Source organism: Callionymus lyra, chromosome 16 (genome assembly GCF_982586985.1).
Source record: "Callionymus lyra chromosome 16, fCalLyr1.hap1.1, whole genome shotgun sequence".
NCBI lineage: Eukaryota > Metazoa > Chordata > Actinopteri > Syngnathiformes > Callionymidae > Callionymus > Callionymus lyra.
In genome coordinates, this window is record NC_141833.1 from 19,030,450 (window position 1) to 19,150,449 (window position 120,000).

General features: G+C 39.2%; 6 protein-coding genes across 6 annotated transcripts; 3 read left to right on the forward strand and 3 right to left on the reverse strand.

Annotated features, from left to right (window-relative positions):
- Nucleotides 1–828: 828 nt before the first annotated feature.
- LOC148064084 (tripartite motif-containing protein 16-like) lies at nucleotides 829–2,614 on the forward strand. Its single transcript, XM_087810454.1, has one exon. It carries the CDS (start codon nucleotides 829–831, stop codon nucleotides 2,446–2,448), a length of 1,620 nt encoding a protein of 539 aa, XP_087666580.1. The 3' UTR covers nucleotides 2,449–2,614.
- Nucleotides 2,615–3,643: 1,029 nt separating this feature from the next.
- On the forward strand, nucleotides 3,644–5,475 carry LOC148064085 (tripartite motif-containing protein 16-like). The gene has a single exon (XM_087810453.1). The coding sequence runs from the start codon at nucleotides 3,644–3,646 to the stop codon at nucleotides 5,264–5,266; it is 1,623 nt and encodes a 540-aa protein (XP_087666579.1). The 3' UTR covers nucleotides 5,267–5,475.
- An 803-nt stretch (nucleotides 5,476–6,278) lies between these two features.
- On the forward strand, nucleotides 6,279–8,193 carry LOC148064086 (tripartite motif-containing protein 16-like). The gene has a single exon (XM_087810371.1). It carries the CDS (start codon nucleotides 6,279–6,281, stop codon nucleotides 7,986–7,988), a length of 1,710 nt encoding a protein of 569 aa, XP_087666497.1. The 3' UTR covers nucleotides 7,989–8,193.
- A 10,483-nt stretch (nucleotides 8,194–18,676) lies between these two features.
- On the reverse strand, nucleotides 18,677–23,693 carry LOC148064087 (zinc finger and BTB domain-containing protein 14-like). Its single transcript, XM_087811512.1, has 2 exons — nucleotides 23,607–23,693; nucleotides 18,677–21,449 (listed from the first exon to the last, which is right to left on the reverse strand). The coding sequence occupies exon 2, from the start codon at nucleotides 21,424–21,426 to the stop codon at nucleotides 20,257–20,259; it is 1,170 nt and encodes a 389-aa protein (XP_087667638.1). The 5' UTR covers nucleotides 21,427–21,449; nucleotides 23,607–23,693; the 3' UTR covers nucleotides 18,677–20,256.
- A 1,584-nt stretch (nucleotides 23,694–25,277) lies between these two features.
- On the reverse strand, nucleotides 25,278–60,596 carry LOC148064088 (band 4.1-like protein 3). Its single transcript, XM_087810372.1, has 26 exons — nucleotides 60,478–60,596; nucleotides 51,486–51,670; nucleotides 50,744–50,887; nucleotides 49,148–49,252; nucleotides 49,023–49,065; nucleotides 48,867–48,942; nucleotides 47,963–48,181; nucleotides 46,863–46,950; nucleotides 45,124–45,168; nucleotides 44,561–44,713; nucleotides 43,775–43,872; nucleotides 43,521–43,696; nucleotides 42,746–42,924; nucleotides 41,841–42,425; nucleotides 40,045–40,098; nucleotides 38,654–38,689; nucleotides 37,146–37,331; nucleotides 35,860–35,916; nucleotides 33,940–34,605; nucleotides 33,305–33,352; nucleotides 32,420–32,497; nucleotides 31,511–31,585; nucleotides 31,325–31,423; nucleotides 30,021–30,101; nucleotides 29,712–29,827; nucleotides 25,278–25,959 (listed from the first exon to the last, which is right to left on the reverse strand). Exons 2-25 carry the CDS (start codon nucleotides 51,657–51,659, stop codon nucleotides 29,717–29,719), a joined length of 3,576 nt encoding a protein of 1,191 aa, XP_087666498.1. The 5' UTR covers nucleotides 51,660–51,670; nucleotides 60,478–60,596; the 3' UTR covers nucleotides 25,278–25,959; nucleotides 29,712–29,716.
- A 14,274-nt stretch (nucleotides 60,597–74,870) lies between these two features.
- LOC148064089 (transmembrane protein 200A-like) lies at nucleotides 74,871–95,090 on the reverse strand. Its single transcript, XM_087810896.1, has 2 exons — nucleotides 94,969–95,090; nucleotides 74,871–76,962 (listed from the first exon to the last, which is right to left on the reverse strand). The coding sequence occupies exon 2, from the start codon at nucleotides 76,927–76,929 to the stop codon at nucleotides 75,403–75,405; it is 1,527 nt and encodes a 508-aa protein (XP_087667022.1). The 5' UTR covers nucleotides 76,930–76,962; nucleotides 94,969–95,090; the 3' UTR covers nucleotides 74,871–75,402.
- Between the last annotated feature and the right edge of the window lie 24,910 nt (nucleotides 95,091–120,000).

The window sequence follows — 120,000 nt, forward strand, 5'->3', positions numbered from 1 at the left end:
TGTCTGTCTGTCTGTCTGTCTGTCTGTCTGTCTGTCTGTCTGTCTGTCTGTCTGTCTGTCTGTCTGTCTGTCTGTCTGTCTGTCTGTCTGTCTGTCTGTCTGTCTGTCTGTCTGTCTGTCTGTGTGTGTGTGTGTGTGTGTGTGTGTGTGTGTGTGTGTGTGTGTGTGTGTGTGGGGGGGTGTGTATGTGTGTGTGTTTCTTTCTGTGTGTGTGTGTGTCTGTGTGTGTGTGCGTGTGTCTGTGTGTCTGTCTGTCTGTCTGTCTGTCTGTCTGTCTGTGTGTGTGTGTGTGTGTGTGTGTGTGTGTGTGTGTGTGTGTGTGTGTGTGTGTGTGTGTGTGTGTGTGTGTGTGTGTGTGTGTGGGGGGGTGTGTGTATGTGTGTGTGTATGTGTGTGTGTGTATGTGTGTGTGTGTGTGTGTGTCTGTATGTGTGTGTGTGTGTGTGTATGTGTGTGTGTGTGTATGTGTGTGTGTGTGTGTGTGTGTGTGTGTGTATGTGTGTGTGTGTGTGTGTATGTGTGTATGTGTGTGTGTGTGTGTGTGTGTGTGTATGTGTGTGTGTGTGTGTGTATGTGTGTGTGTATGTGTGTGTGTGTGTGTGTGTGTGTGTGTGTGTGTGTGTGTGTGTGTGTGTGTGTGTGTGTATGTGTGTATGTGTGTGTGTGTGTGTGCGTCAAGAATCCAGGTGTGTCTTTGTTCTGCGTCAACAGTGGTTCCAGGAAGTTTGATAATATGTGGATCATCAGGTTGGAGCAGATCGTGGCAGAGACATGTGACTGAGACTATAAAAGAGTTCACCTGTGAAGGAGTGTTTCAGTCGCAGAGACATGGAGACTAGAGTTGATCTGTTGTCTTGTTCCATCTGTCTGGATCTACTGAAGGATCCAGTCTCTCTTCCCTGTGGACACAACTACTGTAAGACCTGTGTTGAAGGTCACTGGCAGGACAAGAACATCTACGAGTGTCCTCAGTGCAGACGGAGCTTCAGCGAGAGACCTGTCCTCCAGAAGAACACTGTGTTAGCAGAGCTAGTGGAGGAGCTGAAGAAGACTGGAGCAGCTGAGGACCTCTGCTCTGCTGGACCTGAAGATGTGACCTGTGACGCCTGCACTGGGAGGAAGAGGAAAGCCATCAAGTCCTGTCTGGTGTGTCTGGTCTCCTACTGTGAGGAACATCTTCAGCCTCATCGAGAAGCTCCAGCCTTCAGGAGACACAAGCTGGTCCAGCCGTCCAAGCAGCTCCAGGAGATGATCTGCTCTGAACACGAGGAGGAGAAGATGTTCTGTCGTTCTGATCAGCAGCTCATCTGTCTTCTCTGTGCTGTGGACCAACACAAAGATCATGACATCGTCTCGACCACAGCAGAGAGGAGGGAGAGAGAGAAAGACCTGGATCAGAGTCAAGGAAGGATCCAGCAGAAGATCCAGAAGAGAGAGAAGGAAGTGAAGCTGCTCCAGCAGGAGCAGAAAAACATCAGAGTCTCTGCTGATGAAGCAGCGAAGGACAGTCAGGAGACCCTCGTCCAGATGATCCAGATGATCCAGAGAAGAATACCTGACGTGGAGCAGAAGATCAGATCTCTGCAGGAGACTGAAGACGCTCGAGTCCGAGGACTTCAGGAGCAGCTGGAGCAGGAGATTTCTGAGCTGAAGAAGAAAGAGGCTGAGCTGCAGCAGCTGTCACTCACCGACAGTCACATCATCTTCCTGCAGACCTTGACCTCACTCTCAGAGGTCAGTGAGGACACGACCTCACTCTCAGAGGTCAGTGAAGACACGACCTCCTCCACGACCCTTGAGCAAACTCACCGTCGCTTCGAGGAAGTAACAGCAGCCGTGTCAGCCTGCAGAGACCAAGTCCTGGACCTTCTGAGAGACATGTGGACCGACATCTCCATGATGTTCAATCAAGAGACCAGAGAGCAGTTCCTCACACACTCACAGGACATCACTCTGGATCCAAACACTGCAGCCTCATGTTTGATGTTGTCTGAAGGAAACAAGAAAGTGACAAACATGAAAAAACTTCAGCCTCGTCCTCGTCATCCAGACAGATTCAATAAATATTGTCAGGTCTTGAGTCAAGAGTCTCTGACTGGACGTTGTTACTGGGAGGTGAAGATAACAGGAGATGTTATAGTATCAGTTTCATACAAGAACATCAGCAGATCAGGAGATGAAAGTTTATTTGGACATAATGACAAATCTTGGAGATTATGGTGTGACGACTCTGGTTGTTCATTTAAACACAACAACATCAACACTGAAGTCTCCAGTGTCAGACCCTCCACAGTGGGGGTGTACCTGGATCACTCTGCAGGTCTTCTGTCCTTCTACAGCGTCTCTGAGACCATGACTCTCCTCCACAGAGTCCAGACCAGCTTCACTCAACCTCTTCATGCTGGTGTCTGGGTTGGGTCCTCGTGTGAGTTTGTGAAGCTGAAGTAGACGACAGTGAGATCGTGAGTCTCCAGGAGTGACATCATCACATGAAGCTTCTATGTTTGGATGAACGTCTCTGAGAACGTTTGTCGTTTGTGCTGCAGTGAAGACACAGTGACGTCATGTGACTGGATTAGAACCTCTGTGATTGGATTGTTACTGATGATGACGAGTCTTTTTAAAATAATTCTTTAATAAACACGTTTGTGATCTGGTGACGTGTGTGTGTGTGTTTCTTTCTGTGTGTGTGTGTGTCTGTGTGTGTGTGCGTGTGTCTGTGTGTGTGTGCGTGTGTCTGTGTGTGTGTGCGTGTGTCTGTGTGTGTGTGCGTGTGTCTGTGTGTGTGTGCGTGTGTCTGTGTGTGTGTGCGTGTGTCTGTGTGTGTCTGTCTGTCTGTCTGTCTGTCTGTCTGTCTGTCTGTCTGTCTGTCTGTCTGTCTGTCTGTCTGTCTGTCTGTCTGTCTGTCTGTCTGTCTGTCTGTCTGTCTGTCTGTCTGTCTGTCTGTCTGTCTGTGTGTGTGTGTGTGTGTGTGTGTGTGTGTGTGTGTGTATGTGTTTCTGTCTGTGTGTGTATGTGTGTGGGGGGGGTGTGTGTATGTGTGTGTGTGTGTGTATGTGTGTGTGTGTGTATGTGTGTGTGTGTGTGTCTGTATGTGTGTGTGTGTGTATGTGTGTGTGTGTGTATGTGTGTGTGTGTGTGTGTATGTGTGTGTGTGTGTGTGTATGTGTGTATGTGTGTGTGTGTGTGTGTGTGTGTGTGTGTGTATGTGTGTGTGTGTGTGTGTATGTGTGTGTGTGTATATGTGTGTGGGGGTGTGTGTGTATGTGTGTGTGTATGTGTGTGTGTGTGTGTGTGTGTATGTGTGTGTGTGTGTGTGTGTGTGTGTGTGTGTGTGTGTGTATGTGTGTGTGTGTGTGTGTGTGTGTGCGTGCGTCAAGAATCAAGGTGTGTCTTTGTTCTGCGTCAACAGTGGTTCCAGGAAGTTTGATAATATGTGGATCATCAGGTTGGAGCAGATCGTGGCAGAGACATGTGACTGAGACTATAAAAGAGTTCACCTGTGAAGGAGTGTTTCAGTCGCAGAGACATGTGACTGAGACTATAAAAGAGTTCACCTGTGAAGGAGTGTTTCAGTCGCAGAGACATGTGACTGAGACTATAAAAGAGTTCACCTGTGAAGGAGTGTTTCAGTCGCAGAGACATGGAGACTAGAGTTGATCTGTTGTCTTGTTCCATCTGTCTGGATCTACTGAAGGATCCAGTCACTCTTCCCTGTGGACACAACTACTGTAAGATCTGTGTTGAAGGTCACTGGCAGGACAAGAACATCTACGAGTGTCCTCAGTGCAGACGGAGCTTCAGCGAGAGACCTGTCCTCCAGAAGAACACTGTGTTAGCAGAGCTAGTGGAGGAGCTGAAGAAGACTGGAGCAGCTGAGGACCTCTGCTCTGCTGGACCTGAAGATGTGACCTGTGACGCCTGCACTGGGAGGAAGAGGAAAGCCATCAAGTCCTGTCTGGTGTGTCTGGTCTCCTACTGTGAGGAACATCTTCAGCCTCATCGAGAAGCTCCGGCCTTCAGGAGACACAAGCTGGTCCAGCCGTCCAAGCAGCTCCAGGAGATGATCTGCTCTGAACACGAGGAGGAGAAGAAGATGTTCTGTCGTTCTGATCAGCAGCTCATCTGTTCTCTCTGTGCTGTGGACCAACACAAAGATCATGACATCGTCTCGACCACAGCAGAGAGGAGGGAGAGAGAGAAAGACCTGGATCAGAGTCAAGGAAGAATCCAGCAGAAGATCCAGAAGAGAGAGAAGGAAGTGAAGCTGCTCCAGCAGGAGCAGAAAAACATCAGAGTCTCTGCTGATGAAGCAGCGAAGGACAGTCAGGACACCCTCGTCCAGATGATCCAGATGATCCAGAGAAGAATGCCAGACGTGGAGCAGAAGATCAGATCTCTGCAGGAGACTGAAGACGCTCGAGTCCGAGGACGTCAGGAGCAGCTGGAGCAGGAGATCTCTGACCTGAAGAAGAAAGAGGCTGAGCTGCAGCAGCTGTCACTCACCGACAGTCACACCATCTTCCTGCAGACCTTGACCTCACTCTCAGAGGTCAGTGAAGACACGACCTCACTCTCAGAGGTCAGTGAAGACACAACCTCCTCCACGACCCTTGAGCAAACTCACCGTCGCTTCGAGGAAGTAACAGCAGCCGTGTCAGCCTGCAGAGACCAAGTCCTGGACCTTCTGAGAGACATGTGGACCGACATCTCCATGATGTTCCATCCAGAGACCAGAGAGCAGTTCCTCACATACTCACAGGACATCACTCTGGATCCAAACACTGCACACTCATGGTTGATGTTGTCTGAAGGAAACAAGAAAGTGACAAACATGGGAAAAACTCAGCCTCGTCCTCGTCATCCAGACAGATTCACTAAATATTCTCAGGTCTTGAGTCAAGAGTCTCTGACTGGACGTTGTTACTGGGAGGTGAAGAGAACAGGAGATGTTATAGTATCAGTTTCATACAAGAACATCAGCAGATCAGGAGAGGAAAGTTTATTTGGACGTAATGACAAATCTTGGAGATTATATTGTCACGACTCTGGTTGTTCATTTAGACACAACAACATCGACACTAAAGTCTCCAGTGTCAGACCCTCCACAGTGGGGGTGTACCTGGATCACTCTGCAGGTCTTCTGTCCTTCTACAGCGTCTCTGAGACCATGACTCTCCTCCACAGAGTCCAGACCAGCTTCACTCAACCTCTTCATGCTGGAGTGTGGGTTCTGTCCTCGTGTGAGTTTGTGAAGCTGAAGTAGACGACAGTGAGATCGTGAGTCTCCAGCAGTGACATCATCACATGAAGCTTCAATGTTTGGATGAACGTCTCTGAGAACGTTTGTCGTTTGTGCTGCAGTGAAGACACAGTGACGTCATGTGACTGGATTAGAACCTCTGTGATTGGATTGTTACTGATGATGACGAGTCTTCTTTAAATAATTCTTTAATAAACACGTTTGTGATCTGGTGACGTGTGTGTGTGTGTTTCTTTCTGTGTGTGTGTGTGTGTGTGTGTGTGTGCGTGTCTGTCAGTCTGTGTGTGTGTGTGCGTGTGTCTGTCTGTGTGTGTGTGTGTGTGTGTGTGTCTGTCAGTCTGTCTGTGTGTGTGTGTGTGTGTCTGTCAGTCTGTGTGTGTGTGTGTGTGTGTGTGTGTGTGCGTGTCTGTCAGTCTGTGTGTGTGTGTGTGTGCGTGTGTCTGTCTGTGTGTGTGTGTGTGTGTGTGTGTGTGTGTCTGTCAGTCTGTCTGTGTGTGTGTGTGTGTGTGTGCGTGTGTCTGTCTCTGTGTGTGTGTGTCTGTCTCTGTGTGTGTATGTGTGTGTGTGTGTGCGTGTGTCTGTCTGTGTGTGTGTGTGTGTGTGTGTGTCTGTCTGTCTGTCTGTCTGTCTGTCTGTCTGTCTGTCTGTCTGTCTGTCTGTCTGTCTGTCTGTCTGTCTGTCTGTCTGTCTGTCTGTCTGTCTGTCTGTCTGTCTGTCTGTCTGTGTGTGTGTGTGTGTGTGTGTGTGTGTGTGTGTGTGTGTGTGTGTGTGTGTGTATGTGTGTGTGTGTGTGTATGTGTGGGGGTGTGTGTGTGTGTGTGTGTGTGTGTGTATGTGTGTATGTGTGTGTGTGTGCGTGCGTCAAGAATCAAGGTGTGTCTTTGTTCTGCGTCAACAGTGGTTCCAGGAAGTTTGATAATATGTGGATCATCAGGTTGGAGCAGATCGTGGCAGAGACATGTGACTGAGACTATAAAAGAGTTCACCTGTGAAGGAGTGTTTCAGTCGCAGAGACATGGAGACTAGAGTTGATCTGTTGTCTTGTTCCATCTGTCTGGATCTACTGAAGGATCCAGTCTCTCTTCCCTGTGGACACAACTACTGTAAGATCTGTGTTGAAGGTCACTGGCAGGACAAGAACATCTACGATTGTCCTCAGTGCAGACGGAGCTTCAGCGAGAGACCTGTCCTCCAGAAGAACACTGTGTTAGCAGAGCTAGTGGAGGAGCTGAAGAAGACTGGAGCAGCTGAGGACCTCTGCTCTGCTGGACCTGAAGATGTGACCTGTGACGCCTGCACTGGGAGGAAGAGGAAAGCCATCAAGTCCTGTCTGGTGTGTCTGGTCTCCTACTGTGAGGAACATCTTCAGCCTCATCGAGAAGCTCCGGCCTTCAGGAGACACAAGCTGGTCCAGCCGTCCAAGCAGCTCCAGGAGATGATCTGCTCTGAACACGAGGAGGAGAAGAAGATGTTCTGTCGTTCTGATCAGCAGCTCATCTGTTCTCTCTGTGTGGACCAACACAAAGATCATGACATCGTCTCGACCACAGCAGAGAGGAGGGAGAGAGAGAAAGACCTGGATCAGAGTCAAGGAAGGATCCAGCAGAAGATCCAGAAGAGAGAGAAGGAAGTGAAGCTGCTCCAGCAGGAGCAGAAGAACATCAGAGTCTCTGCTGATGAAGCAGCGAAGGACAGTCAGGAGACCCTCGTCCAGATGATCCAGATGATCCAGAGAAGAATACCTGACGTGGAGCAGAAGATCAGATCTCTGCAGGAGACTGAAGACGCTCGAGTCCGAGGACTTCAGGAGCAGCTGGAGCAGGAGATCTCTGAGCTGAAGAAGAAAGAGGCTGAGCTGCAGCAGCTGTCACTCACCGAGAGTCACACCATCTTCCTGCAGACCTTGACCTCACTCTCAGAGGTCAGTGAGGACACGACCTCACTCTCAGAGGTCAGTGAAGACACGACCTCACTCTCAGAGGTCAGTGAAGACACGACCTCACTCTCAGAGGTCAGTGAGGACACGACCTCACTCTCAGAGGTCAGTGAAGACACGACCTCCTCCACGACCCTTGAGCAAACTCACCGTCGCTTCGAGGAAGTAACAGCAGCCGTGTCAGCCTGCAGAGACCAAGTCCTGGACCTTCTGAGAGACATGTGGACCGACATCTCCATGATGTTCCATCAAGAGACCAGAGAGCAGTTCCTCACACACTCACAGGACATCACTCTGGATCCAGTCACTGCAGCCTCATGTTTGATGTTGTCTGAAGGAAACAAGAAAGTGACAAACATGAAAAAACTTCAGCCTCGTCCTCGTCATCCAGACAGATTCACTAAATATTCTCAGGTCTTGAGTCAAGAGTCTCTGACTGGACGTTGTTACTGGGAGGTGAAGATAACAGGAGATGTTATAGTATCAGTTTCATACAAGAACATCAGCAGATCAGGAGATGAAAGTTTATTTGGACATAATGACAAATCTTGGAGATTATGGTGTGACGACTCTGGTTGTTCATTTAAACACAACAACATCAACACTAAAGTCTCCAGTGTCAGACCCTCCACAGTGGGGGTGTACCTGGATCACTCTGCAGGTCTTCTGTCCTTCTACAGCGTCTCTGAGACCATGACTCTCCTCCACAGAGTCCAGACCAGCTTCACTCAACCTCTTCATGCTGGAGTCAGTGTTCGGTCCTCGTGTGAGTTTGTGAAGCTGAAGTAGACGACAGTGAGATCGTGAGTCTCCAGGAGTGACATCATCACATGAAGCTTCAATGTTTGGATGAACGTCTCTGAGAACGTTTGTCGTTTGTGCTGCAGTGAAGACACAGTGACGTCATGTGACTGGATTAGAACCTCTGTGATTGGATTGTTACTGATGATGACAAGTCTTTAAATCTTCTTTAATAAACACGTTTGTGATCTGGTGACGTGTGTGTGTGTGTTTCTTTCTGTGTGTGTGTGTGTCTGTGTGTGTGTGTGTGTGTCTGTGTGGGGGTGTGTCTGTCTGTGTGTGTGTGTGTCTGTCTGTGTGTGCGTGTGTGTGTGTGTTTGTCTGTCAGTCTGTCTGTGTGTGTGTGTGTTTGTGTGTGTGTGTGTGTATGTGTCTGTCAGTCTGTCTGTGTGTTTGTGTGTGTGTATGTGTTTCTGTCTGTGTGTGTGTGTGTCTGTGTGTGCGTGTGTCAGTGTGTGTTGTGTGTGTGTCTGTCAGTCTGTCTGTGTGTGTTTGTGTGTTTGTGTGTGTATGTGTGGGTGTGTGTGTGTGTGTTTGTGTGTGTGTGTGTGTGTATGTGTGTGTGTGTGTCTGTCAGTGTGTGTGTGTGTGTATGTCTATGTGTGTGACTGCGTGTGTAGGGGTGTGTCTGTCTGTGTGTATGTGTGTGTGCGTGTCTGTAGGTGTTTGTGTTTGTGTCTAGCTGTGTGTGTGTGTCTGTATGTCTGTGTATTAGTGTGTGTGTGTCTGTGTGTGTGTGTAGCGGTGTGTGTTTGTGTGTGTATAGCTTTGTGTGTTTGTGTCTAGCTGTGTGTGTGTTTGTGTGTGTGTCTCTGTTGCTCTGTGTGTGTCTGAGTGTAGCTGTGTGTCTGTGTGTAGGTGTTTCTGTCTGTGTGTTTGTGCGTGTCTGTATGTGTGTAAAGTGCTTGTATGTGTGCATGTGTTTTGTGTGTGTAGCTGCTTATGTGTGCATGTGTGTGTTTGAGCGTGTGTACATGTGTTTGTGGGTTTGCTTGTTTGTTTAGCGTATGGTTGTTGTTGTGTGTATACGTGCATGTGTTTGTGTGCATGCGTGTTTGTGAGTGTTTGTGTATGCAAATGTGTGTGTGTTTTTGTGTATGCAAATGTGTGCGTGTGTGTGTTTGTGTAAGTGCATGCATGAGTGTGTTGATGAAGTGTCGTCTTAAACTCTTCGTCAAAGGAAAACCTACTGAAAAAATCACGTGGATTTATTTACACTGGAATTTTCCCGTCAGACTAAAGGTTATGTTGCAGGATGGAAGGAGTGAGACGTGATGGAGTGACACAGAAGCAACAGTGAGACGTCGAGTGTGTAACGCCTCGACTACTGAACCCCGGGAGGCGGAGCTATGACATCATCATGCGGTGAAATCTTTCCTCTCAGTTACAAATGGATTTTGTGAAGTTGTTGAACAAACATAGAAGTTGTGCGACTAAAACCAACTCATTTAACTGTTTAACTTCCACAGAAAGTTACAACAGTTCCTGCGTTTTACCTTTTATTTATCTTTTAAAAAGTGACCAAAACACTCACTGAAAGCAACAAATCTGCAACAAATGTTAAAAAACTATTTTTAATTTTTTTTTTTTTTGGCTCAGAATAAATGTAGTAAAATCTTTTTATTTGTACTTTTTCTTGAGTCCCTTTTTCCCGACATACCTTATGATGTTTAGTCTTGTTGTTTTAATTTCGACAGCTTTTTGTTTTGAATCCTCTTTTTTTTAAAAACATTTATCTCTTCCCGTTATAGTATGTAGTTTAGTACTTTTGATTCAAAACACAATTAAAAATGTTTTTTCTAATTTCTTCCCAACTTTAGTTTAATAATAATAATAAAACATTTTTTCAGACGTAAAATTAAACTAAAGCAGGGCAAAAGTATTTCATTTTAGTGAAAAAATATTTAAAAAAGTCAGTTCAAGACGGTCATTCTAACTCAAGCCATGATTGGCCGACAGCGATGAGCTGATGAAGTGATTGGTCGAAAAAGAAATCAACATGTTAGCTTAGCTTACGTTGCTAACAGTACGTAGTGATCTTTTGGTGAAAATCTCCAAAAAAAAACCAATTGGTATCAAAAATGTTGCTAATAAAATTTGAAATATTTCCCTTAAAAACAAAACAAATTCCTGAAAACATTTTTTACAAAATCTTTAAATTAATATATTAAAAAACTTAAAAAAAAATGTTTGTTTATTTGTTTTTTATGAGTTTATACATTTGTTATAAATATACGCCAGAGTCTCGCAATTTTTTAATTTTCCGGTTTTGACCTTCTCAGCCACCATACGGACCAAAAAAATTAATTATTTCCCATAGAATTCTGGGTAAATTTTACATTCAAAAAAGCTAATAAGTGTGTTTTTATGCAAGAGATCAGAGATTAAACCTCCGAGCTTTGGTTGGTTCCTCAGCTCTTGAGCAAGGCTGGACTGTGGTGAGGTCAAGTCCACCAGTTGCCAAACGTTCTCGTCCATGAAGACACAATCATGCAGCTCAGATTTCCTCTCACTGAGCTGCAGCCTGTGGCCGTTGAACCCAGAACCACATGTGTCTGCACCCCCGACCCTCGGCTACACAAACAACCGTAATCTTGACGACGGTTTAGCAGGAACAGAATCAAAGGTGGAGATGTTTGAGATGAAAGACGAGAGCAGATGCCAGTGGGCGTCTCATGGCTTAGCTTTAAACATGTCGCTAATGTTTCCATCGTGTCTGACAGACTCACAAACACATGCTGGTGCGCCGCGATCAGGGGTTTGATGACATCACTTCCTGGTCACACACCTGTGGTGACGTGAGGCTAGCATGTTGGCTAGCACGTTAGCTAGCGCGTCAACAATCTCTTAAAAATGTTTCTAGTTGAAATGTTTAAATCATCTTACTGGACAAAAAAAACTGTTCAAATGTTTAAATAAATATTTAATTATTTGAATGGACTTTTCTTTTCTAAAAACTATTTTTGTCTCAATAAAAAAAACATTTTTTATATCTGCCTTTTGATATCACATTTTACTCTTCTTTTTACTTTAATGCAATTTTATAAAAGGGCAATAAACACACAAACCTTCTCGGAAAATTTTATTTATTTATGTACATAATATGTACTTTAGTACTTGTCAACTTTAAATTGAAAATTTTAGTGTTTCCTTCCAATATGTTTTTTTCTATTTGTACTATTATTTCAGTATTTTATTCTGTATGAACGAAAATGTTTTGCATCTTTTCCTTCTCATTTTATACAACTATATTTAAATTGAATCTTTGACAATATTTACAGATTTAGTCTTGCGTTAGCATGCCAACCCATATTAGCTCCCTGATACTAACTAGCCACCATGTTGTGTCGATTAAAATATTTGAAGATTTCAGGCGACGTGTACGTTTTTCCAGCAGCCGAGTCTTTCTCGTGTTTAACATCTCAAATGTAGTTAGATTTTATCGGCTAACTAGGTTAGACTTTGGCACCGGAGCGACGTGATCGAGAGATGCTAACTCTGATCGTTTTATCCTCAGCTAACTTGACACTGTTGTTGCTAACAGTTAGCAACACCTAGCATTGCACAAAGAAGAAAAAAATGATTTATTTCTTTAAAATAACACTTTAGTTTAGAATCAACTGAAATAAACCCAAACTTAAAAACAGCCAGGAAAGTAGTTGCTAACAGTTAGCATAAAACTCATTAACGTAATAATAATAACAATAATTCAAAGAGAACAGAGCAAATAGGTAACTGTAACTGTTAGCCACATTAGCATCATAATGCATCTGGAAAACTGAACAGCAAGGAAAGTTATTGCTAACCGTTCATCATAATCTTGTACATGATAACATTAACGATATTGATAAAAAGCAAAGATAACCGTTACCCTTATTAGCATCACAATAAGGCACAAAAGAAAAGGAAACTGCCGGGAGAGCTGTTGCTAACAGTAAGCATCACTTGTATCGGAATCATTTAACAATAATAACAATAAGAAGAAGAGGAAAGAAAAAAAGGTAACTGTTAGCCTCATTAGCATCAAAAATAATCCAAAAATGTAAACCGCCAAGAGAGTTGTTGCTAACAGTTAGCATCACTTGCATCATAACGTTTTAGTAAAAAAAACAATAATAATGACAATAAGAAGATGAACGAAGAGGAAAACGCTAACCGTTAGCATCATTAGCATCACAGTCAGAGAAAAAAGTATACCACTATGAGAGTTGGTACTAACAGTTAGCATAACTTGCATCGTAACGTTTACGTAATGAATATAACAACAATAATAATAACAATAAGAAGATGAACGAAGATGAAAAACCTAACGTTAGCATCATTAGCATCACAGTCAGTCTAGTAAACCGCCAGGAGAGTTGTTGCTAATAGTTAGCATAAAAACCATCACAAAATTAAAAGAAAATCGCTAAAAATATTAAAGTAATTAAGATGTTTGTTAGTTATTAGACATTTATCTGAAAAACATTTGCTCATTTCTTTATATTAAAAAATAAATTAACATTTTACTAAAGTTGTAGCTATCAGTTAGCATCACTAGCATAAAACTGAAAACATGAAATATCAAACGTAGTCACAGACGACAAGTTATGGTAGTTAAACGATGATTAATGTGTTAGTTTTAGTGTGAAGTGTTTCAACCTCGTGTGTGTTCGCTGTGTTTCTCACCGTCAGCTCAACAGCAGGGCGGCCATGTTTGCTGGTCGCGGATCCTGCGGTGAATCTGGCAGCAGATCTGAGGTCGAGTGTCAGGAACGGCTTCACGTCAACGACTCGTCTTTTCTTCTCACGTCAGCGAGTTCTGAAACAAAAACACAAGATGAATAAAAACAGCAGGTTACCGTCGTCAAGATTGTTGACAATTGTCTGGTTTCATCTTCTTCGTCTGTCCATCAACTGAGCGGTTACCATGACAACATGTTCATATTTTTCATCATTTCTTTGACTTTTTATACGTCCAGTTATTTTGTTTTACAAGTGACTTTAAACATCTCACTTTCATTATTTAATTTTTTTTTAAATATCAGGTCAAAATATCGTAATTATAATAAAAATATTACTTTGTTGTTGTTTGAACATTTGTTTTTTCTAACAGACATTTTATTTTGTACTTACTTTCTTAACTCACTGCTATTTTTTTTGTTTATTTTTATTTAATGGTCAACTTTTTTGAAAGTCTTTCTCAACAATGTAAAAAATGAAGCAACAAACAGGTTTTTCTGAAACATACATTTTTTAATACTTGTTTTTAGATTTTTTTTAAAATTATTTTCGATTTCTACTTTTATTTAAGCAGCTACTTTCGTATCCTTTTTTTTTTGTTGCTGCAAACACATTTGTTTATAGATTCAAGGTCAGGTTTTAAAAAATGTTTTTTCAGCTTATTTTACACTTTTTATGGCTCCCCCTGCATTTAAAACAGTCTTAACTGTCGTGAAAACTGAAGCGTCACCAGCCCCCGACATTGGACAGTCATTTACACAGTAAGAGAAAGATTATTTTTAGAAATGGAAATGAATGCAACAGCCGTCTGACGGATGGAAAAAAACAGTTTGTTTTCGTGTGTTTATTCAATGTTTTTGGTGTAAAAGTGGAGTAAATATTCTGACTTTAATATTCTGACTGATGTACATGTTGAGATCAGACGGAACATTTTCTTCTTTTCAAGATACCTTTAAAAATATCTTTTCAAAAACAGGGTCAAAGAGGAAACTAAAAAAACTTCAAAGTCGTGTGAAGGTCGTTCTGTTCAGATTCCGAGACGTTGCGATAATTCAATCCGATCGTTGAGACTCTTTTAAATTCTTTTAAACCTAATAATTACATTTGAGCCTCAGAACTTGTTTTCGTGCCTCAAGACGGCCCAGAACCTTCAGATCTGCTGACGGGTCGAGGGAACGTCATTAGAGACAAGAGAGTCTTGTGTGAGAGACCAGGAGGTGGAAGGTCTGAGCAGGCGAGTCCTGAAGAGTGATGTGATCCTCATCTCAACATCTGCTCCGGTCCAGATCAATGACTCCGGTCCAGATCACAGAGATACTGCAGATGACCTGGTGACCCCTTTGGAGCGCCTGTCACCATGGCAACCAGCACTCACCGTCTGTAAAGATTAAAAATATGTCATTCGACAACGTTAATAGGTGTGTATTGATATGATATATAACAATACTGTAGTAACAAGTATATATGTGTAGTATTGTCGAGTACTTGACTCTGGTGTTGTAGTATTTACAGACCACATGACTCTTGACGAAGTCATAACTGCTTTCATTTGTTTTCAAACCAAAATATGTCCAAACATCAGCTTTAAAAGCTGCTGGAGTCACTGTATCCTCTCGTCCTCAGTCATCACTGGTATCTCCTGGGATTTCTTTGTTTCTAACTAATAAAAACGCCTTTTGGTGAATATTTTTTATTCTTGTAATTAACGATGTTTATCATGGTACAGGGACAAACATACGATATATTATGATATATTGCGATACTGTAGTAACAAGGATATATGTGTAGTATTGTCGAGTACTTGACTCTGGTGTTGCAGAATTTACAGACCACATGACTCTTGAGTATTTAAATTTTAATTGTGTACAAAAAAAAAAATCTAATTATTTTATTGTATGAACATATTTTTAAAATATAAACGTTTAAATAACTATCACAACAAAAAAATGGTTCGAACGGCAAATTATAAAAAATAATACAATATTGTGAGAAAAATAAATATTTCGACATATCCGTGTAACAATATTTTCTGACCCCCATAAACATTTGGATGCTAGCAGATGCTAACAAAACTAAAAATGAATGTATCCTCTCATCCTCGGTCATCGCCGGGTTCTCACTGTTCCTTCAGCCGTTGAGGGCGTAATGACTGCCATCTAGCGGCTGACAGTTTAATTGCAACACTAAAATGAACAAATACTGTGAATATTTGAAATTTAATTTTAAATACAAAATAAGGAAAAATCTAATTATTGTCTTTAGTTATAACATTATTCAAATATAAACCTTTGAAGAACAATAAGAAAAAATATGATTTGAAAGCCAAAAAAAGAAATGTATTAACACAGTAAAGTGAAAGAATATTGTGATAGTTCAGTGTATCAATATTTCCTCAAACACATAAACATTAGCATGCTAGCAGATGCTAACAAACAAAAACTGATGTATCCTCTCATCCTGAGTCATCGTCGGGTTCTTATAGTTCCTGGAAAAGCGCTATGTAAATAAAAATTACTTACTTACTTACTTACTTCAGCTGCGGAGGACGTAATGACTGCCATCTAGTGGCAGACAGTTTAATTGCAACTCAAAAATGAACAAACGCTGTGAATATTTGCGATTGAATTTTCAACACACAAAAAAAGGAAAAATCTTATTATTGTGTTTGGCTATAACATTATTCAAATAAAATACTATTAAGAACAATAATAAAAAATGTGATTTGAAAGCCAAATAAATAAATGTATTAAAACAGTATAGTGAAAAAATATTGTGATAGTTCGGTGTTATTTTTCTAAACCCAAAAACATTAGCATGCTAGCAGATGCTATCAAAACAAAAACTGATGTATCCTCTCATTCTCAGTCATCGTCGGGTTCTCATTGTTCCTTCAGCTGCGGAGGATGTAAGGATGTAATGTCTGCCATCTATTAGCAGACAGTTTAACTTCAACACAAAAATGAACAAACGCTTAGAATATTTGTATATATTTAAAAAAACAAAAAAGTGTTATCCCAGTATTCCCCAAAACATTATCATGATAGCAAATGCTAACAATGCTAAACAGTGTCGCACTAATAGTTGCCGTGTTTTCAAAAAAGTTCCTGTTTCGAGTTTCCCTCAAGTTCCCATCAAAGACACAAAGAGACACAAAAGTACCACAAAAGTCGAGGAAGAAAACTTCCAGATGTTGGAAGTGAAGATGAGAGAAGACGGCGGCTCATGAATGTCACTCATGGGGATGAAAGAGAAGAAAAATGTTCCCGAAGCACATTTATCTCCAGAGTTGTTTGTATACACTGGCGTGTGAGTGTGTGTGTGAGTGTGTGTGTGAGTGTGTGACGACCAATGTCATCAAAGTTCCTAATTAGACGAGGTTCTTTTCTGGGAAGTCTGTGGCAGCGTTGGGTGGAACCAGAGTGGAGGCGGGAGGCTGGCGGTCTGGCAGGGGAACCACCCGGCACTGCTAATGGAAACCGGGTGTTCAAGTGCACATGTACAAACACACACACGCAACTACACACACACACACACACACACGAGAGAGAGGAGGCACGACAGCAGATCCACAAAAAAAAAATCATGTTCCCTGAAAACGTTCCCTTTAAACGTGTTCCTCACCTGTGACCCACTTCCTGTGCGCGGGAATAACACACGCAGCAAAGTGCTGACACCTACAGGCGGACAGACGCAACTACAGTCATACATCTTTCATTTCATTAAACATTTAGAAACCATTTATCTTTTTTAAAAATTCATAAAGATTCAAAAACTACAAAGGAAAAATAGGTATTAAAATATATTTTCAGAAGATTTTAGAAAAAAAAAGATAATTTTAACCCCCTTGTGTTATCTCAGGGTCAAGGTGACCCTGTGGCCTTAAAACAAATGTGTTAGTGGTATCCCTTGTGTTGTCTCTGTGTGTTTATAGAAGCCAGGGAAGTCGTTGACTTGACCCTGATGCAACAAAAGGAATCAAATCTCTATATTTTTTATTTTATTTGGCAAATAAATCTGGGAAACTAAGTTATATATATATAAAAAAAAAAAACCTACACATAAAGAAATACAGTTCATATAAGGAAATGTTTAAATAGTAATTAACAAAGATACTAGAATAAACATAAAATAATAAATATTGATAATACAATAATAATATATGAATAATAAAGACAGTATAATTAAAATAACGATATACGCACTTCTGTAATTTACTTTTGCATTTAAGATCAAAGTAAGATGTAATTTGCTAAATAAAAAAACAAGAGGCAGATAAAGATAAATAAAGAAACAGAGAAACTGTATAAAAATGTGATCATAATTTTTTCTATAAATTATGAAATAACAGCCGAAATCTACTGGAAATTTATAACGTTAAAATGTCAACATGTAAAAAAAGTGATAAAAAAAACAACAACGTTGTATGTTAATAAATAATAAAAATAAGATAAACCAAGTGGAACATAAAAAAAACCTTGAGTTCTTTTAATTCACGTGAAGACCATAACATAACGACCACCTACGTGAAATCACCTTCGTCCAGTATTCGCCGTCGAAACATCTCTCGCCATCATCCGCAGTGGTCAGTGGCTGGAGGATCAATCAACTCACAGGAAGGTAAACACACAAAAATGACAAGTCGATGTCGTCTTGTGCGCCCCCTGCTGGCTCGACCTGAGAAACTAGATCAATAAAGTTGGATTCGAACAAAGATCTTCTACGATCCTGGGGGAGAAACACAAACACATGTGTGTGCGACCGAACCTTTGCATGCACAAACATGCGTGCAGCTCATGCATACATGAACACACAATCCTCACGCACACATGAGCACACACATCAGTGCACTCGCCCGCCTGTCACTCACATATGTGCACACACACACGCAGGGTATGGAGACTATCGGCGCACAAACACGCACACACAGGCACGCATGAATACACACAACACCCCCTCATCTCCTCCGGGCACACACACACACACACACACATTAATGGACTTAGGCGCACACACACAATAAGCTCTCACTCAAATCCCACAGCTCTGCACACACAGTCACGACACTGAAGCACGCACACAAGCGCACACACCATTGTCGAACTCCGACTGCACAACAACGAATACATGAATAATTATATTCAACTTGGATTTTATTCATTTGTTGTTGTTGTTGTGTTTTTATTTGCAATATTTGAATTTTTACTCATCAGTTAATGTTTTTGAGAATTAAATTAAGTTATTTAAACATCATTTTAATCAGTTTATCTAGATGACCTGCTTTAGTAATAATACATTTTATATATATTTAAATTATAGGTTTTTTCATTCTATTCATTCAAATTTTCTAAAATTGTTTCAGTGTTTGTTGGATTTTAAAAGATTTTTTTTCAGAGATTTCAAGATTCTTCATATTTTCTTACTTTTACCGTTTTTGTATTTATTAAAAAACATATTTTCCCCTTGTTTTGTCTAAAAATAGTTTAACAATCTCAACAAAAATAATGACTTTTCTCTCTATCAATGAAGAATTAGACTGTCCCGGCTAGTTAGGGCGAGAGGCAGATCAACTATCCATCACATACAGTATATAAAAAAGCACCACACACATTCACACAAACACACTCGCACACAACAATTCAGATACACAATTTGCATCATAATTAAACATTCTTCTGTTTTTTTTTGCTGTGGGAGGAAACCGGAGTTCCCAGAGTAAACCTACACAAACACGGGGAGAAAGAAAATCTCAGTTTTCCTCGAACTTATATAATTATTGTAATTGAACATTTTTCTTTGAATTTGTTTAAAATGTCGCAAAAAAACCCCCAAACATTACCGACACAAACATTACGACCATTATGTTGACTTCCTGCCCGTTCAGGGGGTCATAATGTTACGGCCAGAAGTGACGAACACGACACAAAAAACAAAGATGGTAATAAAAGTCTAAAAAACACAGCAGATGGTGTTTATTGTCAAAGTGTGGGAGAAGGACAACATATATATATATTTATATATATATGTGCATAAATCGTTATTGTGTTCTCTAGTTGTGCAACAAACTAAACTACAGTATTTACAAACGTCTTAACATCGTTACTGTATAACAGTAGATCTAGTCGGTCGCTCGCTTGGACGCCCAAGACTTTGGTTTCATCCGAGTCAAATTAAAAAAACAAAATAAAACAAAAAACCTCTTACAGTGTAAATATCGTCAACACAACTACACACGTCCATTTAAAAACATCCACATCAATATTGTTCCTGCGCAAAAAGATTCCGCAAAATGTCGCCCCCTACAGTTCATCGTAAAAAGTTCAACATAACCGTGTTATGAAAAAAAGGAGAATTTCCTGGAGTCTCGAGCGACGGCGCGTCAGAAGATTTTATGACGTGAAAATCATCGTTTTTAGTGAATAAATTAAAGACAAAGAATCAAACTAATGATGTGAGAATGATTAAAAATATGTCTTTTACATATAATAGAAAGAAACTCATCTTTTATGGACGACTTTTGAGTGACAGTTATGGAAGTAAATCAGTGTCATCGGGATTTTTAACTCATGTTTTTTTCAAGCAGTAAATTATTACTTAACAAAAAAAAATTAATCAGTTATTTCTATAATAAAAGGTTAAATAAAATTCACCAACTTGTGTATCGTCTTGATAATCGAATAAAAAAAAAAGTAAAATTGAAGGGATTTTTTTTTACATATAGAGTTTGAAGAAATGTTTATATTCAATATTTTTTTAATTCATAGCCTTTTAAATTCAATATAAAAATATCAACAGTACAATACTTTTGTATTGAATTCAAACGGCTACAAATTCAATATATTGAATTTTGATTATTTGCTTTAATTATTGTAATTAGAATCAAATTTTGACTGTAAAATAAACTTTAATTCCAAAAAAAATGTAGATTTAAACAAACTTGCATCTTGACTTAAAGACACACTACGTAACATTTGATTCAACTTGGATTCCTTCATATTTCATTTAATAACTCATGTAGTAAAACTTTCTAGATATTTGTTGAACGAACACTCTTCACTGGTGCAGTAAGAAGATGTTAATGCATCGATATTTCGCCGTATTTTTTGCACAAACTGTAATGACCTTCAATCATATTGGTTATAAATTTTCTTTCCCGCTTCTTCCCTCATGGCCTGTGTCGCAGTTAAACTTATCACAATAAAATCTCGGCGATGACTGAGGACGAGAGGATACAGTGGATGTCAGCAGCTTTTAAAGCTGATGTTTGGTAAGTACTTAAATGAAAGAAATCAAAGTTTCAACCCAATATTCCGATGACGCTCATATACTTCTATACATTACGAAGCTCCTCCCTCTTTTAAAACCTGACGCGCCGCCGCACGAACGTTTGCGAAAATATAGTCGAGTGAACTAAACATTTACAAGATTTTACAGGTGAAAAAAAAACCCCCCAAACATTTTCATAGCTCCAGGTCGCCGAAGTCTCTTCACGTGCTCCCCTCACACCCGGCGTCGGTGCGAGGGTCTCGCCCGCGACTCAGCAGTCGCCGGAGTTGTGCGAGTGCGGCCCGGTCTCCAGCTTCCAGTCCCGCTGGTCGCTGGCGTCCACCGGCGCGTGCGCGGCGGCGGGCGACAGCGACATCTGTCTGCGCGGGTTCCCGCTGTGCATGGTGTTCCAGTGGCGCTTGAGATCCGACGCCTTGATGAACGCCTTCTCGCACGAGCCGCAGTTGAACGGCCGCTCGCCGCGGTGCTGCCGCTCGTGGTCCTTCAGGTGCGACTTGTGCTTGAAGGCCTTTTCGCAGAGCTGGCAGGCGAAGGGTCTCTCGTTGCTGTGGACCCGCTCGTGCCGCTTCAGGTCCGGCCCCCGGATGAAGGCCTTGCCGCAGACCACGCAGCGGTGCGGCTTGAAGCCCGAGTGGATCTTCAGGTGCTCCTTGAGGTGCGCGGCGGTGGTGAAGGCCTTGGGGCAGTGCTCGCAGCCGTACGGCCGGTTGGCGGTGAGCAGGCGCTCCTTCTTGGCGTTGTGGTCCATGGGTTTGGCGCCCGGCGTCTGGCAGGTGCCGTGGTCCCGGTGCCCGTACAGCAGGTACTCCAGCTTCATGTCGCTGGAGGTGGACGACCCCCAGCCGTGGTTGTGCGGATCCTTCCCCAGGTTGGTGTTGTAGTTGTGCGCCGGCGCCACGTGGGACCCCCCCGCCCCCATGCCGTCCATGCCCTGGTCGTAGAAGCTGTTCTTCCGCACCTCCTCCATGGCCAGCTCCTTCAAGATGGCGTCCTGCGCCCTCAGCCCGTGGTCGCCGGGCGCCTGGTTCTCCCGGGTCTTCATGTTGGTCAGCTCCCGCTTCTGCGTGCACAGGTTGTCCAGGAAGTTGATGCCCAGGATCTGCCCGGACGACATCATCATGTTGATGTCCTTCTTGCGGACCGCCAGCCGCGCCGTGTACATGTAGTTGAGCACCTCCTCGAAGATGTCGGAGCGGATGAAGTCCAGCTCCACGATGGAGTTGTCCTCCTCGTTCTGCTTCTTGAAGAGCTTCTTGAAGTAGTTGCTGCAGGCGGCGAGCACGCAGCGGTGCGCCCGGAACTCGATGTTCTCCACGACCACCACCACGTCGCAGTGCTCGCCCTCCATCCGCTGCTGGTTCAGCATCTTCAGGAAGGTGGCCTTGTGGTCGTAGTCGATGTATCGGAGTAAGTCGGACATGTTGCCGGTCGAAGAGGAGCAACCTGGAGAGCAGAGAGAACAAGGTCACGGACGTGTCGAGTCTTTTGCCTCAAAACATACGACACAAAAACAGATTTAAACAAACTTGGATCTTGACTTAAAGCCACACTTCGTAGCATTTGATTCAACTTGGATTTCTTCATATTTTATCTAACGACTCATATAGTACAACTTTCTAGATATTTGTTGAACGAACACTCTTCACTGGTGCAGTAAGAAGATGTTAATGCATCGATATTTCGCCGTATTTTTTGCACAAACTGTAATGACCTTCAATCATATTGGTTATAAATTTACTTTCCCGCTTCTTTCGCTTCATGGCCTGTGTCGCAGTTAAACTCATTACTTTAAAATCTCGGCGATGACTGAGGACGAGAGGATACAGTGACTCCAGCAGCTTTTAAAGCTGATGTTTGGACATATTTTGGTTTCAAAACAAATGAAAGCATTTACGACTGAGGACAAGAAGATACAGTGATTCTAGCAGTTTTTAATGCTGATGTTTGGACATATTTTGGTTTCAAAACAAATAAAAGCAGTTACGACTGAGGACGAGAGGATACAGTGACTCCAGCAGCTTTTAAAGCTGATTTCTGGACATATCTTGGTTCGAAAACAAATGAAAGTAGTTATGACTTCGTCAAGAGTCATGTGGTCTGTAAATACTACAACACCAGAGTCAAGAACTCGACAATACTACACATATATACTTATTACTACAGTGTCACTATATATCGTGTTGTTGACCTTGTATCGCAATACCCACCCCTAGTGTTTACAAGATGTCATTATGTCTTCTGCAGATAAATTAACAATGAAATACTTTCAGATCCTGGTATTGACTGAGGACGAGAGGATACAGTGACTCCAGCAGCTTTTAAAGCTGATGTTTGGACATATTTTGGTTTGAAAAACAAACGAAAGGAGTTACGACTTCGTCAAGAGTCATGTGGTCTGTAAATTCTGCAACACCAGAGTCAAGTACTCGACAATACTACAAATATATCCTTGCTACTACAGTATCACAGTATATCGTATATTTTCAAGAGTCATGTGGTCTGTAAATTCTGCAACACCAGAGTCAAGTACTCGACAATACTACAACCATATCCCTGTTACTACATTTTTTAAGTAACCAGGAGGTCATACTAGAAAAAAATGTTAATTTCAGACCACATTTGAGGACCATTTTCACATTTTAGTCAACTGGCAATTTCACAAACACAACAGCTAGAGCACATAAAACAGTTTTATCAAACCTTAATGTAAAAAAAGGTATAAAGTTGTACATGTCATTAAATATACTAAAAAAACAACAATAATATCAATGGCAACAGGGTATTAAAAAGTTTTTAGTCAACGAAATAGAAGCAGAGTTTGAAGACGGAAGTCCCCAGTTCACTGAAGAAGGTCAAGTCCGTTACAAGACTGTACAATAGTTCGGTCATAGTTTAAAGATGCGACTTTAAGTGTTTATAAACTGGTTATAAACACAATCACTTTGAAGCGTTGAATCCACGAGCAAGACTTCTCTGCACCTCAGATAGTTTCACTTAACTCACCGAAACATCCGTTTTTTTAATCGCAATATATCGATAACGGTTCAGTACTTTTGTCGATTAAAGTTTGTTTTTAACGCCTTAACCTCCCGCACAGCTGAGGGGCGGAGCTTCCCGTGTTAGCAAATAAACACTAAACAACATTTTCTGCAAAACTATCGCGCGGAAGTGAGAAGTTTTTTGCAGGTGAAAGACAAACACACGAGAGAAACAAACCTCGCGGTTATTCTAACGTCTTGTTATTATTATTATCATGAATATTAAGGCCGCGGCAGAGACGAAAACAGCAGAAATGCTAACAGAGCAAATATTTACACGTTAGCAAAAACAGCTCGAGTGACGCAAGGCTTGGACTTCAGTTGTTTCTGGAACGTGACAGAGAAGTTCTCGTCGACAGGAGACGAAGATATTTCACATTTCACTGCGTCCAGCCATTTTGCTCCGCAGCCTCCATCGGCATGTTTCGATGCCTCGACACCCGCGAACACTCGCGGACACTCGCCCGGTGACCCGCCCGGGCGAGCCGCGGGGATGATCCCGCCCGCCGCGGGGAGAGGAGCGCAGGGAAGAAGGGAGGAGAAAAAAAAAGGGAGTAAATACCCGAAAGCCTTGAACGCGATCCTGGTGTTGTCACGCAAGGCGAGTCGACGAACGGTCCAGAGCTGTCGTTTTTGCTCTTCTTCTTCTCGCGACTCTTTGGCCCGCGACAGGAAGTGAAGCGCCGGAGGGACGCCACCTACAGGACGGCGGAGAGCATTGCAACAAAAAAATTGGTTTTGATTTATGAGAAGTCATGTGACGAATTAACAGACATATGACAGCAAAACACACGATTAATAGTCGCGTGCTTCCCCCTATTTTATTATATTATTAACTACTATTAAAAATACACACGAACAAAACAAACAAATAATATATATTTTTGTTTTTAAACATAATCCGCAAAATGTAACGCACAGATATGTTAATATATTAGAAGTCAATGATTATATAATAAAACAATAGAATGTTGAATATTTTCTACTTTTATTCATTATTTTTTTCTCCTGCAAGTAGAAAAAGTTAAGTTGCTTTGTTTAAGGTTTAATATACATTTAAAAAAATGTTAAATGTCGCACAACTGTATGAAAGCACATTCTTAGAAAGTGGAACTCTTTAACGACAGTGGCAATAAAAACAGATTTTGATATAAATGTCTTCGTTTCTTGTTACAAAAAGAAACAATAGGAATAAATTAAATAAATGAACCCAATGAAAGTGTGGAGTGAGCCACGCTTCAAAGAAGAACATATAAAGTGTACCAGAGACGATGATTTTTAGTCGAGTTCCAAAACACTTTTATTTAAAATGCAGAAGCTCTAATGGTAAAGTGTCAGGATCTCATTTAACACTTTTTATTTAAACAAAGACAAGGAATCAGATCTGGTTTGAAGTCAAACATGTATGCAAGTGAGAAAATAAAAACTTGGAAGTCTGAGGCACAGAGCTGTTGGTTCGCGTTATATCTTTGTCGCAGTTTTACGAGCCGTTCATCTTCTGACTCCCGAGGGTTTTCAAGAACACATTTGAACAAGTTTTTCCTCAAGGTCAGGGTTACTCCTTCATACAATCAGTAATGGTATAATATTATGTATATATTTGATAAACATTCTTTAGCTCAGGACATACCATAAAGATACTTAATTATTAATCATTTACAAAACACGACAAACACAATCGCCATAAATGTCGAAATTCAAATTTTATATAAAATATTAAATCACAAAAGTGCAAAAGTCACTTTACAGTTTAAACAACTATTTACGAGAGAAATCAGGTCCCAGCGAATAACAATGAGCGACAGTGACGAGGAAAATACTTACTTTCAACAGGCAGAAACCTCATGTAGAACCAGGCTCTATGTTTGTGGCCTTCTGCGGTTACCGTTGTGTCGCAAATAAAAAATTCAGATCTGCTACACTTATCATTTAAGTTTTAAGATGAGCCTTTAAAAGTCTCATTTAGCAACATTAGCATGAACCTGCGAACTAAGCATCATAACAATAGCTTTTTGGTCCTCTTTGTTTGCCGTAACATCTTGAACGACTTCCTACTAAACCACAGGTGTTGAACTCAAATTACCTCCAATACCAGTACAAACCTGTTTTACTCTCTGTGTAATCGTTGACGTCCATAATCTCTGTTAATCTGCGAGAACATCGACACGAACTAAAACATTCATGATCCAAAAAAAAAAAATGGACGAGAGAAACGAACTCACAACCTTTGACGTTATATTTGCCTCTTTATTTCGCCGTCTGGAGGAGAAACATTGCAGTACAACACTGGGTGAGATGATATGAGGGCGAACAGCTGATATATTCCGAGGGATTATTACGACTCTCTTCTTTCACTCACATTCGTGGCCTGCACAGGCACATAAAAATCTATTTCGCTTTTAAGATCCTTGGCAATCAGAGCTGGTTAAAATACGTAGCAACTGTGGACGAGAGAGAGAGAGGAGAAAAAAAAAACACTGAAATGATCATTAAAAAGTAAAATTCAAGTACAAACGATGGAGGGAGCATTTGCTACGTTCCTGGTGAAGCGTGATATGTACAGACGAGCAGTAATCTTGTTGGGAGTGACGGCAGCTACAGCTTCTCTGGAGTGATGCTTCATAAATAAAAACGCTGCTACACCGATCATCGTAATCATAAGGCAGTAGAAGCAGGTGCGGCTCCTGGACCGTTTCTCAAAAACTGTTTTTCCGTGGATATAGTTGCAGATGCAAAAAGTCCTTCTCATGCATAAATGCACTGATGTTTCTAAAGGGATGGTTTGAACCGAGCGGAGCGGGACGAGCGGGTCTTTGTCGGGTCCAGGTGGAATATGAGGAGTTCTGGAGGTCGCGTTTTATTTTGGTGGGGGGGGAGGGAGGGAGGTCGAAGAGAGAAAGCCGTCAGCTTCACTCCTGGAAGAGGAAACAGACGTTAGAGCTTCTTGTTCGACTCTGAGGTCACCTGAGCTTCCCAGGGTTTGCTGGGATCTGACCCCGAGCTTGAACTTCTCCACCATGTTTGATCAGGGAACACGACAAAGTAATATTCACACCTCAGGCATAATCTTCAATACTTTTAAACTTCTTTACCATTTAAATCGAAATCACATTTAAATACATTATTTTTAATCCATGTAAATTAAGGAATATATATGCAAATACTGTATTTATTAAAACATTGACATGAGTTGATATAAAAAAAAAAGAAAAAATGATCACGATCATGAACCACAGAGAGAGAGCGCTTTTATTCTGAAAGTAAAAGGATGACCTTTTGTTTATTTTCTCTTTCTTGTCAACGGTAAAGGAATTTTTAACAGATTTTTGTCTTTAATTAAAAGAAAGAAAGTTACTGGAAGCCTTTTTATATCCTGCTATGTTCCACTTCCTCCCTGCTTGTGCTGCTGTGAGCTGAATTTATCCGTTACACCATTATCAGCTGAAATAGCTTTTTAAATGTTTAATTGCATTTTCTTTCCAATACATCTGATTTTCTTTTTTCTTTTTGTTTTATACATTTATTGGTGTTTATGTTGTCGTAGTACTACTACGTTTATTACATTTTATCATCACCATTACTACGTTGTCTTTGTTGTATGTTGGTTTGTGGGGGAATTCAATATAAACTATTGTAAACAGTGTATTTATGATATATCAATAAATATTGTTTAATGTATTATTGATTGACAAATTAAATTGTCAACAATAAGTTATTAGCAGGACATGTGAAGGAGCTACATGTGTAATTACTGCATGACCGACCAAGAGAATTCAAGACTTTACTAACTAATGTGTAACTAATAAATGACTAGCTAGTTAAGGCTAGATGTGTGTTCCATAATCTCAAGTGTTTATTGAGGAGCTGAGCTCAGAAGTTTCTCATGTGCTTGACTTTGTTTGGCATCAGATCCCTGCAGCAGAAGAACACGTGTAGCTTCACAAAAGCTCTACAGGAATGAACTCTCTTTGTGGTCGAGGCAACATTGAGATCTAACGTGATTAAAAAAAGAAGCTCCACTCGTCGACAAGAAAGAAGGTGGAAACGCACACATTGAACTCCGTGTCGTCTCTCGCACACACAAACAGACCGAGGGCAAAATAAGGAACAAAAGCACAACATTCCCGTCCGGTGAGTCACGCACATGCTCATCCCGACCTCAGGCTTGTTTCAGTCCGAAGACAAAACAAGTTCCTCCACGACCAGTGAGCTCAGGAGCTGCTGGTGGAGGACATAAGGAGGTGGTGCGAGTCTGACGGTGGCAGTCATGAGGTGTTAAAAGAAGGTCCAGACTCGTGCTCCAGGTCCCACAAAACACAAGTAAATACTGTGCGGCTGGTTAGAGGTGGTCGTCATGGCAACACAAGTCAGGAGACGATCGTCATGCAACTTTGTCGTGAGTAAACATGTTAGTCGTGCGTCTTGACTTCAAGTACATTCAGGGTCAATTGATGATGTGAGGCTTGTTTTGAACAATTGCTCTAATGAAACATCATTTTTAAACTAATGGCGCCACCTACTGACCTCTGAACAACATGACACTGTTTCATGAAGCTTCATCTCTACTTACAACTACTAGTTTGACTATAAACTACCATACTTTTTCATCCGTGGTTCTTGTTTGATTTGCATTTAGAACATTGAAATAATTGTGATATTAGATATAATCACAGTATAAACTATTTTAATCTACACTTTTGCTAGTTTGACTCTAAATGCAACTATATTATCGTATTATTTGACATTTTTCTTCTGTTTATTTGCGGATCAGTAAAAGATAAATTGAAAGGAAATTTAAATCTCTCTCATTAGGTCAGAGTGAAACTATTACATAAAATTGATTGACTATTTTTAACTACTTTTACTACTTTGAATCTAAACGCAACAGTATTTATTGTCATTATTTGATACATTTTTCTACCCTTTTTTTTTTATAAGGATCAGTAAAAATTATTGAAAAACATTAAAAATACAGTGCCTTTATTCGATATTTTCATTTTTCGAGGATATTTAAATGAAAATTCATAAACAATGATATAGTAAAATAATAAATAATAAACACTTTATATTCCAGTTGAAAGAAAATAAAAATATATATTTTGAAAGGAGATGATCTTGAGCTAATATTATTGTTTTATCTGTTCTTGTACGATCTACACAGAGGATCAAATAATATAATAATCAGCAACATTGTTTATTTTCTCGTCACTCGTCTGCAAATACTGATGATTCATCCGCTGCAGCAGCTGAACAGGTCGATACAGAAAGACGGACAAGAATGTTTGACTTCCACCAGATTATGAACAAACAGATGAGTCATGAAAACATGAGGCTGTGAGAGAAAATAAGAAACAGCAGGAGATAATAAAGCGTCGGTGAAGTGACTCCATCACGGCCATGACTGTTGACATGTATTTCACATCAGCGTCGTTAGCATATTGAAGTAAACATGTCAAATGTTGAAACTTTTAATCATTTAAATGTTTTTATTTTTTTTTAGGAATTTCTTCTTGAAAATTCCATTCTCTAGTTGAATTACAGAATTATAAAATTAAAGAATAAAGTATCAGTGATTTATATTATATACAATAAAATAACAACAACATTTCTTAATTCTAAATTTTTAATTAATAACTATTGGTGACTATTCAATATAAAAATGTTGGTATAATAGTGCCAATAATCTTATATTAAATTGAACAGGACAAGAATGTTTTTTCTTTTAATGAGTGTACATTTCTTTTCTTTTTTTTTCTTTTTTACACAGAGTTTAATATTCAAATTCCAAAAATAAAAAATGTATTTTCTAAATTCAACATGTTTTTACTGGTAGCATATAAAAATCAATATAAAAATGTTGTTATAAAAGTGCCAATAATTCCATATTTCATTTAAACGGCTAATAATATATATATATATATATTTTTAAACAGAGTTTGATATTCCAATTAAAATAATGTTGGTATTATGGTGCCAACATTTATAGATTTAATTCAAAACACTGGATTATTTTTAGATGTATTTTGGAATTATTGGAATTACAAAAAAAAAAAGTGTATATTTGGAAAAGATTCAATTTAATAAATCAAAAACTGTGTAAAAGAAAACAATTAGTAAAATTATAATACGTAAGTAAACGTATAGAAATATTCATTTAAATAATTTAGAAAACATAGCAACTTGTACAAACAAGAAATTTGAAAGTTTTAATTCAATATACCGAGGCACTGATATAGTTCCATACATGTGCCAACGTGGGAACAAAGCTGCCGAGTGATTCGACTTGCACTGACAAGCCAACAGGGGGCGCTCTCTCCGTGTTGCAGGTTGCATGACAAGTGTAGGAGCTTTCCTGTAAAGGATTCCGGGCTCATTACGGGTTTAAGACTCCGATATGGAGTTCGTGCCAAGCGTTCCCGGTGTGTGTGTGCGCGCGTGCATGTGTGTGTGTGTGTGTGTGTGGAGGTGGGGGGTGGGATGACAACAGGATGATGCGTTTAAGTGCTACACAAGCAGGACCACGTGTTCCGGTGAGGAGAAATGCTGATGGGAAAGCAGCATGCTCGAGAGCAGCGAGGAAAAGTCCAGTTTGACCGACAGTAACCCCGGAGCAGACTCAAGAACCCCACACAAGACAGGGACCAGGACTGGGACTGGGTGATCTTACCTGGGTCAGTCCTCCCCCTCCTCTGGCGTGATCTCTGTCTCTTTATGTACCACTACTTTGGTCACTGACATGTCAGGATGCTGTTCTTTAGCCTCCTTTATGGCCTGAGCCAGAGCCTATGTAGTGCAGCGCCAGAGGGGGCCAGCAGGGGGAGACAGAGAACGGGGAAGGGCAGGAGGGATGTCGGATTATTAAGTCAATACGTGAACAGGGAAGTCACTGCTTGTTAAATCCAGTGAATAAAACAGCCCGAAAAAAGGGGCGAGACGGATGCTGAGAGCGAGGAGGGAGATAAACAAGAGTAATAACCTCGTCGTGGTCGATGTCCGCGTCTCCCGTGATGACAATTCTTTTCTCAATTCTCGTCTCTGATACGCCGCCTTTCACCATCTGACCGACAGAGAGAGAGTGAGAGTCCGGTGAGAGTCCGGTGAGAGCGAGGATGACTCGCAGATAATGAGCCCGACCGATCGATGAGAACGTTACAGGGAATTCACGAGAGGAACAACAAACGGAGCGTTCCGGGGGAAATGAGGCTCTTAATGAAGACTACGGGGAGGATGAGGAGCTCAGCTAATAACACGTTTCATCAACTTGATGATGATTTCAGGAAGCAGGAGCTCAGGGAGGGAAAACATTTCCTTCAGGTAAATTAAGGACATTGAATTGAAGACAATAAACCAATATTAAAAAAACAAAACATCAATTATTTAAGGTGAGGGTCAATTTTACCCAAATATTAATTTTTAACATAAAACCTTTTGGTCCTTTGAAAAAAAACATTGCAGAGTTTAAGACTTAAAAATCAATCATCTCTAAATGAATGAAATGATTTAAGAATTACTAAATAAATACATTTTAACGAATTGCCACGCTAACTGCTATCTGTTCATGCTAACTGTCCGTGGTTAGTGCTATCTGTTCATGCTATCTGTCCTTGCTAACTACTATCTGTTCATACCATCTGTCCATGCTAACTGCTATCTGTTCATGCTATCTGTCCGTGCCAACTGCTATCTGTTCATGCTATCTGTCCTTGCTAACTACTATCTGTTCATGCCACCTGTCCATGCTAACTGCTATCTGTCCGTGCTAACTGCTATCTGTTCATGCCATCTGTCCATGCTAACTGCTATCTGTCCATGCTATCTGTCCATGCTAACTGCAACTGTTCATGCTATCTGCCTGTGCTAATTGCCATCTGTTTATGCTAACTGTCCGTGCTATCTGTTGGTGCTATCTGTCCATGCTAACTGCTATCTGTTCATGCTAACTGTCCGTGCTAATTGCCATCTGTTTATGCTAACTGTCCGTGCTATCTGTCCATGCTAACTGCTATCTGTTCATGCTAACTGTCCGTGCTAACCGTCAGTGCCATCTTTCCATGCCAACTGCTACTGTCCGTGCTAACTGATACCCTAACTGAAGACATTTGGCCCCCAGTCCTATTAACCTCCTCTAAATGAGTTTGGACAGCCCTGCTTTAAAAAAATTAGACTTAAGACATTTTAATACCAATTTTTAATTAATTAATTAAAATGTAATGTTTTTAAGGACTTTAAGGGTCCGCAAGAACACCTCCCCCCCAAAAAAAAACCCTGTCGACCCCTGACCTTTGTGATGTGTGTGGTCGTGGTGGTGCTTGTGGTTTCCGAGGTGATGGTCTGGGCGCTCAACAGGACTCCGGGGTCAGCGTCGCCGTTGGTGTCGGTCTGTCGACGCACACACAAGGAATCACGTTCATCTACTTTCCCAGGATACATTTTCAGATCCCATAGATCATGGACCATGTTCCTCACCCCTGAAGACTCGTAGGTGATGGTTTTGGTCTCCGTGTGGACCACAGGGATCTCTTTGGTAGCTGCATCAGGACTCTGGAACACGAGTTATCACCATTAAAACAAAAGAAGAAGTCGTTATATAAAACATCTCAACCATTAAAGCAGATGAAATCATTAAATCATAACAGAAGTCACAAGTTTCGTGTTGAAGCCAGAATGAGAATCAGCAGGTTTGCATCAAGAGAGAACGACATGGTCGACTGATACGATCAACGACACGCTGTGACTACAGTTCAGACTGGACTGTTCATTCATTTTCTACAACAAAATATTAGATCATCAAAATAAATTATTCGGTTGTACTTTTTTTTTACACAGATTTTGATATTCCAATATTTTAGTATTTACGTGTTCTAAATGTAATACTTTTAAATGTTCAACCATTCAAATTCAATATAAAAATGTTGGTATATTAGTGCCACCAGACAATACCAATCAAGTACTGAGCAACTTGATCGAACAGTCACATGATCTTCTGCGTGTCGCATGATTGGCTGAAAGTTTCATGAAGTAGCTCGGTACTCCTTTGGTATTGTGTGGTGACATTAATATATTGAATTTAAAAGTTTATGAATTAAAAAAGATTGTAGATTCAAAGTTTCAACATTTCAATGTTAAATTCAACAATTCAATATTACGATGGCAGTCATTTACTCATAGTCTACCTCAGTACCATCTTCCACCACAGTGTGGAACTCAAGTCACATGAACTACAGAAGTGAATTTCATCCGTTTTTCTCAACGATCATAACTGACTTTGGTAGCTCAACAAAAGTTTGACAATATGATGCATGATCCCGTGAAAGTCTCTTATTAAATAGTTTAATCTGGTAAAAGTTATCATCCAAGTGATGACAGGATATTCACCGTAGACACAGTCGTCTCAGCTGGAACTAGCTCCGTCACCGTGGTAACTGCAGTCTTCTCCTTCAGATCAGATGAAGTCTGGGAAGTCAAATAGTACCATTAGTTTTTGATTATGTGCAGATAATGATCAGCTGGACCTTTTCTTTTTTTTTCTACAAATCTTGTAATCGTCCAATAAATACCATTCTATTTCACTGATAAAAGTTGTCAAATGTTTGCCTGACAACACAAAATGAAAGAGAATCCTACTTGCTTCCACCATTTATAACAAACTACGTAACCAGAAAATACTTTGTTGATTCTCTTTCATTCAAATCTTCCCTTTTATCATTATTATTATTGTTATTTAAAACCTCAGATTTGAAATTGAATTAGTGAACCAGGCATCAGAATCAAAAAACATTAATTGTCACTATTGTTAAAACAACACAGGATTTTCTTTTAATGGTGTTGACAATATAGAATACAACACATTAGATAAAAATTAAATAAATAAAAGAAGAGACTAGTATATTAAAGTGTGAATTCTAAAATGTAATAGTTAAATACAATGTAATAATTATTTTTTATTTATTAAAAAATAATAAGTAAGTAATAATTGTATGAAATAAGAGACTTGTACATTAAAGTGTACGTACACAATTAAATTAAAAATTAAAATAGGAGACATCTTCACTAAAGTGGGAATATACAAATTACATGATTAAATAACAGAATAATAAAAAAAAACATATATTAAAGATATAATATAAAACTGAAAATAATCAGATTAATTAATTTATAAAAAAAATCTCTATAAGTTGCACAACAGGAGTGGTTTGAGTGACAGGTGAGTCACACACATGTAAAAGACACACATCCATACAAAAGAGTGGAGAGAGTCACCTTCAGAACGGTGGAACTGAGAGAAGAGGAAACCCATCCAAGTGTAGACTGATGGGATAAAAGAATGAACAGTAGAGCAGTGAGAAGAAGAAAAGACGCTGAAACATAAAACCAAAGCAACAAGAAAAACCAAAAGAAGGGAGGGACAACAAAAAGAGTGACAGGTTTGTGTATGGAGGTGGAATTAAATGGCAGACTAGGATGAAGGAACGTGTTTCTGAGGTTCTTTAAAACCCAGATATCTCCAGGCAAGCGCACACAATTTGCTCCCTCTGTAGCCCGAGAGAATTTAGTGGATGAGGTGCGGCGGCAGAACTGTGCCAGCAGCTATGAAGTCTGTTCTGAGGGGGGTGGGGGGAGATAACAGCGAGAGGAAAGGAGCAGCGGAGCAAAACAACCAAGAGTCGGAGCTCTTATCGGCTTTGGGAGTCAGCTGCTTCGGCGAGCGGCTGTCAACAAAGTCCAACACAAATTCAAAAAGAAGCGGCGAAAGCTTAACGTAAAACATTTGTGGAGCTTGTGTGAGAGCGGAGGGGGGGTTGTTAGGGGCGGTGGGCCATGCAGAGCTGAGCAGCTGTTAGGCTTGACTGCTGCCGGTGTTGAAGCCGATGAGAGCAGGAACGTTCATACGCTACCCCGTCCTCAGACGCTGCCGGAGCTTCAAAAACACTGAAGGTTTTGAACTCCGATTTCTTCTCCACGTCCAACTTCATCTCCTGGAGCTCTCTGGTCAACACGCTGACCACCTCCGAGCTCTCGTCCTTCACCACCTCCGACACCCAGGACGCCATGGCCTTCTTGGGCGAGTGGACGCCTTTTATCTGGACCAGATCCTCAGATATGGCCTCGATCATGTGATGCGGGAATCCATTGGTTTTGGTTTCCTCAGCTTGGGGGTCTTCGTCGAGACAGTACTCGTCCTCTTCTGGGGAAGGCAAACCGTTCTCAAGGGCGTCTGTATCTAGAGCCGCCAAGGCTTCTCCTCGTTCCTCGGCTTCCTTCAGGATGATGAGCATTCCCTTCTTGCCGATGATGGCCTGGGACACCTCCTCCCTCACGGCTCCGGGGCTGACCTTCTCAGAGTCAGGAGTTTTCTCCTCCACGTCTCTGAGGGTCGCGTCTACGAACACGTCGTCGTCCAGAGTGGTGGACGGACTGACTCCGTGTGGCCCCGAGGAGGTGGGCCCCTCAGTGAGCAGACTATCCATCACATATTTCACAGTATACGCTTCCGCCTGAGGAGACACTGGGCTTATTGAGCACGGACTGTTCACATTCATACATCTGAGCAGAACTACTTTCTGAATCACCTATCTAACGCAAGCCACTGCTGACAGACACAAAGTGTTGGACACAAGCAGAGGAAGAGATAGAAGACAGTCAAGATATCTTAGATCAGGCGTGTCAAACTCAATCACACAAGGGGCCAAAAGTCACATGCCCAACAACAAAGATAGGAGACATTGGAATATAAGGCATATTAAGCGCAGTACAAGCCTCTTTTGTCAGTAGCCTCGTGAAGTAATCGTACAAATCCTTGCGAAGTAATACGACGTCGCCTCGCTGAGTAATACCACGTTGCCTTGCAGAGTAATACGACGTCTCCTTGCGGAGTAATACGGCGTCAGCGCACGGAGTAATAAGGCGTCAGCGCGCGGAGTAATAAGGCGTCAGCGCGCGGAGTAATAAGGCGTCAGCGCGCGGAGTAATACGGCGTCAGCGCGCGGAGTAATAAGGCGTCAGCGCGCGGAGTAATAAGGCGTCAGCGCGCGGAGTAATAAGGCGTCAGCGCGCGGAGTAATAAGGCGTCAGCGCGCGGAGTAATAAGGCGTCAGCGCGCGGAGTAATAAGGCGTCAGCGCGCGGAGTAATAAGGCGTCAGCGCGCGGAGTAATACGGCGTCAGCGCGCGGAGTAATACCACATCACTGCGCAGAGTAATACTTCATCAGTGCGTAGAGTAATACCCCGTCAGCGCGCAGAGTAATACAACGTCACCTCAAGAAGTAATACTTCGACAGCGCGCAGAGAAATACCCCATCAGCGTGCAGAGTAAAACGACGTCAGCGCCCAGAGTAATACCATGTCGCCTCAAGGAGTAATATTGCGACAGCGCGCAGAGTAATACTGCAACAGCGCGCAGAGTAATACTGTGACAGTGTGCAGAGAAATACGGCTTCAGCACGCAGAGTAATATTGCGTCAGCGGGCAGAGTAATACCACGTCAGCGCGCAGAGTTAAACGATATCAGCGCGCAGAGGAAAACGACGTGGCCTTGCGGAGTAAGACCACGTCGCCACAAGGAGTAATACCACTTTGCCTTGCGGAGTAATACCATGTGGCCTCGCAGAGTATTACCGTCGGTTCCACATCAGTTTCATCCATAGTGAAAGTCTAATTTTCAACATCAATAATCTCAGTTACTTATCTTAATATAGGTCATTATTCTTCTTCTTTAGTACAAGTCAACTTTAAATACTAAGTGGGCCTTGAGTCTAAGTGTGTTGGATAAACAGAGACAGAAGAGAAGTTTGCAAGTGTTTCCAAAGTACTTTACCTCAGTGATTTTCTGTTTCTCCTCCACCGTCTCATTTGCAGGCTGTTCATCTTCAGTCTGCAGAACAAAGAGAATAAACAATCATCGAGAGTTGAAACAGACAAAAGAGAAGGTAGCAAACACCGTCTCTCCACGGAGCGTCTGCACGTACACACCTGCTTTCAAAAGATGCATTAGTTGGAGATGTTTTTTTTACGTGCCGGCGTTTACTGATTGATTTTCGCACAACATAATAATTAATTCACAAAAGCCACGGAGGAGGATTTCAGAGCACTGGCTTCACGATCCATCACGGTGCTAAATGAATGTTCTCGGACAGCTGGTGGCGGCGCCGGCATGGTTGCAAAGACATTCATTTGATTAAATGAGCAGCGTTATTGAAACGCTGAATCTCAACGAAGTGGCAGATAATGTTTTCCATCAAGGTCCCCAAATATCTCATTAAACATGCAGCGAATCCATTTCGAGACTCAGAGCCCTTAAGTGTCGATCCGGGGTGAGAATAACAAACGGAGCGGCTATAAACCAGGTTTCATGCTTCAAACACAAACATGCTCGGGTCCTACGGAGGTTTATCGGTGCCATCAGAATATTGAATGATTGAATTTATCATTTCAAATGACGGACATTTTATAAACACTGAATTATTTTTATCAAAAAAATCCCATTAAATGATATATATATATATATATATATATATATATATATATATATATATATAAAAACAATCGACAGGTTGGAATTATTTTGACTTGTATAGTTGAATTAAAACTTTATTATTCAATTTATTCTATACACATTGTTATATTAATTCAATAAAAAAAAGAATAACCAAGGGTCCTACAGAGCTTTTCTCAGGCTAAAAAATGACCGCGATGGTTTGCTTTGTGTCTGGACTATATCTGATTTTTTTTATTTTGGCCTTATTCGTTCTCAAAAGGCCAAAACACAAGACATGTTCTAACTTCTCCCTTATTATTTGTGCTCCAATCCCCGAGCAATGCCGGCTTCTTCAGAGTACAAGTACAGAGATACTCATTTTATATTTAAATTATTGGAATGAGAATATATCAAACTCTCTTTTTTTTTCGTTATTCAACTAAAAATTTAATTATATAAAAAAAGAAACCTTTGAATGTATAAATTATTAAATACAATTAAGATAAAACATTCAATGCTTTAAAAAAAAGCACCATTTACATTTAGTTTTAAACTCAACCCTTTAACATTCTGAAGCCACCGATAAGCTTCCATAGGGTTCCACCGGACCGGGCCGGTTTGCTTACATCCTGAAAGTCCAGCGGCTCTATCATGGGCGCCTCGTCGCCTCGGGGGGAGCGAGCGGGGGAGGAGGAGAGTCTTTTCTCCCACTCGGTGAGCCCCGGCACGAGCGCGTCGCTCTCCAGGAAGGAGCGCTTCAGCTGGCTGATGTTGACCTGGTGCTTGGCCACGTCTGTCGGGGTCTCAGCCTCCTAAAGTGGCCAGTCAATCATAGGAGAGGGAGTTGAACTGCTGTGTGACTCGTCATGCTTTAGTATCATTGTGGAGGAGGTTATGGGATGGCAACAGCTGCTTCATCTGATCGCACTAGTTCTTTACTCAGCTATGTTAAGCAGCCTTCACTACATGCACCGTGTTCAGGAAGTCAACATTTACATGGAGAGCAATAAGCCCAGAGTCAATATGGCCATAAATAATGGAGTGGAAATAACCTGTTCAATTGATATAATTATTAAGATTAGTAGAAAACTCCACCTCTCTTCTGTACTGTGGTGTCCTACTGCACTGCCGTTTATTGTACCACTACCGTTTTGTTTTGTTATCCTTGTATTTGGCATCGTTACTATGTTCTACGATTATTATTTGCACTGGATGTTTAATATAATCCTACTGTGAACTCCTACTGAGGTGACAACACCAATGTCCCCACAATGGGACAAATAAATTCATATTTTATCTTACTGAATACACTGAAGTGAAAAACCAAACCAGCAAGAAGAAATAGGGACTTTAAAGATCGGTAGAATGAAGCCGTTTACCGTGAGAAAGCCATAAAAAGCCACTTAGCCACTTGTGTAATTTAGTTTGACACCACAGAGTCAGACGGTTGTCGTAGTTACATGAAGCTCAATCTTTTTAGCCACTTAGCTAATAGTACTTTAGCAGCACTTCATCGTCAGCGTAAAGAGTAACAAACTAGCACTTGAGAATAAATGGAATCCTATGAACATCAGACAATTGCAGTCCATGTAAATGCAGCAAAGCAACAACAATGTCCCTGACATAAAGAGAATCACCGAACAATGCAAAATAATCATTATTCGTGCAAAAATCCAAATATATTTTAGTGTCAAACTCAACACTCAGTAGTAGTAGTATTTACTCTATGTACCAGCTTGTGTTATCCTAAACGGCTGGTCAGTCACACTTGTTTACAAAGCTGAAAGCACCCACATGCCATGCCGTGGTCTCACCAACCTCAAGCATCAAATTACTGTGCTTGATAAAAACGTCCTCCCCCTTTACTCGTCTTATGAAACTATACTGGGAGAGAAGAAAGTGAGGGAGAGGACTTCAGGTGCGTTTAAAAATAAGCGAGGCTTCTTTGAGATCTGAAGGGCTTATTTTAACAAGCGCTGACATCGATCTGGAGTTATTCAGGTCAAGAAAACGCTGTGATACAGCGAGAGGCGACAGTGGCAGCAGCGCCGAGGCGAGGAGCCATTAAAATACATGTCTCAGAGGGGGATGATGTAATGCGCCGAGCAGGGGCCTCCAAGAGAGCCCTCGGTACCTGAGTCGGCATCTCGGAGTCCTCGTCCGCCTCCGACTGACGGCGAGAAAGAAAGTAGCAGAGCAGACATGACGCGTGAAGGTTAGAGACAAGAATCGCATGTTGACTTGAGTGAGGAGGAAAAGAAGAATGGGGAATAAAAACAAGGCATTAAAGGGAACAGAGTGAGAGGAGAAAAAAAATGATGCAAGTGTTGCAGGAGAGAAACAACAGACAGGAAGGTTGAAAAGAAAAATCATTGTTTTATCAGTGATGGATGGAAGAAGGAGAAGCTGCACAATATACGAGAAATATAAACATGTTGACAAAGTGTTTGACGAATTGCAACACAAGTATATAAGCCAGCAAAATGGATGTGTTGTTTTATAAAAATGATCTCTGGAGTGTTTAAGCGTTAAAGAGAAATGACCATTTATTTTATTATCCATTTTACTGCTTCAATCATTTCAGTTTATCGTGACTTAAGGTAATACTTTGTTAAACGCAGCGTATATCATCTTATTTTTAAATTATCTTCATTTCCTTATGCTCGTTTCCTCTTCTTTTGTTATGGTTCTTCTAAGATTTACGTTTAAATAATTACACGTTTTTATATCCTTAAATGATTTAATTTAAAGAAAAATCGTATTTCAAAACGAATTAATTTTCTAACGCATAGAGTTTGATTATTGATTCTAATAATAAAAATGAAATGATCTAAAAATCAATATATATTTCTATTGATAGCATTTTAAATGTAATATATGTAGGTATGATACCAACAGCCAATACCAAGATACTATAAGCTTCTAGCCAATCATACGCCGCGCAGATAATCATGTAACTGTCGATAAAGATATTATGGCATGAAGCAAACTGTATTTTGTGAGTATTTTCTTTTCTTTTCTGTACAGTTCTGTATGATTTTTATTTACTCTAATCGTTTAATTACACTTTTATAGCCTAACGTATGAAACTGGAACCTTTTTCTTGTTTAAATGTTTAAAAAAAAACTTACAGATCATATTAAAACCATTTCCACACTCAGTATAGAATATTAGAGCAATAAGGGAAAAAATGGCTCCTCTGTTAGTGTTGAACCAGCAGAAAGCGTTATGAAATAAGGTAAAACTCTTGTGCCAAGCATTTAGATCATTTGTTTCCGTCACAAAAGACTCAAAATAGAGAATAATAGTTTGTGAGCATTGGTAATGAAATTCTTCTGGTGTATATGGTCTTGTTTACATCTTTGAACGTCTTTGTCAAACAACATTACTCGTCGTATGTTTGCATGCTCTTGATCACGAGACAAAAAATGATGTCATGACGAAAATAACAGTTGCATGCGGATCACATCTTTGATGATCACGATACCATCATCATCATCATCTCATAAAACATTTCGTACAAACCTCGGTGGCCGTCATTTCGCCATCAAAAGCAAAGTCTGTTTGTTCACTGTCGGTCTGTTTTTCGTGAGCCAGACCATTTCCACGAAGCAAGTGAGAGAACAAGGAAACCCAACTTAAATAACGCTTGAAAGAAAAGTGTCATCAAAGAGACTCTTTGTCACGACAACAGGCAGAACAAAGTGGAAATGGTTTGTTTCTTTCAGACAGAGACCACACTATGAAGAATCGAGGGCAAATAAGATAAAAATGCCAAAGCAAGAAAAACAAGCGGAACAGACTCAGAGGAAGTTGAAACCTTCGGTCAGTATATGAAGAGGGATGTTGCGTCAATTGAAAGCATTTGACTCAAATATTCAACCTGACTTTCAGGCCCTCCCCCTCCTCTCCATGCACATCAACACAGGGGATGTCAGGCTAACTAGTCCATCTCTCTGCATCACGACTCACTTTTTCAATGGCTTTTTTAGGATTTTCTAAAAAGCTCTAATTTGCATTTTATAGCAGAGCTCGACATGAATGACTTGAGTGATGCAGAGAGACATGAAATGGTTTGCATGCGATTGATGTTCAGTTGTTCATAATTTAAATTCTAACCACATAAATAAATGGAGATGTTGAGATGGATGAGGCACAAAGCTGAGCTCATGAGACTGGAGTGAAACAGTTACTATAGTAACGCCTACTGTCCTAGTTTAAAGCAGCAACATATAACATTTAGAATTTTCTTTTTTAAATATTTTTTTCTTGTCAATGTTCAGGTTGTTTTATAAATAGTCGTCACTCACAAATCTCTTGAGAATATTTATAAATTTGCTATTTTAATGTACAGTGTTTTCATATGACTTAAGTACCAGGATGATAAAATGTACGCATGTACGATGTGGTATGTGGCGACAGCACTAGGAGGCTCCACAACTTTGCTGTTCTAACAACATTTTCAATATCATTTAGGGCTGCTTTAAATCACATTTACTCATTATAAAATAAGCTTTAGGCTATTATTCAAGTGTAATTTATGATACTTTTTTCTAATTTTTGTTTTATACTGTTCTATGACCATTACATGATGGTGAATGACGTGTGAAGCTGTGATAAAACTTTGTAATCGCATTATTTATATCAAAGAATAATTAAACCCAGAGATAATTAAAAAGTTCATGGCACACTCTAAGGTGCATTTAGTAAATCTTAACACATTTAAATATTGCAATATTTGTTAAACTATACCATTTATTGATTTAATTTAACAGCTCTGTATTGTTTTTTTTAAAACTTTTAATCAACATGTAAATATTCAAGCCAAAAAAACTATGAATCCCCACGTCATATGGACGTCAACTGAGGATGAGAGGATACAGTGACTCCAGCAGGTTTTAAAGCTGATTTTTGGACTTCATTTGGTTTCAAAACCAATGACAACAGTTACGACTTCGTCAAGAGTCAAGTATTCGTGAAGTACCTAAAAAATATATTTTGGTTCCTACAGAATAACAATAAACTGCAATATATCATATCGTTGCCCCAGTATCGTAACACGTATCGACACGTATTCTTGCCAATACACACCCCTAGTCATCCCTGTGACCTTGATGTGATGCCGATGAGGATGCAGTCTACGTGATGAAGGTGTGACTGGGATGAGGTTCTGAAAGTAGGACGACTAAAGAGACGCCGGGACAGACGGTCTCCGGGCGGCGCTCTGGACTGGCGACACAGCAGAGCGAGGTAAACAAGACGACATAGGGGGTGTCAATGAAGTGGTGGATACTCAAACACACAGGAGTACAACCACACACCTCCTCTTCCTCTGAACTGTCATGGTCATGGTAGCCCTGGGCAAAGGTGGCGGTCAGGGACGCGGCTTTGGGCTCCAGGTAGCAGAGACACAGTGCCAGGGGGAAGGACAGGGTGAGAGCGTAGGGGACGGAGAAAGATGTGGTGAGCAGGAAGAAGAAGATGAAGAGGAAGCAGGGGATGAGTGACGGTGACTTGATGGGCATAAAGTTCTGCGCGCACTCCGGGAGGAAGCGCATCTCGGTCAGGTCCGGGAAGGTGAGGTAGCCGTCTTCGTCCAGGATGGAGGACAGGTCGGGCAGGTGCAGGGAGAAGGAGAACAGAGTGCCGCCGCGGCTCTTGGCGTCCTCCAGCCTCTGTTTGCGGGCCGACAGCAGCAGCACCTGCTCCTCCAGCAGGGCGGCGTTGCGGTCTGACCGGGCCTGTCTGCGACGGCAGCCGGCGCTGTTCTTAGCCGGGCTCACGGAGGAGGCCCGTTTACGCGCCTTCTCCCTGCGCCGCCGCCGCACCCTCGTCGATGAAACCGGAGATGAAGGCAGCGAGAGCTCAGAGTGCAGCGGGTCGGTGGTGTAAGCGGGAGGGAAGCACTGAGGGGTCAACGTAAGCATGTGTGTAGATGGAGAGATGGGTAGGGTGGGGGCAACACGCATGAGCACACACACACACACAAGTATAATGTGGGGTCAAAGGAAGGACAAGAAAAGAAAAACTAATTAGTAAAGCGCACAGATGATGAAAGCTTTTGTCGGGTTGAGCTGAAATCAACTGGGAAATTGTCAGCCATTAAGAAATCCATCAACAAAACAAAACCTCGGAAGAGTGACGGCAGCTTTTTAGCCTCGCGCTTCATTTCTGCGACACTAGAAACACTAAAACCAAAGCAGCTGCAGGTTTCTCTCGTCTCTACCTTGTCCACTCTCGGCGTAGTCACGTCGGGCGTCGGCGCCGCATCTTCCTTCTCGGCCTTCTCCTCCTCCGCCTTCTTCTCCGTTACCGTGGTGATAGTGTCTCCCTTGGCGATGACTTTGGCTGCACCGTCAGTAGCGCTGTCCTTCATTAGGGATTCATGGTTCTCCATGATGGGAGCTAAGACACGAACCAAAGGTGGAGCAAAGTCAACTTCACGACACAAATGTTATTGCCCTTTTTTTCATGATACCGTTTTAATAACATTTTTTGCATTAGAAATCATCATCAAATTTCACTGTTCTTTAAAGGTTGAGGTCTCCTCAAAGTGTGCAATTATCACGCATATATTCAGCTAAAGAAACAAGAAACTTATGATGACTGAGGATTAGAGGATACAGTGACTCAAGCAGCTTTTAAAGATGTTTGGACATATTTTGGTTTCAAAAGAAACCAATAATAAAAGCAGTTACAACTTCGTCAAGTTGAGTCATGTGGTTTGTAAATTCTGCAACACCAGAGTCAAGTACTCCACAATACTACACATATATACTTGTTACTACAGTATCACAATGTATTGCAATATATTGTATAATGTTTTTCTAAATACTGCTTTATTTAGTGACAGCTGATTGGTTGCCAGAATACTGCACTTTAATTCTACGTCTATGTTGCTAACTTAAAAGTGATGTACAGGTTTGATTGGGTGGCTGGGCGGCAAAGCAAAAAGGTAATTAAGGAAGAGAATTAATAGAATCCTTGGTATCAAACCTCACCTCCATCTAAGCTGCGGGACATGTTGTAGCGTTTGCTGGCGGAGCGTTCAAACACCGGGGCGGGACGAATGATCTGTGAGCTGGCCCTGCGCGTCTGAGCCTGAGTTCTCCCACTGTAGCGGAACTTGGAACCGAGGGAAAGGAACTTTTTAGGGGGAACGTCGGGGGACACCAGCCTGAGGGAAACCATCATTAATATAAACCAATGAATCACACGCCGTTGACGACACACAGCAACACGTGTTATATCTCACCTGAAGAAAGTGTGGTGTTCGACGCACACCTTCCACAGCCTTTTGGCAGCGCGGTGATTTGGAAGTTTGAAGCCGATAGTGCTTTCAAACTGTTCGAACTGAAACAGAACCACAATTGATGGTGAGGTGAAGATCATAGTTGTTGTAGTTTGATCTTCCTCAGACTGGAACTACATACTATTCCGAGTAATCGAGTATTTTACTGTAGATTCAATTGATTAATGGAATTCGATTTATAACAATTGAAATTACATCTTCCTAAATAATGAACAACCAACAGTTTTATTGTACAAAACAAATAAAAATCCGCAAACAAAGCAACGTTTATTAACATAAGGAATTTAACCCTTGTGCTATCTCAGGGTCAAGGTGACCCGAAGGCCTTAGAACAAATTCAAACGTTCACAATGGAGTGAATTATGACAATTTCATTTTTTTATTTTAATTTTATATATATCGTTTTATTTTTATTGGTATCTAGTACTTGAATCAGTATTTGTTTCACACATAGATGTCTCTAAATATAGTATCAGTATCAGAAACTTTTATTGCCAGAGTTGTAAACAACACTACATGATTTTTGTGTGATGACATTACAGAATAAAATAATGAAATCATATAAATGAAACAAAATAAAGTTGTTGTTAATATATATTATAATATTTAATTGATGAATAAATGATAAATGTAAAAGAAAAGTTGGATGATTAAAGGTTAAATGAGAAGATTCTTGTCTTGTCTTAACTTCTTGTTGTAAATCTTTAACTTCCTAGAAACCAAAGTTACCTCTCCAGGTCGAATCTTGATGTAGAAGTTGTTCCTCTTGTAGGAGATCTTGAGGATCTTGGGCCAGGCGAACCGGTTGATCCTCAGTCTGTCTCTGTAGATGAGGAGGCCACTTGCACACACTCCCAGCATGATCTCCACTCCCTCTGAATCCTGAGGACAAAGAACCACACAAAGAACTTCCTCAAAATCAATCCCACTCGAATCTTCTTTTCACGATACGTCGGTCTCAACGGAAACTTATACAAACTGACTGCACCTATATGTGGGAGGCGTGAAGTGCACGGAGGGAGGGTTTCTACTGCTGGTGTGAGAAGCAGGCAGGTGGAGAGTGGATCAGGCATATGGTTATCTGAGTGCTGCTGAATAATGACTTAAGGGGTCACTAAGAGGCAGAAGCTACAGTGAAGTCTCGGGCGATGATGGTGGGCGAAGCGTGAAATTATGTTCTTCACTGCACAAAGATGAGGTCACGGTGACACTTTAGGAAGGAGAGAGCGCTACATATTTTTGAAACCATGCACAGGTCTGAAACCACACGTACAACTCGGGTGGACTCTTACCTCCCCCTCAGCCGGAGCCAAGCTTTCATAGAGACTCCCTACCAACTTTGCATCCAGCAAGAGAGGAGACAAAAGAGGGATGCTGGTCTGACACACACTTATTTGTTCTCGTTTATGAACTTTATGACTCACAGGCGAGCGATGATAGTCTTGGAAAAGAATGGAAGTAAATCAGTGCCATTGAAATATTGAGTGGTTGAATTTAACATTTCAAATGTCAAATTTTTTCATTGAAATGTTGTTGTTCTTAACTCTTCTGTTGTCTCTGGGTCAAGGTCTACAACCTCCCTGACTTCCAGAAATACACATGCAGTGGTGGAGGCCATTCACCTTGACCCAGAGACAACACAGGGGATATCACAAACACATTTTTTACAGGCCTTTAGGTCACCTTGACCCAGAGATGACGAAAAAGTAATTGTGCAATCATTTCTATATTGAAAGGTTAGTCTAAAAACTTGTTATATTTTCAAAATAAAGTTTGTTTGTTTTTTACAAATGGAGCATTTTAAATTCAATATAATATTGTATATACAATAGTGACATCAGACAAAACCAAAAGAGTAACTTTAAGCCAATCATGCGCATTTGATCACGACTGAATTTTCTTTTCTTCGTTTCATTGGTAAGCAATTGATTATTTTTAGAAACAATTTTATTCAATTACTTGTTTGTAAAAAGGTTGAATTTGCTTTAATATAATAATTGAATTTAATATTTTCCATATAGAAACGTAGAAGTTACTTATTTATATTTTATCATTAAAAAAAATAATACGTTTTAAATGCATTATTTATTTTATTCATAGTCTTTAAATTGAATGTAAAAATGTTTGGTACAATAGCGCCACCAGACAATACAAAGAGTACTGACGACTCAGCCAATCATGCGACGGGAAATAAGATATAAATATATTTTTTAATTGAAATGGAATGTTGTTGCTTTTTAATAAATGTAATTTTGTTTTGGTGGATTGAATTAGTTTTTTATAGAATTTAATTCAATAATGTGTATATTGAAAGTATATTCAAACAGCTAGATATTCTAATAATAATTAATTAATTCTGAAAATATGAATGAATTCATTTATTCATTTTCTGCCGCCCTTTCCCTTATAGGGGTGACGGGGGGCCGGAGTCTATCCCAGTTTCTTCAGGCAAGAGGCGGGGGACACCCTGGACAGGAATCCAGTTTGTCACAGGGCTCACAAAGACACACAACCATTCAACCACACAACCTACGGACAATTTCCCTAAGTTCCCAATCTACCTCCTTATGTTTTTGGTCAGTGGAAGGAAACCGGAGTGCCCGGAGTAAACCCACGCACACAGAAAGGTCACAAGTTGAAAAACCATTAAATGCTTTGAAAAACAACGTTAAATTCAACCATTGACTATTCTAATGACACTGATGCTATAGATGTTTTTAAAAAGCTCTTCATCGTGTGTAACCTTTGTTACTCACATTGCTCTCGAAACTACCGTCTCAGCTCCTGAGAGTTTCTCACATTCTCCTCTCAGACGTCACAGTAATAAATCACCACGTGTCACTCAACAGACTGAGGCAGCCATGAACTTGGTGAAGCAACAGTGAAATGAGTGTTAAAGCTGGTGATCTAACAGAAATGATCCATAATCTGTCTCAATAGTTTAGAGAGATAACAAAGACATAATTTGCTCAGAAGGTGAAGACAAACATTAAACATCCATAAGCCGAGAGGTTGAAATGTTGGGATGTACCTTCGCGTGATGGAGGTCCACGCCGTACATCGACAGCTTCTTGGCGTTCTCCAAGAAGTGCATCTCTGCTTCGGCCGGCGTCATCCTCCTGAACGATTAAAAAAAAAAGTTGATCAGATAAACGTTTTGTTCAATAAAAAGCACATTAGATAATTGGAATTGATTTCATTAAGAGCTCAAGCCTCTTTAACTGCATCATGTTTGCCAAACGCTGGATTTTTCTGATTTAACGACTGATTTTCACGAGCCATTTTAACGTCCGCTCTACAGAGTAACACAATCCCACCAGCCGTTTTTAGAGTGGTTGGAAGAGAATCCAGGAACCTTCTCCCGGCTCAACGCGGCTGCTTTACATTACACACGGATCAATGTTGGACAGCAGGAACGTGACGCTCGGGAGGGAAACATACGATAGTGTCAGTCCACGAAATGACACGTATGATTGAAACCATCTGTTGCTGATTCTACACAAACGTCTGCATGTATGTGCTGTGCTCATTAATCCATCTGCTGTTTTTACTAGAGGTGTGTATTGGCAAGAATCTGTTGATACGATACGTAAATTGATACAATATATAGTGATACTGCAGTAACAAGTATATATTTTTAGTATTGTAGTGTACTTGACTCTGCTGTTGCAGAATTTACAGACCACATGACTCCTGACGAAGTCGTAACTGCTTTCATTCGTTTTGAAAACATAATGTGTCCAAACATCTAGAGTCACTGTATCCTCTCGTCCTCAGTCATCACCAGGATCTCACTGGATTTCATTGTTGCTTTAGCTACGTAGGTCGTGATGACTGCTGCCACTCGACAGCCAGAAAGTTTAATTGACACCCAAAAGGAACAAACACTGAATATTTGCAGGGTAATTGTAAAATTATAATCGGACAATTTTTACAAAAGCCTTGAAAATGTGTATACGTTATGTGTTAATATTAAAAAGAAAAATTGATCTTCGTTGACATGGTATATTTAAGTACAAGAACTCACCCAAATACAAAACTCTTTATCATTTTGATATAACTTTCTCATAGGTTTGATTGTTTGATTAAAACATTAATTATAATTTTCAAAATAAAAGGTCAGTGGCTCACTTGTATGTTTTGTGGAGTTCCATGACCTTCTCCTCCAGTTCTTTGGTCTGGTTTGGTGCGAAGCGTAGTTCGCTGATGTAGTCGCTGCCCAGTTCATCGGGGTCGTAGTCTCCGAGCTCGGACTGGACCGCGTACGAACCCAGAACGGTGTGGGTGGCAAAAGAACACGGAAGCCGCCCTGAAACCACGTCGTCTCTCAGTTGAAGGCAGAGGTAGTACCTGAGGGGACCACAGGGAGGTTTTAATGCAGAACATTCACTTTAGGTTATGAAGACATTTAAAAGTTGGTTTGAAACAAATAAAAGAACCAAATTAAAACTCCCTAAGAGCCGTAAAATCTTAGGCAGATAAACTGAAGCTAACATATACATTATAAAGATATAATATAAAATATTATTCAAGACAAAATATAGTATAGATTTGTTTAAATCTTGAATAAGTTTAATTATGTTATTCTTCTAAAACAAAAATGATTAACAAAAAAAGTTTCACAAGCCAAAAATATTCCTTTATTTGTCACATATTGGGGGAGATCAGTCTTATAGTGCTAAAAAAACAAATAATAATATAATAATAATAATAATATAACAATATGTGTAATATTTTTTCACATGACTTTTGCTCATGACAGACACCTGCTCTAGATGAACTCCATCATCTCCCTCTTCTTTACATCTGACTCACTTCTACCGACTCCCTCTTCTCTCTATCTTCTCATCCATCTTGATTAAAAAAAACGTGGTCGTTGTCGTGAGAAACGCAGGTATTTTGCAGCCCACTAATCTGGCTCCAGTAATGACTCAAACACTTGGGAGAGTTATTTTTACCTCCTAGAAATGAATCATAAAAGTGTGTTGCTGTAGCCGAACATGAATCGCTGCAGTAGATTTGATGCAACACTGACCTTGTGATGTCTTCCGACAGCTGGGAAGGATCTGGAGGGTAAAACTTCACGTTGAAAGCGAAGTTCCAGGGACCAGCTGGTGGAGCAATAAATTAAAAAGTCAAAAAAAAGAAATGAAAAAAAAGCAAAACTTTTAATAACAACAACTGCTCTTACTCCTGATCTGCTTCTTCAGCTCCTTGGAAGGATCCAGCCAATTCTGTGGAGCACAAACCGAATCAGATGATGGACATTGAGTCACTCAGAATCCTATTTAAGTTAAATTCAGTCGTTCTTCTTACCTTCTGATTCTCCACATCCCTGTATGTGATGCCGAAGTAATCCTTTTCTAACAGGTTGAGGTGATCACACACTTTATCAAAAAGCATTTGGCCTCGGGCTCTCTTCTGAGGACACAAGAATAGATCAATAGACGTAAAGGTGGATGATGCATTTGTGACACCTCGACAGGTTGAACTGAGCCTTACAGGATTTAAAAAACATTTTCAACCGATTTTATACATTATTTTTACAATGAGCTAAAGCCTCTTCGATGCAGAAGATGCACATGGTCACTGAAATTGTAGGAAAGGATTAGTGAGGATTTTCCTGACGGGAGCGAGAAGAAGCCAATACACAGTTGAGAGGGGAAAATTCATAACTTGGAAAAAATATCTTATAGGAAAATGTTAAAAAAAGTGCTTATCAATTACATAACTTCACTGACATGTCACATTAAATTAAAATGTTTACAATTAGTCACTCACTACTTTTTCAGTAGCATTTAATGTTTGCGACCTTTGCCACTGTGGTTTTTTAACTGACCATGTTTAGGGAAAAATGTCACTCGTGGTTCTGTATCTTCCACTTTAATTTCAGAGAAAAAGGAACAAGGGCCTGAAATGTCTCAGGCAACTTTTTCGTTTGCCCTACAAAATGTATTTTTACCAACAAGAAGTACGAGTATGTTTCATTGTCTCTGTATAATTGTTGACATCGATAATCTCTTCTCTACATCTTATCTTAAACGTCTTCATAGGTCATACTTTGATTTAAAGACAACCCTCCTGGGGGCCTAAAGTTTGACTCTAGAAGTTTCTACTACGAGGTCAGACAAGTTGGGATTGAACTCAGCTGGTGGGCAGGATTTAAGGATTAACTGCTCGTAAACAGATGGGATGTAATTACTTTAAAACGGCTAATAAACACAATAAACGAAGAAAACACTGGCATTTAAGTTTGAAAACAAAAAACAAGCCGGAGTGCACAACAATAACATATATGCATCGTCATACAGGTGTATTAGTCACCATGGCAACAGCTGCCTCTTGCCCTTTATAATAGCCAACCATTGTTTGTGCTTATAGATAGTTGACTAAACAATCATTGAACCAAATTTGAAATGGAAATAATTGTAACAAATCATCAGTTTAGGCCAATTATGGGTAATTATTCTTACAATCTGTTTGGATTAAGACAATGAAATACTCAATCCGTATAGAATTTTTATTGAATTCAACAATTTATTTATTGTATTATATTGTAGTTATTAACTCTTTTGTTTTGTCAGTGTCAAGGTGACCCGAAGGCTTAAAAAAAAAGAAGAAGTTATGGTCACCTTGACCTTGAGATAACACGAGGGTTAATATTTTATGTTTTGTTTTACACAGAATATTGAAATTCCAATCATACATTTTCTCAATTCAATATTTTTTCCAATTCATTATAACAAATTATTAAATGAAATTGCTCCAACAAATGCTTAAAGAAAACCAAACATTTCAACTAAAAGATGTCAAGTTTCAACATTTGAAAATGTTCATTTAAGATCCAATACTCAATGGCACCGATGTTCTTCCCTAACCCCTCATTTGTAGATAATATCCTTCTGGACCCACCTCGACATTGAGCGTGTAGTCGGAGCCGTCCAGCAGCGTGACCTTGCACTGCATGATCTTCACCTTCTTCACTCCTCTCAAAGGAGAGCGAGACAGTCGACTGGTGGAAGACCTGTGGGATTCCTGGTCCTCGTCCTCCTGCTCCTACAACAGAAACAGAAGTTACAAACGGAGTATTTTATTTCAAACTACAATGGTTAGGACTTTGTGAGGGAAGTTAAAGTCAGTGAGAAGAGCCTCTGTTGGCTCGTCATAGTTAATTGAATTCATTGAACAGAATCACCAGTTCCGTCACATGATGAACCCTAAAATAGTTCCTGGCTTTCTGAATGTAATCGCGGAGGAGCAAAAAGGTGTGTCGCAATTTTGACTTGAACAGAGAAAATCTAATTTTCCACTCGACTGAAATGTGAGCTCCTCCTGGAGGCAGACCGGTCGCTGCGACGTTATTCACAAATATGTGAAATTGTGTTTGCAGGAAGTTAAATTGCGGTCGCACTTTAATGCATTTAAGACATGTTTATGCTCAGAGCCCTTAAATACTCTCATTATGTCCTGTCATCTGTAACTGATTTGATTCACTTTCCCATCTTAAAAAAAAATAAAAAATGAGAGAAATAATTAAATTAAAAAACATTTGTTTGACAGAAAACACATGTGACAAGAAAGACATCCATGGTTTAAATAATTAACATTTTCCGTGGAAAATGTGGACAGAAGCTGGTCTAGTTCTGGCTCTCACCTGCGTCACCTGCTCTTTCCTGGCCGGCGTGCTGTGGGCGACGGCGGCGGGCAGTTGTTCCGGATGGTTCTGAGGTGAAGTCGGTTCAGCTGCTGCTTTGGAGTTTCCCTTCTCCGTCTCCTTGCTCTCCTGCTGCTGCTTCGCCTCGGAGTCTGCGCCCGATTCTGTCGTCATGGTGAACAACGCTGTGGCGGGAAAAAAAAAAAGGGTTGTTGAGAACCGATTGTGTTCGGACTGTGTACCAAACACAAATGTATGTAGTACGAAGAAGGAGTGTCTATTGCCAAGAATATGGTGATACGAAACATATCACAATACATGGGCAACATTACGCTATATCGTGATGTAGTGTGATACTGGAACTTTATATTTGTAGTATTGTCGAACAGTTTATTATATTCAAAAATTTGCTACAAAAGTTTCTAGTCAACTGTATCATCTTGTCCTCAGTCATTGCAGGGATCTCACAGCATTTGACTGTTCCTTTGGCAAAGGAGGGCGCAAAGACTGCCATCTAGTGGCCTGTGTAATATATATATAAAATACAGATTTGCTTTTTTTGTGTTAATGGTTTGTTATTTTCACTTTTATATTGATACAGTGCTTTAGGATATCTATATGGTATCGTAAAAAAAAAGATTGGGATATGATTGTGTATATAGTACACTATACAGCATATCTATACATTATTTATATATTTTTAATAGTGCTGTGGAATATCGATAAGGAATCATAACAAAAAAAACTAAAACCTCCACAATATTTCTGTCTATCGATGTTTTCTTACAGCCCTAATAGAAAGACTGAGCTCTCCAGAGTAGACTTTTAGTGGAAGAGGTTCTGATTTATTAATATTCTGCTTCAGTTCTGCCCTTTAAAACTCAGCTACACTTCATCTTCTGATAAATCCATCCATTTAAACCTACAAGAAGGTGACATTTCACATAAAAAGTAGTGATTCACACAGTATTTGACCTCTATAGTCCGACATACACGTGATGTCCGAGCTGCTTTATGACGGTTTCTTGTGTTGACATTGTGCGAGTGTGATACGCGTCACAATAAAAGCTCCTCCGGGGCCGACGGCTGACAATCTCCTAACAAGAGGAAACATCTAATGGCTTGTTATGCCCAACAGAGATGACAGCTAGAACGGCCACAGCAAGGGGCCTCTGTGGGAACTCGACCCACGGGCGTCGAGCATGAATGTGTGTAGGACGGCGGCAGAATTTGGGGTTTGGAGTCAAGATGCCTGTCGTGCTCCCGCCGGCCTCTCGCTCCCTCGGCTCTATTTATAGGGTGGTGTTTACTTGGCGGAGGGAGGATCCCTGACTCTGAGCCCAGGCTTGGGGACACCAGTGTCTGGATCAACACAAACAAGTAGCGTGACATCAGTGTGAAGGCTCAGACACAAATCTAGAGTTTTATCCAACCGAACCTGTTCTACTGTCTTTCAAGTAGTTTTCACCAACAACACTTCATCTCCTCATTTACTGTAAATATGTCTTTCACATGTTGGTGTATTTTACCATTTGAGCGAGGGGTCTCAAACTTTATTTTTAAATTCCAAAAAGAAAAACTATTGTGCATATTTCCTGGTCTTTTATTCTTTGGCTGCACTCGGCTCAAAAGTTTAAAGCGAAACCTAATATTCCATTACATTCATTCCTCTCATTTCCATTGCTTAATTCGAACCATCCGTTCTCGCATGTCGACCTTTCTGCCGTTATTCTGTCTCGATAGATTTCATACTTTCGGTCACGGTCAGAAACTACATTTGGTGCAGATGGTCATCTCCATGTCCAGCTGTCGGCATCAGGGCAGGACACAGAGCGTCCAGATTAAACAGCTGGAGATGAAGGAGTGAACGCGTCACTGCATAGCATTCATTCTTTTATCACTAATAATTCTGCTCTATTACAACGATGACTCATCTCTGCCAAAGTTTATTAAAGGTGGCAAACCATAATGAACTCATCTTGATTACGATAATGAGCTTCATCCTTTCCTTATATCCCAGTCATAGAAAAATGGAAATCAATTTTGACTTGCAAAAGATTAACAGATTTAATCGTGGAGCCAAATGACGCTCGACTGTGAAACCAAAACCATTTGACTAGTAATTACTTTGAGGTCTTGCGGCAATAAAACAAACTAAAAGCCCCGGCTGGTGTGTGGAGCTGAGAGGTCATGGGTCACTCCAACATGCTGATCTCATTCTTCGCTATCGAGATGTAACTTCAGGTGTCGTATAAAGATAGTCCGAGAGATTGTGGAATCTTTATTGGTGGATGAACTCTTTTCTTAGATGTGACATAGTTTATGGCATTGAGGTTTTTGGAGGGAACAATTTAATGATTTGTGTATTGAAAGGTTACACATAGAGTTTGATATTGTAATTTATTTTATGTAAATATTATTCCTAATCATTGTTAAATTATTGTAGTTATAATAACAAACTTCTATGGTAAACATTTTGCAACTTTATACCAACATTTATATGCTGAATTAATAATTCTACTGTATTGAATTTAGATGTATTTTTTAACAATTGGAACAACAATATCAAAATCTACATTAAAAGAAAATCAAAGTTCAATATATTTTAAAAAATGCTGATAATACAGAAACAAGACGAAACAGGTGACGATGTCACAAGATACAAATTCCACCTGGGTTAATGAGCAGGTTTTAATGGCCGATTCAAGTGGATCCGACCAGTCGTGCCACTCTGTAATCAGCCGACAACCTTTGCTTCCATTAACCCGTGGACGGAACAGGAACTATACAGCGAGGGAGGAAACCAACACCATAGAAAAGGAGGAAGAAAACCATTCAGTCAGTGGTGACAGGCTCGCTTCACAGGGCCACACAACAGCCCACACAGTACGTTGTGTGTGGCCCTCACTGGTACATTATGCATCCAGAAAGCTGAATTCATTAATAGTGCCACATTTCAATTGGTAAACAGGCACAGATGCACTATTGCAGCCTCAGTAATTGTTGCAACAGTTAATCCATGAATATAATTTGGCCTCTTTTTAAAAATGCAAATCTCTGCATCAGTCCATTTTAAAAGCAGAGAAACTGAGGGTTCAGCCGCATAGATAAGAACTCAAAACTCACATGATTGTTTATCACAAAATATTCATCCTTTTGTTTTCTGTTCGAAGCACCAACAACAACAACAAAAAACAATCTTAATGATCTTATCAACAACTTCCTTATTCTTCAACATAACAACAGTATGCATACATTTTTTTCTTTTTCTTATCTTCTTTTCAACAAAGACATAGAACAGGTTAATTCCTGAGATGATCACGGTCATCTTCAGGGTCAGGGCCACCTGAGGTCACATGGCTTGAATAACCACTAGTAAACATTTGACCTTTGAGGTGAACGTTTGCCTTTGAAATAAGATCTCATACATAAACTGGGAACATGTGTCGTTACATGTTATGCGACATCTTATTTACATCACATCTATTTATCTGGCCCTCATGCAGTCAATGTCAAGCATTTTAACTTAAAAAAAATTTTTTTTAGATAATTAAATAACATACAATAATTTTGTACTTTGAAAAGTATAAGTATTTCCTAAATATTGTTTATTTTGGTCAAATTAATTAGGAAATATTTTAATATTTGCACAAATTTGTTTTCTCACACATTTAAGATATTAGAAATGCTACCGTTATTATAAAGCCATTTATAAATAACATTATATAAATATATATATATATATATATTTATATATATATACACACATAATCTTTCACAGCGTCTTTCATGTATTGTCAATAAAGTAATTTTTAAAAATCTAATAAAATTGCTTAGTCGTTTGTTTTTATTCTTTTTGTCAGTCTTAACTAAAATTTTAAAATAACTTGGACTATAGAATTTTAAAGAAAATTGTTTTCAAAACCCCCTTATTATGTACTGGCCAATTGACGGGTATTATTTGTCTATTGCTGTTGAATTATGGTCTAAAATGGCTAAAGTATGGACCTCAGGAAAGGTGAAAGGATGGGCCAGAATAGTAATCTGATGATAATAAAGTGTCATTTCTCAGATGGTGGGAGCGAGTAGATGAATAATTGAAATTCACTTCCTTCGCACAAGGTAATATTTTTGAAATGTATACAATTATCTGCCAATAAATAATAGTACATAAAGCCTGGTCGATTAAAGAAACTGTCAGAAAATCAATCCAGATGAGAAAGAGAATCACGCGTGAAAGATATTGCCTTTTCAAATGTACAATGGAGATAAATCAGACACTGGCTGCATTTCATAATTGTCCACAGACACTGAGTGCTCTGGTGCCACGCTGTGCATAAAATCTCAATCTTAAAAATCCATTTGTGATTGTCACACACGCGCCCGTTAAGTGGGCTCTGCTCACACTCAAACCAAGCCATCTGTTCCTGACCACCATTAGATTAAGCCCTTCACAGCTGGGCCCATCCCCGGACTCTCCTGTTCCCCTCGGAACAAGGACTCCCCCGGGGCTCGTGAAAGATGCTCGAAGGAGACTAGTTGGCGTTTTCACGTCGCGGCTGATTTTTGAAGTAGCAACAAGTTTTCCAAAGCTGTTGCGGGGGTGACAGCTGTCGCACATCTCCGCCACTGTAATAGGAAACCATGTTGCTGCTCAACCACTTAAATGAGACGCGTCTGTTGAGGGGTAACTGGTCCCCGAGTGCCTTCAAGCACTCAATGGAAAACAGCCGCAGATGATTTGGCATCACTTGGTACTTGAAGGTGTTAATATCCAAGACACTGAACGTTTCTGTGACTGTTATCACAAACAGAAAACAACTCATTTCTGCTACTGCTTTTTTTTTTAACTCATCAAAAAGCAGAATCCACTGCCTAGTAATAAATGCATTTAAAATACTGGCAGGAATTCATTCAGTGATTTCATGACATATGGTTAAGTTATCAATGTTGGCAAAGTGTAAAAGGAAAATCCTGGTAGGACGGTCGACAAATTCTTCCTCAATTCAATAATTCTGCATATATTTTCCTGGAACACTCCAAAAAGAAAGGTTAAAAATAAACCTTCTGCAGTTTCAAATACTGAAAATGTCCAGACTTTGGTTTAATCATTTGAGTAAATCTCAGTTCATTTAGAATTTAATTTAGCAGTTTAAAAAAAAACAGAAGAGACCTCCCAAAAAAAAAAAAAAAAAACTCTTGAGACACCGTTTAAGTTTTCCCTCTTCAAAAACATGTTTAGGCCTCAGAACTACTTGAACTCTTTATAAAAAAAACAAAAACATAATTATAACGACATTAATACGACAAATAGATGGACAACGGAAGATGTTAACATTAAGAAAATATATTTGAAATTACAAATAAACATGTCATATGAGGTGCTATCACTCAATTGCCTCAGTAACGGTGAGCTGAACAGTTAAGTAATGGGACAAAAAACAACCTACGTGGTTCTTTTTATGTGTTTTCTATCGATTAGGTTTGTAAAATAAGGCAAAATTGTCTGGAGTGAAAGTGGACTGGACATTGTTGCATACTCAATAGATGGTGGAAAGTTATTTTAGCGTCTAGAAGCTTCTTTGTTCCCTTTCCAAACGTTCAGCCAAACCACTAACAAGATTGAAGTAAACAATCCACTCTTCTCCAGCAGTATTTGGAAAGAGACGACTGGACGCACAGAGGTGAAACTGTGCCGAGCAGATTTTTTTTTGCTGAGGACGCCATAAATCCTGTCAGCTTGCTGCTGCGTTTACATTCTTCACATTACTGTCTTTTGCACTGAGCAGTTCAGGGTTCGGAGATGACTTCAATGTCTTGATTGTGTACTCGAGTGTAAGACACCAGTGTGTCTCTGTTGCACTGTTGCTGGCACCTTTGTCTCGAAAAAGAAAAGCCTGAAATACGTGTTTGGAGCCGGTTGAGCGTCCGTTTCAACGCAAGGGAAATCCTCAGTAAACGTGAAAGATTAGACGCAAATCTGTGACCATAATGAGAACATAATGAGAGGAGAGCCCGGGACGGACCGGGGAGGATTGAAAGGGCTTCGGATTAGTGCGGAGCAAATCAAAGACGACTTGATTAGAATTCCTTCTGACAAATACATGCGTAAGTGTGAGTGATTGATCTAATCGGGGGGGATAAGTGCGACGAAAGTCATCCAGAAGTAACATAACCACAGACATATGTTTCATGGAAATGCAAATGTTCTTCTAATAAACACAAACTCAGTGATCGTTTCAATGCTAATAGGATTATTTTCATGTTAAGTGAGAATTATTGATGGATAAAAACATCGATGAAAAGATGTTACCTTTGGAAAACATTATAAATCATACCTGGATTTTCAACCTTCACTTTCTACAACACAATGAAAACGCCTTCTTTTTTCTACAGTCCCACAAGTTGGGATGTGAATGATATAATTACAACGACAAAAAGTGGTGAGGGGCCGAGTCTCTTTAAAACAAGTTGTTTAAGAGAGCTTCTACAAAAACAATCATCCAGATAACAAAAGAAAGCTCACACAGCGGAACAATTTACATGCAAAGGAGCCATTTTAAGCTACTTATTCCTGACAGGCTTTTGGGAAGAAAAACAAAAGAGGTTGATGCTATTCTTGTCAATGACCCAGTTATATTCCTCTACTCTGGATACTTGATGCCTCCATGTGCATTTCTGACAGCTAATGGTAAGTAGAAAAAACAGGTTTTGACTCGATAAGATATCGATAAACAATTACGTGATAAGAAATATTGTTGGCGACAGAAAAATCAATACTTGCTAGAGCATTCATGTTCAACGCGTCATGTTAAGACCTCTGAAAACATGAATGTTAAATGTATCTCTTTAATAGCAGCACATATATTTGGCACACCCATGGAAAGAAGTTTTAGAAAGTCATCACACAAAGAGGCAAACTTGAAAATACTTAATCAATCACACAAGGGGACAACATCTTTCAGCACTCTTGGTCGCGGGCCAAACAAACTGTCTCCAACAGTATCCAATTCCCATCAAATTAATTTATTAAAAGTTTCACAGTGATTGGAAGTATCTGTACAAACATTGACATCAAAAATCTATGTTGATCATCTTAACTTAACCATTAGCATCTGTATAGGTCACGGTATCAACAAGAACCTACTTTGATTTCAGCCAACAACAGGCCATTAAATGACTCAGGGGACCAGATTTGGCCCTTCTGACCTTGAGTTTGACGCTGAAGAATATACATTTATTGAAAAGCATTGAATTCATGACACTTGATAAAACACCAAAAGATGTCGAATACTTTTCTTGGTAGTTTCCAAATAGTTTTAATGACATTTGGAAACAATTTTTTTTTGGAAACAGTCTTTGTGACTGTTGTTTATCTAGGTAATGGGTTAAGGAACTGAATGGGGCCACATTTTATACTTAGACAGTTGTAAGGGGCTGTCATGCCAAACAAACAGAATTACAAAAAAAAAAAATGAAGCTTCATTTGAAATGAAAACTTGACCATGAAAATGTTAACGACAGGTTAAAACTAAGCTTAGTTTTTTTTTAATATACTCAATATAAATTATGAGACAAATCGCCATAAGATAAACACATGTTACACACAAATGTGTTCTTAAATCAAGTACAATCAAAATAGCCAGTTGTCAGCAATCAGTTTTGCAGTTTTACTCATGACCTCATGAATACTGTCAAAGGGCCAAACATGGCCCCCCGAGGCTGAACTTAGCCTAGGTCTGATCTAGGTTTTCAAGCACTCTGTGGGCCTGATCTAGCCCACGGGCCACATACAAATGCCTCCATCCTGCACGTCCGCCATGTCCCTCTTATGATGAAGCTTTGACAAGAGAATTTTTTTTTTTTTTTTTAAAAGAAGTGTTTCAGGCTAAATCTTGCGCATCCACAAGAAAAAGAAACAGGGCATTTTTGCCAAAAAAACAAGCTTAGAATCTAGATTTATTTAATATTTCTCCGAACAATTTCTCACGTCAGGGCTTCAAAACAGGAGGGACGTTACAGACCAGCAGTATATTTGGATGTTATTTTGGGTGTGTCGTTTCAGAAGAACTAAAGTGACATGTCTGTAACTCCAAAAAGACAAATATTTATCTGAAAATTCTTCAAACCCTTAGTGGAAATAACAAAATAACAAGTATGTGATGGTAAAGTTCAATAGAAAACAGTGTTAAATAAGTGGTATGAGCATTAAAAACTACATATATACTTGTTTAAGAGTCATGCGAGTCTAAAATTGTGTGAGACTCTACAGGAGCTCCACAAGTCCACAGAGGTTATCTGGGGTGTTCTTGCTCAGTATTGTTCCAGAAAACAACAACCCTCTCCATAAATCTAGCAGCAAGTTCCTCAGACATGTACACATGTCACAACAGAGCTGTGGGTCAACATCCCTCCGCGACAAAGACATGGTTGTCAAGCGACAACAACAGCTCAGTGTGTGCATCTTTAAATCGTCAAGTCAGACTCCGGCCATGACTGCGAGGATGCTTCAGCCGAGGATCCAGATCACAGTCATAGCCACGCCTACCGCACTGCAGATCAAAAAAACAGCCCACGATTCCATCCAAAAAACGGGCGACAATGTCACGGATCCGGCCGGAGTCGCATCAGCAGATGCTAATAATGACCGGCGGTGACTCAGCGAGTTTTATTAGCTTAAACGAGCTAAAAATGCTATGATGATGATTCGACTCGTTTGATTCACGCACTTCAGAAAACACTATAAATCACGTGGAATTATCTTAACCTGGTTATAATTCTTGCACGAACAAACCATATATTTCTTTAAAAATCCATTTTTGTTCACTTTTCACTTTTTCTTTTTCTTCGGATACAAAAATCCTTGCATTTGAATGACGTCCGCGGCAGATGTGGACGTCAATCGCATGACGACACGGCGAACACAAACACAGCGCGTTGTTTTTTAAATAAGTACAAACGAGGTTAAAAGTGGTAAATAAGAGCGTGTTACCGGGTGGAAAGCGTCCTCGGTGGAGCGGGTTTGGCGAACAGAATTCGCGGCTTGTGTTTCCTGACAGCGGTGCTTCTCTGCTGCAGCTCCTCACAGCAGCCTATCAAGCTGCTCCGCCGCCGAGGATTCTGGGAGATGCACAGCAGCACACCCCCCTGCGTGACCGCGCGGCGCGGGCGGCGTGCACGCGGAGCCAAGCAACCGATGGCACCAGATTTTAAAAACAATTTTTTATTTTCATATTCATTTTATTGACTTTGCTTCACCACTAATTTACATGTGTGGACAATTAAAAGTATAAATAAATATCCTTTATTAATTAAATATACTAACATGCTTAATTACAATAATACATAAGTAATAGGAGTATTTGTGTACAGAGAGTCAACATAGAATTCAGACCAAAACAAACAGTAATTAGATTGTTTGAAAGAGCAGACAACAACGTGTTATTATCGTGTAACACATCATGTTGTTGCTATGTCACTTTGTTATTTGTCAATAATATTTAAAGTGACTCGTTCTCGGAGACAGCTACACGTTATTATAAGTAAGATTAGAACGTACTTGCCGTCCAAAAAACAACTGTATTACCATTTTCCCCAATGTTACTTGGTGGAAATATAATTTTTTTTATTTTGGGTTAATATAAAAAGAGACAAATAGTATATATATATAGTAGGTTTTTTAAACCACAATATTCAATGATAAAATATTTAGTTTTTTCACACTTGTTTAAAATACAGCAGAAAACTGACCAGAAACTGTTTCCTTCAACTGAGAAAAATCTCTAAACTGAGGAAAATCATGTAACAACATGATCTGGAGTTTTTAATCCGTGCGTTTGTGTCGTTTATACTATTGTTTGTTTTCATGTCTAAACAAGAAGGATCTGTCTCGCCTGCAGTTCATACAAAACTCTGCAGCCAGAAATCTGAGCCGCTCTAGTAGAAGAACTCACATTTCCCCGATCCTTAAAACTCTTCACTGGCTGCCAGTTTCTTTCAGGACCTTTTTTCCCTGATTTTCTGGGCTTCCCGTGTTTGTCTTATGTTGTCTTGACTTTTTAAAGTATATATTTTAACTGTGTATTGTTTTCAATTGTTAAAGTGCTTTGGGACCCTGGTCTGGAAAGATCTTTACAAACAAACATTACTTTACTTACTTTCTTTAAACCACAATAATAAATCATTCAATATTTGGGATAGAGCAACACATGTTTTCTTCTTAAAGATGAATTTGTACATTATCTCTGACACAAATTAAATATTTTCAATTAATTAGATTTAAACGAAATAATAGATAGTTTTTTCTTTCCTTTTTAGATATAGTTATTTTTTCAGAATATTACAAACACATGTTTTTTGTTTCAAGATAAAATTACACAAATAAACGAATTAATTAATTAATTAAAAATGTTATTACAAGCATATATTACTTTTTTAAACATTTAAATATTGATTAAAGGTTTATTATTTATTTTAGAGAAAGACAAATCTATGAAGAAAAAAGTTAAATGAAAAAAAAAAAATCGATAAAATATCTATATTTTATAAACCACAAATAATTAAACATTTTGGTTTTAAAAAAAAAAACTGTACTTTATCAATAATATTTCAACACAACTAAATATACAACTAAATGTATACATTTCATTGATAGAGAGCGCTTTTAAAACATTAAAATAATGATAAAATTTGGAAGGGTTTAAAAACCGCAAATATATGAATAACGCTGAGGTAATATTTACAAAAAGAAAAGAGTAAATAAAAATAGAGCATTCTTAAACAACCGTTAATTACATATATATATATATATATATATATATATATATATATATATATATATATTTAAGAGAGGGTTTGAAAGCCAGAAAAGGAGAAAAAGTAAATAAATCTTAGTATTAATTCAGTTTTTATTTGAACTGGTGATTTATTTAACATTGCATTCATACTTTATTTAAGTCTCGAAGGTTCAATATAACAACAATTTGAATTGTTATTGTTTAAATTGAAAGTTCAAACTACAAACCAAAAATATTTGAATACAAAAACTGATTTTTTTCAAATCAAAATGATGTTTCAACAACTTCAAAGAGGATCTATCGAGTGTTTCTAGTCACTGAACCAACACCAGCTTTGAAACCTGAAACACGACGTAGGATCCGCTGAGGACCGGGGAACACGACGGGCACATCTGCCTCTGAAACAACTCAACACATGTGGTCTACAAATCCAGACTTTAAAGTCGGTTTCTAATCACCGCCCGGGGTCGTTCTCCTGCAGGGGATTGTGGGTTTTCTCCTCCCGCCTCCCAGTGGGGAACTCGACCTAACTGGGTCAAACATTTGACTTTTTATTTCCTTTTAATGGCTCACACACCACGGTAGTGGCGCGACACACACTCGACAAATATAGACGTGCACGTGTAGACTCGCGTCACGTCTTTAAATAGTGACACACTCGCTGTTGACTGATACAACGACGTGATCGTAAACACACTGATACTTGTTTTTATGCAACACACTGAGAGGATTCACAGGTGTTGTAACAAGATGACATTGACCCGTTTACCCTTCAACATATTAAAAACAAACAATTTTTCAGGATCATGTGTTTAGATTTTAATCATTTTTTTAAACTTTAGATTATTTTTTAATTAAATATTTTAAATTTAACCACATTAATTATGAATATATCTATGTTTCTGTTAACCTCTTTGGTTTTTAGTTAAAAAATAAAATAAAAACTTTTATTTAGAAATGTATTTAAGAAGAAACAAAACAAAATGATAATAATAATAATAAAAATGAAATAAGTACTTAAAACTGACGGCAAATAAATATGTACACTTTGGAAAATATGCTTTTTTATAAAATATACATTTTTAAATAAAAACTTTTTCTACAAAAGGAATATTTCATAAAAAATAAGGAAGAAGTTAATTAAATAAATATGTTAACATTATAAAATGTATTTTTATAAGTTAATTTCCTTACAACAAAAGTAGTAAAAATTAAATAAAAATAGGTATTAAAAAACCCAAAAACGTTTATCAAAAATTGGATACGGCAAAAACATTTTTTAACTATGGAGTAAAAAACAAAGTAATCCAAAAAAGACTAAATGTTAATAGGAAAAAAAAGTAAAGAATTAAAAAAATTAACTGCAACAAAAAACAATTAAAATATACCTTCTTTTTGGAGGTAATAAATAATAATAAAAATAATTAGACCAAAAATGAGAATTAAAATGACATGATATTTTCAAGATGACATATTTGTCTCAACACTAATGTACTGTAATGACACATTATCTCTCAGAGAAGCAAGTGAAGTCCTGTACAGTGTGATCAATAATGCGGCTGAGGAACCTCTCAAATATCTACGGATCAGAGTGAAAGTTTTGGTCTCAGTGAAGCTACAATGAAAAAACTCCACTTCGAACATCCGATGCTGTCGCCGTGGACAGATCCAGCTCGATCAGCAGAACCAGTCAAGACGCCCAACATGTGATCTCTGGACTTTGCTTATGTAGCTGCTTTAGTCTTCACTTTTTTTTCTGCTGCGTCTGGACGCCGACTTCCTGTGCTGCCCCTCGTAAACTCCTGCCCTTGACCTTCTGCTCTCAAGTGCTGACGGATGTTTCAAAGCTCTTGACGAGTCGTTACAGTTTTTTACTGTTACAAAGGTCAACCGACGTGAAAACTCTCCTGACTCACATGTAGTAAATGTTGAAGTCTTCCTCTCCAAGATGCAGTAAGCTCTGAAATCTGGGCGAACGAGAGGTTATGAGAGCGGAGTTCATTATGACGTGACATCAATCCTCCTCCAGCCAGCTGTAATCATGCCCGCTTTGTTTATACAATGAGTCCTTTGGAGGCGGAGACTTCCGGGATTGATGACAAGCGGTGACACACCTTGACGTTTGACCAATCACAGCAGATTGGTTGTGGTTATGGTCAACAATAGCTCATCTCCAGAACACTTAAATACACACATTTTTGAACTTTAAAATCTAAGAAAAAGTAAAATTATTCTTAATGTCAACTTTTATCGACAGACCACATTTTTTTAATGGTAAAACCAAATAAAGTTTGTCTTATTTTAGTTTTTTGTTTAAATAGATCCATCAATCACTTCTCTATGAAGAAAAAGCTCTTGTTTTTTAATGTTCCACTGTGTGTGTTTAAACCTTCCTCTATCTATACTACTGAACGTATATTTATTAATGTTCATTTCGCTATCATTTTATATTTATCATTGTACTTATTTCAATTATTTCAAATATAATTTATACTATATCTTAAACATATATATTCTTTTATTTCTGTTGTAATTGTTTATTTTTTAATGTATTCTTGTTTTTGTAATTCTTTTTTTATCAGTGTACCATATGGACAAATGCAAAGATAGATATTTACTTACTATTTACTATTAATCTGAGGAGAGAAATATACATTTTTAGCAGCATTCAATTTAAATTAAGTGGGTTTTTTTTTTTTTTAAATATAGTGCATAATATGTTTGTATGGTTCATCTTATTGTTAACTAAAGGAAAATACTCATCATCATTATTTCTGTGAAACTACTTTTTGATCTTTTTTGTTTCTGTTCATATTGTTTTTTCAGTTGATATTTCCACTTTCCAACATATCTTTAAACCTTTACAAAGTGTTGTTTACATTATGTCTTGCAAATCTTTTCATTATAATTGTGATGTGATGTGAAAAGATGTTTGAGGTTGTGACTTTTTTTTCGCGTAAATTGCTGCTGTTTTTTCTAAAGCAATTATTGTCATTCTTGAGTTGACTAAAGCTGGGCCACATTAAGCAACTTGGCGTGCCTGGTTTGGCCCTCAGGCCTCGATTTAGTTACAAGTGGTTTCCACCCTAGTGACTGAGGGCGAGAGGATACAATGACTCAAGAGGCTTTTAAAGCTGATGTTTAAATATATTTTGGTTTCAATACAAATAAAAGCAGTTACGACTGAGGACGAGAGGATACAGTCGACTCCAGCTGCTTTTAAAGCTTAAATTTGGATATATTTTGGTTTGAAAACAAATGAAAACAGTTACGACTGAGGACGAGAGGATACAGTGACTCCAGCAGCTTTTAAAGCTGACATTTGGATATATTTTGGTTTCAATACAAATAAAAGCAGTTACGACTGAGGACGAGAGGATACAGTGACTCCAGCTGCTTTTAAAGCTTAAATTTGGATATATTTTGGTTTCAATACAAATAAAAGCAGTTACGACTGAGGATGAGAGGATACAGTCGACTCCAGCTGCTTTTAAAGCTTAAATTTGGATATATTTTGGTTTAAAAACAAATGAAAACAGTTACGACTGAGGACAAGAGGATACAGTCGACTCCAGCTGCTTTTAAAGCTTAAATTTGGATATATTTTGGTTTAAAAACAAATAAAAACAGTTACGACTGAGGACGAGAGGATACAGTCGACTCCAGCTGCTTTTAAAGCTTAAATTTGGATATATTTTGGTTTAAAAACAAATAAAAACAGTTACGACTGAGGACGAGAGGATACAGTCGACTCCAGCTGCTTTTAAAGCTTAAATTTGGATATATTTTGGTTTAAAAACAAATGAAAACAGTTACGACTGAGGACGAGAGGATACAGTGACTCCAGCAGCTTTTAAAGCTGACATTTGGATATATTTTGGTTTAAAAACAAATAAAAACAGTTACGACTGAGGACGAGAGGATACAGTGACTCCAGCAGCTTTTAAAGCTGACATTTGGATATATTTTGGTTTAAAAACAAATAAAAACAGTTACGACTGAGGACGAGAGGATACAGTCGACTCCAGCTGCTTTTAAAGCTTAAATTTGGATATATTTTGGTTTAAAAACAAATAAAAACAGTTACGACTGAGGACGAGAGGATACAGTCGACTCCAGCTGCTTTTAAAGCTTAAATTTGGATATATTTTGGTTTGAAAACAAATGAAAACAGTTACGACTGAGGACGAGAGGATACAGTGACTCCAGCAGCTTTTAAAGCTGACATTTGGATATATTTTGGTTTCAAAACAATTGACAGCATTTACGACTTTGTCAAAGGAATAAACTGAGTTTTTTTTTTTCACACACATATTGAGTCAAAATAATCAATCCGACAACCTTAAGGGAATTCTATTGACACCAGGATTCTTGGTCAATAATCATCGTTTTATGTCAATTAGATGAATCACCCGCGTGAGTCCAGACACGACTAAACTTCTGGTGTCGGCTGAAAAGCCATCAAAGAATAATTTCCCTCTCAGAACGTCTCATTAATGGTAATTACAGCCGAACCCAACGAACTCCAGCCTCTTAGCTTGTTATTCTAACCGGAGCTGTCAGAGCTGCTGCCCCCTGCTGTTGGGACTCCAGTCAGCCGTGAACCCCGGAGGAGCTGGAGGTCGACCAGCACAAACGGCCATTTAAAAAATCTGACTTCTGGACAGAGAGGACGTCCTGGTGACGCTCGCTCGGTCCAAAACCTGGAATCTTATCCGGAGCATCCATGAATGAGTTTATTAGCAACCTTTGGAAAGTACTGATCATGAAGGTCGTCAATCAATAATGAGAGTAAGATGTGATGATGATGATGATGATGGTGTGAAAAATATAGAAAATTAATAGTAGTAATTAAAAGGACTGATGAAGTTATAACACAAGGCAACTTACATTTAAAAGAAGAAAATCTCAAAATATTAATAATTACTAGTAGGGTTGTGAGAAAATATCTATACACAATATTTATTTTTACGATACTGTATCAATATTGAACAGCAAAGTACCAATATTTATTTATTTTTTATTTTATTTATTAATAATTTTGGCTTTCAAATCATTTCGATTTTTATCAATGTTATTTTATGGTGTATATTTTACAAATGTGCAGGAAGCTATTACGTCCTATTACGACCGCAGCTAAAGCAACAATGAAACTTCCGCGAGTGACTGAGGGCGAGAGGATACATTGACTCAAGCAGCTTTTAAAGCTGATGTTTAAATATATATTGGGTTCAAAACAAATAAAAGCAGTTACGACTGAGGGCGAGAGGATACATTGGACTCCAGCAGCTTTTAAAGCTGACGTTTGGATATATTTTGGTTTCAAAACAATTGAAAACATTTATGACTGAGGACGAGAGGATACAGTGACTCCAGCAGCTTTTAACGCTAATGTTTGAACATATTTTGTCTAAAGAAAAAAAATGAAGCAGTAACGACTTCGCTAAGAGTCATGCAATGAAATCCTGCGAGATCCCAATGATGACTGAGGACGAGAGGATACAGCGACTCCAGCAGCTTTTAAAGCTGATGTTTGGACATATTTTGGTTTGAAAACAAATGAAAGCAGTTACAACTGAGGACGAAAGTCATGTGGTCTGTAAATTCTGCAACACCAGAGTCAAGTACTCGACAATACTACAAATATCTCCTTGCTACTACAGTATCAGGATATATCGTATTGTTGACCCTGTAGCGTGATAGGTATTGTATCAACAGATACTTGTTAATACACAGCTCTAGTCAGTAGTAGTAGAAAACACATGCTTGTAACCATGAATGGAACACGGCTCTAAGCAGGACAAGTGTCTTCTCCGTGTCTGTATCTTTATAAGGAAACAACTTTTCTCCAGTGATCCAGCCTCGCTGAGAGATAACAAGATTCCCAATAGGCTTATCTCTCCACTCAACACGATTGACTCATTCGTGTTATCTGTCCCTGCGAGGATTTGGCCTCGATGTCACACACACACACACACACACTCACACACATTCACACACACTCACACACACTTACTCACACACACACACACACACTCACACACACTTGCCTAGGACAACTGACCTCCACTGACCAACACTCCGAAGAGACGATCATCTCTTCTGGACACATGTGTGGAAGGATTATTCAAATCTATGTACGTTAAATCTTCAAAAGAATACTTTTGTTATCCTAAATACTGACTTATTAACCAAATTTCTCTTGTTATTCTTGAGATAACTGTTTGTTTTTGACAAATCTTTCACTTGTTTGAGAACATCTCCGCGTTCATAAGTCGATATCAGAGAAAATAATCCGTATTATCGAAGGTTATAGTTCAACCTTTGCATGTCTTATCATCAAAGTCTGATAATGAGTCCATTTATAGACTCGTTTTCTGGAGGACACGTCTCACCCCCACACAGTCCATCACGTATCACCTCTTCCCGAGCGCCTCCTTCAGTCAAATGGCGGCGATATCGATCTGCCGCTGAACGTATTGATCGGGATTCCTGAGACGAAACTCTCCGTCGCTGAGAGAGCGTTTCCGCTCAGCGAGGACGCTTCTCGGCCCGGGAAGATAACTCTGGACCATTTTAAGATTGTGGACGAGTGACAGGAGTGCGGCGGGAGCGCCTGGACCTTCGGATTGACGTCTAAGAATGTGCTTCGAATTCAGAGGTTTTCGCTCACGAATGACGATTCTTCGACTACTTTTTAACTGATTGCAACCGGTCGTTGGAACCCGAGCGCCGACACCTGATTGTTTCACTTTGTTATTATTGTTGTTGTGTTGTTTTGTGGTAAAATTGGTGTTTTCTGTTGACGTATCTTCCGTTAAGCGACGAAAGTGTGAATGCACTTCACAAATGCGAAAGTGCGAGATTGGAGACGCACCACTGGATAATCCAACTGTTGGAGCAACTTTACGACAATAGTTGGCACCAGAGGTAAGAATATAGAATGTTTTTTTTATACCATATACTGTTAGCATTGTATCGACTCTAAAACTGTTTTAATATTTGTTTGCCTTTCAAATATTTCATTTGTATTGTAGTTTTTTTTAATAGTTTATATTTCAATAAGGTGTTTTTCAAATAAAATTATGCAATTTTTCTATTTACAATTAACCTGCAAATTACATCCACCTCAGCAAAAGTGAGATCTTGGGGATGACTGAGGACGAGAGGATACAGTGACTCCAGCAGCTTTTAAAGCTGATGTTTGGAGATATTTTGGTTTGAAAACTAATGAAAGCAGTTACGACTTCGTCAAGAGTCATGTGGTCTGTAAATTCTGCAACACCAGAGTCAAGTATTCAACAATACTACGAATATATACTGGTTACTACTGTATCGCAATGTATGGTAACGTTGGCCGTCGGGATACATATCGTATCACCAAATTCTAGCCAATATACAACCCTGGTGAGAAATATTACACAGTTCAATGTTAGTCAACAGTGAAAAGAGCTGAGCCAAAGCTCATACTTTCATGGTAAAGAAGAAAAGGAACTCCTCTGACTTCTGAACCACTATGCCACTACAATGACACTGCCTCAATCTAGCAACAACAAAAATGTTTATATTCAAGCAAGTATTGAATTTCAGATGAAAACACTAAAACGAGGTGAAATAAATGACGTGAAGTCGCGATCTGGGAATTCCCTGATAGTAATTACAACCTGCCTCAGTGGTCCGAGGGCCGGCGGAGATCTGCCCATAATCTGGTCAGTCTGGGTTTAAAATACACAACCTTGTCTCACAGCGAGAATCTTGAACTTCACAGTAATTATGGTCACCAAAGACCACTCGGGTGGATTTCCATCTTACGACGCTGCAGGACATTTGAAGTCCTGGAAAACTGCACGGGTATAAATACTGAGAAAGTCTTTTTTTTTTGTTGAGCGAGCATTGATCCGTCCGGGTTATTTGGGGCCATTCAAGATCAAAACAGACGTCATGACTTATCTTTTAAAGCTTCTAAACATCATGATTCCAACGGCGACTCCTGAGGAATAATCAGTAGTATTGATGTTGTGCTAACCCAGCTAGCTAGTTAGCCTTCCTCTGTATCCCTTTCCACGTCCAATCTCTAGAAACATAACATTTTCATCATTTAATCCTAATGTCGAGGCTTCAATACAGGGGGGACGTTACAGAAGAACAGTATATTTGGATGTTTTTAAGTGTTTTTTTTGGAAGAAGATAAAGACAAAGACAACTGAGCTCCAGTTGCTACATTAAAAAGAACGACATTTTTGTCTATAAATCTAAAAAAGAACAGATTACTCTGAAAATAATCCAAACTCTTAGTCGACATGAGGGCGAGTGGAAAATGAGTGAAGTTTGAATTCCAAGTGAACTATCCCTTTAGGATAAATTGAGCCTGAAAGATTGAAAAAAATAAATCTGACTCATACTTCCTGTTTTTTGGTCCAGTGACTTTGACCTCTAAACGCTCTTGGCCTCTTGAACGAGTTTGACACCATTGCTTTAGTATAACTGGCATATTTTAGGCACCAAGAATCACATAAGGCCATATACAATGAGTCAGCAGGCTGGATTAGGCCCCCGTGCCATGAGTTTGAAATAGAAATATTGTATATAATCAAAACAGAAGTTAAATAAAAAAAAAGAGTCAGAATCACATTCTATTTATATTTCATAAATACAGTAAAATAACAGAAAAATAATCAAAAATAAAAACAAGAGACTTGTGAACTTAAATGAAAAGTGAAGCTAATTTAACAATAGGGATTAATATAGTTTATCTATCTATTTATCTTATCTACAATAAAAATGAGGTGAAATAAAATAAAATAAAAGGAAAAACATACACAGAATTAAATTAATTTTAGTGAAAAAAGTGGTTTAAAATCAGTGTTTAATAGAATTAAAATAGTGTTGACAGGTCTAAGAAACCACTTGTGGATTTATCTTGTATGAAAATACAACAAAAATACATGCTTTTTCTGTTTCCCTTACATTTAAAATTAAAGATATTCAATGTGTATGGGAATATGAGATGTATGAAACCTTAACTTTCTATCTTAGTTTGACAAAAACTTGTTTTAATACCTCTCTTGAATATGAGTTTTCCTTTGAGGAAGTGCAACAACAAAACAATGAGCTCAGCAAAGTTTCCAGACAGAAAAGGGGAACATGTAAACCAAAAAAAGAAAAAAGAAAAAGAAAAGAAGAAAAAAATGATCTTTGCTCGCTGTTATCTCTCACGTTCACCTTCATCAGCAGCATCATAAAAATATGAGTTGCTGAGCTGTGACATTGAGGCGATACAAGGAGCGACAGACAAGGTCTTGAACAAAGTTTGATTCATTCATACTGCATCTATTTTTGAGGGGCCCCCTGCTGTGGGCTCTTCCTACTGTCAGGGGTCCGCCAACATCTCCGAATGTGTGCAAAGAAAAACGAAAAAAATATACGACAGTTTTTTTTTTAATCCTGGCTAATCTTTCACCTTTGACCTCAACTTCCTGATATTTATTATCGCATTAAATTCGATGAACTTGTTGACAAAGTGTTGTTTGTTTCAACGAGTGTTTTCAGTGAAAAAAGGTCACTCACCATTTCCAAGTCAGCAGGAGGGTCAAGGGTGGGTTGAACAGTTCGATTGGAAAGATAAAAAACACAGAAAAAAAGGAGTGAATGGAGGTGTTGTGACACTTGAACAACAACGAGTTTGAACAACAACAACAACAGCGTTAAGAGCTCATAGTGAGTCACAAAGACGTTGACAAAACACACCTGGAGACGCTTTACCTGAGCCTCGAGTGTCAAAAACAGCCGGTTTCCGTGTCTCACCGGAGGACCTGGAATCCCAACGTCGTGCAGGGTCGACTGGAAAAGGACCAGACACCTGTCAGAGCCCAGAAACCTCCCCAGAGACGAGCCACACTGACCCCGCCTCCGCCGCCTCGAGAACCGGCCCCCGTGGTGTTTGAAAGCAGGCACGCCCACACCGTGCTCCCGCAGCAGCTCCTGCTGCCCCCTGCAGGCCACTTTCAGAAGCTGTCATGACAGCTATGAAGCGCTAGATGGCAGTGTTGAGTCATATTTTGTAATCTTGTTAGAGACGCAAGAAAATAACATTTGTGTTCAATCTTGGTGTGAAAAATAAAAACATATACAAACGTGAAACTTTAGATAAAAATGCTTTATTTCAGAGAAAGAAAATCATAAATAATAGAATCAAGATTTTAATAATGTAATCAAACATTTTGGTTAAAAAAAAGATAAACAAACGTGTTTGTGCTTAATCTATGTTTATAGACATTAATAAATTGTTTATATTCTTTTAAAAATGACTTAAAAAAAAAGTGTGGATGTATATTACAATGACTTTGAAAAAATAATTATGTAATTCTCAAAAAAAAAGAAAAAAAAGGCTGTTTTCTTGTACAATTGCGACAAGAAAAGATGACTCTTGAAAGTTGAAGATTGAACTGAGAAATTTTACGTTTTAAAGCAGATTTGAAAAAAGAAAAGTGACTGTATTGATGTGGCCCCCGTGAGATTCCGGCAACGACTGAGGACGAGAGGATACAGTGGGCTCCAGCAGCATTTAAAGTGCCTCGAAAAGTACGATCGTCCAACCAGACAAACGTTTTTTAAAGCAAACTAACAATTTGAATCTGTATTTTTATCATTAATTTGAACATATAAAAACATTTTTTAAGCCTTTTTTCCTCTTTTTTCCATCTTGTCTTCGGTGAGTATTTCTGCAGACGTTATGATGACGTATAAAACACAGATGTCAGTATTTAGCACGAGAATCATGACCCGGAGCTGATGTTACAGTAAATGTGTGTGTTTTTCTATCTTCACTGACGATATGGCGCCACACACACACACACACACACACACACACACACACACACACACACACACACACACACACACACACACACACACACATTAACTGCTGCTTTTACCGAGCTGATGTTCCTTGAACGCCACATGATGTGTCAGCGGGACGTCACGCTCACTTAGATGATGTGCAGATACATTTTGGAGGATCTTGTTCCTCCACGGTTGCTCGGTTTTCATCCATTTCTTATTCCTTAAACACACTCATTCATCATGTGGATCCAGACAAGAACGCTGGGGAACCTCGGAGAGAAGGTTGAGGTGTCGGGGGGGGTCTTTCAAGGTCAAATATCCAGAGTAAAGGTTAAACAAAATTCTCAGTCGATGATCAGTGTTTATGTTTATCATTTTGTCCTCATTTCTCTACCTAAATATTAACATTTTAATCTGCGTCAACCAAGTGGTTATTGTGGTTTCACTGCTGCTCGTCCTTTTAAAGGGATTCAAACCCGTGACCTTCTCTCAATTAAACCCTTTCATTTATTTTTGAAAACACTTTTAATGCAAGAATGACTTCCATGCCATGATATTAAAACAATATTTTAAAGTTTTATATTTGGTTATTACATCCACATTTGTATTAATTGTCTTTTATTCTATAATTCGTGCAAAAATGTATTTTAATCAACATTAATTACGATAAATTTCAATATATATGTATATATTTTTTTCAATGAATTTCTATTTTTAATAGATAAAAATGTATTTAAAAAGTTAATTAATTGGCAGATTATTAAATAGAGATAAAATATAACTTACTGTTAAATAATGGATATAAAAATATCTATTTTCATTATAATAATGAATTCCAATTATTCATTTTCATTAAATTGTATTTTAATAGATTAAAATTAATTAAAAAAGGTAATTAATTGGCAGATTATTAAATAGAGATAAAATTAAACTCACTGTTAAATAATGGATATAAAAATATCTATTTTCATTATAATAATGAATTCCAATTATACATTTTCATTAAATTGTATTTTAATAGATTACAATTAATTAAAAAAGGTAATTAATTGGCAGGTTATTAAATGGAGATAAAAATTAAATTTACTGTTAAATAATGGATATAAAAATATGTATTTTCGTTATAATAATGAACAACAATTATTCATCTTATTATTTATAGAATTTATAAATAAATAAATAACAAAAGTAGATTTTATTACAATATATATTCTGGTGGAACCACTGAACTGAGTGATACATTTAAAAATAAATATTTCATATTATTTAATATTTAATAAAATCTAAATAATGGATTCATTTGTTGTATTATTTGAAAATTCTCATCATTCCATGAAACATTAACAAGCTTTAAACTTATGTTAAAAAAATGATCGTAATAATAAACTATAATAGACGGAGTTGGATTAAATATTATTCCTTTTTTTGACAATAAAAGTTTAAAAATAAGTGGTAAAAAATTAAATAAAAAATAAAGATCAATATGTTGAACTGATGGTTTTATCATTAAAATATACACATTTTTTAAATTTCTCATATTTTCAAGATTTTTTTAAAACCATATCCATAATTATGACACCATAAATACACAATTATGAATAAATGATGAACAAATAAATAAACAGCTTCTAGTCAAATAATAATAATGGTGATGAACCAATAAAGACTCCACAGATGATTCAAGTCTCCGTCCGAACACGCAAAACACCCAAACTTTTGTTATCAATCATTTTATTTGTGTCTTAATGCAACTATTTGGAGAAAAACTACTTTGCATTCAACGCATGTCATCTAACATCACAGAAGAACATCTAGCAGACCCGGCGTCGCTTCAGTCCGACCGAGTGTCTTATTCACAAGTGTGCACGTGATGAGGAGAGCTTCGAGGTCCCGATCCCGAACCAGAACCAGACGTCCTTAACCTGAGATTCAGTTCACCTCACGGATCCACGCGACCATTGGCGGAACCGGAACCTTCCTGTGGCACGTGTCGATGCTACGGTAACGACAGGTGGTGACGGCGGGAGTTCAGTTTTTTGGCAACTTGACCGGCTACGGTTGTAGAAAAAACGGAGCTAAATGTTTTTCGGTTACTTTACAAATCTTACTAAAACGTATCGCAAGTCTTTAGTATTGCTCTTGCTACATTGAAAAAATATAAAAACCGTGTGTGGGGTTCACTTTGTGGGGGGACTCGCTCATGAGGGTTCATTGCTGAGGAACGAGTTTGAAGAAGACGTCCGAGCTCACAGGCTCATCTTGGGGGGGGGGGAAAGAGTCTAAGACTCTGTGGAGACCAGGTTCAGATCCGACTCTCCCTGAGCTGCTTCTACGGCGTCCACCGACGGGTCTTCGGACTCGGTCCCGACCAGAGACGTGTCCGTGTCGGGCGCCTCAAAAGACTCGCCCCCGAGGTCCGTCAGTTTGATGTAGCCCTTGCTGTTGGAGCGCTCCAGGCGAGGGCAGCTGAAGCGCCGGCCCCGGTCTCCCTGGCGACCCACCGACACCGACAGGCTGCAGCGCCGCGCCGGCCTGGGCTGCTCCGTCAGGGAGTTGAGTGACAGCCGCGATCCCATCGCCCTGGCAACCGGTGATGGAGGGAAGAGCTGGACCCACTGGGGCTGCTGCTCCTGCTGTTCCCCCTCCTGGTCGCCGACGTCCGCGGATAAGTCCTCGCTGCTCCGTTTAGGGGACTCGGTATCTGTCGCCTCCTTCTCCTCCGGGGCCGTCGGGTCGACGTCTCCGCAGGGACCCGGCGCTTCCTGTTCTACGGCGGCAGCCTCCGACGGGCCCTCCTCCTCCTCCGCCTCGTCCTCCTCCTCCGCTTTCTCCGACTCCTCCACCTCACAGTTGTTCAGTTTGATGACCGGGAGGGTGAAGGCGTTGACTGAGGAGGTCACGATGGAGGTCGTCTCCCACTGGCGAGGTTGCGGCGCCTGCTCGCTCTTGCTGTAGTCCTTGTATATGCTGTAGACGGTGTCCGTGAAGGTCTGGACGTCCCTGGACCAGCTCCTCGTCCGTCCCGCCGAAGACGGTCGTCTGAAAACCTCGTCGTTGCCCGATTCACCCGGTGGGCCGAGTCCGGCGGAGGGCCAGGAGCCGCGGGCGTCGCTCGCCGGGAAGGAACCCGACGGACCTTCCGCGCTCCTGGACTGGGTGTAGTTCACCATGCCGTTCAGGGGCGTGTGCTCCTTGGACCGGATGCTGTGCAGGTCGATCACCGTGGAGTAGATGTCCCTCAGGTTGATGATCTTGGTTTTCTTGTCCCTGTTCTCGTGAAGCACCGCGTTGGCGCAGATGAAAAGGAAAATGCCGATCCCCATCACCAGCGGCCCGAAGACTTTGAGATTGTCCGAGTACAGGTAGTTGTCCAGGAAGTCGCAGAGGAAGCCGCAGTTGGGGGTCGGGTCGGAGAAGCTGCCGTTGGCGAGGCTCCTGTTCAGTAATCCCGTGTGGTTGGACGCCGACGCGTCGCCGGTGACGTTGGGTGCCAGAGGTGTGCTTTTGGAGTAACTCATCCTGCTGCTGAAGAGGCCCCCGGTCCTCCGGCGCTCCTGGTACTGTTGCTGGTTCTGGCTGGGCCAGTAGCCCAGCACCGCCATGGAGATCCCCACCATGAGGACCATGACGCCGACGGCGGCCACCATACCGGCGGGGGAACACAGGTTGAGCTTCCCCTTCACCACCACCACGTCGTTCTTCTTCTTCTTCTTGGATTTCCGCTTACGCTTGTTCTCCGCCCGGTTCTTGGAGCGCAGGGAGTCCTGGCGCCGGTTCATGCGCAGCAGGCCGCCGGTGGCGATCATGGCGGCGACTGGACGGCGGGCTTGTCACTCAACCTGGCGGGGGGACGAGAAGCGGAGACATTAGTGTCGTTTAACATTCATAATCCATCAATCTTATATTTCCTTCTTAGCGAAGGATCTTCTTAAGCTAAGAACGACTCTGAGAAACACTTCCTTCTTTCAACACCTTCTTAAGAGTGCTCCTAAGAAGATTTTAGCATTTGAGAGCTTCTTAACCCATGTATAAAACACATCCTTCTATCAGTGCGTTCTTAAGAGCACTCTCAAAAAGATTGTAGCACTTAAGAACGTCTTAACCCATGTATAAAACACATCCTTCTATCAGTGCGTTCTTAAGAGCACTCTCGAAAAGATTGTAGCCCTTAGGAACGTCTTAACCGATCTGTAAAACACATCCTTCTATCACAGAGTTCTTATGACCACTCTCGAAAAGATTGTAGCACTTAAGAAGGTCTTAACCCATGTATAAAACACATCCTTCTAACAGTGCGTTCTTAAGGGCACTCTTGAAAAGATTGTGGCACTTAAGAACGTCTTAATCCGTTCTTGTAAAAAACATCCTTCTATCAGAGTGTTCTTAAGACCACTCTCGAAAAGATTGTAGCACTTAAGAAGGTCTTAACCCATGTATAAAACACATCCTTCTATCAGTGCGTTCTTCAGAGCACTCTCAAAAACATTGTAGATCTTAAGAACGTCTTAACCCATGTATAAAACACATCCTTCTATCAGAGCCTTCGTAAGAGCACTCTTGAAAAGATTGTGGCACTTAAGAACGTCTTAACCCATCTGCAAAACACATCCTTCTATCAGAGCGTTCTTAAGACCACCCTTAAAAATATTGTAGTATTTAGGAATGTCTTAACCCATGTAAAACACATCCTTCTATCAGAGCCTTCTATCAGAGCATTCTTGAAAATATTGTGGCACTTAAGAACATCTTAACCCATCGGTAAAAAAAACATCCTTCTATCAGAGCGTTCTTAAGAAGACTCTTGAAAAGATGGTGGCGGCGACTGGACGCCGGGCTCGTCACTCAACCTGGCGGTGGAACGAGAAGCGGACACATTAGCGTTGTTTTGAAATCCACAGCCGGTGTTAATGTATTCATTTCGACAGCAGATTAAACATGTTTTCCGGATTGAACGTACACGAAAATCCTGGATTAACGAAAAGCCGCCGTTCGCGACCAAAAACGGCGTCAGGGGAAGAGTCGTCGTGCGTCTGCTGCACCGACTGATTGGATTAATAATTCACCCGCTATTATCTGCTAACGATTGTTGGATTCAATTCTTAGACGCACTCAGACTGTCACTCATCTCCACCAGTAATCTGAGAAAAAAAAATAATTGTGCCGTGTCGGCATTTTTTCAAACCTCTATGTTTGCTTCAGTCCCTCTGTGGTGTTTAATCTGTGCACGTCAGCAGAAAAATATATTTTTCAACACATAATAAAAACTGCTGAGTTCAAGATTAATGCGACAGAAAACTTACAGATGAACATTTTTATTTTCCTTCTTGTACTTTCCACTGGTAAGTTCCCTGCGAAGATTGAGTCATGGATGAAGTTATGATGTGTTTTGGTAAATATGTCAATAAAGTTTTTTTTTAACAAGAACATGGACAATTTCTCCACGTGTAGAAAGTCAGACTTGAACAATTTTTTATTAATTTTTGCTCTTGATAATAAACTTTAACATAAAGATATATTTTCTCTCTCCCATATTTGTAAATACACCCTGTAATGCTTGTGTTTCCTTCCTAATACAATGACACTGTTTCTTTAAGTTACACAACCAGGTCTCAAACAAACAAGTTCCCACATAATTTGATAAAATTTATTTGCATTATTTTATCTAGTAAAAAATAATATATATTTTTTTCAACTGTAATGTAAAACAAAAGGACATTTTAAAATAAATACTATACTTGCTAGCTTAGCTAGTGGCTAACAGAACTAGCTGCGGTGAGGTGAACTTTTTTTTAAATCTTTGGTTTATTTGATTATCAGTATCTAAATTACCGAAATCCACAATCAAATAAAAAATACAACAATACGGGATACTTTTTGTTAGCATTTGAAATCTCAAGATAAGGTAATAAATCTAATCAGACTGATTTTTCAGGTGTTTGTGGAGATTAAGCTGTTTTTTCAAAATCCTTTGTGGTAAAAAAAAAACCTTTCATTTGAAGCTACAACCTGGACAGAAGCTACACACCAACAACAACTCTTAATGGCGCACAGAAATAACCTATTCGTCTTTTGAACTGTGGGAGAAAACTGGAAAAAACGCAATGTCTTCTCCCAGTAAAGTGCAAACCAAAACACCATTACTTTTCATTAGTAAAGACAAATGCGATACAAATTGCTATTCAAAAGTTTGCGTGATGTCATCAGCAGGTGCCGACACTCAGTACCTCATTGTTCACCTGCTAGAGTTTGACACCTAATAAAAAATTCAGCTATAATGTCAATAAAAAGGACATTTTAAGAATAAAAGCTATACTTTCTAGCTTAGCTAGTGGCTAACATCGCTAGCTGAAGTCAGAACTTTTGAGCTTTTGTTTATAAAAATCTTAACTCACGAAATCCACAATGAAATAAACAAATATAACTACTATATCTAATATCAAATTAAAGAAAAAATACTCAATATTTTATAGTTAATTCATACATTATCTGTCAAATGATGAGGCATCTTAAGTACTACTACACGCTTTTGAACCAAGTCTTCTGAATATATTGTTTTTGCTTGTCGTATTCAGCATCACCATTTTTTTAATTATAGTTTTATATACAAGAAATATTTTCTTCCACAATTTGCCACAATTGGTGGGGATGAAAAATAACAATATTTAATTAATAACATGAGGGATTATTTAGTAAAAACTACCAAAATTATGAGTATAATTATAAAAGGAGAACATTAAGTGATTTTTTTTTTAAAATACCACAACAGTGAAAATAAGACGGTAAAACTACGATGACTTCTTAATAAATAACAGTAAAAAGCAAAGGTTATGTAAGTTAAAGTGATGGAGGTGAATCGACCAGCCGTGATTTCAAACAGTCTCTCGTGTGCTTGACCTCGTTTCTCAACACGAAACACTGCGAAGCCTCCGGAAGACTCGCTCTGCAGTTGAATTCCTTCTTATTAGGATTCGGGAAACAAAGACACAAACAAGGCTGCGTTTTTCAAAAGAGTGTGTGAGTGTGTGTGAGTGTGTGTGTGAGTGTGAGTGTGTGTGTGAACAGCACAGGAAGCTCGAGTCAGAGGTTTTTGATTCAATTTCTATAACTGCGTTTACTTTTTTTCTGGCTCTGAAGAAGAACCGTGAGTTATTACGATTAATGTTGCAGACGTCAGTTCATCACAGCATTGAAAACTCTTGCTTATGGCGTCATAGGTAGGATTGTACCCCTGGATATAGCCTGCAACGTTCCCTTAATAACTACCTACATGTATGAGACATGACAGTAGGGAACCTTTGAAGGTCAGCCAGGGGTGAACACTCTCAGCCCTCTTACACACATGGTGTCAGAAGTAGGATTGTCAACACAACGATCTGTCGAAACACCTTGGACAGCTACAGAACGACAACAACTCTCAATCGCACACAATTTAGAGACACAAATTAACCTCTTGTTTTCTTAACTGTTGGAGGAAAGTAATAATGGTGTCATCGGTAGGATGGAAACCATGAATATATCTCAAGAAGGGGCTAATACTCTTACACACATGGTGTCAGAAGTAGGATTGTCAACGCAACGATCTAATGAAACACCTTGGACAGCTACACAACAACAACAACTCACAATTGCGCACAAGTTGGAGACAAAAACTGAACCTCTTGTTTGGTTGGAGGAAAGTCAATGGTGTCATAGGTAGGATGGCAACCGTGAATATGGCTTAAACCGTAAGTGAATAACTTCCTACATATACGAGACACAAGAGATGATAATACTCTTACACACATGGTGTCAGGAGTAGGATTGAACGCAAAAAATCTCTTGAACATCCTGGACAGATAGAGATCGACAACCACACAACATAGAAACACAAATAAACCCTTTTTTAAGCATGAAAGAAAACTGCTAAAGGCGTCATAGGTAGGATGGTTACCCTGAATATATCATGAGTTAATTACTACCTGAATGTGTAAGACACAACAGTAGGGCATCTTTGAAGGTCAGTGAGGCGTTAATACTCTTGACCCGCTTACACACACATGGCGTCAGAAGTAGGATTGTATGCAACGATCTATTGAAACAACCTGAATAGATACGATTAAAGAACTGACACCTTCGCACAATTTAAAGACAGAAATAACCTATTTGTCTTTAAACTGTGCGAGGAAAATGGATAAAACGCAAACATGCAGACCGACCCATGTCTTCCTCCCAGAAGAGTGCAAACCAAAACACGATTACTCTCTTTGGTAAAGAAAAACAAAATAGTAGAATCAAGTAAAAATTAAGTTAAATGTTCACAAGAAACTCCGAGGTGCTGATCCTCATCCCTGCTTCTCTACATGAGCACCAGAGGTCACAGAAGGACGCCCGGACAAGATGGATGACTGGAGTGAGTGAAAATGAATGACTTGGCCGGAGTCCACCGCAGACAAAGTGTTGTCACGTCTCCTGCTCTCCACTCACACAAACTCCTCTCCGGCTCGTTCGACGACTCTTATCTTCACTCGGGCAGCGCGACGGTCGTTCGCGAGCACATCCTACACAAAAACACATACGGCACCGCCGGGAATTAAACGTCCCACTTCGAGTCTAAAGCTGCATCAGAACCCCGCTGTGACGACGCAATGAAATATCCAGAACAGACACTCGACGGTGAAGAGCGAGAGGAAACACAGCTCAACACAAATGTTTGAGTCCTCGCTGTTCAAAATGCTTCGTTTCTGAGGCTTCATTTTATCTCGTAGAACAACAATTATGAAGGCTATATCTGCCGCAAACCAACCATTTCCACCACATTGTGATGTGAAGGGATATTAAGAAACGACAAGATACTTTTTTTTAGCAATTGAAATCTCAAGATCAAGTAATAAATCTGATCAAAATGATTTTTACTGGTTTTTCCTGCAGATGAAGCTGTTTTTTTAAAAACCCTAGTGATGAAAAAAAAAACAACCTTTTATTTGAAGCTTCACTTGTTATTAAAAAGTTAGCGTGATGTCATCAGCAGGTGACAAGCACATTCTGTACCTCATTGTTCAGTCGCTACATTTCTCTGCTTCGTCTCATGACCTTGTATGATTGAGTTTGACACCCCTGGCTTAAAAAAAATATAAAAAACAATAATAAACAATCATGATGAAAAAAAGCATTCAATCTTCAATGTCTTTGTTGATTTGAATGGCTGGTACAACTAAAAGTAAACTAAAAGTAAAAGTATCTATTAAGAGTTTCATTTCAGAGATAATATCTAGACATTTTTTAATACTTTTCTTGATAATGACCAATTTGTAGATAAATAACTATGACAAGGTACAGACAAAAGTGCTTTTAGGAATTCCATCTTTCTTTTCTGAGAAGATTCAGTCGAAATTGATGGACATACATGTTCCTGTTTGTCTGAGCTTCTATGCTCAAAAGTAAACTTAAATGCTTGGATTTTGTTCTTTGTGTCGATAAAACAAATCATATATTGAAAACATTGACCAGAACCAGAACCACAATTTTAATAACCATCTCTTTAGCCATATTTCTTTAGGACCGTGGTGGAAGTTAGTCAGATTCGATCAATCTTAAGGCCGTAAGAAGGCTCTTAAGAAAGGTTTGGCTAAGAACGAGTGCTAAGATAAGGGTGTTTCCCAGATGTGTACTTAACTGCCTTTTTAGGACCTTAAGATCAAGCCAAAGAAGCTTTGCAAGAAGATCTGAGTGGACGTTAGGTACACATTTATGAGGTGGAACCTTAGTTCAATTACATGTTTCCTTTACAGTATATCTGTGAAATGTTTCCTTATATCTGTGAAATGTTTCCTTATATCTGTGAAATGTTTCCTTATATCTGTGAAATGTTTCCTTATATCTGTTAAATGTTTCCATTATATCTGTTAAATGTTTCCATTATATCTCTAAATTGTCACAGTGTTGTTGATGTTTTTAATGTGTAGTTGTGATGAAGTCTGTATGTTTAATATGTTGGAGTGAAAACATTTAAGTTGTGCAGCAAAAGTTGAGGCGTATTTCTAACAGTCACATATGTTTATATGTTCATTTATTGAAGTGTAAATGCAAGAGTTTAATATTGTTTTAAGAATTACTTGGACTCATATATGCAGATCTTTGTGATCCGTGAACATTTGGTCACTAAGAAGGCTGTTAAGAGTGGGTCAGCTCCATCTTCTATTTCCTTCTTAGTGAAGGATCTTCTTAAGTTAAGAGCGACTCTGAGAAACCTTCTTTCAACTCGTTCTTAAGAGTGCTCCTCAGAAGATTGTAGCATTTGAGAGCTTCTTAGCTGATCTAGGATACACTTCTTTCTTTAACAGCATTCTTAAAAGTGCTCCTAAGAAGAGTGTAGCACTCAAGAACTTCTTAGCCAAACTGTAAAACATCCTTTTATCACAGCGTTCTTAAGACCACTCTCGAAAAGAGTGTAGCACTCAAGAACTTCTTAGCCAAACTGTAAAACATCCTTTTATCACAGCGTTCTTAAGACCACTCTCGAAAAGAGTGTAGCACTCAAGAACTTCTCAACCAATCTGTCAAACACATTCTTCTGTTACAGCGTCCCTAATAGTGCTCCTTAGAAGATCGTAGCCCTTAAGAGCTTCTTAACCAATATTTAAAACACATCCTTCTATCACATTGTTTTTAAGTGTGCTCCTAAAAAGATCTTAGAAATTAATAACTTCTTAACCAATCTGTAAAACACATCCTTTTATCACAGCTTTCTTATTCCCTTTCTTAGGCTTTTTCCTGATTTACTTGATTGATTGTTTAAGCGCTTTGTGACCCTGGTCTAGAAAAGCTCTATATAAATATAAATTACTTACTTACAGCGTTTATAATTGTGCTCCCAAGAAAAGTGTAGCGCTTAAGAGCTAAGAACTTAATAAACTTAATAAACTTGGCCAGGTTTCCCAGTCTGGAAACCTGGCCAAGTTTATTAAGTTTATATTAATAGCAGATCATTCAACGTTTTTTTTTCCAAAATGTATATTTCAGAGAACAATTATAGTGAAATGATTGGTGACAACCATCGAATTCAACTATATTTTCACATTGTACTGACTAAACCAGAGCTTTTAGGGATTCCATGTTTTATTTATGTCTGTTATTAGTAGAATGTAAGGTTAGTCTTAAACTTAAAGCCATCTCAGGCCACGATACGATCAATCCATACCCGAGAAGGGAAGAGCAAGCGAGGGAAGAACGAGGCCTGCGGCCGCGAGTGAGGAAGTCCAGGTAGAGTCTGTTTAAACACAAACCTGCCGCAGATTAGTCACCAGACTCAGTAAAACCAACAGAGCTGCTGGATCCATACGATGATGTAAGCCAAACACGGACAAATATAGTCGCGGGGCGAGAACAGGGAGTGCGATCCATCTATATTCAGCCGGTGCCGCCGATGAAAACGTAATGCGAGCGGACAGCCGGCCAGCGGGCATGTTCTCTCCACCTTCTGCACTCTTTCCACCAACTCTTCCGCTTCCCACCGAATCAACCTCAACGCCGACATGACAGCTCCAGCTTTTCCTGGAGGTCCAACAGCATCCGCGGTCCGAGGCGAGGGCGGGGGGGGGCGGCGGCGTCATTTATATCCATTACCGACGTTCACCGAGGAGCTGCGGCTACACAGGTTGTTCATTATTAGATCAAGTTGATTAATACGACTCCGGCCGTGATTGTGCTTCTGCCCGAGTCCTTAATCTGACAAATAGTCCAGGAGTTATTCATGAATAACTTAGTGGAGCGGCTGCTTTGTTGGTGTTTCGGGAGTGTGAGAAAATATATGATACTGTAAAGATAAGTCTACGCACTATATCAATTTTTTTTGTTTGAAAAAAAGTCATATTTAATTTTTACCACAGTTCTCTTAAGGTTTATAATTCAATAAAGTCGTTATAAACCTCGATCATTTTATTAAAATTAACACGCAAATATTCTAATTGTTTGTTCATTTTTGTTTGGCAATTACACTTACGTCCGCTAGATGGCGGCAGATAGAACATCCCCCGACGTTGAAATCCCGCGGAAAATTCGGGCGATAACTGAGGTCGAGAGGATACAGTGACTCCTGCAGCTTTTAAAGCTGATTTTTGAACATATTTTCGTTTTCAAAACAAATGAAAACGGTTAAGACTTCACCATGTGGTAAATTCTGCAACACCAGAGTCAAGTACTCGACAATACTACAAATATATCCTTGCTACTACAGTATCACAGTATATCGTATATTGTCAAGCGTCATGTGGTCTGTTAATTCTGCAACACCAGAGTCAAGTACTCGACAATACTACAAATATATCCTTGCTACTACAGTATCACAGTATATCGTATATTGTCAAGCGTCATGTGGTCTGTTAATTCTGCAACACCAGAGTCAAGTACTCGACAATACTACAACTATATCCTTGTTACTACAGTATCAAAATATATCGTATATTGTCAAGAGTCATGTGGTCTGTAAATTCTGCAACACCAGAGTCAAGTACTCGACAATACTACAAATATATCCTTGCTACTACAGTATCACAGTATATCGTATATTGTCAAGAGTCATGTGGTCTGTTAATTCTGCAACACCAGAGTCAAGTACTCGACAATACTATAAGTACTCCAAGGTCTCGACAATACTACAACTATATCCTTGTTACTACAGTATCAAAATATATCGTATATTGTCAAGAGTCATGTCTGTAAATTCTGCAACACCAGAGTCAAGTACTCCACAATACTACAAATATATCCTTGGTCCCACTTGGGTGGTCAAAAGTTTTTAAACTCCGAAAAATAATTGATACTAAAAAGTTAAATGTGAATACTTATTTTCAAATATATAACGTATTGCCAGATTCATGCCAGTACTCACTCCATGTAACATTCATTTCATCAATTTTCTACCACCTTGATTGAGGTCAGATCACGGGGGCAGCAGCTAAGGAAGAGACCTAGACGCCCTTGAAGGACATCCTAGTTAAACTTAATGTCCGTGGATGCATTACGCAGCATGTTAGTCGCAGTACTGCGGCACATACTCATTACAATCAATGATGCATTTTATACCATCTACCTCTCAGTTGCCGCTCCTGAAGGCATCACACAATGAATACAAAGGGTTTCTATCTTGTACAAAATATAATGTGCGCGAGAGGAAGATGAGCAAATATTCATTTCATTTTGCCTTTCAAAATAACACATTTGAAAACCCATTCCAACCGGACCGTAGAGAGAAATTTCCATCGACAATTATGTCATTTAGCGGCCATTTTGAAGATGTGTGTTGAAAGGAATCCTACAAAATAACCCTAGACCCCGACCTTTCAAGAACCGTGGACCGGTTTTAATGTCGTTATTCTGTGGCCCTTAAGATCAAAAACAGAAAAAACAACATTGCAGTTTGTGTTTCACTCATTTTCACTAGTTTACAGGTTTATTTTCTTCAGGAAACTTCTTAAAGGCACATTTCAGACAGTAATTATCAATAGAAAAGAGATTTGAGGGAGTTAAAGATAAGATAAAGAAGAGATTACTGACGTCAACAATGATACAGAGACTCACAATGCTAGTAAAAACTGCTGTTGAAGAAGAGAAACACACATAATAATTTAGATTAAGCCCCAAATGTTGACAATATAGCAATTAAACTCACACTTCCAGTCGAGAACGGTTCAGTAAATTGACAATTGTCTCGACTTAAACTGTTCAAATATTTTGGTCCATTTAAACTAACCTTTAACATTTATAATTTTTGAGATTTTTCCCGAGGTAGTTGGGTTTTGTGTAGCTTTTTTATAGCAGTAGATAAAGCCGCCGCGACACAGTCGGCTAGCGAAGTCATTACGTTGATATTAATAGCGTATCGTACGACATTTGCCCCAAAATGTGTATTTCACACACCAATTATGTTGAAACGAATGGCTCTAACCTTTGAAAGGGAGCATGAAATTTAACACAATCCTCTTGAAAAGTATCGACGCGACACTCGAGACAAGCGTAAATCTGCTGCTGAAGAAACGTCGGAGGTTCGAGTCTCATCAATCCTGAGAAGCAGCTCATCGTGTGTCGCTGGTGTGTTACACCGTTAAACATCTCGTCGACATGAACGGAGGTAGTAAACGAGAAAGTATTTCAGTCAGTACTTGTCATGATGATTCGTTTGAGATACATGCTAAAAACTGGCTCAAAGGTTTAGCATGACTCTGCAAAAGATGAGGAATGCTAATGCAAATGCTAATGCTAAAAATGAAACAAATGCAATGACTTTATGAATAATGTTTAAAAAAAAAAAAAAGGATTCATGTTCAGTTGACAGATAACACGTAGTTCCAATAACATTATGACCACCTGCAGACATAACTGTTTCCATTTTGCTGTGGAGCTGAAATCAATTTAATCCAGAGAACATAATGTGTACGATAAAAACTTTCAAAATGCGTTAGACGACTTTTGTGTTGTCTTAACGGACCAGGTGGAATCATGTTACCAGATAATATGAAGATAAACTCAACAAGGTGATACATTTTCAATATATTACTTCATTATTCAGTCAAAAATAAATATAAAATATTATTTACAAGGTATCATTGTATAATTTCTAAGGCTTTGATGTTGAGAAAGACCATCTATATAGCCGAGTTATTCAAATAAACATGGTTAGATGTTAATAAAAAATGTCTCTTGTGGTTCAATGCTGATGGTACTTTTATTCTCCCCACATCACACAAGTCAGACCAGGAAGTAAAAGAAAAGATGCTTTGACCAAAATCCCCTTTTTTTGTTGATATAAATTGAATAGATTGTCAAAAAAACTTTCTTTTTTTTAAATTTACTTAAAAATAAGCTATCATAATAATAATATAATAATAATATCATAACTACAGGATATGAGGTCATCACTAGACCTACTTAGCTAACGCTAGCATAAAGTATTTATTTTGTAAACAACGCAAAGGAACCTTTTCTAATCACGTTGGATACTTGGAAGACACTTCCTGTCTAAAAACTGGTTTTGTATTAACAACCTTCAGACTAGAGACGGGTGTGTGAAGATGGGAAACGTACTTCAATTTGACTAAACTGAACGTATCAAAAACTTCACTTTGACGGATCCACTAAACTTTATTTTTTTTACAGAAGATGTGAAAATCTCCGGTCGAGCCCTCGAGACAAATTTCTTTTTTTTCTTCAGAGAAATATGCAATTTAAAGAAAAATGTTTGATTGAATTGCCTTCTCTTCCATGTCTGGCCCGAGGGTTTGGTTTTAGATAATGTGTTCACTTCCACGGGTTTCTTTAGTTCTGATAACAAGCCCGCACGGACTGAACTGCTGTCGCACAAGTTTCTCCACAAGCCTGGACAGTTCTGGACGAATGAGACTCCAAAGAAAAGTAAAATTGAGAGCTATGACAAATAGTGTTAAAAGTTATTTGTTTTCATGCTTTAAAACTAAAAAGCATACATTCTAATGGGAAGAAATAGTGATAAAAAGACTATTAACAAAAAAATTGACTAAAACTACTTAGAACAGAAAATATATAAATCCTTAGTTTTATAATGATGCAATAATACATGTATTTATATATAATTCATGGTTCTGACTCCACCATAGATTAGTGATTAAGCTTCATGAAGCAGTTTCATGATCATCAGAGTCCACTAGATGGCGTCTATGCACTATTTCCCTTTGTTTTGAACGACTGTTCTGATGAAAAGTCATTTTTAAACTGATGGCGCCACCTACTGACCTCTGAACAACATGACACTGTTTCATGAAGCTTCATCAACACATCACTACCATCTAGTGGACTCTGAAGATAATGACACTGTTTCATGAAGCTTCATCAACACATCACCACCATCTAGTGGACTCTGAAGATAATGACACTGTTTCATGAAGCTTCATCAACACATCACTACCATCTAGTGGACTCTGAAGATACTGACACTGTTTCATGAAGCTTCATCAACACATCACTACCATCTAGTGGACTCTGAATATAATGACACTGATTCATGAAGCTTCATCAACACATCACTACCATCTAGTGGACTCTGAAGATAATGACACTGTTTCATAAAGCTTCATCAACACATCACTACCATCTAGTGGACTCTGAAGATAATGACACTGATTCATGAAGCTTCATCAACACATCACTACCATCTAGTGGACTCTGAAGATAATGACACTGATTCATGAAGCTTCATCTACACATCACTACCATCTAGTGGACTCTGAAGATAATGACACTGTTTCATGAAGCTTCATCAACACATCACTACCATCTAGTGGACTCTGAAGATAATGACACTGTTTAATGAAGCTTCATCAACACATCACTACCATCTAGTGGATTCTGAAGATAATGACACTGTTTCATGAAGCTTCATCAACACATCCCTATCATAGATATCGTGAAGGTTTCATTATACGGTGTTGTAACTGTCATAGAGGAGAAAGCGCCACCTAGTGGCCTTCAAAGATGAGGACACTGTATCATACCGTATCATGAAACCTCTTCAACCCAATAGACAGAAGCTTGAGAGAGTCAAAGATCTCCAAGAGGATCTACATGAGGTGGGAGGAGTCCTCAGGGCAGACCGGGTACAGGTGGGAAACTTTGGGGCGTCTTTACTAAGGCCGCTGCCCCCGCGACATCAGGCAAGTGAAGAATAACAGACAACTCTTAACTGAATATCTTTTTATATATTTAAAAATAACATAACCTTCAGGGACAAAAATACTTCTTCCAGAGAGAATCTAATGTGTATGTTTGACTTGACCATCGATCGGACTTGTCGCCCGACGAGACAGTCAGCAGGCTAAATATGATCAATACGTGTCTGCTCTATAAGAAGACATTTTACTGGCCATAAACCTCATCTATTTGCGTTGAAGTGATGAAGTTAAGACGTTTGGATCTTGTTTATATCCACGCCTGCCTTCAGAGGTGGAAGCTTTACAACATCATTAGTTTAATATTGATCGTTCAAACAATAACAAGGCAGCAGGGACTTCCTGTTCTTGGATCATGTCGTAGATAAAGCACCTTTTTCTATTCGCTTGACAAACACACGACCAAGAGTTAGTGTTTCTGCTGAAGTTAAACCTGGTCAGCAGTCTGAGCAAATCTTCTCGAGGCAGTGCTAATGCAGTAGATCTTTGATGGATCCACTTCCTGTCAAGATTCCCAAGTCAATCCCCGTAGAGTCTTTTATGTTTCATGTTTAGAAGGTATCAACTGAGCAGTTTATAAATGAGTCCGATGAGAAAATTATCTTAAGCCCTGCCCACTGAAAACACTGTTTTCCAGGGGATGAAATCTCCACCTCCAAGGGACTCGTTGTAGGAACAAAGCGGGGGTGAAAACATGGTCATGATGAGGAACTTACTGCATCTTGGAGAGAAATATTCAACATTTGAAACATGAGTTAGGCTTTGACATTAGTTGACCTTTAATCTGAAGCTAATTTCAGAATAAAATACCAAGTCTGGTCTAATCTAGACTCATTTTCTGGGTCTTGCTCCAGATTTCGTTGGCCTTACTTGTATTATTCCTTAGTTCCTCCTTTACTTTGCCTGTGTATATCTCAAAAGAATTTAACCCTTTACGAAGTAGTAAACCTGGACTGTGTTTCTGTCCAATGACCAAAACTAACACCACGTCACACATTTCAATGTATTAACTGTTGCCTTATTGTAGGATTAAGTTGTTGTCCTGTTGTATGATTCAGTTGTAGTTCTGTTGTAGGATTCAGTTGTAGTTCTGTTGTAGGATTCCGTTGTAGTGTTGTAGGATTCAGTTGTAGTTCTGTTGTAGGATTCAGTTGTTGTCCTGTTGTATGATTCAGTTGTAGTTCTGTTGTAGGATTAAGTTGTTGTCCTGTTGTATGACTCAGTTGTAGTTTTGTTGTAGGATTCAGTTGTAGTTCTGTTGTATGATTCAGTTGTAGTTCTGTTGTAGGATTCAGTTGTAGTTCTGTTGTAGGATTCAGTTGTTGTCCTGTTGTATGATTCAGTTGTAGTTCTGTTGTAGGATTCAGTTGTAGTTCGATTGTATGATTCAGTTGTAGTGTTGTAGGATTCAGTTGTATTTCTGTTGTAGGATTCAGTTGTTGTCCTGTTGTATGATTAAGCTGTAGTTCTGTTGTAGGTTTCAGTTGTAGTTCTGTTGTAGGATTCTGTCGTAGGATTCAGTTGTAGTCCTGTTGTATGATTCAGTCGTAGTTCTGTTGTAGGATTCAGTTGTAGTTCTGTTGTAGGATTCAGTTGTAGTCCTGTTGTATGATTCAGTCGTAGTTCTGTTGTAGGATTCAGTTGTAGTTCTGTTGTAGGATTCAGTTGTAGTCCTGTTGTATGATTCAGTCGTAGTTCTGTTGTAGGATTCAGTTGTAGTCCTGTTGTATGATTCAGTTGTAGTTCTGTTGTAGGATTCAGTTGTAGTTCTTTTGTAGGATTCAGTTGTAGTCCTGTTGTATGATTCAGTCGTAGTTCTGTTGTAGGATTCAGTTGTTGTCCTGTTGTATGATTAAGTTGTAGTTCTGTTGTAGGATTCAGTTGTAGTTCTGTTGTATGATTCAGTTGTAGTTCTGTTGCAGGATTCAGTTGTAGTTCTGTTGTAGGATTCAGTTGTTGTCCTGTTGTATGATTAAGTTGTAGTTCTGTTGTAGGATTCAGTTGTAGTTCTGTTGTAGGATTCAGTTGTAGTTCTGTCGTAGGATTCAGTTGTAGTTCTGTTGTAGGATTCAGTTGTAGTTCTGTTGTAGGATTCAGTTGTAGTTCTGTTGTAGGATTCAGTTGTAGTTCTGTCGTAGGATTCAGTTGTAGTTCTGTTGTAGGATTCAGTTGTAGTTCTGTCGTAGGATTCAGTTGTAGTTCTGTTGTAGGATTCAGTTGTAGTTCTGTTGTAGGATTCAGTTGTAGTTCTTTTGTAGGATTCAGTTGTAGTCCTGTTGTATGATTCAGTCGTAGTTCTGTTGTAGGATTCAGTTGTTGTCCTGTTGTATGATTAAGTTGTAGTTCTGTTGTAGGATTCAGTTGTAGTTCTGTTGTATGATTCAGTTGTAGTTCTGTTGCAGGATTCAGTTGTAGTTCTGTTGTAGGATTCAGTTGTAGTTCTGTTGTAGGATTCAGTTGTCGTTCTGTTGTAGGATTCAGTTGTAGTTCTGTTGTAGGATTCAGTTGTAGTTCTGTTGTAGGATTCAGTTGTCGTTCTGTTGTAGGATTCAGTTGTAGTTCTGTTGTAGGATTCAGTTGTAGTTCTGTTGTAGGATTCAGTCGTAGTTAAAAAGAGCCGTCGATTTAAAGGTAACTGAAGAAAACAGACTCTTATAGAAACACAACATATACATTTTTAGGTGAACAATATTGTCAACTTGAAGTCAAGTCTCCAAAGTTGCTTTTAAGATTGAATTTAGGGAAAAGATATTCAGGAAAAGACCAAATAAATTTCTTCAAATATCCTGTGAAGCGGCGCAACCGTAGCAGTGTTTCTCAACCCTTCACTTTATAATGTCAGTCCGGCCCACGGGGACGAACATTGACGGGAAAAGAATTTGCTTTTTTTTTTCTCCCCAAAACTGACCCAAAATCCGATCGGGCCGCTCGCCCCGGGGCGGTAGCGTGGCCAGATGCCAGCGCTGGTGGAGGTTAAACGTCCGGACCACACATCTGTCTGAATCTCACACTCGCTGTTCTGTGGAGCATCTACACTCTCTCCATCACGGGTGATCGGCTCCGTCACGACCACGTCTCTCCCCGACCTCTTGTCAATCACTGGATCAAGGTATTCGCGCTCCAGTCCCAGTTCCTCAGGGTACATTTTCAAAATTGCGAGGGAAGCTACTTGTGTCACGCACGGATCTAGTAAACACATCTTTATTGATTTAAGCGATTGTAAACTCATTTCTAATTCTATTAAAACTATGTTAAATCAATGAAATCCAACCTTTGTTAAACTCTCTGATGGCGACTGACAAGTATTTGTTTATCTCCTTGTTCGTCCGTACGACAAAATAACTAAAAAACAGATTTGAAATAACCATCTGGATCCATGAATCACTTGAAGATTCTTCAATCTTGGTGGAGAGAAAGTTGCAGTGCGAGCTCCCGATCATGACTCACCTCGTTGTCGATCAATAAATAAATTTAAAAAAAAACCCACAATAAATATGTAAACGAGCAGCTTGGGGGAGGTCTGCGTGCTCAGACTGCTTTTAACGTTCTTGTAATTATGGAGTAAAAAGCTTAAAAATAATTAAAAATTTTACGATCTCAACCGGCGATCTTGAGAACATTTTCCTCCAAAGCTAGTCGTAGTTTAGTAAAGTAGAAAAGTATTCGAATAAAAACAAGTGAAGCTGAAAATGTACAGTATAGTTTAGCAGAATTGTATGGTTTAGACCAGGGGTGTTAAAATACATGACAGAAGGAGCAAAAATATATTTAAAAAAAAGTATATTTATCAAACTAAGAATAACAAGGAGTATTACATTCATATATGTGTTTTAAGCTTATCTTAATCACTGGCGTCTTTATAGGTCACCAGAATAATATTGTATCTGGATGGTGCTCAGTAGATGTATAGAACACAACGTTATAGTGGATGCGTATCAACGTATTATAAATGATGTAATACAGTGTAAATAGTACCGACTGTAGAGAAGTATTGGCAAAAACAATTAGCATTAATGAGGTAAAAAGTATCAGAAATGTATTGATAATGTTCTAGAATATATAGTGATGGTAAGAAGAATATATCGACTAAAATAATATAATGCATACAAGTATATATAACATTGATGTGATGATCTTCAAGTAGGGCTACAGTACTATATACAGGTAGGCAGTATACTATATGATACCACAGTGTGGTATCATACACAATAACACACTTGTACAGATATAGGACTAACGTATAGTGTAGTAAACACCACAGTAAAGATGTTGATAATGAAGTACATGACGATGTAGAGAGGACTGAGAAATACCTGCTACTATGGAGTACTACTTCAATAACAAATACAGTGCAAAAAATCACATCAAAAACACTTTTCGGTCAAACGTACAGTAGGAGGAAGGTCAACGTTGCGGCCATCAAACCAAACCCTTCCCTCCGCCCCTGGCTAACCAGCTCCCCCAAAAACAAACGTGGAATTAAGACACGTTATGTAAAACGAGGAGATTCTGCTCCTACATCTGTCACGTGTACTCGGAGATAAAGTTAAATCCCTGTGTATGGAAGCCCAGTGACTTCCCATCACAACCTGTCAGCACTGGTGGCGGTGAAGGTGGGTGTCGGTGGGTGTTGGTGGGTGTTGGTGGGTGTTGGTGGGTGTTGGTGGGTGTGGGCAGACCCTGCCTCTGTCTGCGGTGCTGAAAAGATCCGGGTTTTTTTTTTCAGAAGAAGAGAAAAAAGAAGCTGCTCGTCTGGCAGGATGGAGGCGACGATGAGGAGGAAGGAGATGGATTGTTAGCGCCCACTCTTTGCTTCGTGTGTTCTCGTTTTCACGCAATGTTGCGTGAGTAATCTGCTGTTGACACTACAGCGCATCTGCTTCCCTTCTGCTCGTTCAAGGAACGTATGAAACTGTCCAGAGCCTCAAAACAAAGGTGCGAACACTAACATCCTCCTGGGTTCAAAAAAATAATCTATCACCTGCCATTTAAAAGGGAATTACAAAGCAATAAAAAGTTTAATCATCCATCTTTTCTTTGGTGGAAATAAAAAAGGTGGATGGAGCTGTGACAGAAATTCTGCGTCGAGGAGACAAACGTGACGCGACGACGAAACAACTGACAGGAGAGACGAGAAAAGAGGAGGAGGAGAAAAAAAGAGCGTTTTCTTACCAGAAATCGAGTCGTGGCCGCGGAGCATTGTTGGAAAGGCGCACTCCTGGTCGTGGTGCGCCACTTCGGTGCCAAAAAAGCCGAGGGAAGAAGAGGAGAGAGGTTTCCAGTTGGACGCGTCAGGGGCGGGCCAGCCGCAGTTCTGTTGCTGCCGATTATTGGGCAGCATCGAGCTCAGCACATTTATCATCTCGTGGATTCTACTACGAGATTTTTCTTCTTTCCTCTCCTCCCTCTCTCTCTCCCCTCTCTCTCTCTCTCTCTCTCTCTCTCTCTCTCTCACGCCGAACAATCGTTCGATGAATAAAAAATGACTCCAGAGTTGGCGCACTCTGACCGGAGAAGTCCTGCTGCCAGCAGCGTCACTTTTATTGTCGTCTTTATGGCTCCATGATGTGGATTTAACGGCCCTAACGTGGACCCGCGACATTAAATGTGATTTAAAACTGTCGATATATGATCGGAGATAAGAACCTTTTGGCTCGGACGTCATGGTTGTGGGTGAAGCTGATATATATATTTTTTTAATATATTTTATTTATACAATTTTTATAACAAAGTGCAAACATGTTCAAGAGTACAAAAGAAAACCAGGTTATTAAAGCACAGGAAACAAAGAAAATTAAAATAACAAGAAACAAGAATACACTGTACCGAATAAAGTAGACAAGAGTATAAATATAAGAGAAAAAATAAATAAGAAATACTAAAAATAAAAAATAAAATAAATAAAATAAAATAAAACAACTGTCAGGCAAAAGCTTAATGATAATAAACACTCTTGTAGTACGTCAAGGGGTTCAAAGGACCTCGGTGTCCAGGAGAAAAGTCCAGGGTGAAGCTGATATTTTATGTTGTTTTTTTAAAAAATAAATATTACAATACATGGAGATACTATTGCAAACATCATCCCTTTTAAAATTATCTTTTAAATAAGTGTACAGCAAAAAATATTATTCTTTTATAAAAACGATTTACTCCATGTCGAGCAAGAGACTCCATCCACGTACAAAATCAAATACTTGAAGATCATCACATCAATCATTTATATTCCTTTAATTACATATATAACTAGAATTAAGATGGAACAGATTTGTTAAATAAAAAAAAAAGCTAACAAAGTTTGACAAAAATGGCCCAAATTTACAATAAAACCACATAAAAATGAAAAAACATTAACAACAAAATGTACATTAAAGGTAAACTAAAGTGAAAGCTCTCCTTTCATGTAGTAAATGTTGAGTCTTCCTCTCCAAGATGCAGGAAGTTCTTCATCATGACCATGTTTTAAACTTATTACATGATAAAGTTGCTCTGAAATCTGGACGAACGAGAGGTTACGAGAGTCCATAAGGATGTAAGTATGGCTTCACTCCTCCTCCAGCCAGCTGTAATCACGCCCCCGCTTTGTTTATACGACGAGTCCCTTGGAGGGGGAGACTTCTGGGATCGACGATGCGCGGTGACAAACCTTAATGTTTGACTAATCACAGCAGAGTGGGTGTGGTTATGATATAAAAAGACGTGTTTTCACTGGGCGGGGCTTAAGACAATTTTTTAATGTCAATATTTCAATGAAAAGTTTCGTACGTTTAAATTGTATTTGAACATTTAAACATAGACTTAGCAATTTATTATCTTAACAACAAAATGTTGTAATGTAATTTTTCATGGAAAACAAGATTTTTTCCTTAAACATTTTTTTATTTTTTATTTATTTGAATTAATCACATTTCTTAACTTTAAAACCAACAACTTATTATGTAAGCGTTTCCGTTAACACAAAGATGATTTTTAATTTAATTTAGTTATTTAAATATAATATGTTTTTTATAAAATTTTGAATTAATCATATTTTTAACTATTAAAAATACCATCAATGCTTGAAATGTTGGTATTTTACTGTAAAAACTTTAAAACCTTGAAACGCAGAAGAGGAAATTGCTTCTTCCGCTATTTATGCAGACGACAATGAGTTTTTGTGGTAACTGCTGCAAGCTTTAAATATTTAAAAGCAGCAGAACCTGAAAAAAAAAAACTTGGTGCTGTGAAGTAAACAGAGAGACCCTGAGACTGCATTACTTCCATCAAAGACTAGGCTTTAGTGTCTGAAGCAGAATCTTCAAACGATGAAAAATGTATTTCAAAAGATCACACGTTATTGAATAATCCTCACTTTAATGTTATAGTAAATATAGATTGAAATGTTTTATTTTATTTTATTTCCAAGACCAGTTCCACCAAAACAAATGCATTCAAAATGATACATTTTCAAAACAAATTACACTTAATTCCATTTTTATTAAAAGTAAAGCAAAAAAAAATATATATATATATATATATTTATATATATATCCTGTATATATGTTTATATACAATTCAATTCAATTTTATATACAGTATATAACATTTATATAATTAAATAATAATTAAGGCTTGTCCAATATTTTTATCCTTTTTTTTACAACCATAAAACTCTGATATTCTGACTATTACAAAGACACAGTTTCTTTAAGTGACATCAAAGACATCAGGCCACATTACTCGGGCAGGAGCCAAGGTCTTAAACAGGAGCCAAGGTCTCAGACAGGAGCTGAGGTCTCAAGCATCAGCCAAGGTTTCAAGCAGGAGCCAAGGTTTCAAGCAGGAGCCAAGGTTTCAAGCAGGAGCCAAAGTCTCAAGCAGGAGCCCAGGTTTCAAGCAGGAGCCAAGGTTTAAAGCAGGAGCCAAGGTCTCAAGCAGGAGCCAAGGTCTCAAGCAGTTAGTAATTAAAGAAATGGTATTTTGTCAAAATATATTTTCCAAATGTTGACAAAATGACAACAAAGACTTAAATCAATTGAAAGATATAGACGTTAATAAGTAAAAATAACTGAAATTTAATAAAATATACAACAAAAACAAATTCTGTGCATCCTAAAACTAAAAACTTCAAACAAGAATAATTAAAATGTTCAATAACAAACTAGTCAAAGAATGAAAATCCTTCAATTCGAAATTTCAGTAAAAAATGTGCCCGAAGTCCTTAAAATGATAACAAATAAATAAATATAATATATAAACATTTCATTTAGATATTAAAAAATATGAACATTAATCGTGAATAAATTACAAAAAAAGATTTCCCCAAAATCCTGAACATGATAATAATACCAAAGGATTCTGACAGGAGCCGAGGTCTCAAGCACATCAATGATATATTAATGAGTTGCTATAAAGTGTTTCTGTCGAAACTGGTTTCATTTCTTTAATGAAAGAATCTTCTCTGCGATCGTTTCTCCATCGCGACCACACATCTGCCGCACACGCGTGTTCTCGCTAAACATGTTTGTTTACGGCGTGGATTACAACCCCCCGGGGGGGGTATGTGGGGTGTGGGGGGGGTGTGTGTGGTGTGGGGGCGATGCTTAGCTCGTCGTCTCGAGGATCTGGATCTTAACATTCGCCACACGAACTTCCTCGTTGCTGCCCGTTCCTCGCCCTTGGCTGCCGTCGCCGTAATTACCGGCGTCCATGTTTAGCGAGATGAGATATGACAGAGTCCAGATGTGGTTCTGGGACGAGCGAAGGAGAAGGAAGGAGGAGAAGAAGAAGAAGGAGGTTGATGGGAAGCGAGGGAGGAGGGGGGTTGTTTGCTCCAGAGAATTGACTGCAATTTTATGACCCAGAAAAGTGTTTATAGCATAATTAAGACGAAGGAAACAACTCCAGCGCCGCAGCGGCTGCGAACGAGGACGAGGGCCGTCGTCCTCCGTAATCCTGTAGGTTCCGAGGTCAGTATGGATTTAAGTCCTGGACGACACAGATGTCCAGAGTGTTGAAGCTTAGCGGGTCTTAAAGCACAGAGACCGGGATCACCAGCGCTGACACCGACTGGATTCAACCTCCAGAAATCTTAAGATCACCATCCCAGCTAGCCGGGGCAAGGCGTTGGCTAAAATTCACATGAAAGTACTGTGTACAATTGAACACCAAAGAGACTCCATAGCTCCCCCTACGGCTCTAAACACACAATGAAACTCCATCACTTCGGTCCGGACTACTATTTCCTGCGTGACGACATCACGCGCCGCAAACGCTAACGTCTTTTTTCAAGAGAAGAACCTGAACTGAGCGATTAAAAGACACTTTTTCCGACATTTATACGAACCAATAAAGTCGCGCGTGACTTTCGACCGAATGTGTTCACGTGACAACGACGACCCTGATTGGCTGAACCGTGTCACATGCCACCTTTAAACTGCCACGTATTTAAAAACATTTAATCAGTTTTTGTTTTATAATTAAATATATATATATATATATACTGTATATATTACATATATGTATTTGTTAATCCCTTTTAGTTACTTGAATGTTTATATTGCATTGTAAAGTTATTTTAGTGAAGCCTGTGAACTTGTGTACTCAAAATATTTAGTTTAAGGTTTAAAGTTTAAGTGCAGAAGTGCACGCTTGTGGACACAGCAGGAATGTTCCAAGTCGGGTTGTATCAAGGTTTCTGCTATGAAACGTTGCTGGTAGTTAGTTTTGCCATCAATGTTTTATCACGACAAACTGTGTTGAAGTCTGGTTGTCGGAAGGTTTCTGCCTCAGAAGAAGAGGTGCTCAGGCCATTAACAACATCTTAACCGTAGAATATTTAATTAAGCACATTTTCTACTTCTTACGTAAATGTATAGTTAAAACAATTATTATTAACTGTCATTTAACTGTAAAGTGTTGGTATTTTTCTTTGAAAAACTATTTACAGTGCATGTCTGGTCTTGTACAAAAGTGGATCATTGCAAAAATTAGTCAATGTTACTGGTAGTTACTTTGCATACAAAGTGTTATTATGAGAAACTGAATTCAAGTCTGGTTCTGTGAAGACTTCTGCCTCTGAAGAGAAGCTACAGCTGCTAGATGTTTACGCCAAAATATTGAATAAAGCACATTTTCTACTTCAAAATTAACAACTTGTCACGTAAATTGATGGTAAAAACAATATTTTCATGAGCGTAATTTTCCTTCTCGGGTTATTGTTAAAACTCAACGGTATTAGTACATTTTTTTAACTGGAAATGGCCATTTTTTTCTCCCCAAATGTAACTGTAGAGGTTGTTTTGTTTGTATTTTACCTTAAAAAAATACTTTTTTCTTTCCAGTGCATGTCTTCTGCAGACGTGGATCATTGCTAAACGATGTCAAAATTGTTGGTAATTATTTTGCATACAAGGTGTTATTATGAGCAACGGAATTAAAGTCTGGTTCTGTGAAGACTTCTGCCTCTAAAGAGGAGCTACAGCTGCTGATGACAATTTCCCAACAGGATTGATGATATTTTTGGTACTTAAAGGATCAAACGTTTTCCCTCCAGATGCGAGTCATAATGAGCGAAACCTAATCCACCCGAATCAAAGAATCAATTTCAGCTCCACGGATTTATTCGGAAACAACAAAGAGGTCGTTAAAATTCATCACCGGAGACTTTGTTTGTTAGCGACGCTTTGAAAACTTCATTAGCCGCTTCTTCAAAGAACGTATGTTTGGGAAAAAAACCCATTCCTGACCGAGTTCCTTCGCCCGGGATCACGTTAGCTGATTAAACCCTCGTCATGTCGGAGCGTCGCCAACGGAGGGGAGGACGGCGCAAGATTGAGGAGGAGAAGAAAATAATCCAATAAGCGTTTCATCCTCGCATCCACAGCGGCGGCCGTTCAATATTTCAATTCACTCCTCCGGGATCACGCCGAGTCCGTCACAGTCGTTTAAAGGCCCGACGAATGTCTGCGTGGAGGATGAGTGTGTCGTTCAATATGTGCCGTCCTTCAACAATAGAGTCGCACTGAGGCCGACAACAGGCCAGGAGAGTCCTACAAGCCTGCAGCAAACACGCTCGTCTTCACGGATAAAGAAGGATGGAGTCTGACGTACAGGAAACGCTCGACAACATGGATTGTCGTCCTGTTTCAGAAGCACAACGATAAACACAAAATGTATTTCGACAATGTTTCAGTTTTTTGTATCGTTTGAAAATATTTAAGTCATTTATTTTTTATAATGATGATCATGATGATCTTTCTTCTAATCCAATAAAATCTGCGCAACCATTTATTGTTGTTGTTTTCCATTATTCTTTTATTCTTTTTACAATTTATAATCGCTCAGATTTTTTTTTAAACATCTTGAAAAATGTTCAATAATTCATAATAATTGTCATAACTTTATGGTGATTTATGTCAATTTTGTGTTTTTTGTATTTTATTTATCGTTTTTTTAAATTTACTTTAAGTTAAATGTATTCTTTTTTTCATGATTAAGTGACTCACTAAAAAGTTAAATCTAAATGAATTATATATTAATTAATTATATTATATATATATACATTATTTTTTATTATTAACTATCATTTTTAAGGAATTGGGGGAAATATTTTCATTTTTTGATGATTAAAGAGGTCGATTTTTTTTAGATCAAAATGAATTCTATATGTTATATATTTATTTATTTACTATCATTTTAAGGATTTTGGGGAAATATTTTTATAAATTTGGATCAAAAGATGTTTATTTTTTTTACTCTTTGTTTAAATTAAAAATAAATCTCGTTTTTTAGTTTATTTTTTTAGGATGCACAAAATTTGAATTTTCTGGAGTTTATTTAATGAATACGTTTTTTTCTTATTAACGTCTACAATTGTTTGTTAATGCGCAACTTTTTCTTCCACATGTTTGTAACTTTAAAGAATAACAGAATAAAAAAAATAAATGTGCAAATTATGAGGTGATCAATTATATTATATTATATATTATATTATATATTATATTATACTTCACTTCACTCACAGAAGTCGATCCGTGGTCACAGATCTCATCCATACAAAGCATCTCTGTTGTAATCTCCTGGTAATCCAGGGCCGCAGGGTGATGCAGCCGATCCCAGCTCAGTGTGTGGAAGGGTGAGGACACCCTGGAAAGGTCAGGAGGCGATCCTGGCATCACAGCCACCCGAGGAGAGGGTCTAATTTGAGATCTTGGTTCTGACAGGGAGTCCAGGATTCTTGGCCTGGAGCCCCGAAGACTGAGCTGGATGTCGAGGAAGCATCTTTCGCAGCTTCCGAGGCTGCAGGTCTTCTGGATAATTGGAGACGTGGAGAGAGTCGGCCTGAGGGAAGATCTCGTCTTCATTAATGCTGCTGTGGAAGTTTGGCCGAGTGAGAGATGAAGGCTGAGGGAGAAGAGACACAATTAAGGATCAGACGCAGCACTTGGCTCGTCCTTAAACTCAACACAAGAACTCAACGAGATGATTTTCACACTCTTTTAAAAATGTATTATATGCTTCAATGTTGTAGTAAAAAATAGTAACATTTCCCATGTTACTATTTCCCATTTTCCATCAAGTCTCGATGTTGTGTGATTAATATGTTTATCTTTAGTTGACACATACATTATTACTCTTTACATCCCCTTTGTTATTCTTTAAATCCACATCGTTACTCTCTATGTCCACTTTGTTACTCTCTACGTCCACTTCATTACTCTCTACGTTCAAATCATTACTTTCTACATCCACATCGTTACTCTCTATTTCAACACGTTTACTCTCTATTTCAACACGTTTACTCTCTATTTCAACACGTTTACTCTCTATTTCAACACGTTTACTCTCTATGTAAACACGGTTACTCTCTACGTCCACATCATTACTCCTTACGTCCACTTTGTTACTCTTTACGTCCACATTGTTACTCTTAATGTCCACATCATTACTCTCTAGGTCCACATCGTTACTCTTTACGTCCACATTGTTACTCTTTACGTCCACATCATTACTCTCTACGTCCACATCGTTACTCTTTACGTCCACATTGTTACTCTTTACGTCCACATCATTACTCTCTACGTCCACATCGTTACTCTTTACGTCCACATTGTTACTCTTTACGTCCACATCATTACTCTCTACGTCCACATCATTACTCCTTACGTCCACTTTGTTACTCTTTACGTCCACATTGTTACTCTTAATGTCCACATCATTACTCTCTAGGTCCACATCGTTACTCTTTACGTCCACATTGTTACTCTTTGCGTCCACATCATTACTCTCTACGTCCACATCGTTACTCTTTACGTCCACATTGTTACTCTTTACGTCCACATCATTACTCTCTACGTCCACATCGTTACTCTTTACGTCCACATTGTTACTCTTTACGTCCACATCATTACTCTCTACGTCCACATCGTTACTCTTTACGTCCACATTGTTACTCATTACGTCCACATCGTTACTCTCTACGTCCACTTCGTTACTCTTTACGTCCACATCGTTACTCTCTACTTCACATTGTTACTCCTTACGTCCACTTCGTTACTCTCTACGTCCACATCGTTACTCTCTACGTCCACATCATTACTCTCTACTTCACATTGTTACTCCTTACGTCCACTTCGTTACTCATTACGTCCACATCGTTACTCTCTACGTCCACTTCGTTACTCTTTACGTCCACATCGTTACTCTCTATGTCCACATCATTACTCTCTACTTCACATTGTTACTCCTTACGTCCACTTCGTTACTCTCTACGTCCACTTCGTTACTCTTTACGTCCACATCATTACTCTCTACTTCACATTGTTACTCCTTACGTCCACTTCGTTACTCTTTACGTCCACATTGTTACTCTTCACGTCCACATCATTACTCTCTACTTCACATTGTTACTCCTTACGTCCACTTCGTTACTCTTTACGTCCACATTGTTACTCTTCACGTCCACATCATTACTCTCTACTTCACATTGTTACTCCTTACGTCCACTTCGTTACTCTTTACGTCCACATTGTTACTCTTCACGTCCACATCATTACTCTCTACGTCCACATCATTACTCTTCACGTCCACATCATTACTCTTCACGTCCACATCATTACTCTCTACGTCCACATCATTACTCTCTACTTCACATTGTTACTCCTTACGTCCACTTCGTTACTCTTTACGTCCACATTGTTACTCTTCACGTCCACATCATTACTCTCTACGTCCACATCATTACTCTTCACGTCAACATCATTACTCTTCACGTCCACATCATTACTCTCTACGTCAACATCATTACTCTCTACTTCACATTGTTACTCCTTACGTCCACTTCGTTACTCTTTACGTCCACATTGTTACTCTTCACGTCCACATCATTACTCTTCACGTCCACATCATTACTCTCTACGTCCACATCATTACCCTCTACTTCACATTGTTACTCCTTACGTCCACTTCGTTACTCTTTACGTCCACATTGTTACTCTTCACGTCCACATCATTACTCTCTATGTCCACATCATTACTCTTCACGTCCACATCATTACTCTCTACGTCCACATCATTACTCTCTACTTCACATTGTTACTCCTTACGTCCACTTCGTTACTCTTTACGTCCACATTGTTACTCTTCACGTCCACATCATTAGTCTCTACGTCAACATCATTACTCTCTACTTCACATTGTTACTCCTTACGTCCACTTCGTTACTCTTTACGTCCACATTGTTACTCTTCACGTCCACATCATTACTCTCTATGTCCACATCATTACTCTTCACGTCCACATCATTACTCTCTACGTCCACATCATTACTCTCTACTTCACATTGTTACTCATCACGTCCACATCATTACTCTCTACGTCAACATCATTACTCTCTACTTCACATTGTTACTCCTTACGTCCACTTTGTTACTCTTTACGTTCACATCATTACTCTCTACGTCCACATCATTACTCTCTACTTCACATTGTTACTCCTTACGTCCACTTCGTTACTCTTCACGTCCACATCGTTACTCTCTACGTCCACATCATTATTCTTCACGTTCACATCATTACTCTCTACGTCCACATCATTACTCTCTACTTCACATTGTTACTCCTTACGTCCACTTCGTTACTCTTTACGTCCACATTGTTACTCTTCACGTCCACATCATTACTCTCTACTTCACATTGTTACTCCTTACGTCCACATCATTACTCTTCACGTCCACATCGTTACTCTCGAACGTCCACATCATTACTCTTCCACACACACTCTTTGTGACTCTATGTCTCTATGTACACATTACTCATATATGTACACATAGTTATTTCTATGCACAAACACGTTGTTACTTCTTTATTAAACTCTTTTGAATTCAATATTTTGACTTCCTATCACCACAGTACTTCTCTCCATGTGTCTTCAGAATTACTCTAGACATAATTACCTTCCACATATTAATGGACACTGAATGTTCTCTCAGTTCTGCTCCGGTAGGAAATAGTTCAGTCCAATCTTTCGTCCCTGCAGAACCTCGGCTCGTGCATTATCTGTCTCTGGCACCAACACTGGCTCGTGAATCAGGCCAAACTTCCCCCCTCAGTGGTCCGTGGGCTCCACAGGGGGACGGACCTTCTCTTTGATGAACGAGCCTTTGGGTCGGTCCGATCCTTCTGGTTCCGGCTAATGAGAAGCGGGGAAGTGCGGCGACTGATGCAGGTCATGGAGACATATGGACGTTTGGGTTTCTAAGTCGGGCGTCCATGTGTCTCTGACATCATCTGCAGACCTGGAAGTGGAGCAAGACGGCAGCTTGTGAGCGGAAACCGGAATTTGGGTTTAGAGAGGAAACAGGAGGAAGTCGGGAGCAGCAGGTGAGCGGCTCCGTCGGCGCCGCTGACCTTGTTTCGGTTCCACGTTACGCCTGATAAATAGTTGAGCTCGAACCGTGGCAGGGATTTATCTTGTCACCCAGAATGTTGCGATTTATTTGTTCCTCACAGGAGAAAGATGGAGGAAGAAACTCCTCTTTTGAGTCGCGTTCCACTTCTGTTGCTATTCCGAGTCTCTCAGTGACGACACAGCTTCAATTTCAATTGGGGGACTTGTTTGTTAGTTTCAGACGAGATTATTTTTGGAAATAAACAGAATTTTCTTTTCAATTTGATGACTTGTTTGGTTGTTTCTGGCGACACGTTTTTCCTAAAAAAAACAACTTATTTTTCGTCAGTTTTCCGTTGACTTGAAGTTGACAATGATAAACTTTCAGATTCCAAGGAGTGTTTGTACTTTGAGTATCTCCTGTATGACTTAGTTTCTATCTCTAAAAGTGTGTTGACATCAAAGACAATTTGGCGACTTGTTCGTTTGTTTCTGGCAAAATGATTTCTTTAAATAAACTGAATATTTTGGCGTTTATTTGAAGCTGATTCCACAGAGTGTTTCTACTTTGCATCTCTCCAGTACGACTTAGTTTCTATCTCTAAAAGTGCGTTGACACCAAAGGCAATTTGTCGACTTCTTTGGTTCTTTCTCACGACATGTTTTTTCCTAATAAACATATTTTTGGTAAATTTTACGTTTTTTTGAAGCTGACAATGATAAAATTTAGATTCCAAGGAGTGTTTTTACTTTGAGTCTCTCCAGTATGACTTAGTTTCTATCTCTAAAAGTGTGTTGACATCAAAGACAATTTGGCGACTTGTTCGTTTGTTTCTGGCAAAATTATTTCTTTAAATAAACTGAATATTTTGGCGTTTATTTGAAGCTGACAATGATTAACCCACTGATTCCACAGAGTGTTTCTACTTTGCATCTCTCCAGTACGACTTAGTTTCTATCTTTAAAAGTGCGTTGACATCAAAGGCAATTTGTCAACTTCTTTGGTTCTTTCTCACGACATGGTTTTTCCTAATAAACATATTTTTGGTAAATTTTACGTTTTTTTGAAGCTGACAATGATAAAATTTAGATTCCAAGAAGTGTTTTTACTTTGAGTCTCTCCAGTACGACTTAGCTTCTATCTCTAAAAGTGTGTTGACATCGAAGGCAATTTGGCGACTTGTTCGTGAAATGATTTCTTTAAATAAACTGAATATTTTTGGGAAATTTGGGCGTTTATTTGAAGCTGACAATGATTAACCCACTGATTCCAAGAAGCGTTTCTACTTTGAGTCTCTCCTCAATGACCCAGCTTCTATCTATAAAAGTGTGTTGACATTAAATTCAATTTGACGACTTGTTTGTTTGCTTCTAGCAACATGTTTTTCCCCCAAAAAACAACATATTTTTGGTCAATTTTACATTTCTTAGAAGCTGACAATGACTAACCTTCAGATTCCACGGAGCGTTTTTACTTTCAGTCTCTCAGTACGACTAAAAGTGTGTTGACATCAAAGTCTGTCAATAAATAGAAGCTGAAGAAAGGATTTAAAAAACGGATTATTCACCATTATTTTCGTCACATTGACAATCCATCACTCGCAGGAAAATGGTAAAAAAAAATCCATATAGCGATGGATTCTTCCCTCAGTCCCGATACATAACAACATTATCAATAATCCCTGTTATCAATTTTCGTACTAAATCTCTTCCCGTTCGCTCCGTGGCGGAGCCGCTCCTTTAAGAAAGGGATTGAACAGACGTAAGCCGGTGGAGAAGAGAGTGTTTACCGACAAAAAACGGATGAAAAAACAAGACTCAAAAAGACTCACTTCAGACAGACGACGACAACAATGACAGCAGCAACACGATTATTATGGTAAATACATGAGCTTAGAATTGTATTTTTTTTTTACAAGAAATGAAGAAAGTTTAAATGTTTCCAGATGTATTACTTTATATTCTATGAATTGAATATATACCTAGATGTGTCCAGGTGGTCCAGAGCTTCTCAATACTGCAGGTACTGGACGAGTGAACATGACTCACACTTTGTTGCTTAATTAATCTAATCCAATATTTCATTTATTTACTATGTTGTTCTTACTTTTCCTTGATTTTCTGGAACTTCTGTGTTGTTTTCATTATTATCTTGACCTTTAAAGTATATATTTTATTGAGTATTGTTTTGATTGTTTAAGCGCTTTGTGACCCTGGTCTGTAAAAACGCTCTATAAATATAAATTACTTACTTACTTACTTTGTCAAGCTATTGTTTAGTCACAAATACTGTCATATATTGTTGATAAAATTGCTTGAAAATGATCGAATATCGCAGATATCGCAATATTACCTTCATCGAAGCGTGAGTAACTTGTATCGTCCCGAAACCTTATTCTGGCGTGAACGCACCATACCATAGCCACGCCCACTCTGCTGTGATTGGTCGAGCATGGAAGGTTTGTCACCGCGCCTCATCGATTCCCGGAAGTCTCCATCTCCGAGGGACTCGTTGTATAAACAAAGCTGGGTGTGAAGACAGCTGGCCGGAGGAGGAGTGAAGCCGTTATTATTACGTCATAATGGACTCTCGTAACCTCTTGTTCGCCAGGATTTTAGAGAAACTTTATAAAGTAATAAGTTGAAAACATGGTCATGAGGAGGAACTTATTGTATTTTGGAGAGAAGAACATTTACTACATGTCAGGAGAGTTTTCACATTAGTTGACCTTTAAGAGAGTTTCTTATAGACGTTTACTTTGTCTTTTGGCTCAGCTCTTTTTTGCGTCCGACCTTCCCTCAATCCCGAACAACCGTTTACACAACAGTCATTATAAATATTCGAACCGTGAACCTGATGAACCGATCAGGCTTCGTTGCGTCTGCTCTGCTCAGACCAGAGCAATCGATCAGAGGACGCTTCAGTCAAAGAAGCCGACGGCGCGATGGTTCGAGCCACCGATGGCGACGGGTTCGTTTCCCGGCGTTCATCTGGGCGTCCAGGCGCTCAGGCGTCGTGCGGTTGAATCTTTGATCTCCCATCCCTGATAATGTAGGTCATCTCTTCAGGGAGGAACAACAAAGATCAAATGAGGCGGGAAATATCATCATCGGGCCCACCTCTGCGGATCGGCTCGACGGGAAAAACCGCTTACGGACCCGATTTTTCGGGGCCTGATCTCTGGCACCTCAGCCTTAGTGACGGGGAATTGTTGGGATGTGAAATATTGCATCCGTCATGTCTGATCCTGCTGCCTGTGAGTGTGTGTGTGTGTGTGTGTGTGTGTGTGGAGCCTGCTCAGGCTGCGTAACCATGGCAACTGCTTGATAATGCTTTGCAAAAGAAAACACCTCAGAAAAAGGTTGTCTTTTATCTCAGCGTGACGGATGAGATCGCGGAGAATGAAAGGATCTTTTTCCGAGAGCGAGATAATCCCGTCATGTGATGTCACTCCTTTTCTGCCGTTTCTTTTTTTTTTACTCCCTCGCCGTCATGTGACACGTTGCGGCAATTATCCGGGCCCCGGTGTCGCTCACGATCAGCGGATCGGCTTCACTCGCCGCCGCCGCCGCCCGGTCATGTGGAATCCAGTCAGCAGGATGGCAGGGAGCTCGCGGCGAGCCGGGTCAGTGGCAGGAGCTCACGCCGGGCGCTGACAAGACCGATCAGCGATGAGGCCGGTGCCTCCTTCATGCATGATAATCAAGCCCTCGGAGGAGCCAGGGTCAAGGACTGCTGCGGGGGAGGTGGGGGGTGGGGGTCATCGCCATGGCGACATAGGCAGTCACGTGGTGTCACCTGGGCAGGTGAAGCGGAAGTGGTAGAATATAGTAGGAGGTTAGATGACAAAAATCACATTCAAATTGTTAGGGGTTTTTGTGTTCCGATGAACCGACCCCTCCCCAGCCTCGTACGTGGTGATGGAATGAAGGACAGACACATGGATGAGTTTAAGAAAAATGCTTGTTTAGTGAATTATGCAAAAGTCAGAGACAAACTTACGTGAACACGGGCGCTAGCAAGCAGGTTAACGCCTCTAGTCAAAATGTGAATGTAGGATTGGTCAGTAAACTTACCGAAGGTTTGTTGCTTTCTAGAGAGAGTTTGTTCCCAGCTTCTTGCTGGACTGTTGTGTCTTTCAGTGTGAGTTCTCAAACAGGTGTCCACAGATTTGCTGGGAGTCTGGGATTGTTTAATCTTTCTGTGTGTGTGAGGCTTTGTGACCTCGGCCTTGTGTTGCAGTCAGTGAATCAAATGCAAGAATAGGATTATTTAATATGAATTAAATATGAAAGATTATCAGTTAATCAAGTGACTATTTGAAATGTGTGTTAAATCTTTATGATTGATTACAGTAAAGTTGTCATTTCCTTACAAAATGTTAAAAATTTATTTATTTATCGAAAGTTTGTTGTTTTTAAAGAACTCAAATGTATATTTCGATCATTTCTATAGTGAAAGGATGAATTTGTATTTATTTTTGAATCATTTCGTAATAAAATGTGGACATTTTTTATTGAAAGTTTGTTTTTATTTTAAGCATTGAATTCTTTTCATTTGAATAATTTAATAAAGTTATTGAATTAGATACTTTTTTACTTGTTTTTTTTCGTTCAAGTTGCTTTTAAATTCACCCTGATGAACCAGTGCTTTTACATGGTCATGTGATCGTCTGTGTGTCGCATGATTGGCTGAAAGTACGATCAAGTAGCTCGGTGCTCTGTTGGTTTTGTCTGACACGATATACAACATTTTTACATTGAATGCAAGAGGCTACAAGTTCTAACTTTTTTTTCAGTTATTGTAATTAGAATCTCAAAAACATGTGTGAATATTCAAATTGTTTGAATAATTCTTTAATAAAAACAGATTTTACTTTTCCATATTGAATTATTAAATCAAATAATTAAATAAAAAACTAATTCAACCTTTTAATATCGAAATGATATAATTCTTCAAGAAAATAAACAACATTTCAAGAAACATTTTTAAAGTTTCAACATTGGACATTATACATTATACGTTTAACATGTTACATTTTTTAGCTTTTGCAACATTATTCATAGCAATGGCAGCAGTGAGTTCGCTCGCACAACACACACATTTGGTTTGAGAGGATAAAAGGAATTGAGACGCTCTGCTCAGACAGCGACGAGTCATTCAAAAAAACTCTTGGATCCAGATGGTAATCCAGAAAAACCTCCGAAATCGAATTCTCTTCTCCTTTGAAATTGGTGTTTTCGAGGGATTTTTCTTTGCATGATCACATGACCCTTGCATTGTATGTGTAGCTTGATTGTCTTCTTGTATTTGTTGCACTTTTAAGAAGTCCCTGAACACAACACGGCCTCAGGTTAATGTTGCCAAACAAATTCTAGGCTAACGTTAGCATGTAGTGTTTCTGTTTCATCATACGTAAAGTCAAGTGGATTCATGTTTGTGCGACGAGTATATTGAGTGGTGGTTTATTTGTATTTTAATAGAGACCTTTCCAGGGTGTCCCTCCCCTGACAATGAACCTAAGTAGAGAGACGGGAAATAGATAATACAAGTCAAATGTTAAGTTAGCAATTTCCTTCTGGCCCCCTCTAGTGTTAGAATAGTATATTTGCAATTTGGTGAAAACGCTGTCTATCCTGACGCAATTCCAGGTTGGTTTACAAAAAGGAATAGTTGTTCAGTTTTCCTTTTTATGTTCCTTGAAACTTCATGACATCCTTTGAGTACTTCAGGCACAATGGAAATGAATGCAACTGCCGTCTCTGGCCCAACGTTGAACCAGAAACCTCTGAAAACTTGGAGAAAAGATTGTTTAGCAGCACGAGTGGAACGCTCCGTGACGCGACAGAACGAAGGACGTACGAGGAAGTGTCGACACATGAAGATCTGATAACATGACGTCAGGTCTCTTCGACAGCAGAAGGTTTTGATGTGGCAGCAGCTGCTGAGCACCAGAGGAGCTTCCGTCCACCTCCGACTCTCTTGACTGCTTTTATCTGCAGCATCTTTGAGGTCATCCGTCTTTTCTCATGCTAATGCCTTCCATCAACATCTGCCGCACGAATTAAGGATCCGCCGCCGCCGAAGCTCATTTGCGTGATCCAGCGAATTAACCTTTCGCTCCGGGAAGGACGGGATTTAAACGGGAACGTCTTGAGAGGATTTTCATCCGCAAACGTCTGAAGAATGTGGTCTGACCTTCACAACAGGATCAGTGTGAAGATCAGATCCTGGTGTTCGGAGGCACGTGAACCACTTTTTATTGGTTTGACTCGTTTTCCTTCAGGTAGATTTGAAGAGTGAAGATTCCGCTTCGTCTGTAGCACTGAAGGTGAAACTTGGAATCTTCTGTGTTTCAAGATCAAAGAAGGTCCGGAGAGACTTTGATGTTGTTGAGGTTTGAACAGATTCGTCAAGAAAATCTCATCTTCGTCCTTAACATGAACTTCTTTGTTAGTCCTGAAGGAAAAAATGATCAGATGACTCCAGGTGAACCAAAGGTTGATGATGGTGAAGATGATGATGATGAGGATGATGATGTTTATGAAGATTATGATGATGATAATAAGGATTACATGGATGATGATGATGATGATGATGATGATGATGATGATGATGATGATGATGATGATGATGATGATGATGATGTCATCAACCAAAGGTTGATGATGGTGAAGATGATGATGATGAGGATGATGATGTTTATGAAGATTATGATGATGATAATAAGGATTACATGGATGATGATGACGATGATGATGATGATGATGATGATGATGATGATGATGACGATGACGATGGCGATGAAGATGATGTTTGTGAAGATTATGATGAGGATAAGGATTACAAGGATAATGGAAATGATGAAGATGATGCCGATGAAGATGATGATGAAGATGATGGTGAAGATTATGATGAAGATTATGATGATGATGATGATGATTATGATGAAGAAGATGATGATGATTATGATGATGATGATGGTGATGACGATGAAGATTATAATGATGATGATGATGATGATGATGATGATGAAGATTTTGATGAAGATGATGAATAAGACAATGGTGATGGAGAACATGGTGGTGATAATGATGATGATGATAATGATGATGATGATGATGATGATGATGATGATGGTGATGATGATGATGATGATGATGATGGTGAAGATAATAATAAAGATGATGACCAAGATGATGGTAATGAATATAATGATGAAGACTGTGATGAAGATTATGATGAAGATTATGATGAAGATGATGATGAAGACCATAATTAAGATTAAGATGATGATGATAAAGATGAAGATGATGATGGTGAAAGTATTGATGATTAAGATGATGATGATGATGATGATGAAGATGCAGGTGTAATCTTCAATTCATCAACAGGACAATCAAGTCATTCAAGTTGATGAAAGAGTTTCCCTGGTGTTCCACAAGGCGGCGGTCTAACTCCTCAGATCTTCTCACCATCGTGCTGCGTTCAAGCGAGCGCCGAAGAATGAGTTTCATTACATACGGTTGTAATGTGGCCACGTTAAAGTTTAATGGCACCGCAGGACAAATACCTGAACATCCATCCTGAAGGTTCCTTGGCCAGATCGTCCCCCTTTTCCTCCATTTCCTGTCACAGCTCGAGATTCATGAGCTTCTACTTCTTCTCTCAGTCCTTCCTGTCGTCCTCCTGTCACCAGCTGCGAGGACGTCTTTGAACTCACTTGAATAATGTTCCAGTTAAACTATCTTTTTAGAATTTATATTAACTGGGTGATCGACAGGAAGTGGAGACGCCGTTCACTGAATCAATTTCCTGTCAGAGGAGAAAATCGACCTCCTGAGAGGAAGTGCTGCGACTTTTTTTTTATAAAGTTCCGACTTGAATCAAGATGCAATGAAAGTGATACCAAATTATAAAATATATATATATATATTTATTTTTTTGTTTTAGAATTCTTTTTTTATTTTACGTTTCTTTAATGGTTTTAATTACTATAAATTTGGAATAAAATACATTCATTTTTCTCATTTTATTTTTATTTACAATTTACATGTATGTGACATTAAATCTTTATTATTTATTTTGTATTTACTGATATTATTATTTCATTTATTATTTATTTTTCACGATACTGTATCATATTTTATTTTTTTATGTGTGTTTTATGTTTACATTTATTTTGGCTTTTAGATCATATTTTGTTTATTTTAATGTTTCTTTTGTGCTTTATATTTCAAATAATTGCAGATGAATTCAAATCAATTTTTAATTTCATTTTACTTTGAATGAGTATTTAATTATTATTTTTGGACGTCCCAAAACAAATAGACATAAATAAAACTTGAATTAAACGTTTTTTTTTCTATTTTCAGAAATTAAAAAGTGGATTCATTAGAACATTTAAAAAAATAACTATCTTTAATTCAAACGCAACATTAATTCCATCAAGCGACCCTTGAACGACGAGCTCTCGCTCCAACGAGCCTCGTCAGCCTGATCAAAGTCTGTAAATCTGCTCCATCTCTTCCGAGATCAATAGTTCTTCACCGAGTCAGACTTAGGTGTGTCGTCGCGCTGCCTTCGATTCTTCCGCAAACACAAGTGCTGAGTAAGCTTTCTTTCCTTTCTCCGACTCTCACTCCATTGTTCCTCCTCTGGTGCGGCAGCTTTCACGCCACCAGATGAAACCAGGACACGAGGAGATCAGGATCTAAATCTGTGTTTTTCAAAGGAATTCTCTTGTTCCGAGGAAATCCAGGGTTTTACATGATAGATGGGATCTGTCCTCAGAGTCCTGGGTCTGCCCGGGGCCTCCTCCTAGTCCAGAATATGGCTGTGTATCGGCAAGAATCTGGTGATATGTATCACGATACAGGGTCAACGATACGATATATAGTGATACAGTAGGAACAAGGATATAAGCAAGTAAGTAACAGTTATTTGTAAAGTGTATTACTAGACCAGGGTCACGAAACGCTTGAACAATCAGAAGCAAAACACAGTTAAAAAAAACTACAGATTAAAAACTCTTAATGGCCAAGACAACATAAGACAAACACAGGAGATATATTTGTAGTATTAGCGAGTACTTGACTCTGGTGTTGCAGAATTTAAAGACCACATGACTCTTGACAAAGTCGTAACTGTTTTCATTTGTTTTCAAACCAAAATATGTCCAAACATCAGCTTTAAAAGCTGCTGGACTCACTGTATCCTCTCATCCTCAGTCGTAACTGTTTTCATTTGTTTTTAAACCAAAATATGTCCAAACATCAGCTTTAAAAGCTGCTGGAGTCACTGTATCCTCTCGTCCTCAGTTGTAACTGCTTTTATTTGTTTTCAAACCAAAATATGTCCAAACATCAGCTTTAAAAGCTGTTGGAATTGACTGTATCCTCTCGTCCTCAGTCATCGACCGGAATCGCACAGGATTTCATTGATCCTTTAGCTGAGGATTTTGGACTGTGCGAGGAAACCGGAGTGCCCGGATAAACCAACGCAACACGGGTAGAACATACAAACTCCACACAGAAATGTCACAAGTTGTCTCCCTCCAGACTTGGAAGTGAACCGGCAACCTTCTTGCTGTGAGGCGATCGCGCCAATAACAATCGTAAATTAATGATTATCGGAAAAAAAAAATCTCGATAAATCGTTCTATCGATATTTTCGTACACCTCTAATGTTTATATCCAGCCATTAATATATTCTTCGAGACACTCATCTTTCCTCCCTTTTTTTCCGTACAAATTGAACCGGAATGAGGAAGTTTACACTGTAGCCACTAACGCAGTTATTTAGGTGGTCACAATCATCACGACAAGTTGTTAACGAAACAATGTCAACTAGTTACAGTAACTAGTTATTTTCAAACACAAACGCTTTACTCGGAGGAAAAGATTTGTCTCAAAGGAGGCAGAAGTCTGGATCAGAACCAGACCAGATGACAAGTGAATCTTTTCCCCTTTTACTGTGTCTGGTCTATATATATATAGATATATATATATATATAGATATATCTATATATATATATAGATATATATATATTCAAATAAAAATAATTCGATTTGCTTTACATATATTTATATAAATACAAAATAAATTTAAATTATTTTCCTTTACAAATGCTTGATTGAAATATAAACCATGCAAGAATAATAATAAAATAAATAAAAAATATTCGAAAAATTACAAAAAGTAAACAAGACAAATATTGACCGTAGTATTGTGTAAAAAAGTATTCTGATGTTTAAATGTATCAAAAGTTTCTTGCACCCCTGCAATTAAGATTTTTTTAAAGTATTTTTATATCTCCAGAAACTCAGAATGCTAACTGTTAGCCACGAGCTAAGCTTCCTCGCAGACGTGCCAACGATCGTCCTCTGGACACGATTGAAGGTGAACACGGTTCGACTGACGGACGTCACACAGAACAGTTTGTTCAGCATCGCGACCTTGTTTGTGGCGAGCAGGAGGACGGAAGATAGGAAGGTTAAAAGCTCGGATGTAATTAAAAACGTCTGCACAGGTGGAAGAGACACACACTCGTGGACACACTCGTGGACACACTCCTGAACACACTCCTGAACACACTCGTGAACACACTGTGACAGAGAGACCAGAGAAAGTGGTGATTAACAATCGCTATCGATCAGGAATCACCACTTGGTGGCGCCACCTTCAGATATCTCTAGTGATATTAGTCCCACGATGCTTTGCTCCAACTTTCATTCTCGACAAATTTTATCGATTTTAAGATTTTTTTTCGATTCATCAACAGGACAATCAAGTCTTTCAAGTTGATGAAAGAGTCACGAGTGTTTCCTTTGGTGTTCCACAAGGCGGCGGTCTAACTCCTCAGAGCTTCTCACCATCGTGATGCGTTCAAGCGAGCGCCGAAGAATCCGACATGAGTTTCATTGCAGACGGTTGTAATGTGGCCACGTTAAAGTTTTCAAATTCATAAATTCAAGTTATTTTATCGTCGATAGTTCAATAAAGAGTGTCTATAAAAAAAAGAATTGTATTTACAATTAACATATTCACAGCGTTTGTGTTGGAATTAAACTTCTGGCCACTAGATGGCAGCAGTTATTACGTCCTCAGCAGTTACAGGAACAATTACATCTTGTGAGATCCAGGCAATGACTGAGGACGAGAGGATACAGTGACTCCAGCAGCTTTTAAAGCTGTTGTTTGGACATATTTTAGTTTGAAAACAAATGAAAGCAGTTACGACAAGAATATATTGTGATACTACAGTAAATATGTGTAGTATTGTCAAGCACTTGACTCTGGTTTTGTAGAATTCACAGACCACATGACTCTTGATGAAGTCGTAACTGCTTTAATTTGTTTTCAAACCAAAATATGTCCAAACATCAGCTTTAAAAGCTGCTGGAGTCACTGTATCCTCTCTTCCTCAGTCGTAACTGCTTTCATTTGTTTTTAAACTAAAATATGTCCAAACATCAGCTTTAAAAGCTGCTGGAGTCAATGTATCCTCTCGTCCTCAGTCGTAACTGCTTTCATTAGTTTTGAAACTAAAATATGTCCAAACATCAGCTTTAAAAGCTGCTGGAGTCACTGTATCCTCTCGTCCTCAGTCGTAACTGCTTTCATTTGTTTTCAAACCAAAATATGTTCAAACATCAGCTTTAAAAGCTGCTGGAGTCACTGTATCCTCTCGTCCTCAGTCGTAACTGCTTTCATTTGTTTTCAAACCAAAATATGTCCAAACATCAGCTTTAAAAGCTGCTGGAGTTACTGTATCCTCTCGTCCTCAGTCGTAACTGCTTTCATTTGTTTTCAAACCAAAATATGTCCAAACATCAGCTTTAAAAGCTGCTGGAGTCACTGTATCCTCTCGTCCTCAGTCGTAACTGCTTTCATTTGTTTTCAAACCAAAATATGTCCAAACATCAGCTTTAAAAGCTGCTGGAGTCACTGTATCCTCTCGTCCTCAGTCGTAACTGCTTTCATTAGTTTTGAAACTAAAATATGTCCAAACATCAGCTTTAAAAGCTGCTGGAGTCACTGTATCCTCTCGTCCTCAGTCGTAACTGCTTTCATTTGTTTTCAAACCAAAATATGTTCAAACATCAGCTTTAAAAGCTGCTGGAGTCACTGTATCCTCTCGTCCTCAGTCGTAACTGCTTTCATTTGTTTTCAAACCAAAATATGTCCAAACATCAGCTTTAAAAGCTGCTGGAGTTACTGTATCCTCTCGTCCTCAGTCGTAACTGCTTTCATTTGTTTTCAAACCAAAATATGTCCAAACATCAGCTTTAAAAGCTGCTGGAGTCACTGTATCCTCTCGTCCTCAGTCGTAACTGCTTTCATTTGTTTTCAAACCAAAATATGTCCAAACATCAGCTTTAAAAGCTGCTGGAGTCACTGTATCCTCTCGTCCTCAGTCGTAACTGCATTCATTTGTTTTGAAACTAAAATATGTCCAAACATCAGCTTTAAAAGCTGCTGGAGTCACTGTATCCTCTCGTCCTCAGTCGTAACTGCTTTCATTTGTTTTCAAACCAAAATATGTCCAAACATCAGCTTTAAAAGCTGCTGGAGTCACTGTATCCTCTCGTCCTCAATCGTAACTGCTTTCATTTGTTTTGAAACTAAAATATGTCCAAACATCAGCTTTAAAAGCTGCTGGAGTCACTGTATCCTCTCGTCCTCAGTCGTAACTGCTTTCATTTGTTTTGAAACTAAAATATGTCCAAACATCAGCTTTAAAAGCTGCTGGAGTCAATGTATCCTCTCGTCCTCAGTCGTAACTGCTTTCATTAGTTTTGAAACTAAAATATGTCCAAACATCAGCTTTAAAAGCTGCTGGAGTCACTGTATCCTCTCGTCCTCAGTCGTAACTGCTTTCATTTGTTTTCAAACCAAAATATGTCCAAACATCAGCTTTAAAAGCTGCTGGAGTCACTGTATCCTCTCGTCCTCAGTCGTAACTGCTTTCATTTGTTTTCAAACCAAAATATGTTCAAACATCAGCTTTAAAAGCTGCTGGAGTCACTGTATCCTCTCGTCCTCAGTCGTAACTGCTTTCATTTGTTTTCAAACCAAAATATGTTCAAACATCAGCTTTAAAAGCTGCTGGAGTCACTGTATCCTCTCGTCCTCAGTCGTAATCGTGATGCGTTCAAGCGAGCGCCGAAGAATCCGACATGAGTTTCATTGCAGACTGTTGTAATGTGGCCACGTTAAAGTTTTCAAATTCATAAATTCAAGTTATTTTATCGTCGATAGTTCAATAAAGAGTGTCTATAAAAAAAAGAATTGTATTTACAATTAACATATTCACAGCGTTTGTGTTGGAATTAAACTTCTGGCCACTAGATGGCAGCAGTTATTACGTCCTCAGCAGTTACAGGAACAATTACATCTTGTGAGATCCAGGCAATGACTGAGGACGAGAGGATACAGTGACTCCAGCAGCTTTTAAAGCTGTTGTTTGGACATATTTTAGTTTGAAAACAAATGAAAGCAGTTACGACAAGAATATATTGTGATACTACAGTAAATATGTGTAGTATTGTCAAGCCTATTGTCAAGTATCCTCTCGTCCTCAATCGTAACTGCTTTCATTTGTTTTGAAACTAAAATATGTCCAAACATCAGCTTTAAAAGCTGCTGGAGTCACTGTATCCTCTCGTCCTCAGTCGTAACTGCTTTCATTTGTTTTGAAACTAAAATATGTCCAAACATCAGCTTTAAAAGCTGCTGGAGTCAATGTATCCTCTCGTCCTCAGTCGTAACTGCTTTCATTAGTTTTGAAACTAAAATATGTCCAAACATCAGCTTTAAAAGCTGCTGGAGTCACTGTATCCTCTCGTCCTCAGTCGTAACTGCTTTCATTTGTTTTCAAACCAAAATATGTCCAAACATCAGCTTTAAAAGCTGCTGGAGTCACTGTATCCTCTCGTCCTCAGTCGTAACTGCTTTCATTTGTTTTCAAACCAAAATATGTTCAAACATCAGCTTTAAAAGCTGCTGGAGTCACTGTATCCTCTCGTCCTCAGTCGTAACTGCTTTCATTTGTTTTCAAACCAAAATATGTTCAAACATCAGCTTTAAAAGCTGCTGGAGTCACTGTATCCTCTCGTCCTCAGTCGTAACTGCTTTCATTTGTTTTGAAACTAAAATATGTCCAAACATCAGCTTTAAAAGCTGCTGGAGTCAATGTATCCTCTCGTCCTCAGTCGTAACTGCTTTCATTAGTTTTGAAACTAAAATATGTCCAAACATCAGCTTTAAAAGCTGCTGGAGTCACTGTATCCTCTCGTCCTCAGTCGTAACTGCTTTCATTTGTTTTCAAACCAAA

What these genes read in the sequence shown, in the direction of transcription:
- LOC148064089 (XM_087810896.1), bottom strand. Translation starts at nt 76,929, where the DNA reads ATGATCGCCACCGGCGGCCTGCTGCGCATGAACCGGCGCCAGGACTCC.
- LOC148064084 (XM_087810454.1), top strand. Translation starts at nt 829, where the DNA reads ATGGAGACTAGAGTTGATCTGTTGTCTTGTTCCATCTGTCTGGATCTA.
- LOC148064088 (XM_087810372.1), bottom strand. Translation starts at nt 51,659, where the DNA reads ATGACGACAGAATCGGGCGCAGACTCCGAGGCGAAGCAGCAGCAGGAG. An exon ending in GAACTCCACAAAACATACAA is followed by an intron (nt 46,951 to 47,962) that starts GTGAGCCACTGA and finishes TTAATCGTTCAG; the next exon opens with GAGGATGACGCCGGCCGAAG. An exon ending in CGACCACACACATCACAAAG is followed by an intron (nt 30,102 to 31,324) that starts GTCAGGGGTCGA and finishes TCTGTCGGTCAG; the next exon opens with ATGGTGAAAGGCGGCGTATC.
- LOC148064087 (XM_087811512.1), bottom strand. Translation starts at nt 21,426, where the DNA reads ATGTCCGACTTACTCCGATACATCGACTACGACCACAAGGCCACCTTC.
- LOC148064086 (XM_087810371.1), top strand. Translation starts at nt 6,279, where the DNA reads ATGGAGACTAGAGTTGATCTGTTGTCTTGTTCCATCTGTCTGGATCTA.
- LOC148064085 (XM_087810453.1), top strand. Translation starts at nt 3,644, where the DNA reads ATGGAGACTAGAGTTGATCTGTTGTCTTGTTCCATCTGTCTGGATCTA.